This window comes from Dipodomys spectabilis, unplaced genomic scaffold (genome assembly GCF_019054845.1).
Source record: "Dipodomys spectabilis isolate Male_0828 unplaced genomic scaffold, ASM1905484v1 ptg000085l, whole genome shotgun sequence".
NCBI lineage: Eukaryota > Metazoa > Chordata > Mammalia > Rodentia > Heteromyidae > Dipodomys > Dipodomys spectabilis.
In genome coordinates, this window is record NW_024870762.1 from 8,914,824 (window position 1) to 9,059,002 (window position 144,179).

At 38.4% G+C, this 144,179-nt stretch overlaps 6 protein-coding genes, 1 long non-coding RNA gene and 1 pseudogene across 14 annotated transcripts in view; 3 read left to right on the forward strand and 5 right to left on the reverse strand.

Moving 5' to 3' along the window:
* Positions 1–12,991: 12,991 nt before the first annotated feature.
* On the reverse strand, positions 12,992–19,900 carry LOC122111362. Of its 2 annotated transcripts, XR_006148006.1 has the most exons (3): positions 19,523–19,900; positions 19,101–19,284; positions 12,992–15,899 (listed from the first exon to the last, which is right to left on the reverse strand). It is a non-coding gene; the product is annotated as an uncharacterized LOC122111362 (long non-coding RNA). The 2 variants fall into 2 exon arrangements; XR_006148005.1 differs by lacking the exon at positions 19,523–19,900 and having other exon boundaries at positions 19,101–19,353.
* A 4,884-nt stretch (positions 19,901–24,784) lies between these two features.
* On the forward strand, positions 24,785–48,528 carry LOC122111051 (sodium-dependent phosphate transport protein 1-like). Of its 2 annotated transcripts, none has more exons than XM_042683727.1 (12): positions 24,785–24,890; positions 26,548–26,622; positions 29,378–29,550; positions 31,231–31,464; positions 31,546–31,633; positions 31,986–32,072; positions 36,253–36,371; positions 36,474–36,635; positions 37,652–37,784; positions 37,877–38,024; positions 42,909–42,999; positions 45,393–45,529. In XM_042683727.1, the coding sequence occupies exons 2-12, from the start codon at positions 26,595–26,597 to the stop codon at positions 45,525–45,527; spliced, it is 1,398 nt and encodes a 465-aa protein (XP_042539661.1). In that variant the 5' UTR covers positions 24,785–24,890; positions 26,548–26,594; the 3' UTR covers positions 45,528–45,529. The 2 variants fall into 2 exon arrangements, with proteins under 2 accessions (XP_042539661.1, XP_042539660.1); XM_042683726.1 differs by lacking the exons at positions 24,785–24,890; positions 26,548–26,622 and adding exons at positions 27,954–28,065; positions 48,207–48,528 and having other exon boundaries at positions 45,393–45,527.
* On the reverse strand, positions 48,501–66,109 carry Slc17a4 (solute carrier family 17 member 4). 4 transcript variants are annotated; one of them, XM_042683722.1, is made up of 12 exons: positions 66,016–66,109; positions 64,602–64,729; positions 63,440–63,645; positions 62,646–62,879; positions 62,478–62,565; positions 61,928–62,014; positions 59,260–59,378; positions 58,977–59,138; positions 55,125–55,257; positions 54,895–55,042; positions 54,039–54,129; positions 48,501–51,412 (listed from the first exon to the last, which is right to left on the reverse strand). In XM_042683722.1, the coding sequence occupies exons 1-12, from the start codon at positions 66,042–66,044 to the stop codon at positions 51,278–51,280; spliced, it is 1,560 nt and encodes a 519-aa protein (XP_042539656.1). In that variant the 5' UTR covers positions 66,045–66,109; the 3' UTR covers positions 48,501–51,277. The 4 variants fall into 4 exon arrangements, with proteins under 4 accessions (XP_042539656.1, XP_042539657.1, XP_042539658.1 ...); XM_042683723.1 differs by having other exon boundaries at positions 64,602–64,708; positions 66,016–66,081; XM_042683724.1 differs by lacking the exon at positions 61,928–62,014.
* A 15,687-nt stretch (positions 66,110–81,796) lies between these two features.
* Positions 81,797–82,409, forward strand: LOC122111358 (annotated as a pseudogene).
* Positions 82,410–87,202: 4,793 nt separating this feature from the next.
* Positions 87,203–87,586, reverse strand: LOC122111350 (histone H2B type 1-A). Its single transcript, XM_042684139.1, has one exon. It carries the CDS (start codon positions 87,584–87,586, stop codon positions 87,203–87,205), a length of 384 nt encoding a protein of 127 aa, XP_042540073.1.
* A 304-nt stretch (positions 87,587–87,890) lies between these two features.
* On the forward strand, positions 87,891–88,277 carry LOC122111290 (histone H2A-beta, sperm). The gene has a single exon (XM_042684016.1). The coding sequence runs from the start codon at positions 87,891–87,893 to the stop codon at positions 88,275–88,277; it is 387 nt and encodes a 128-aa protein (XP_042539950.1).
* A 7,417-nt stretch (positions 88,278–95,694) lies between these two features.
* Positions 95,695–127,069, reverse strand: Scgn (secretagogin, EF-hand calcium binding protein). The gene is made up of 11 exons (XM_042683989.1): positions 126,988–127,069; positions 126,097–126,167; positions 119,382–119,474; positions 116,301–116,390; positions 114,872–114,928; positions 114,435–114,512; positions 105,867–105,922; positions 104,109–104,154; positions 103,810–103,869; positions 103,153–103,221; positions 95,695–96,029 (listed from the first exon to the last, which is right to left on the reverse strand). Exons 1-11 carry the CDS (start codon positions 127,067–127,069, stop codon positions 95,901–95,903), a joined length of 831 nt encoding a protein of 276 aa, XP_042539923.1. The 3' UTR covers positions 95,695–95,900.
* Positions 127,070–143,750: 16,681 nt separating this feature from the next.
* The window catches only part of Carmil1 (capping protein regulator and myosin 1 linker 1), a 286,802-nt gene continuing 286,373 nt past the window's right edge, over positions 143,751–144,179 (reverse strand). For all 3 annotated transcript variants that reach the window (XM_042683832.1, XM_042683831.1, XM_042683833.1), the window contains one exon: positions 143,751–144,179. This exon is cut by the window's right edge and continues 778 nt beyond it. The gene's annotated coding sequence lies outside the window, so the exon portion shown is untranslated.

The following is a 144,179-nucleotide window of genomic DNA, read 5'->3' on the forward strand; positions in this document are numbered from 1 at the left end:
GATCTCAGCTTCCCAAGTAGGCATGAGCCACTGGCACTTGGCCTTGTATTTTCTTTATTAAGAATCTCTCATCTCTTTATCTGTTTGGTGGAATCTTATTGTCCATTTTCCTTTTACTAATTTTCATCACCTTTCATTTTGCTTTTCTATGGATTTCTAAGTGGTGGAGACATAGAAACACTTTCTAAGATCTTCTTCAACTTCTATCAGTTTCAATTTATTTCCTAAAACTTCCAGTGAATGTACTATTCCCACAACATCCTTCTTGTCACTTTAAAATAGAAAGGTGCCAGGCTCCAGTGGCTCACATAGGTAAACTAGCTACTCAGGAGGCTGAGATCTGAGGATAGTGGTTCAAAGCTCATGTAGGAAAGGCTGTGAGACTCTTATCTCCAATTAGCCATCAAAAATACCAGAAGTGGAACTGTGTCTCAAGTGGTAGGGTGCTGGCCTTGAGCAAAAAAGCTTAGGAATAGTGCCCAGGCCCTTAGTTCAAGCCCTAGGACTCACACACACATACACACACACACACACACACACAAATCAACCATACCTTATTTTGGTGCAATGTCTGAGTATAAATATTTGCTCCTTGTCAACAAAGGAATAATTTCAAGTATTGACTTGAGGATAACCTGCTAATGATTAAAGCCTTCACCTTGGCACTCAGTTAACTAGCCTTTCCTTATCTGCTGTGTTATGTTTTTATTATAGAGAAAATTAAATAGAATCTAACTAATCTCAAAACCACTAAGATAGGACAGGTTAGGAACTGGTTTGTTCACATGAAGCAGCAATAATTTCCTAAAGCACCAAACGATAAATTTCTCAGAAAAAGTTACCTGATTACTTCTAGAATTTTATAGGAATTACATAACAAAGTGGTTAAAATTTTTTATTATCAAATTCAAATTATCTCATGAGTTATTCTAATTCTACTAATTTTTCAACTTTATCCTGGGAAATATTACTGGAAGTGTGGCTCTGTCTTGCAAATGTAAGACATTGAGTTCAAACCCCAGTACCACCAAAAAAAAGCCCTCAAAATATTAATATTTACTTTTATTTATAAAACTCATTTATATTTTAATGAAAAGTTTTAATTATCAAGTTCAAATGTTCAAGGGGGTACCTAAAGTTTTTAAACTTGTTTACATAACACACAATCAAAAGAGTTTGAAGACTATCCCCCGATATGTCATATTTATTTTTAAGCCATTGCCATTTTGACAGCTACCTTTCTTGACCTTTAAAATACTGTCATATTGTTATTCTTTTCAGGTTTTTTTTTATTTTATTGTGCCGTGTGGTTTGAAGTCAGGGTCTTGAGCTGTCTTGGCTTGTTGGTTTGGTATTCCACTGCTAACTTTTAGTGATTATTTTAGAGATGGAATCTCTCACAGACTTTTCTACCTGGGTTGTCTTCAAACTTCAATCCTCCATATCTCAGCCTCCTGAGTAACTAGAATTACAAGAGTGAGCTCACTAGAATCTGGCTTATCAAGTAAAATTTAAAAAAAAAATCAGTTCCCTTTTCCTTTATCATATTTTGATTTTCACAAGTTGTTTTATGAATCTTAGGAACTGCTTTGAGAAAAAAATCTCTTTTAAAGGAGGTGCCAATTATTTATAGCTGTGATATTGACTCCAATTTTAATAGTGAGAGTATTTTTTTAACTTTCTATCAGTGAGAATTTGTGTGTTGGGGCTGGGTTGGTTGAACAAGCCATTGCATAGATTTATTCAAAGAAATTGAAGTGGAAAGCTATTCAGGATCAAAGGGAAGACTGAAAGAACAGTTCTTAGGTGAAGCAGGAACGTCTTGCTTCATTGATGAAATAAGTATAGATTAGCCTGTAATCTCCATTCTTCTGTCCCTCTGTTCAGTATTGATGAAATTTAGGTAAAGTGCTCATTCCTTGGCTTAAACAGAGCTTAGAATGTTGTTGGACAGAGTACCGATGGATTCTTTGAAGGTCCACAAGGAAATGAGGACTCCATGATTGTTACACAAAATGGGCAAGGGGTCTTTTTCCAAAATAAAGTTGTAGCACTGGTAAGGAAGAGTGAGAAATGTTGGCAATAGGTTTATATAATTCTCTTTTATGATTGGAGAACAGACCTGTGCTACCTCAACCAGATGCTTGCATATTTTTAGCAAACTTTAAGTGAGGATGCTTTCTTTTATCATGCCTTTTCTTGCTCTGGGTACTTCTGCAGTTCTTAGAACCTTAACTCTATGCCAGGAGATGTTCATTTTTCAAGTAATCTAGTAACTCATTTAAATGAGTTGAGTGTACAGAGAGCAGAGTCTATGGGTATTTCAGCGGGAGAATGCAATGGCTCTTCTCAATCTACGTTTTTTTTGCAACCAGACCTGCCATGTTCTCCAAGTGTGCATGAGTGGTTATTGGAGACATAAGGGTGAACTCCCATTTGTCATGTTAATTACCCCTTTCCCTTTGCAAAAATCAGTGAGATGTCAGATGATCCATTTGTCAGGAGACCCAATGAAACACAGCAGTGGCATTTGGAGGGGATTGATCTCAATGGGCCATGCCTGATGACACTGAGACATGAACAAACTCTGTACCAGATTCTTCAAGCATTGTTTCTGGTTCCCCTGTGCTCCTGGTGCCTGAGACTCTGGCATCTCAGAAAAAATGGATTCAGCTAGCTTTTTAACTTCCTGGAGCTTGGCTTTTCTCCACCACCATCTGTTGTGTTTTCTGTTATGTGATTTGGCACTGCATCTGACAGTGTTGCTAACTCAGCGATTCGGGGGGCCATTGCCCTGTTGCCCCATGGAAGGGATGGTCTAGCCCCTCCCTCTTTTGTACTTTCACATCAGCATTTCCCATTTCCCTCTCAGACATTGTAGCATTCTCTCCTCCCCATATCTTTCTGGCATCTGGCTAACTTCTCCTTTCTGTAGCTATGTTTCTTCTTACCTGACTGTGACTGTGTGTGCAGGAACACCCATGAGTCTTAATTCTCTATAAGATATCAAACCCCAGGAGTCTTTCCTTTACTCATATTATATAATCCCTAATCCTAAACCAGCAGTCTTTGCTGAATCTTTCCCATTGTAAATGTTTTTCTCCTTGGATAATTCTTTTTTTATTTATTTTTATTTTTTATTGTGAAAATACCGTACGGAGGGGTTACAATTACATGGGCAAGGTAACGAGTACATTTCTTATCAAGCATTATTGCCTCCTCCTTTGTTTCCCCTTCCCATCCTTTCCCATACCCCCCCCCACCTGATCCTCCTGCCCCCCTCCTTCTTAAGAAAAACACTCACTTTTTTTTTAAGTCTTTAAAAATATTTTCAGGAGAATCAGTTACCTGTGAAAGTCCTGTCACAGCTCACGCGCTGTACTTTTATTTGTTCTGCCGGAATATGATTGTTTGGAGAGTAATAGGCATCTTTTGCTTTTAGTTTGATTCTTTAAAAAATGGCCTGACAAACAGTAGAGCAGTTGTGAACATCATGGAATCCTTGGAGGCACAGTGTGGGGGTCCATGGCTGCTGAAATGGCTGTTGGGCTACTTAGTGACCAAAGCTGCAGAAGTGCTGGGCAGAAAAGGGATGTGGACCACAGTGGCTCTTGTCATATGGCTCGTACAAAGAGTCACCAGCTTCTTTCTTATCCCTAGCCAGATAGCTAAGTGATGTCAATCCCTAGGTGATGTAGGTGCTGTTGAAACCAAGTTGATTCCTGTGGGCAGTGATAGAAAAGGTGAAAACGCTGATCAATCACCTTGCTCTCCTTTTCCTTGTGAGGAGCGATTCTAGGCTGAGGATATCTCTCTTCATGCTCATCTTTGTCATTCTGAAGAATGGGATTATGCAGAACTGGTCTTTCCCTCTCCACGTAATTGTTCCTTGAGGGGTTTTCTGTTTGTTTTGTATTTTGTTTTTTATTTGTTTTTGCTTCACCATATTGCTGTTGCTACAGCTTCTTAACTGGACTCCTGAGCTCTCTTAGAGTTACTTTTACTCATGGGTAACTGTTGAATTGGTTTTTTTTGTTGTTGTTGGGGAACAAAGACTGGGATTTTCAACTCTGCCATTTTACACATACTTCATCTGATTACCAGGTTCTCTACTCTGTCTTTTGAAGTCTTCAACATATTCTCATTCATATACATTTCCTATCTTATAATTCTAACATCTATATTATATAGAAATCTATTCTGAACATGTATCTCTTCAGACTATTTTTATGGCCTTCGGAATGCTTTAAATTTTTGTTTGTTGAAAGCCAAACACATTTTAGGAGACAGGAAATACTGAAATAAATTGACCTTTAGCAATGAGGATTTATGTTCTTCTGGCTATGTTTGAAGTTTGCTATAGTTATAAACACCAGATGCTTCAAATTTCTCCATTGACCTTGTTTTTGTTTCCTTATCTGGCTATATGCCATCCATTGTACTATTACCACTATTATCATCAGTGCTAAGTTAAAAGTGGTAGAGTATGGAGGAGAAAAGGAGAAATTAAGATTCAGAGTTTAGAGTGCACAGTAAGCCTCAGGGGATAGAGGTCCTCTCTCTCTCTTTCTCTCTTTTTCCTTTCGCTTTCTCTCCCTTTTTCGCTCTCCCCTCTCTCCTATCTCTCTCTCCTGCCCTCCCCCTCTTCCCTCCTCTCTCTGCAATTCTTTTTCTAGACTGCAGTATATCTGTGTTTTCCAGACTATGTCCTCCTCTCCATTGTATATCCCAGTGGATATAGTGAATCACAGATGTTTCTAGTCTACTTAGGAAATATTGACAATAAACAAGTTATTTTTAAAGGACAGTAAAGGGTTCTAACCTTTGTTACCTAAATCTATCAACATTCTGTTCAGCAATACACTGTCTTCAGTATGGCTATAGCTAGTGATAGATTGGCTGTGTTTCTAGCTTTACAGGGTAAATTGTGATTGGTCCCCACCAGTCATGTGCTCTCTCCCTCTCATAGCTGAATGGTTTAGGCAATACCTATGTTAAATTCTGGCAAATGAGACTGAAGGGAAGTGTTCTAGAAAGGGAGTCTGGCACTCAAAGTGAAAGACTGCTTCTTTCTACTTTTAATTTCTTGTGTCTACAGGAACACCTGAAACTGACAAGCATGAGGACAAAGCCAAGTAGGGAAGAGGGCCAGAGTCAATTAGATTTCAAGAAATGGAGCCAATGGAGCATTGGAATCTTTGTGCATCATATGTGTGTGTGTGTGTGTGTGTGTGTGTGTGTGTGTGTGTGTGTGTATGTTTAGAAATAGAGTTGTCCTTGTCAATAGCCCCAAACATCTTGAATGATTCAAAAAGTGGGCCAGAAATCATCATCATTATTATTATTATCAAATACATTTTTGTCCCAAATTTTCTTTTGGAAAGAAAATGCTTGGTATCAAGACAACTCTTAAACATAGATGGGCACTAGTAGCTCACACCTGTAATACTAGCTATCTAGGAGGCTGAGATCTGAGGATCATATTTCCAAGTCAGCCCAGGCAGGAAAGTTCATGAGACTTTTATCTCTAATTAACCACCAGAACGCTGGAAGTGGAACTGTGACTAACCTTGAGCAAAAAAGCTCTGGAACAGCACCCAGGCCCTACATTCAAGCCCCAGGACCAGTGCACACACATGCACACACACACAAGTAGACATGAAAATGAGACCGATTTTGAAGAAAATTTGATGTGACTTTATCTTGATGAGGAATTAAGCTATTCTTGCACATGATGTAGGAGAGCAGATGTTGGCTTCATGAGACCAGTTGGCTGACATTTATTGGGGCTGATCTTTTCATTATTCACAGAAGTATTGTACAATCTTATTCAAACTTTTAGCCGAGCACTTAATTAGTCAGCGTTTTCTAGATAGTTGCTATGCAGTCAGGCATGGTGGCATACACCTGTAATTCCAGCACTCATTCAAGAGGCTGACACAGGAGACTCATGAAGCCTGGGTTGCATAGGGAGACTCAGTTTCAATATATACATATATATCCATTATAAATAAATCTTTCTTCCCCTCGTCTCCTTCCTTTCTGAATGATTTGAGTTCCCAAATCCAGTAGGTTAGACCAAACAAGATAAATGTCTGTGTGAATAAAGTGAAAGGATGTCAATATGTAGTGTATAGAAAGTCAAGCAGAATGGAAGGAAAGTAGCCCTGGTGGCCCAGCAAGGGTATTGTAACAAAAACAGCTTGAAGAAAGGAAAACGTCTTAAAGGTGAACAGAAGGATGGTTGGAGCAAAGAATTACCCGTACTCTAAATATGGGAGAGCACATTTCTAATCCTAGCATTTGGAAGGCAGACTCGGGAGGATTATGAATTTAAGGCCAGCCTGAGTTATAAGACCCTATCTCAAAGAAAAAAATGAAAAGAAAAAAGAGAGGTATTTCTATAAAGGTCCATGTCATAGACATTGGAGCTGAGTAGGGTATGGAGAACATTGAACAGGACAATGGTCATGCTCTATTGGGACAAATCTGATGAGGATTCTTGGAGCTGTACAAAAATGTGGCTGAAAGACTGTAGTCATCAATGATTAAATAGCAAAAAAAAAATAAATCTAATGAATTTAACACTCTATATACCTTAAACCTGATCTCAGCTTCCCAGGATTAGTTTATTGTCTACTAAATCTATTGCTTGAGACTCCAGAATTGTGGAAGACTGGATTTGGTAGAACAACATGAGAAGTTCATTTCTCTTAGACTACAGATGACCTAGAGAAAGAGCAGAATTGATTTAATAATATCACTCTGGGTTTTCCTTAGGGTTTCAGTATAAATGCTAAGCCTGGCGCCTAAGGTCCTCTGAGATCTACTCCTGCTTGTACATCCTCATCTTCTTTAAAGAAAGAAACACCTGACCAACGGGGACATTTTCGTGATTAACAAAAATATAGGACAGTACTTAAAATTTGTCCAGTGCAATGTTTGGGAAATTTCAACTTCTCTGAGAGAGACTAATCTTTTGAACCTAAGCCCTTGAGGAATGATCTGGTCCAGTTTATGGCATATATCCTTCCACACGCAAGCAACTGTTTTTGCAACCCTTATGGAAGCAGACATTATTTGATAGGAGAAAAAATCCTTCTGGAAATTATAACCAATGGAAATTTGACTCAATTGGTAAACATGTATTAGATTAGTTGGGCTAGTATATTAAGGAAATAGATTAACAAAAATACCACAGGAGTTGAGTCAGACATGGTGGTTCACATTTATAATACCAGTTACTCAGGAGGTAGCTACTGGAAAGGTCATGGCTGACAGCCAGCCAGGCCAAATAACAACAAGCAGAAGCAACAACAAAACACCCCCCACACAACCCTGTCAGTCCTCCATTTCAATCAAGAAGTTAAATTGATTTCCTTCCTTCTTTCCTTCCTTCCTTCCTTCTCTTTCTCTCTCTCTTCCCCATTCTCTTTCCCTCCCTCCCTTTCACTCCCCCTCCCTCCCTCCTCCTCTCTCCTTCCCCTCCTCCCCTCTCTAAGTACTGGGGCTTGAACTCAGGGCCTGCGTGCTCTCCCTTAGCTTTTTCATTCAAACCAAATTGTCCTCACTGGAGCTTTACCAGTCAAGCTACACCTCCACTTCCAGCTTATGGTAGTTAATTGCAGATTAATATATTGTGGACTTTTCTGCCCAGGCTGGCTTTGAACCTTGATCCTCTCACCTATGGTAAAAGGCTTAGTCAGGAAGATCACAGTCTGAGGTCAATTGGCCAAATATTCAGGTCCTACCTGGACAATAAAACAAAAAAGGTTGGAAGTGTGGTTCAAGTGGTAGAGCTCCTGCTTAGCAAGCACAGTGCCCTCAGTTCAAACCCCAGTACAAAAAAAAGAGAATACTATGAAAATGGTTTTTAAACTCTAAGGAAAAGTTTCAAATATACCATGAAATGAAATTTAGAACCCTTAATGAAAATATGGAGACTTTATTACAATAAAGGACACACACACGGTACTATAAAATCTTGAGAAAGACTGTTTTACTTACAAGAAAACATAACAAGGAATGGTAACCCTTTTGTACAACTACTTAAAGATAATAAAAATATAATTAAAAACATGTTAAAGCTGAGAGAAAATTTAAAGCTTTTTTCCCTCTTCCATGTGTGTTAACTTACTAATTAATTGGGTGATTATTCCCATAAATTATTCCCATAATCAGTGATTATTACCAGCAGGACATATTAGCCAAACTTTAATTTTTAAAATGAACATGGCTCTAAAAGTGTCTTAAAGAGCCAGGAGTGGTAGATGGGGGGCAAGAAACATGGTAGTTGGAAGCTAGCCTGAGTTACACAGCAAGATTGTCTCATTAAAAAAGGGGGGGGGGGCCTGGGAAGGTGGCTCAGTGGTAGAGCGCTTGCCTTGCATGCCTGAAGACCCTGGGTTTGATTCCTCAGCACCACATAAGCAAAAAGAAAAAAGCCGGAAGTGGTGCTGTGGCTCAAGTGGTAGAGTGCTAGCCTTGAGCTGAAGAGCTGAGGGACAGTGCCCAGGCCCAGAGTTCAGGCCCCACGACCGGAACCCCTCCCCCCGCCCTCCACCCCCCACCCCCGAAAAAAATGTCTTTGGTGTCTGATGTTTTCAGTCCCAAGAAAGTCGTTGGCAGCTGGTGTATTTGGTAATAGCATAGATACCCAGAAAAGGGAGTCCTGTAGATACTTGTGTTCAAATGGATTCTTCTTAATTAGATGAACCAAAGCAGGGGAAAAAAATCACAGTGGGATGTGGCACATTCTAGAAGCCAGCCTATGAAGAAAATGAGTTGCAGAACTCCGCTTTAGCGTTAGAGGGCACTACGAGGCCAGGCTTACGCTCCAGGCTTGCACCTGCTCCACCTACTCTGAGCAAGCTTGTGCTGGCTCATGGGCAAACCTGGGAGTGTGCTGGTATATGGTGGTGGAGATCCTGGAGCCCGCAGGCCCATGGCTAAATGCTAATCATGCAGCTACGCCTGCAATTTAGTCACAGTGACCGGAACCCAACAATCTGTTGGGCTGCATGACTACTGGTCAGGAGATAGTAAAACCCAGTCCTGCTTCACTCCTCCCCTCCTTTTTGTTTTGTTTTGTTTTTAGGAAAACAGTGAAATCAAAGTTCTGTTATGCCTGCTACTATTTCAAAGAAAATGGTACACAGAAACTATGATATTGCACAATAGCATTTCAATAAAAATCCTTCCATTTCTTTCACTATTATCTTATAGTCTCTTTGTTTTGGTTTAGTAATATATATATCGGTGGTTTCCTAGATTTTTCCTGTAAGTTGCAATGTTTTATGCTACTTAGCTGTCTTCAAGAAACCACCCCAGGGTGGACAGCCAGGGTTATGAGAAAAAAGGTCAGGACAGAGAAGACTCCTACGAGCACCTGCCAGTCACAGGTTTGTGGAGCCAGAGTGCTTGGATTCCAGAGTGCTGGGCAAAATGTGTAACTAACATTTTGTTGTTGCCTTCTCCCCACCCCTCTGTCTCTAGGATGTAGTTACACCTGCTAGGAATGAATATTTGGTGTGATGTAATGGTGGAATGATTTTATAACTGTGTATGTGGTAGGGAAGATACTAGTCTCACATTTGATTTTATTCACTCTAGACAATCTTCAGCTTCTTTAGCAGCTATTATCGTCTAACAATAATAATCTTAGGTTGAATCCCAGACTAGACTGTGAAATACTCTGATTCAGAGTGAAGAGAGACAAGCACATACAAAACTGTTTACTTTGCAGTCCAAAGAAGAAATTGGATCTACCCCTTTAGCTAAAGTAAGTTTGAAGTGTTTTGGGAAAAGAGATTGAATTCTAGGCTTTGGGGACTCCAGGTTCATGCTTGTTCTTATTGCTTATGAAATGGAAGTTTTAGAACCCAGCTCCAAACTGTTGGGTTTCCACATGTCAAGTCTGCCCATTCACTCCTAGGAGAGATATGGTAAAGGTCAGAGAAAGGGGCTTTATTACGTGGCATGGGCAGGAAGAGTAAGACAATATGTAAGTTCATCTTTAGCCATCTTCAGGGTATAGACATGAGCTATAGATTCAAATAGACAAAGAACTGAAGGCAAGGGGAGAGGTCTAGGCATAGTTATTATACAGACCCGGACAAAGTGTGGCCTGGTTGATCATTTTAGTGCTTAGTTTTGGGAAGGATTCCAGAGAGTCTTGTTATTACTGCCCCAATGAGGCTCTATGTTTCCTTCCTTTGGGGAAAGTTTCCTCTAACCCTGTGGGCAAACACATTATCAATAAATCCTATTCTTCCTGAATTTCAAAGTGATTGCAAAGTAATTGCAGAGCAAAAGTCTTAGACAAAGGTGCAACACAGAAGCAAGGATGCCTGACTTTTTTCTTGTTTTGGGTTTGTGTGCTCAAGAAAGGAGTGGATGCTTTCCAGCAAAAGCAGTTTAAGTACATGCTATACTTCTGATCACCTGTGATCTTCCTCAATCTGTTTTTCTTTCTTTCTTTCTTTCTTTCTTTCTTTCTTTCTTTCTTTCTTTCTTTCTTTCTTTCTTTCTCTCTCTCTCTCTCTCTCTCTCTCCCTCCCTCCCTCCCTCCCTCCCTCCCTCCCTTCTTCCCTCCCTTCCTTCTTTCTTGTTCTTTTTCTTTCTTCCTTCCTTTCTTTCTTCCTTTCTTCCTTTCTTTTTCTCTTTCATAGACATCAGTTGGGCTAGCTAAGCACAGACCTGATAAATACCAGCCACTCATAATTGAACATAATTATAATTTAAATTTGCAATGTAATGACCAATAATTAGGTCTGACCCTTCATCCATCCTAATCTTCTTTTGTAACAATAACAGAGGTTAATGATCTGTGTTGTGTTATCCTGATTTAGTGCTAAAAGGCAAATGAGAATCCTCAGAGAGAAGGAAGCATCAAAGGAATTCAGCCCAGGCTTTAATAGATGTCTGACACCTGGGGTTTATGCCTATAAGGCAGAGATCTAAGGATTGTGGTTCAAAGCCAGCCAGGACAGGAAAGTCCATGAGACTCCAAGTAATTACCAAAAAGCTGGAAGGGGAACTGTGTCTCAAGTGGTAAAGAGCCAGCCTTGAGGAAAAAAAAGCTAAGGGACAGTGCCCAGGCCTAGAGCTCAAGCCCCAATGCCAACACACACACACACACACACACACACACACACACACACACACACACACACACACACACACAAAGGTACACACAGGAAGGGGGGAGAAAGTTTTAGTATAAATGTTGGAATTTGAAAATCTGAAAGATGCCATGTAAAGTGGGAGAAAACACCTCCTCTCCATAAAGGAAACAAAAGGAACAGAACAAAGAAAAAAAGATATCACTTTAAGGAAACTTCTTTTCCATTCATCTAGCTCTTGTTATAAGCATATCAATGAATTTTTTGGATGTGATTCATTTATTTAAGCATTTTTTTGGTGCTTTATAAGTTACCTTTTGAAGTTCTTTCAAGATTGAAGAGATTAGCCTGGTCAGTGGAGGATAATAAGCAAAATTATTTCAGATAAGAACTTGGAAGAATTTTTAACCTTCTTCCCCTTGGCAGGGAAGCTAACTAGGCCACAGTTTCCCTCTCTCTCTCATTAAACTTTTTGCTTTGACACTTAAAAAAGAAAATAAAAAGAACATAGAGCTCCCTCTTGCCCCCATCCAAAATGGCACCTTGCATACCTAGTTCAACAGCACAATCAACCTTGACTCTCCTCTCCCAAGATAAAACTTAGTAATCAGGAAGTTTATTAACTCACAGGCAAGTACTACTTCACATTTAAGTGATAGAGATATATGCTTCTATTTGGCAATTCAATACCATTAAAAATGTCAGTACGGAAATATAACCCAATAGCCTCAAAGATAAAGCACCAAAATTAACAGAAAAACTCCCAATATAAATGCTTAAATAAATGAATCACACATAATATGAGATTCTTATCTCCAACTTACTATCAAAAAGCTGGAAGTGGAGCTGTGGCTTAACTGGTATAGCATTAGCCTTGAGCAAAGAAACTCCAGGACAGTACCCAGGGCCTAAGTTTGAGTCCAGGCCAGCACCAAAAAAAGAAAGAAAGAAAGGAAGAAAAAAAGAAAGGAAGGAAGGAAGGAAGGAAGGAAGGAAGGAAGGAAGGAAGGAAAATATACCTTTACTACTTAAAAAAAGCCAGGAATAAATAAGAAGACAAGGAAAGAGAGGAAACAGGTACATCACCTATTTTTAAGAGATTAAAAGAAAATTGACAGTCATACCATTTCAGTCATAGCAAAATACAAGTAGAAGGAAATTGAAGGGAAGATTTATTGTAAATTAAAGTTGAAAATTGGTGTCAATGTTTGCTGAAGAGGGAATAGAAAAAGCAGCCAGATTTCCTGGGGTGGGGTGGGGGATGTTAAATTGCCAGCCCCGTATTTTACTATCAAATTCCTTAACCAGACTGTAAGTTGGACATAGTAACTTATCTCAGATGATTATTGTAAGGAGTAATAGTACTGTATGTAAGATGCTTCCATGAACGTTGTCCAGCATGTGTTTAGTGAGCCCCACTAAAAAGACTCCCTAGTCAGGTGCTAGTGGTTCACACCTGTCATTTTAGCTACTCAGGAGGCTGAAATCTGAGGATCTTGGTTTGAAGCCACCCTGGGCAGGAAAATCCCAGAGACTCTTATCTCCAATTAACTAGCTAAGAGCTAGAAGTGGAACTGTGTGGTTCAAGTGGTAGAGCACTAGCTTTAAACAGGAAAATCAAAGCAAAATTTTCAGGCCTTGACTTCAAGGCTCAGTAATGGCACAAATAAACCAGTGAAACAAACAAAAACAAAACAAGGAGTCCCTGCAAGAGAGCAGGGTGCAAAGTAGGAAAATAATTAGAAAGAAATAGAGTCTACCTCTAAAATTTTTGGCAGTCCACTTCAAAGAAAAAACATGTTCGAATGTTGGTTGGAATTTTGTTTGACCTATGAATTAGCGTAAGAAGACTTCAGAGTGCATTTTTGTATGTTTTTGTTCATAAAAATAATTTATTTAGTTCTGCACAATACCTTGCAATATAAAGTTTTATAATTTTCTACATAAAGTATTTTCCATATTTTCTCCATTTTTATGTGCTACTGTGAATTTTGTATCTTTTTGTGACATTTAATGTTTGAGGCTGATCATTTAAAAAGTGATTTAACCTGTTAAGCTTTCTTGATCTCTTATTATAATAATTTATTAGAATTTTTGATTTCCACATCATTTATTGATAGCTGTAGTTTTATTTCTTCTTTCTAATCATTTCACAACTGCTTCTTGTATGATTATTCTGGCTAGGCCTTCCAGTATAATGGTGAATATATATAGCAAGCACTTCTCTTACATATTTGATGCTAATAGGAAAGTTTCTTGAGTGGAATGTTTGTTCCAGGTTTTATAGATCATTTTTATTAAATGCATCTTTTTCCTACTCCCAGTTTTCAGGTTATACTCCTCTTTCCATTTTATTGAAATATATATAGTAGCTGGGCATGGTAGCACATGCCTGTAATCCTAGAGCTTGAGAGATAAAAACAGAAGGATCATAATTTCCAGGCCAACTTGGGCTACATAGTGAAATCTTGTCTTAAAAAACATAAAATAAGAAAGAAAAAAAGGGAAAAATTGTTATTTATTCTTCATATAGCCTTGAAAGAGTTGGCTGCCTCCAACTTTTTAATTTACCTGTATTTTACATTCTAATTTTAGTATCTTTATCTTTTGACAAGTCCCTACCATTTAATCAAGGGTCTTATGTCTCAAGATTTAGCATATTCAATGTGATTGCTTAACAGCTGCCCCAGAGTCACCTGATCTCTGCTGGACTTTGTGACGTTCACATGAGAGGTATATCCTCCTCCAGGGCCTGTCCTGGCCCTTTAGACTATGCAGAATAGGCTTCTTATGATCACAGTAGGATCCTGTACTAGAGTCTCCTGAAATGTTTTTTTTCCAAATCAGATTCAGTATCCCGCTGAGCTGTCAAGTGGCTTACTAGTAATGGCAACTATTCACAATTTGATGAAGACCATTGTTAGCATATCTGTTAAATCAAAAGTATAAGTGGGCATTCTATCCTCTCTGAAGACTCTCAAACTGAAGTAAAGCACGTAAAAGATCACTCTGATCCAAAAAGAAATCTAAGTCAAGGAAATAGTCAATATATACTCAGCATTTGGGAGACGAAGGCAGGAAGATTGCAAGTTTGAGGACTATCTGAGCTATAGGACAATTTCAGGCCAGCTTGGGTGAGACCCTGCACAAAAAAGCAAATTAAAAAAGACTCAAAGAAAAAAAAGGAAAGAAGCCTAATGGTTGAGATGAAAAAGAGCAGGATTATTTTTTTTCTACATGAATCTACGTTGGCTCTATTTCTCTACTGTGGCTCTATTTCTCTACATGTAGAATGTAGGCCCTAAATTCCTGAGCATTTAAAAATTACATTAAAAATTAAGTTTTAAAGCTATGTTATGTAATCTTACTTGGCTAAGTCAGAGCTCGAAATATCAAAATTCTAAAAAGTTATTGATTAATTAACCCAGGGTCCAGAGTCCTTAAAAATGACTTAGGGAAAAATTTACAAGAAAAGAAGATCTCCTCTGTAATGGACTTAGATTTTCCATACTTAAATTCCAAAAAGTGAGATAAAAGAGGTTTGATTTCTCTGTCTCTCTTTCTCTTTCTGTCTCTCTGTCTCTGTCTCTCTCGCCCCTCTCCCCCTTTCTTCCTCCCTCCTTCCTTTGTTGTGGTACAAGAGCTTCTACTTCATATAGATAGTATCATTTGGCTTTTTTACTCAAGGCTGGAGCTTTACTACTTGAGCCATATTCCTAATTCTGTTTTTTGTTTTGTTTTGTTTTGTTTGGCTAATTGGAGGTAAGAATCTCTTGAAGTTTTCTTTGACTGCCTGTTTTTGAATCACAGTCCTCAGATCTCAGCTTCCTGAGTAGTTAGGATTATAAGTATGAGCCACCAATGATTGCCTAGCACATTTTCTCTCTTATAGAAAAGGCAATAAAACTTAATTGAAAGAAGTATGTGGATGATATGTAATAAATGTCCCACCAAATTCAAATTCTTGGGACTCCTCTTTCTAAATCACTGATATATCAGTGACAAGCCCTATCAGGCTACCAGGCCTCAGCTAGCTGGGAGATGATTTATTCTCTCACCATACAATTTAAATAGCTATAGTCAAAGTCAGAATAGAAGGGAGATGTCAGGGCTATAAACTAAGAGAGGATTTAAAGGGCAACCATGAGTAGAAGCTATAAAATCACAAGAGCTCACAGAAATACTGAACCAGATTCAACTTTTCACAGCTAGAGACTGATCCCAATGCTCACATAGGGAAAGGAGTCTGGGTTACACACCAGCCCAGTGTATTCAGAGAGCTGGAAATCACCACCTACAAAAGTCAGAGACATTGCTTCACCTAGAGGTCAGGGAAAGCTCAGCTATATACAGTTTAGAAAACAGATGATGTTTTCAACTTCTAGGGTGTTTGTGATTCTTCTCCTTTTCAACCTTTTCAAAACAGACATTAGAGATGCCACAAAGCAAAGCAACCCAGCAACATGCAGATATCTGACCCAGGGGACATCTGTAGAGTTCACAGGAGGCACCCAAGAGAGAGTCTGAGAAGCTCTCTGCAGCAGAAAAAGCAGAAACTGCAGAAATAATAAGGATTTCTCCATCCAAAGGCAGCATTTGAATTTCCTCAAAGGTCACTTGGATAAAGCCCTTTTCTTTTAACCTGTACTTTGATACTTCTCATTAATGATGATCAGTTTAGCAGTCATGCATCCAAATTATAGTATCTTCTTCCAATCTCATTAACACTTCTTCTTCTTGGCCAAGAATTGACGATCCAGTCTTTCCAACATATAACTGAAAATAAAAACACAGAGGCTGATGTTCTGTGAAGAAATCATAATCCTGTCACTTTCCCAGGAATAATTTTGGAGTGGCTAGATGATAGAAAACTGACATTTAGAATGTTTTAGTCCAAGCAGAATGCTATAGAGATACTAAAGTCTCATAGCCAAACTTATACAGTAACATTGGAGAAAGACTAATTATTCCTTGAAGGAAGAGAAGTTCTTCATGTTCACTGGGACCAGGGTGCACAAGACAAATCAGGTTTGAACCACCTCTAGTTTGCAAATCTTTGGGTGAAATATTTCCTAGTCTTGGTAGAATCAGAACAATTTCACTAGAATCACAAGGCTTACCTTAAAAAATGATTTAGCCAGGCCATAGAATTAGCATGCTCAAGGTCAAGATTTAAAGAAATATTCTACTAAAAAAGATATATTGATAGTCCATGAAATGAAGTTCAACTTCATTAGAGCAGTGCAACTAAACCACAAGTAAGTAACCCTACCTGTTCCTTAGAATCTCCAAAACTTAAAAGGCTGACCAAACCAACGTAGTAAGTATGTAGAGGATCTAGAAGTGAAGTAAGGAGGTCAGGTCTGGCCAGCGCCAAATTGGCTAGATGGTGGATGGTAGCATCTGGCCTCTTGTCTTCATACTGGAGGAAGGAAAAGCCCCTGCCGCCCAGATGATGGGCATCCCAAAACCCTGGAAGCAGGGGTAGGCACTTGGCTGATAGGTTACTGAATTTGTCAGTTCAGTGCCTAGGACTGGGAATTTCCTGTGGATCTTCCCCCTGCTCCAACACTCTTTAGGCCCAGATTAGCACAGGTGCCATTATTGTTAGCTTCTCATAGCTTAGCACACTCCACTTCTTCCCCTTTCCACAGCTTAGCTCCCTTCCTAGGCAACACCAGGCCCATTTAGTAAAGGCGGTAAATAATCAGCCTCCAACCCCCCTTTGCCTCAGGATGGCACTTCTCTGGGGCAGGATGGCACTTCTCTGGGGCAGCTACCACTATATAAGGCAACAAGAGCCCCTCAGAGTGACCTTCAGGTCTGAGCAGTTGCCCCTTATCTACTATTTGGGCAGGAGCCATAAATCCTAGTCCGCCATGATGAAGCCCTTGGCCCTCACGTCCACTCCAGGGTCTCCACCTCCTAACCCCTTCTAGCCCCTCCTAGGCCTCCTAGGTTATATAGGTCACCTCCGACAATAGCCGGTGCTTCTTTTCACTTTTCCCTTGTGAGAAGGGGTCTTGCTGGTCCCTTTCCCAGCAATAAACCTTTCTTTGTTCTCTGTACCTAGATGTCTGCGTGGTTCTCTGGCAAAGTCTACTTTACCCTATCAATTATGCCTTGCTAGGTGTGTTTCCTTTTGATCTTGTCCTGTATCCTGTCTCCTGGCTCGTCTCTTGTCATCATGGCATCCCAATTCAGCTCTCCCTCAGAGCTGAATTGGTTTGTTGGTATTGTTTTTGTTCTTTCTTCCCTCTCTGGCCTGTTTCCTAGCTGTGTTATGTGTATTTGGGGGCTGCAGGTCTTTGTAACAATGGGTAGCCTACAGACTGCTAGTGTTGTAATAAAGACTTCAAAATTCCATCTTCGAAAATGTGGCTTCTGGGATAATTCACCTTACAAAAGAAGTCTTTTGCATTGCTGGTGAAAATGTACAATGATACAACTTCTTTGAAAATAGTTTGCCATTTTACTAAAAAGCTAAACATGTATTTATTATATGATCCATATATTCTACTCCTAAATATGTATCTATTAGAGCTAAAAACATATGTCTCTATAAAAATCTGTTCATAAGGACTTTACTTATGATGGCCCAAATCTGCAAACAATACAATTTTAATCAAAAGGAAAATGGATAAACAAGTTGTAATATAGCCATGCTGTAAAATGTGAAATCAGAAACAGAACAAAATGATTAATTATTAAAGATAGGGATTAAAGGGAAATTCCAGACCCGAAGAAGGAAACAATAAACAAGTTAAACATCAGGTGACTGGAATGTGGAAAAGCCTGGAAACCAGAAGGCGGTTTGGCCTTAGATTTAGTAAATAAGATATTTTGGGGGAGGTGTGAAAGGTGTCTTAGTAAATAGGATGCTTTTGGGGATGTGTGAAAGGTGTTTTGGTAAATACTTGCAGGGAATATATTTGTAGGAGCTGGGATTCTATAATGCACTAGCAATGAACTATTATTTTACTCATCAATAAAAAGAAATGAGTTGTTCACATATATAATGTGGGTTGAATATCAAAAAAGATTGTACTAGGTTAAATAAATTCCTGGAAGATACAAATTAATCTTCATCAGAGAAAGCAGATCACTGCTTCTCGGAGTGGAAGGGCAAGAATATGGGGAGATGCTGAGAGATACTTCAAGAAGACACTAAGAAAAACACTTATAGGGAGTAATATATTCATGAGTTAGTTTATTAGTGCCAGAGCTAATTACATATTTGCCCCATCTTTGTGAGATCCATACATTTAATTATTTGAGAACTCAACATAACCCATATCTTGTAGTTCTATGAACTACATAGCAATCTCCTTGGGGATTAAAACTCCTAGTATTATCCAGCAGTCATGCTTTTGTTAGTTCTCTTCTATGAGGAGAGGTGAAAATCTGTTAGTTACTTCTATAACTCTACAGACACATCATCTATGACAGAAGGAATCATTGCTTTACGCAAACCTAGATCCCCAGGAATCTGTTGCGCATGTGCGCACACATGTGAGTGACACTCATGGTGACCAGAGACTGAGGATTGCAGAGGAGCACAGTTCTGAGATGACTCACTTCTGTAGTAGCTCCAATAATGAAGACAGTAAACTGCCAGAAATTTAAATCTAGGTTCATGATTTACCTACTATGTCAAGTGTCACCAGCAGTAAACGTGTACTCTCAAAGGAAAGGTGTGATTGCAGGTAGATAAGAAAGACTCAAGAGTTAAGAAGGAAATCAGGATGCAGAAGTTGAAATGTATACTCAAAGGATCCTGGGTCTGGGATGGATTGGAAAACACGAGGTCCAGCATCAAAGAAGAACCTGATTTTTTTTTTAAAAAAAAAAACGATGCAAGAGCCTATTCCACATTATAGTCAAAGCAAAGGCAGAGAGATCAATAAGGGGGGTAGGGGGGGAAGTGCAGATGTGGTGGATTTGGTATTAAAAGTCACTGGTTTACAGCTTATTTACCTGTGCTCTGGAACCAGGTGGTCTCTTTCAAATGCTGCTTCCCCCTGTGGTTGTGAGGAGCTTTCTTCCCCAGGCCTCCCTTAGTCTTTCTGTTCTCTGGTAGGTACCACCTGCTTTATTTTCTGCTATGCCAGGAAGTGGCAACGAGAAAATCCTCAAGTAGCAAAAGCTAAAAAGATAGATTCTGTAAAGAGAAACAAAGATAATGCCAAGTGGCAGCCAGCGCCGCCGGAGCTCCAGCCGCCGGCCCTGGGATCCGCAACGGCCTCCGAGCCAGCCCGGCCGCCGCCCAACCGCCGGGGCAGGAAGGGAGCCGAGCCGCGGCTTGAGCGCGGCCCGCGAGGCCACCAGGCCACCGCCGCGGCCGCGGCCGCCGCCGCCGCCAGTCTCCCTCGGGCCTGGCCCCGACCGCCGCTCCGTACCCCGCGCCCCAGAGCCCGGCGGTCGGCGGCGCAGCCCCGGCCCTGGAGTCCGGGAACCTGGGCAGGGACGCCGCCCCCGCCGGCAGTGAAGACTCCCGAGAAAGTTCTCGCCACCAACGTCCTTGGCACTGTGAAGTGGTTCGATGTCAGAAATGGATATGGATTTATGAATCGGAATGGATGTATTTGTACATCAGACGGCCACCAGGAAGACAAATCCACGGAAATGCCTGCGCAGTGAAGGGGATGGCGAGACAGTCGAGTTTGCTGTGGTTGGAGGAGGAAAGGGTGCAGAAGCAGCCAACCGGGCTGGCCAGGATGGAGCTCCCGCGGAAGGGAGTCGCTGAGCTGCTGACCGGCACCCATAGGGTGACCTAAAGAATTAATGACCATTCAAAAATAAAGCACACCTACGACCTTACCACCACCAAAGAAACAGCTAACAGTAAAGTCGACGACTAACCAAGTGGACATTAGAATGATTTGCTATTATCCTTTGTGAAACTAACAACTACAAAAGGAAAATGCCAGCATTTTTTCCTGCAAGCTGCAATCCAGGAATGCCTGCACAGAATGCAAGACAGAACCCTCCCAGTTTCAACAATCACTAGGATATATATATATATATATATATATATATATATATATATATATATATATATGATGATACTATGAATTGAAAGAAGAAATATTAATACATATGGAGAGAACCCCTACCAAAGAAAATCTGAAATATATAGTAAAGGATCCCCCCCCCTACACCTTTTTTTGTTTATTCTGGATGCTGGTGCTAAAGTTCCAAGGGTCATAATTTAAAAAAGAAAATGTTATGCCCATGTTATTTATGTCTAGAATGAGGGGAGGATCTAGTTTTTGATTGCTTACATGACTCTCTTGGAAAATGTACAGTAAGAACTTCCTAAAAAATAAAATTGTTGCCCTTCAAAGGAAAAAAAAAGATAATGATAAGTAAAGCTTTTCTATCAGAAGTAATTGAAGCAAGAAGGCAATGGAACATCTTTAGTCAATATGTGGAGTTTGTTCAATATTAGCAATGCATACAGCTTAGGTTCAGTCTTAGGAAATCCTTACCTTAGACTTATCAATGCACAGGTGCAAAAATAAATCAATGTAGTGATCCTTCCCATCAGAGTAAGAAATATTCAATTGCATTTGGTAATCAGATTGCACATTCTGATACAACCATATCTCCCCAGTTCTTTACCATTCTGCTGCAAACCAACCTGGATGAATTTTCATTCCCAACACAATCCAGGGATATGAAACACTTGGTACAAAAGTCTGATATCTACAAACATTATTTCTATCCAAAAGAACTAGCACTTCTTTGTAAGTCCCAACTCTGTGAACAGAAAATAGATGAAGAAGCCGGGCACGGGTGGCTCACGCCTGTAATCCTAGCTACTCAGGAGGCTGAGATCTGAGGATCGCAGTTCAAAGCCAGCCTGGGCAGTAAAGTAAACCACCAGAAAACCGGAAGTGGCTCTGTGGCTCAAGTGGTAGAGTGCTAGCCTTGAGCTGAAGAGCTGAGAGGAACAGCGCTCAGGCCCAGAGTTCAAGCCCCACAATAGACCAAAAAAAAAAGAAAATAGATGAAGAGCCTGGAAATTTTTCTTGTGCTATGAAACAAAAAAGATATCCAAGAGTACAAGGTCATGGTATAATGACATTGAAATCAGCTTGAAGGGACAATTTGATGAGGCCAGATGTCAGTGGTTCGCAAGTATAATTCTAGCTACTCAGAAGGCTGAGATCTAAGAATCACAGTTCAAAGTCAGCCCTAGCAAGAAAGTTGAATTAAACACCAAAAAGCCAGAAGTAGCACTGTGGCTCAAGTGTTAGAGTGCTAGCCTTGAGCAAAAGGAGGTCAAGGATAGTGCCCAGGCCCAGAGTTCAAGCCCCAGACTGGCAAAAAAAAAGACTGAAGGAATCAGAAAAAAAAACCCAGCCTTTTACAAACTTATACAATAGATTTCAGCAATATTTACTTACAGCTGCTAAAAGACATAAGTGAAGGTTGCTAAGAATTTTACCAAGTCTCAATATATCTAGTAATTTACAAGATATAGCAAATAAAGAAATATATGTGACACTAAAAGGAAGTTGGCAATCAATTATGAGAGACACTCTGCAAATGACCTAATTTTGTTGTTTTTAAGTAACAGCAAATATAAATTTAGGGAGAGGATTGTTACAGAATATTATAGAATAAGAGCACAAGAATACTAACAGTTAAATGATGTATGAATCCTATTATGGCCTTTATTTAAATCAATCAAGTATAAAGAAGACCAGTTTGAAGGAATTGCGAAAATTAGGGATTCAATGACATTAGGAGATTTTGTTTATTTACTAGATGCATGATGACATATTAGTTAGGCTTTAAAAATTCCTAATGAATTTGATATCCATGCCAAACTTTTTATAGGATACATGATGTCCTATCTAAGATTTGCTTTAAACTATGACAGTAAACAATCATTGGATGCGCAAACTCCAATGGTCCAATATTGATCATTGTTGAAGCTGGTTAATAGCTATATGGTTATATTAGCCTATTATACCCTTTTGTATGTTAAAAATTTTTCATAGTAAATATTAAATTTATGAAGTAGATCAGATAGCCCAGATGAAGCAACTTCAGAGGCTCATAAAAGTTACCAAAAGTTTTGGAGCCCGGGAACAGAAGAATAGCTTTGTCTTTATGTAATCAGTACCCAGAACTTCGGACACTGACGCCAACTGGGAGTGTTTGTTCCAGATATGAACATTGAGCAACTACTGCTGACTTGGGGCTTTCAATCATTAAAAGGACCCCATTTCAGAATGTAAACTTGTTCAACCACTTTGGAAAGCAGTATGGAGGTTCCTCAAAAGACTTCACATAGAGCTCCCCTATGACCCAGCAATCCCACTTTTGGGCATTTACCCTAATGTTTACAAACAAGACCACACTAAAGCTACCAGCACAACTATGTTTATTGCAGCATTATTTACCATAGCTAAGATATGGAACCAACCCAGATGCCCCTCAGTAGATGAATGGATCAAGAAAATGTGGTATATATACACAATGGAATTCTATGCCTCCATCAGAAAGAATGACATTGCCCCATTTGTTAGGAAATGGAAAAACTTGGAAAAAATTATATTAAGTGAAGTAAGCCAGGCCCAAAGAAACGTAGGTCCCATGGTTTCCCTTATTTGTAATATCTAGTATATGTATGAGTCAAGCGGAAAAGGTCAGATAATGTGATGTCAGGAAAATGAACCCTTAGATGTGTATTTTAATGTTTTTTTCTTTCATGCATGTGTTTCTAACACATTGATAAGATTATCTCTTTGTTGCTTTGTATGTCCCTCCTCCACAGTATAACCCCTGCTTTCACTATATTTGATGTCAGTATAACTTGTGGAGGAGATGGGGAAAAACCAGTTGTTTAAGGATACAGGTGGACCTGTTGCAACAATGAGAAGTACAAGTTGTCATGTCCAAAACGAGCTTTACAACATTGTTGGGGGGGGGGGGGAGGAGAAGGATTGGGATTAGGGGGGGAGGGGGGAGGCTGGGAAGGGATGTGAAGGATAAACAAAGGAGGAGGCTGCAATGCTTGGTAAGAAATGTACGCATTATCCTGCCCATGTAACTGTAACTCCTCTGTACAGTATGTTCACAAATAAAATTAAATTAAATTTAAAAAAAAAAAAAAAAAAGGACCCCATTTCCAGAAAGTACCTGACATTGCTGGTTATGGTAGTAGGACAGGTAGTACAAACTTCCTGGAATTCACAAGGAAGAAACAACACAAATGTATGAATAATCAAAAAACTAACTGAATAACAAAACATAAATCTTGGGCAAAAAGGAAATATTTTTTTAACATTTCTTTAGAGAGAAAATTTTTTTTAAAAAAAATGGTTCAATTTATGGAGCATCTGCTCAATTCCAAACATCTAAGGATCATTTAAAAAGCAAAGTAAAAGCCTGGCCTTGGTGGTTACTGCTAAAATCCTGGCTACTCAGGAGATCTGAGAATCGTAGTTTGAAGCCAGTCTGGGAAGAAAAATCAGAGACTCATCTCTAACAACTAGAACTAGAAGTGGAGCTATGATGCAAGAGGTAGAGTGCTAGCCTTGAGCAAAAGAGCTCAGGGACAGCACCCAGGCCCTGTGTTCAAGCCCTAGGACCAGCACAGGAAAAACAAAACAAAAAATCGTAAGTAGAGCATATTGATGCATGTCTAGAGTCCCAGTGTTCAAGAGGATGAAGCAGGAAGTTCCGAGTTCAAGAACAGATTTGGTTTGTACAATTAATATACAACAAAAAAGTGGAGTATATCTTTCTGAGTAAGTACTTGTCTCTAAAAATAAAATGCATAATAAGATAAACAGTTAGGAATCTAATAACAAGACAATTTCTGACACAGGGCTTAGATGTTCCTGGATAATCAGTAGCTCATCTTCACAGTTTCAGGTTAATTTGACTGAAGTATATGCATGTATGGAAATACCATAATGCAAAACCTTTGAATAATTAATAAATACTGATACAATAAAGGAAACAGCGTACATCTTTCTGAGTATGTTGAATGTCAAATGGATATAAACTTTTAAGGGGTGGTAAAGGATGGGAGATGAGAGAAAGAAAAGAATGGAGATGGGAAAGAGAAAGGGAAAGAAATACAGAAGGAAGAAGGGAGGGGAAGAAGGAAGGAAGAAAGGAAGGAAAGAAGCTGTGAGGGAAGAAAGAAAGGGAGAAAGTAAAGGACATTTGCAGGGCATTTAGAAGGTCATGAAAGCTTTAGCATTGGATACTGGGACCATGAGACAAGGACAAGGGGGTTGGGAACCAGTGCAACAGTGATATAAAACAATATGTTGGAAATGATCTGTACAACTTGGGGGAGGGTCAAGGGGAGGAAAAGTGGGAGAAAAATGAGGGAGGGTATAACAAAAGAAATGTATTCACTACCTTATGTAACTGTAACCCTTATGAATATCACCTTGACAATATTTTAAAAAATCCTTTGGAAGGAAAATTCTACCTCCTGGATAAAGTTAGAGATTAAAGGTATCTGTTTAATAAACTATGAAATTGCTAACAAATTCCGAAGAAGCTTCTAGTTCCATGGATTTTTTTTGAAGACTCATATGTCTCCTCAGAAGACTCAAGACAAGGGTGAACATAAAGTTAAAAATTAAACTATTAGCTTTGGCATGATGAGGTCAAAGGACTTGGTATAGGATTTACAGGTGAAGCTAGCAATTCAGAATTCAGAATTCAGTTTTATGTTAAGCTGAGTGAAAAGTCAGGAGAAAGAGGAATAGCTGTTTCATTCTGAATCAGGTTAGTGGTACTCTTATGAAATGCTGAATGAAATTAACAATGAAATCTGAGGACTTGGGGGGGGGGTAGTCCTTTCCTGATCTTACTGAAGATATTTAATCGTATGGGGATAGTTTGGGGAAAAAAGATGTCTCTTTTCTGAGGCTTTGTATATGGTAAGAAAAACAACATTTTAGGAGTAAATAATTGTGCATAAGGACACAGAAAAACGTGTGGCTCTCGTGTTATGTATAAGTGGTGTGGTGTGTTAGTGGTCAAGTGTGGGAATAAGTGTGTCTTTCATGTATGTGGTAAGCTATGTGCATGGGATGTGAGGGTGTTGTGTATCTGGTCTGTAGTGTGCAATTTGTACATGCATACATAATATGTACGTCTTATTACATTTGTGTGTTTGGTGTGTGTGTGCGTGTGTGTGTCTGTTTGTGTGTGTGTGTGTGTGGTGTTTATTAAGTGGATATATGCCAAACAAGAGAGGGACCTAGACTGTTTATATAAGCTGTGTGTATGTGGGAGTTGTGTATTTATATATGGTTTATAAGTATCTCTGGATAGTATGAGTGGGGTACATTGGTGTGGTATGTGGAGGGGAGTGTTAGGATAAACAGCAGGTCCAAAGAGGTTCCAATGGAACAATGATGCTCATTCAAAAATATTTTGCAATCTAAGTCTTAGGATCTAGTGTCACAAAAACTAATACAGTCAAATCTCAAAGTCTAGATTGGCCAAATCCATGTTGCCATTGAATTCTAATGATAAGAGATTGCCTGATAGAAGGCTGCTTTCCTTCTAATTCAGCCTCATCACTGAGACTGGCAGGTACAGAGTTAGCTATAGAAGTTTCTTTATCCAGAGAAGCTGAAGCTATCCATAGGGCCACACAGGGATGTGCAGAATTATTTTCTCCCCTGCAAGAGAGCGATATGAAAAAGCAAATAGATGTATTAATATACAGAAGTCTTATTTCACATTTATTTGTTCTTCTCTTTGGTATGGTACAAGTTTTTAACCAATGGCAGTCTTCCTGCTTGAAGACTTCTTTAGTATTTCTTATTGGAAAGGTCTGCTTGGTAATGAGGTCCCTCAATTTCTGTTTAATAAAGTCTGTGTCTTTCCCTTCCCTTTTGAGCGATATCATCACTGTATATAATATTTTGGGCTAAGAGAGATGTTTCTTTTCTATGGTTTCCAGGTTTTCTATATTCTTTTTTTCCTTTTGCTGGTAGGGGGGCTTGAACTCAGAATCTGGGCACTGTCCTTTAACTTTTTTCATTCAAGGTGGGCACTCTACCATTCGAGCCACACCTCCGTTTCCACCTTAATGCTGATTTATAGGAGATAAAAATGTTATCAACTTTCTTTTTTCTCTCAAGCTGGCTTCAAACCAGGATAATCAGATATCCTCCTGAGTAGCTAGAATTGGAGACATGAGCCACTAGCACCCAGGCTAGTGTATATGCAGGCTTTCTGTATACTTTCTATAACCCAAAAACATCATACAAGTGAAATGTCAGAGGCAACACATAGTGGAGGTGAAAGGGCATTGGTATAATAGAGCAAACTGCCCTTTGATGCAGGTTTTACATCAGGGGAGTACTGGGTGGGATTTGGTGAGTTGCTACCCTACATTGCACTGATACCAGTGTCTTTGTACCCACAGTGGATGGGAACCAAATTCATCAACAAGAAGAGAAGCCACAGCAGCAAATGGATCACCAGCTCCGTCCCAAGAAAGGTAGCTCTCTACTCTTAGTCATACTGTAAAGTTCTTCTTCAATAAAATACCAATTATATAGCTTATATATGCCATGTGAAAGAATTTTTCTGTGGGGAAAAACATAAAAATTCTTAGAAATGTTCAAGAAAGGAGATTTAAAAAAAAAAATCAGAAAATCCCTAACTAAAAAGCTTCTGTATACTCTGGTTATTAACACTTTAAATGAGTTGCTATTTCCATTGTACATGTCTCAGTTTGCCATTTGGTGGAGAATACCAGGCTGCATCCTCAAGAAGGACCCAGATCTGTGGAAGGAAGAGAGGCAGCATGATACACTTGAGTCCCCGCATCTTTGGATAACAATTGGTTGAAAATTTACTAAGCTTTTTCTTTTTGTAGTATGTGCACATACTTCTGTATGGTTTGAGATTTTTTTTTCTTCAAAGGTCCTCAAGGCTGGATTTAGGTTCCACATTAAAGAAAGAGCTAGCTGATGATTAATTTCTCAGGGGCATTTTTCCTCCTTCTGCTCTGCTCCAGGGGTCACTTAAGCACAAATAGTTTTTGCAGCTCTCTGCTCAAAGTGGTTATCATTGACCCAGGAATTCTTTGGCATGTAATCATTCTGGAAGAGGCCCTCATATTGTACTTTCCCATTTTTAGGGTTCTAGTGTTTTGCTCCTTTTGTCCTCTTTCATAAGATCAAATATCTTCATAGCAAAATCTGTTTTCAGTGCTCATCTTGTGTTTTAAGGATCTTATGGTCACTATGGGCTTGTTCTAGTTTATCTTTCCTGACATATTACTCATACTTTAAATGAATTAATTAATAATTTAAATGACTTATTTTAACTTTATTTTAGCCAATACGCTTACTTGTTTGTAATAGATGTGTTGTTGAGAAAAACTAGCCAAACTAGTTTATGGACAACTAGAAGAGAAGGACTCTCCACACAAAGTAATCATAAAAAGATAAATTTGTGCCTGACCACAGCTGATCTTTCTCTTTTCTTTTTGGTTGTACCGGGGTTTGAACTCATGGCCTCACAATTGCTAGGAAGATACTCTACCACATGTACCATACTCCTAGGCCTTTATACTTTTATTTGAGAGAGGGTGTCCAGAATCTTGATCCTCCTATTTACACACTCTACATTTGTGTGATGACAAGCATCTAGGTTCTTATAGTTGAGAAGGGAATCTCACTTTCTAACCAAGCTAAGCTCAAACTATGCTTCTCCTGATCTCTACCTCCTGTGTATCTGGGATTATAGGCCTGCCTGTAGTAACCAGCCTCAGCTGATCTTAAATAGGGGGAAAGGTGAGACTGATTGAGTCACGTGGTTGTTTTAAGTGTGGGTCTAGAGGTCAGAGTGGAAGCAGTTAGAGGGATTCAACGTGTGACACGAATGGAACATCAGGGAGCTTCCCTCTGCTGGCTTTGGAGATGGTGGAGGCCAGGTAGATTCATTTTCTCTGTTTTTGAAGTTCATAAAAATAGATAGTTATAATATGCAGTCTCTGGAGTCTAGCGTGTTCAGCTGAGAATGTTTTTGTTGAGAATCATCCAGATTGTTGAGTGCAACAGTGGTTCCTTCCATTTTAATTCTGACAAATATGCCTTGTGTTACACCATATGTTTATTCTTTCAAAACATTCAGTAGTTTTGAATAAAGCAGCTATAAACTTTATGTGAAGGTCTTTTTCGTAAGCATACATTCATATTTGTCTTGAGAAAGTACTGTTCACTGAAACAGACTTTACTTTCCTCTGCTGAATTATATTTGCATATTTACTCAAAAACATTTAACCCTAAATATTTCTGACTCCCTACTTTCTTCCAATGGTGTATTTCCTTGGCATTACACTAACACTATTCATTACTCTAGCTTGATATCTATCTCAGGAAGGAATTATATTTTCTTAATGAACATTTCTTTCCATTGGGAAATGTTTCTCAACCGGAGTATTCTTATAAATTTGGAGAACAGAACAGGGATTTTGTTTGTTTTAAGAAAAGATATGTTTGTTGTTGTTAAAAAGAAGAGAAAGCCTAGGCTTTTGTTGAGGTATGTGTGTGTGTGTGTGTGTGTGTGTGTGTGTGCATGCATGTGCATGCATGTGCTCATATTGAGGCTTAAATTCAGAGCCCAGGCTCTTCCCTACTCTTTTCACTCAAGGTTAGTGCTCTACCCCTTGAGCCACAGCTTCACTTCTGGATTTTTGGTAGTTAATTTGTGTGTGTGTGTGTGTGTGTGTGTGTGTGTGTGTGTGTGTGTGTGTGTGCACACGTGCACATGTACAAGTGCCAGGCTTGGACTGATGGCCTGGGCTCTGTCCTTGAGCTTCTGTCCTCAAGGCTAGTAGTGCTCTACCACTTGAGGAACAGCTCCACTTACTGTTTTTTGTGGTTAATTGTAGAGAAGAACTTCACAGACTTTCCTGCCCAAGTTGACTTTAAACGATGATTCTCGGCTCTCAGCCTCTTAAGTAACTACAATTACAGGCATGAGTCACTGGTACCCAGCTCGAGTCTTTTTAAAATAAATATGAGATTAATTTCCTGAGACATTGTAATTGGACTTATAATTTACTGGGCTGTGAGATTTTTACACACCTTCCTATTATATTATAATTTCTCAAAAACCATTAGTATAATACAATTTTAATTCATTATTAAGGCCTCCAAATTTCTGGGTGGTCTTTCTTAAAGTTAAAGAGCATTTTCACCTCAACTGTCTTAATAAGTAAAGCTTTCTGTTTCTGTCTCAAGTTCCAGGGTTTTGTTCCATTCGCTATTGCCTGGCTGTCCTTCTGCATGCCTGCAACTTTGTAATAATGGCCCAGCGCATATGTCTGAGCCTTACAATGGTGGCTATGGTGAACATGACAGATCCTCAGGATTTGACGAACACATCTACAAAAACAGAGCTGGATTATGTAAAGGTATATCAAGGATACAACTTTAAGTCCTAAGTTTAAAATCCTGTCTGGTTAGCTAATTTGTGTAGAGAGTAAATGTTATTGATAATGCAATGGTAACTAGAAAAAGAAGCTCAAATCCAGGTCTTTCTTGCAAGTAATGACATAAATAAGCATGTGACATATCTTACGTATTGAGATAACTGTATATTTCCTATTAATTTATATATACCCATACAAATGTAGGTATGTGTATCCTTAAGGTTTCTATAGGGTAATTTATATATTTACATATGTAGTATATTGTTCAATGATAACTACTTGATGCATTGGATAGAGAAATACTCATTGAAGATTGTCCTTCTGATATGCATACATTTCAGTCTAAGCTTGGTGGTTTCAATCCATTAGGTGGGCTCTTTTTCCATGCTGTGCTGTGGAAAGTGATGCTACTCCATAAGATAAAGAGGTGTTGAGTGATCTGTTTATATACCCATGGGAAGTTGGGTAAATGATTTCTGGCACACTTGATGTAGAGAAGTGTATATAATAATTTCCCTAGTGCTCCCAGTGATTTAGAAAAACATGGCAGGACATTCTGCTTCATTCTCTGGGTACCCCCTCTTCCACAATTAAAAAATATCTGCAGCCTCCTTGATCCCCTAGCTACTATATGGACGCACCTTACCCATTATCATTCACTATCCCTCTACTGGCACTCCTACCAAATCTCCCCATGAAAGTCCATCTCCATTTAGCAGTGACATTGCCTTCAATAGAAAACAGCTATAATAAGATGATAGGGACTTGAGAAAGGAAGAAAAATAGATAAATACAAAGGACCAGGTAAGTGTAACAAAAGATCAAATAGACTGATTCCTATTTCCTTATTTACTATGAACCAAAATCACACTTACTCTTTAGTCAGAAAACTTTAATTTCTGATATGGTCTTCTTAATCATGCAATTAACAGAAAGTTTAGACACTTCCATAGAAACGTTGTCTTCTAGAACTGTATGTCTATAAATATATACAACCTATTTCTTAGTCCCAACACCAAGGTCATAATTTCTTTTATCAACTTGAAAAATGTAATGAAACTGTAGAGGCCTCCTAATTAGAAATTGACAAGGGAATCCACTTCTGGGAAAAATAAAGTACATGAGAGCCAAGCATACATATGAAGAGATGTGGTCTTTTTCTTTTATTGACCCATCCATACCTCAGACTGAAGACTCTTCATGCTTTGATCTTCTCTCTGCCATTTCCTCCCTGGGAACAGTGTATATTTGGGGAAAGATTATTTTGTAAATGAGCTCAAGTTAATGAAGGAAGTTAGAGGAAGCTAAAAGGCAAGAGGAAGTGATTGCAGAATGCATGGTGCTATGTAATGTTTATAATGTGTATGTGTGTATATGTATATAAGTATATATAGTGTATATATAGCTTTATTCTCTTATAGTATATACACATATAAACATATGTATATGTAAATATATACATATATCCCTCTAGCTCTATATCAACCATCTATATACATTATAAGAGAATGAAAGTGGTCCTGTGACAAAAAAATAAGTAGGGAGAAAGTAGTAACTTTACATGGGTTGATCAGAAAGACCATACTACTTGAATCCCTAAATATCACATAATATCACTCCCATATAACTTTATGGTTTGATATGTCTCCCATTCTCTTTCAGAATCCTGTATATAACTGGAGCCCTGATATCCAGGGCATCATCTTCAGTTCCATCTTCTATGGAGCAGTTGCAGTCCAACTTCCTGTTGGGTACTTATCTGGAATATACTCTATAAAGAAAATGGTTGGCTCTGCATTGTTCTTCAGCTCTGTGCTCTCCCTGTTCACTCCACCAGCAGCTCAAGTTGGCAAGACTTTGATTATTGTGTGTCGAGTAGCCCAGGGGATGGCTCAGGTATTAAGATAAGGTGCAACTAAAAAGATTTAGATTCACAGTAACCATCAGAAGTAAAATGTCCTCATTTTCCTCTTACAGGGGACAGTAACAGCAGCACAGCATGAAATGTGGATTAAGTGGGCTCCTCCCCTAGAACGAGGCCGACTTACCTCTATTTGTTTATCAGGTAAGGAGTTAAGGTCTAGAATAGTTGAAGTTCCATTTCATATCATGGTGCCATGTTCTTTTCACATGCCATGAGAAACGTATGTTTTGAACTATCAAGGACTTTGGAAACATCTATTCCTTATTCATCCTTTAAAGATAGGGAAATGGTTTAGAATGGAAAGAGGCATGCTTACATCAAGCATTACAGCAGAAGGGAGAAAAGTAAATATTTTATCCTTTCCTTTTGATAAATGTTAAGCTAACACGTTTATTTCATAGGAACTTGTTCCTTACTATAGCAAAGATACATTCCTTCCTTCAAATGCTTATATTAATTTAATGGGGCTTTGTTTTTGGTGCCTTTTGATTAGGGTTCCTGTTGGCACCATTCATTGTCATGCTTGTGTCTGGATTCATCTGTGATCTTCTGGGCTGGCCCATGGTCTTCTATATTTTTGGTGAGTCTCTTCTCATAATATTGGTCAGAATTTAAGAAGAAAAAATAAAACAAAAACACTTTATATATGAGTCAATATTAAAAGTGAAAAGCTTCACAATAGGAAAGAGTAAAAACATTCAAACACGGCACCAACATTCAAACAACTTTATTACAAACAAGGCATAATTAACTTCTCAGATTTCTGAAAGATTATGTACTAGTTATACTTAATACCCCAAGAATTATCTGCAGCACTTATTTTATAATCAAACCCATTAATTTCTTCAGTAAAAAATTAGCTACACAAATTGGAATACAACAAAAAAGTTAAGAATTGATGCTACCAAAATGAATTATAAAATTACTTTTTCTAATGTCATTCTCAAATTTGTGAAGGGAGAAGGAAAGTAGATGAGGGGAATACACAGAAAACTTCCAGTTCACATAGTGAGACATAATGTGAAAACACTCCACACTTCAAAATGCCATTTCTCTTAATATCCACATTGGTTATCAGTAGCAAGGAATAGACAGTGTAGAAATAGGACACAAACCCTGTATCATGAAATTGGTTGAACAGCTGAGACTGTCTTACCTAGAAGTCTTGTATTTTGAGAGAAATTCAGGCCTGATCTTCAGTTAAAAACTAAATAGAAGCCAGGCACAGTAACTCAAGTTTGTAATCCTAGCTAGTTGAGAGGTAGATATTGGAAGATTGTTGTTTAAAATCATTGTCAAAGGAAAAACTTTGTTAGACTCCATGTCAATGGCTGAATACTTGGCATGCACCTGCCATCCTGGCTACAGGGAAAACACAATGGCTGGGCACAGTGTATGAGCTTGTCTTCCTAGATACACAGGAAAGATCAAATTAGAGGGTGTGGTCTAGGCTGGTCCTGAGTGCAACGGAAGATCTTATCTCAAAAAGGGGTCTACAGCATGGGTCAAGTGGTAGAGTGCCTGCCTAGCAAGCACATAGTCTAAATTCAAATTCTAATGGTGCTAAAAAAATTAAATCAAAAGTGCAGAAATTACAGGGACATAAAGTTTCAGTCTCATGCCAGAAAAAGTTTTAATACCTCCCCAAAGATGCTGATCAAATGTTGCATGACCTTCGGTATTCATGTTGGATGACCTTCGGTATTCGTGTTGTATCGATATTCCAACATCATTTATACTAGAAAGTGAATTGCAGTTACCACAGGAGGGTCCAAGAAACTCAAAGGAAAGCAGTATATGTTATACTGTGACAACAGCTTTACAGTACAGTGTCTCATATGCCTTTTCCTTATTGCTGAGAAGAGAGAATAGGACTTAAGTGGCAGTGACTTATGGATCTGCAACATATTTTTTTTACTAGAGCATATGATGTCAAATGATCTGCCTGTCATTTTGGAGTAGGCAAAACTAAATCTAATATAGATTTTTAAATTATTTGTTCTTGCCAATAATGTTAAATAAATCTAAATTATTTGTCCTTGCCAATAATGTTAAATAAATCTAAGTAGATGGTGTTTTACATCTCAAGACAATGTCTTCCTTTAGGGAGATGATTATTGCTCAAGTTGAATATGATACATATTGGTGCAAAGTTTTGGGTATTTATCCTTCTTGGTGTTCTCTAAGCTTCCATTATGTATAGTTTACTGTTACTGCTTCAAATATTTACTTTGTTCTATTTTCTCTTCTACTTTTGATATTATCACTACATGTATGTTATTCTTGTAATTGCTCCATAGTTCTTGGATATTTTATTTTTTTCATGGTCCTTTATTTGTTTTTGTCAGATTCTTTGCAATTCACTTTTAGAAATATGCATTAGCATTTTTTCAAGCTCACTAATTCTTTGTTGGTCATATCAAAGACATACATTTGGGGGAGGCTGGTAATTTTTTTTAAAAATTATACTATATATACTTTTTGTGGGGTGATGGAGGAAGCAAAGACCCTATGCTTGGGACCCCTCCTCCTCCTTCTCTTGTCTTCCTCCGCCTCCTCCTGCTCCTCCTCCTCCTCCTTCTCCTCCTTCTCCTCTTACTCTTCTTCCTCCTCCTTCCTCTTGCAATAGGGCTATTTTCTATTATAGGTTAGTTTGATGGCCTTTATGACATTCTTGATGGTTCTGTATATTTAAAGATATGCTATTTTGTCTGTATCTGAATTCTTTTATCTAAGATCAGAAATTAATATCTTTCATTTATTCAATAAATGATATATAGGTAATATATTAAAATACATATTTCATAATTAGTAGAAGCATTAATCATTTAACAAATAACACAAAACAGAATTCAATCATTGGATGGATCTTGTTTTTTGATTAATCTGCTATTCTTTTTCTTTTGATTGGAGAATTGAGTCCATTAATATGTAGGGTTATTATAGAGAGATATGTCATATTTCCTGCCATTTTGTTGATTTCTTGTATTTTGCTTTTTCTCCCTGTGTTTACTAATTTGATCCTCTAGTAACTTTTGTCTGATGTGTTTCTTGATTGTTTTCTTCAGATTGTATTCCTTCCTTTAGAATTCATTGTAATGCTGGTTTAGTGATCATGAATTCCTCTCATTTTTGTTTGTCATGGAAGGTTTTGTAAATGTAAATGATAACTTCACTGAGTAGATCAGTTTGGGTTGGCAGTTGTTGATCTTCAGTGGTTGGATTATACCATTCCAGGTTTTCCTTGTATTGAGAATTTGTGTGGAGAGGTCTGCAGTGATTCTGATTTTCTTTCCATTATAATATAGCTCAGTTCCTTGTTACTCATACCTAATGTTTTTTACTATGATGTCTCTAGAAGTATTTCTTCTTGGATCCAGTGTACTGGATCTCTGCTTGTTTATATATTTGTTGTTGGTGGTGATCTTTTGGGGAGCAGTATGTATTAGGAACCCAAATGTCTATTTGGTTAGATAGAGCTAGAGCAATTCCTTATTGTTTGGCTGCCATCTTACTTCCTTTTAAGGACATTTTTTACTTACAGTACAATGTAGTACAATTTTTTTTTATGTTTAGCACTTTCTTCTGACTCTTGTTTCCAGGTTTGGTCATCAGTCTCATTAGACTCTGTCCTACATTCATTGAACTTTGTCTTTAAAACCATTCCTTCTGTTTTTTTTTTAATGATCTAACCTTTTTTCCTTGCCATATTAAGTATTGATTCACTTCACAGCTCAACCCCAGCCTCCTCCTCTAGCTCCTTAGAGAATATAATGCTTATGGCTCAATTAGCACACAATTACCATTTATTACCTCAAGTAGATAATATTTGTATCTCATTCTGAATAAGATATAATGACAATACCATATGAAATTTGAGGACTGTAAAAAAAATCATCTCTTTCTCATCATCTTGAAAAAGTCAGTTCCTCAGAACCAAAGATTTGGGTTAATTTATTCACTGCTGTTTGCTCAAGATCTAGAATAGTGATGTACATAATAAACATATTTGTAAAATAAATGAATGTATTTCTCCAAAACTAAGTACAAATACTACAAACTATTCTAAGATTCTCTATTATGAGATTGTTAATGTAAAATGTTAAAAAAAAAAAAAAACCAACAGGGCTGAGAAGGTAGCTCAGTGGTAGAGTGCTTGCTTTACATGCCCGAGGCCCTAGGTTCGATTCCTCAGCACCACATAAGCAAAAAGAAAAAAGCCGGAAGTGGCGCTGTGGCTCAAGTGGTAGAGCACTAACCTTGAGCTGAAAAGCTGAGGGACAGCGTCCAGTCCGAGTTCAGGCCCCACAACCAGACCCCCCCCCCCAAAAAAAAAAAAACCAACAGATGATCTGGTACATATTTATAGGATTTGAATAATCTCTGAAGCCTGGGTTATATCTCAGGAACTTGGTAAGGCTGAGCTCTCAAATCTGAATGATTATCAAGCCACAGCTGGCCCAGGTATTCCATTTTTCTTATCATGGAACCAATGCAGAATCTGAAAAGTTAAGGGCCCAAGAGAGGTCAAATAATTGGAGAAATGCAAAAGCTAGCAGTCAGTAAAGGCCAGGAGGTTGACTACCATTTCTATAAAGGTGAGGACTAACAGAGCAAGGAAAAATTTTGAGCCTTATTTGCAGTGAAAAGGACATCTAGGTTCTCAGATAGATGCACACACAAAATGCCCTTTTGAGAAAGAGAAACTCCATGGTGTTATAGAGAGAAATTTCCGATTATAACTTGTACCTCATTTATAGGTGCTTGTGGCTGTGTTCTATGTCTTATCTGGTTCGTTCTGGTTTATGATGACCCCAAGGATCACCCATGTATAAGCATCAGTGAAAAAGAATACATCATATCTTCTCTCGCCCAGCAGGTAGAACACAGTGCTCTGTTTTGACATCTCCTACGTCCCACTCCAAACAAAGCAAGTCCTATCTTATTATCTTTTGACAATGAGCAATTATTTGTTTTCCAGGCCAGCTCAAGTAGGCAATCTCTACCAATCAAGGCTATGCTTAAGTCTCTTCCACTCTGGGCCATATTCTTGAGTGGTTCAGCTTTTATATGGACAAATACCCTCTTGGTTACATATACGCCAACATTTATCAGCACCAAGCTTCATGTTGATATAAAAAAGGTAAGTATATCATTTGTCCTCATTTGCAACTTTGTGAAGAACTCTACTTCTTTCTATCTCTAATGACCAAAAGTCTGAGCTCCTTCCTGTTCCCTACATTGTTTATCTAGTGCTCTCTCCCTAGAGGCTCATGGTTTTGAGATTTTTGGAAACATTGTCTACAACAGAGGATGTTGTTATAAATATAATGTCTGGTACTCCACCAATAATACACATTCATGTTGGTTCTCATGTATCTCCTACCTCCTTTCAGTGTATGCTTGCCCTTATATGTTACTTAAGTCAACACCAACATTCCCTTCAGGCACTGGAGTCATTCTAAGAAAATCACTTGCCTAGGCCCTGCCACTATGGTCAGCTCTTACCGATGCTCTCTTCTTAGGTAATACACTGAACATTGGGTGATAAATCCATGACTGAGTCTCACTCTGAAAGGACTAATACTCTCACTGCTTTTCTGACATGGAGAGTCACTGATTCTTTAAACTTCCTGTTGTTTGATTCTAAAATAGCCAGGGAAAATTTTCCTTAGAAATGGAATCTGAGCTTGCCACTTTGACCCTCTGTGTAATGAACCAGTTCCACAGGCTAGGAACTAGTATAGCACTGAGGTCCTGTAAATTTTCACTGTCTCCATTTTATCTTCTGTGAAACCAAGTAGTTGTTGTAAGGATTTACAATGGCTGATTTAGAGCAAGAGACGGTCACCATTATTATCTGTGCAAATTTCCCCGGGGCTAGCACTTCTTGTTCCTAATATACTATTCCTGATTTCCCAAAGTTTTCAGGTCTCGTGAATGTAAAAGTAAAATATAGATAGATTGTGACAAATGTAACTGACCTCAAAACTATTTTTCTTTTTACATAGGGTCATGAGACCCCAGCAGGAAATCTGATGGTGTATGCCAATAATTTTAGAAAGTACACATTGTAGATACTGAACTTGGTGAAAAGATTATTGTGTGTGATACTGCTTTACCCATCACCCCATTTTCCAAATAACATTTCCTCTTCAGAATGGGCTGCTGTCTGGCCTCCCTTATTTGTTTGCCTGCATCTGTGGTCTCCTAGCAGGTCATATGTCAGACTACTTCCTATCCAGGAATATTTTCAACTTGCTTACCATCCGGAAACTCTTCACCATACTAGGTAAGGAACAGCTAGGATATTCAAATACTTAGAGGATACTTCATCCCCATATTTAGCATGAGCCTAATATTGTTGTCAAACTCATTTCCCAGGAATTCTTTCTCCTGTGATCTTCAGTATGTGCCTGCTTTACCTGAGTTTCAACTTTTATAGCACTATCATTTTCCTGACACTGGCTAATGCCACAACCAGCTTTTGCTTAGCTGGACCACTTATAAATGCTTTGGATATTGCTCCAAGGTAGGTTTCCCTGAAATTTATTTTTCATTACAAATAAATTGTGTGCATTTATTATGTATAGTATGGCTGCATTGTGGAATGATTAAATGAAGCTAATTAGCATATTCCTTCCTGCATATACTTACCATTTTTTTGGTGAGAGAAATCAAGATCTACCATATTGACAGTTTTTAAGAATACTATACCTTGCTATTAACCAGTGTTGTTCAATAGATTGCTTGAACCTACTCCTCCTATCTAACCTAAATTTCATGTCACTTAATGAACATCTCTCTAAACAACACCTCCCATCTATGCCTAGACTGTAGTAACCAGCATTCTACTCTCAGCTTTGGGGAGTTCAACTGTATGTGCGATTATGTGGAATTTTTCTGTGCCTGAATTATTTCATTTGAATAATGTCCTGCTCCAAATGACAGGATTTCTTTCCTTTTAAAGGTTGACTACTATGTCATTTTGTATATGCACCACATTTACTGTATCTATTTATCAATGATATTTGAAATGTTTTCTATCATGTCCATTTTGAATAATGCTGCAATGAACATGTAAGTGCAGATATCCCTCTGCCATACTGATTTCATTGCCTTTGAATGCATCTAAAAGTGAGAGTATGTGATCATATGATGGTTCCACTTGTAATTTTTGCCATCTCTTTGGGTAATATCAATAGTGGAATTAAACAATGGATTCTTAAGATGTTCTGTGATGGATCAAAAAGTCTGTCATTTTCTTGTTGGAGGAAGGCTGCTACAAATATTTTAATTAATTTTAGTTGTTTTTGACTGGTCAATGGATTACACATCCTTGAATTCCCCTATCCCTACCACATTTGACAGACCATAGCTCAGATAATTGAGTTTTTTCATATTTTATTCAATCATACCATACCTAAGTATAAAAATTAATAAAATTGTAACACCACTGCACGCTTACAAAATGCTTTTTATCATGAACTGCTGCAGCTAAAGATTAAGAGGATTATCCAGAAAACCGTCTTATGTTTTCCGTATCTAATAGCCACTTATTAGGGACATGAAAGGTGTTAGGTATAGGGCTTACAAAGCTCTCAATTTCTACTCTAATAATTGAACAAGTACTCTATCTTGTATATGTATAATGATTTTCAGAGGAGTTATAGCACTCAAAATTTTTGACACTGAGGATTGTTTATATCTTTGACCACAGAATGCAAATACTATTCATGGAAAAAGCAGTGAAATCTCTGTTCAGAGTGGCAGCACTCTGAATGTCTCTGAATCTGTGAAGGAAGCACAGCCACTAAAATATCATCAGCAATTTTAAGAATAGGAGAACTACAAAGAAAATAAGATCTTTATTCATCAGAATAAAATTACTAGAGACTGGTATGTGGAGAAAATAGAGATCTAAAATCACATGGACATAGAAAACATACACTTCTTCCAAACAAAAATGATAGGAATGACAGCTGCCTTCACAGCCGAACAATGAAAGCCAGAAACCATTCAACTGGCATTTCTAAAAGCAAAAGAAAATCCCTATTAGCTACAAGTCTAAATCCAGCAAAGAATTAATCCTTCAAGAATTATGATAAAACAAGAGAATTTAAAGTCAAACGAAGAGCTTTCATCTACAAACCTCCAACCAAAGAATTACGACATGGAAATTCTTTAGGCAGAAGTAAAGTGAAGCAAAGACACAAATGAAAAGAAATTGAGAAGAAAATACTAGGAAAAAACTAATAATTACTAAATGCACAAAACAAAATAGTGGTACTTACAAAGTATAAAGTACATATAATATACACTATAAATACAATAGTACAAACAAACAGTACAAAATAGTTGGTAGAGTATAAGTAATTTAAGTGAATACATGATATCGCACTAATGGCTATATGTCAAATTATTCATTTATATTAGGCATCAGTATGTATATGTGTGTGTGTGTGGGGGGGGGGGGGAGACAGAGAAAGAAAGAAAGAGAGAGAAGAAGAGAGAGAGAGGGAATCAATTGAAGGATAGTAACTGTGTAGAAGAGAAGCAATTAAAATAACAGCGAAATACCTGTAATCATAGCTAGTGAGGAGGCTAAGATCTGAGGATTGCAGTTCAAAGCCAACCCAGGAAGGAATGTCTATGAGACTCTTAACCACAAAAGGCCTGAAGTAGAGCTATGATTCAAGTGGTAGAGAGCAATTCTTGAGCAATAGCTCAGGGAGAATACCAGGCTCAGAGATGAAGCCCCAGGACCTGCAAAAAAAAGTAAATAGTTACATAGGAACAATAAAGATCATTTTAAGTCAAATATATCAGAAAAACGTGAAATATAAAAAGATTAAATGAGACTGGAATAAAAACAAATACATACAATAGAAAGATTATAAGAAAAAATATAGACTTTGTTTCAAGATACCATTCTAGAAACAAAGGGATATTGCACAATGATTTTAGTCTACTAGATGATATTCTAAGTTATAAATCTAACAGTGTCTTAACAACTGTAAAGTAAGTTGAAAACTTCAAATGGGATGGGGAAATTTTTGCCTAATTTCAGCTGGAAAACTGAAAAGTCTAGATAAAAAAGCAGAAAGCAGGCTGGAAAGATGGGAGAGTGCTTGCCTAGCATGCATGAAGCCCTGGGTTCAATTCCTCAGAACCACATACACAGAAAAAGCCAGAAGAGGTGCTATGGCTCAAGTGGTAAAGTGCTAGCTTTGAGCAAAAGAAGCTCAAGGACAGTGCCCAGGCCCTGAGTTCAAGGGTCAGAACTAGCCAAAAAAAAAAAAAGCAGAAAGCAGTCAAGGTCACTAAGACCCAAACCACTAATGGACACCACCTCTGAGAAAAGAGCTGCAAATTCTGCTATTTTTTTTTCCAATTCTGGGAATTTCATTTGTGATTTTTGTCTTTGCATCAAGTATTAACTGAAAACATGGGGGTCATTTATCTTTTGCCTTAAATGATAACTATATTATTACTGTATTGCCAGGCACTGATGGCTCATGCTAATAATCCTAGCTACTCAGGAAGTACTTGGCCTATCTTCCCGAATTATGGATAAAGAGACCACCAATTCATGGTAGTCAGCTAGCCCTTTGATAGCACAACTTTACAATGTTGTTACAAGAAAGGAAAATAACAAACTAAGCTCTTTCATATAAATTGATTTTTAAAGTACCAATGAAAATGTTAATGTTTAATCTGGTAATATATAAAAAGTTATACATGACATACCAGTAGCATCTATTATAGAAATGCAAAAACATTGTTTAACATTTGTAAATAAAGTAATGAATTCAGACATTATCAGGAAAAACCAAAAATGTGTAATAATTTTGATAGATACTAAATAACTTTAATGAAATGGTGGCCATTCAAATACTTGGTGCTGAGTCAGGAAACTATCAATAATGGAAAAACAAAAGAATCTTTATTCCTACTACATGTCAAAAAGAGAGAAACATTTTCAGTTAGATTGTTTATAAAATAAAAGTCTGAAAATAATGTAAGCATAAACCTGTTCTGTGACTTGAGGTAATCCATGATTTCTTCCTTTTATTTTTTAAGGTAATAGAGATTGAACACAGATTTGAACTGTTGGTAAACAAGAAATCTACCATTCAGATAACATCCTCTGTTTTTTCCTAAGTTAAAAAAATTTTTTCATTGGAGACAAAGTCTTTGTAGACCAGGGTGATCTTAAACTTACATCTCTCCTGTTTTAACATCCCAGATGCTGTCCCCAGAGGTTTATACAACTGTACTCAGTGCACTATTTCTAAACAGATACCTAGATATACATAAAATTAAATATAATATTATCTTGAATATATATTGTTATGTTTAATATATTGTATTATATTATATTTATATGGTTAAAATTGCCAACTATCTATTAAAATATTCCATTAAGAAAGTGAAAAGTCAAACCAGGCATGGTGGTACATAGAAAAACATATAAAAAGGAAGTTAAAAGTCACTGAGTAGCAATTGGTAATTTTTTTTAAAAACAGCATATAAAACATGGAGTTTCTTCTAAGCAATAGTCCAAATGAAGAATTTAGAAAACAAAACTTTCATAAATTCTTTATAAATATTTTAAGTTGTCTTTCACAAAAAGACCATATAAACATCAGTTCTAGAATTGGGTGCTCAGGTCATTTACTGTCACGTTTCTTAAATAATAATGCATTTTTTATCTCTATGCTTTTCCTTAAACAATTTGTCAATGCACTGTTTCATGAACAAAGCTTCAACAAAGTGACTTTAAAGTAAAACGATCAAATGAAATAGCTTATATACCCTTATCAAATAATCTAGAAATAAGTTGTCAAAGGCTCCGAGTGGGAAAAGTTTCACTATTCTCAGCATGTGGCCCTGGAAAGATGGAAGAAGTCTATAACAAGCAATAGCTTTAAGAAGGAGATGGAGAAAAACACATTATTTCTCCTCATATCCAAAAACAGCCTAAATTTAGTTCTGCAGCCACATTTAGTGACAAAAGATTCTGGAAATATAGGTCTAACTGGACAACTGTACTTATTGTACAAAACACACAATGCCTAGGACCCTGAATATTTTAGAGACTCTAAAGGTGTTTTAAGTTTTTAAAAATTGGATGAGGGCTGGGAAGGTGGCTCAGTGGTAGAGCGCTTGCCTTCCATGAATGAGGCCCTGGGTTCAATTCCTCAGCACCACATAAGCAAAAAGAAAAAAAGCCAGAAGTGATGCTGTGGCTCAAGTGGTAGAGCACTAGCCTTCAGCTGAAGAGCTGAGGGACAGCATGCAGGTCCAGAGTTCAGGCCCCATGACCAGACCCCCCCAAAAAAAATTGGATGGAAAAAATAAGGTAGAAGAAAAATAGCATAACAATGTTAATATATTCTTTGTTTTGGCCCAGATATTATGGATTTCTTAAAGCAGTTACAGCTGTAATTGGAATGATAGGTGCCCTCATTTCTTCTACTGTGACTGGATTGATCCTTAACCAGGTAAGGGGCATGCAAATATACATAGTTATTTTTCCAATTAATTGTACAGAGAAAGTTAAATGTGTGTGTGTGTGTGTTAAATTGCATAGGAGATGCTAGCAGTAGGTAAGTTATGAGTTTGGATCCTTTGAAAAGAAATTTTATCAAACTAGGCACTCTTTCAAATGTTTATATAATTTTTCTCATTATAAATCAATTGCTGATAATGCTTTAATCATTAGTCATTGGATAGAAACAACTGTTAATAAGGTATGGCAAGAAATCTAAGCCAGAACTTGAGGCCCTAAGTCAAAGCCCCAGTACTGGCACAAAAATTTCTTTTTAAAAAAGGTGAACATAAATACAAAAATAAACCAATATTTAATTGGTTTGCTTTGAGTCATTTAGGTGGACAGAAAATATCAAAACTTAACTTGAAGTGCTTCAAGTGTACTAATGACCACTTCCAAAGAGAAAGCCCCAATCTATGAGAATATGCTATCATATCACTCATATATTTCATATCACTCATCAAATTATACACTGAAAAAGAATTTTTATATACACTGTAAGAGTTCACCTATTGATACTGACAAAGAGTGGTGTGGCTCAATTTACCCACCCATGAAGAACAGACAGAAGTTTGGATTTATTACCTACATGCAAAAATGTTTTATATTTATAGGCAAGGTATCAGTGTAGGAAGATATAGCAAATGTAGCAAGAATTTTTTAGGCAACAGACTTAAATGAAAGAAGCTTTCAACATCACTGTGGCATGTGGGTAATTTCCCCTAACAAAATTCTCTTTCTGGAATAGGCAGCTGAGAAGAGAAGTCCCAAAGAGCTTTTCACAAACTCAGAGGGACAAGGGGCAAAAAGAGTTCAGAACCTAGATTAGGCAAGATGGAACCAGATCCAAAAAATGAGACTAAATTTGACACTATAAGTAGTTGTCCCTTGACAGTACATAAGAGTAGTTGTAAAATTCCTGCAGCAAATATTACACATCAGAGTAATATTTACATTCCTTTGCAAATGTAAATAAGAAAAAGATGCAGCTATTGATGTTCACATTAAACTCAGCTTCATATCCCATTGAATGAAATAAGATACAAATAACAAATACATGAAAACACAAATGGATAATGGAGAGACATATTTAGAATTTCGTCTCGCCATTTCTGTAATTTCCCTTCCCATCCCCAAATCAGATCAACTTATATACAGTACAAAGCATACTGTAGTAAAAAATAGTGACCACAGAGGATAAACCAAAGGGGGAGGAAAGAAAGAAAAAATAAATAACTGCATGCATTACACTAAGGGGAAAAAATCCTCTTGTTTCCATATCTTGTAGTCCCATTTCAATTAGCATCATTTCATAAGGTCATATGTACAGAGCTATTGAGTTATTGTTATCCTCTGCTAGAACTATCCTAGACTTATGCTAATTATTACAAACAAGGGAAACCAGGCAGCCTATGTTTCTTTGGGTCTGGCTTCACTTAATATGATCTTTTTCAAATTTTCCATTTCCTTACAAATAGGGAGATGTCATTCTTTCTGATAGAAGCATAGAAATACATTGTGTAACATACCACATTTTCTTAATCCATTCATCCACTGAGGGGCATCTGGGTTGAGTCAACATCTTTGTTATAGTAAATAATGCTGCAATGAACATAGTTGTGCTGGTAGCTTTAGTGTGGCCTTGTTTGTGGTCATTCAGGTAAATGCCCTGGAGTGAAATTACTGGGTCATAGAGGAGCTTCCTGTTTAGCTTTTTTTTCTTTTTTTGGTTGGTTGTGGGACTTGAACTCTGGGCTTGGGCGCTGTCCCTCAGCTCTTCAGCTCAAGGCGAGCGCTCTACCACTTGAGCTACAATGCCACTTCCGGTTTTCTGGTGGTTTATTGGAAATAAGAGTTTCACGGACTTTCCTGCACTGGCTGGCTTTGAACCATGATCCTCAGATCTCAGATCTCAGCCTCTTGAGTAGCTAGGATTACAGGCATGAGCCACCAGTGCCCAGCCTGTTTAGCCTTTTGAGGAACCTTCATACTGCTTTCCAGAGTGGTTGAACAAAACTTTGGCAAAGTAGCATGATATAAAATGAACCAACAAAAATCAATAGCTTCTGTATGCCAACAATGAGAAGTGTGATGCTGAAATCAGAAAGCAACTCCATTTGTAATAGCCTCAAAGAAAAAAAAACACCTAGGAATTCACTTAACCAAAGATGTGAAGGACCTCTATAATGAAAACTTTATTATATATATATGTGTGTGTGTGTGTATGTATGTTTTATATATATATATATATATATATATATATATAATACTATACTTTAAATGTTACAAAACACAAAAATAGAATCTGTAATTTATAATTACTTTGTATTTTCAATCCCTTAGGATCCAGAATTTTCTTGGCATAAAATCTTCTTCCTGATGGCAGGCATTAATATGACAAGCATAATTTTCTACCTTATATTTGCTAAAGCAGAAATTCAAGAGTGGGCTACAGAAAAGCAAAATACTAGACTCTAAAGGTGAGAAGGGCTCAGATTAAGGACAGTTTTTGAAACTGGAAATGCAGGAGAGATGGAACTTGAGAATGCAAATGCAGTCCTGAAATGGGGAACTATAAGGGGTGGGGATTTGGGGGAGAAGAGACTATGTTAAATCTGAAGCTACTAGGCATCTTTGTGGAAATGGCACCCCCTAGAGGATATAAGATTCTGGAATTCTGGGGAGACACAGGTTGGGAATGTAGATCTGGGAGTCTAGGTCTGTCCAACATTATTAACACATTAAAGAGAAATTTGTAAGGGAGACTAGAAAGGGCCTTAAAAATAAAGTAGAATAACAGTAAATATGATGTCTTGAGGAGAAGTAAAAAAATAGGGGTAAATACCTCTGCCAGATATTATCTAGAGGTTAAACAATATAAGAACTGAAAAATATGCTACTGAGTTAAGGTATGAGATACCATAAAAGTGACCCTAAAATGAATTGCAAATGAATGATGAAGACACGAGCCTGCTTACCTGTGCTCAAAGAGAATCTGATATTGTGCCTTTACAATTTGAATTTTATCAGTTATAAGAAATAATAAGAATGATGCGTATATTGATACTTTACATTTTATTTCTATTTTATTTCATCTAATATAAAAGTAAGAATGAATGGATGTGAAATAGCTCTATTTTGGAATCTTCACCAAATTAAGGAACCCTAGTGTTGGATATCAATGGTTTCTAATATCACAAAAGAGAGGCACAAAGATACTTCATACCTTCTGATGGAGGAATACATAATTATTAATGCCTTGACAGGAAAATCAAGCAGAATCTGATTGAACCTCTAGTCACAACTACTGCTTTTAAAGTGACTAAACTATAACCAACAGGTTTAAATATATAGACTCTTATCTGAATATTTTATCGCAAAAATTACTTAGATGAATGGTCATATAACAGCATTGGGAAATATGATGAATTCACAGCTGCTTACCAGATTTGTGAAGTTGATAAATTCCTTTGGAATGAAAATAGAAACAGGGCAACTCCAGAACCTTCCACCAGAGAGGAAGGCTTGAAGCAGGGCATCTAGGAACCTGAAGGTATAGAACTGGGCTCAGCTATGCAATACATATTCTATTCTTATTTTAATATACAGAATTTGACCTATTAAATATTGAAAGTTAATGCTAAATGTTTTTCATGATTGTTTCTATTCACTTCCTTTTTGTCTTCCTAAGCAATTATTTTTAATATCCTAATGTTACAATTTTAGAAAGGTTTTGAGGAAGTGGCGCTGTGGCTCAAGTGGTAGAACTCTTGCCTTGAGCTGAAGAGCTGAGGGACAGTGCCCAGGCCCAGAGTTCAAGCCCCATGACTGACAAAAAAAAAGAAAAGAAAGATTTTGACAAGTATAATATAATTGCAAACTTGTTTAGATGATGTAAACATATTGACTTTTCCCATTTTATGAATTTTTTATTTTTTGCTTCATTTTCTTATATTGATATGACAACCTGAAGTTGTATTGCACTAGCACATGTTTTTCTTCCTTCCTCCCTCTCTTCTTCCCTCCCTCCCTCCCTTCCTTCCTTTCTTCCTTCCTTCCTTCCTTCCTTCCTTCCTTCCTTCCTTCCTTCCTTCCTTCCTTCCTTCTTTCCTTCCTTCCTTTCCTTTCCTCCTTCTCTCCTCTTCTCTTCCTCCCTTACCTCTCTCACTTCCTCCTTTCTGTCAGTTACCAAGGCTTCCCTCTCACATGGGCTTTGCACTCACAGCTGGCACTCTACTATTTGAACCATACCTCTTTTTCTAGCTTTTCACTAGTTAAATAAAGAGTCTCTTGGGCTTTTCTGACAATTATAGCTTGGAACTGTAGCCCTCAGATCTCAGCCTTCTGAATAACGAGGATAACAATGTGAGCTACCAACCCCTGGATCCCTTACTCCTTATGGTTTTAATTACATAGTCTTCTATTTTACTCTTAATAAATTGCTAGTTTATCAGTCATCATGTTAATGAGTTGCCTGTAACTATTAAGTTTGAAAAAAAACTAAGCATGATAATTGAGTTTTGTCGAAGTATTTGTGGTGGTCCAGTGGAAAAACTCAGCTTTCATCTTATTATGGTCCTACAGTTGACTAACAGGAAAAAGAAATACAACATAACTTTTCAGTGGCATGAGATCCCTTATAAGTAAATGAAGGCTCCCTAGAGGCATTTAGAGTCAGTCACGTGTATTCTGAATGAACAGAATAATAAGCTGAAAATGTAACAAGACAAAGGGTAGCTAGGAAGATAGGAGCTCTTTTAACCAGGTTAGGCTAGACAGAACTCTTTTAGGCTTACTTTTCTCTTCTCTGGTGATAAAGGTTGAAGACCATTTTCACATTGGAATTTCATCTTCTGCTTTAAGAAACAGCAAGCTCAGAGTGATCTTTTTGCTCCTGTCACTTTTCAAGTGCTTTTAACTGAAATAGCCTATGTGCTAGAGTAGTAAATTTTTAACCCCTGTAGAGACTCTATTGAGATTGTATATTTTTCTTCTCTATGATTCATTAATATTTTATTTATAATGTTGAAAGCCAATTTACATTTCGGACATTAAACCCTTCAGAGCAAAGACAAAGTTAATGTTATAATAAAACAGGGATGAGATTGCTATGGCCACCAGAACATATTTACCTCTGACCTTTCTCTCCAAAATATAGGGTAAAGCTAAGCACATGATGAGCCTGAGACCAGCCTTCTTAGAGATTGAAAGAGTGAGTCCCATATGAGAATGAAGCTCCAGGAATGTCACCAGGTCTAGGAAGAAGCCTCCAGCCCACCCCTCTTCCCGCCAGGAGCCCAAAGGATCCAATCTCTTCTTCATACCCTATGTACTTTCCTTTGTTACAGGTATTGTTTGTAACAAGTTACGTGTCTGAAATTTTTAAGGAGTGTTTATTTATCTTTTTTCCTCTCTGTATTAGTGGTCTTTTAGATGATTGTTAAATGCCCCAATAAACACATGTGAAATTTTATAAAAACTTGTGAAAGGCCTTTGTTCTCAATTTTCAATTGTTACTCTTCCTCTCACCCCCGCCCATTGTAAAAGTATAAGCCAGTGGAAAATCTCAGATGGTTCCTATACTTTCACGGTTACTTATTTTTGGAGAAAAAGGTACAAAATTGGCTTCCTTTCTGGTGGCTACAGGAAGAAACCAGTTTGTTTTCAGAAGCGACTAAAGGTGACCCACTAGGAAAATATTAAAACGTTGAGGTAAGGAAAGTTGATGATTAAATGCAGATTTGGGTAGTTCAAAAAGAAGCAAGAAATGTTATACCCTAATGGGCAATGCCTTGTCAATGATAAGTCCTAGGTTTGGCTATAGAGCCAAACAGGAGAAATAAAATGGAACAAATCAGTTTCTTGGTATTTTAGTTTCAATTAAGCAGATGAATCCTCATTTCAGTTGATTCTGTCCTCAAAACAAAGTATATACTTTGTTTTTATATGCTTTGTCTTATATAATTTATATAAAGAAAATTTCAGGAGCAAAAAAGAAAATTTAGGTGAAAATATGGTATTCTTCTTCCCATTCATTTTTTCCTGATTCCAGAGCTTTTCCACTCATAGATTTACATATTGATTCAACAAACATTTATTGGCACTTACTATGAACCCAATATTATTCTTTTGTCTAAGATGTTGCCAAATGATGTATAAATGGCTCCTGATATCTGGAGGTCAAATTGCACATGTGCAATCCGATCTGGGTTCATTTTCCTTCTTATGAACTTTGGTGTGACTGCCATCTTTGTGAGTGGCATCCTTATCAATCAAGTGTCATACCAAAACTGCAGCCATTGCTCTGGACATCTTTCTCTCACGTAGTATGGAAGTCGTATCAGGCTTGTCTTTTGAAGCAAATAGTCTGTTTAGTTTGTTTTCCTCATGCCAGAAGCCATCACTGCACTACACTGGGAACTCTATTCAACATTCCCTCATGCAGCGTAGCCTTTGAAAAATACATCCCTGATTATATCCTTTCTCACCACAATACTTCTGAATTCCATAGAAAGATTATGCTAGGTCCACAGTGTTTCATGTGTTCTTGACCTCAATACGTCTACAGTCTGCTCACAACTTACTTTCTGGGCAGACTAATTACTCTCTATTGACATCAAGTCTTTGCTGTGGGCCTTCAGATCTTGGCTCAATTGAAACTTTGTAGGGCACTCTCCTTCACATTCAAATTAGTGGTTATGCACTTATCATTCACTGCTTTTGTTTTAGTGGTATCAGGGTTTGAACTCAAGGCCTCATGCTCAATCAGCTTGCTTGCTTAGCTGGTGTCTACCACTTGAGCCATGCCTTCAGTCCTGCTTTATATTTATTATTTTTGGAGATGGAATCTCTTGCTGACTTCAAATTATCAGCCACCAGATCTCAGACTCAAGTAGCTAGGATTACAAGAATAAGGTACTGGTGTCCAGGTATCATTCACTCTTCTTGTGTGATATACCCTTCATTTTTTCCTTTTCCATAACTGTCATTACATATTAATTTGTGTGATACTTTGATTGCAGTTATTGCCCTCCTGTGATAGTGAACTCCTTCAAGCTGTGTATGATTTTGATGTCTGCCATGCTTCCATAAACCTTAATGTGTTTATTAGTATTTATTTAGCGCTTGAATGATTTTGTTCTCTTTCATGATCTTTGTGCTGACCATATGAAGGCATCATGAAACCAAGATATACCATGTATATCTGCAGATATACAAGGGAGATTTGGAATGAGGTTGATCCAGTATGGATCTTACTGGCATTTTTGGATAATAAAGTGAACAATGAATGAGACCCACTAAATGGTTAGGGGCTTCCCAATAATCAGAGAATCAAAAGGCACTGGAGATAGGACTGACAACATGAATAAATGTCTTGAAAGGATAAAAAAGGCACAGGGCAATGTCCGCTCACTAAGAAATATAAGAGATCTTCATGGCTTCACAAACCAGATGTAGGGATGAGGTCAAGATGAAGGTAGTTGTGGAAGAGCTGACTCCAAAGAATGGCTGAGTGGTGCAGATGTTATAGACTCAAAGCCAGCATCCATTAAAAAAAAAAAACCTAGCAAGTTGTCTGTAATAGTTGAAGTCTACTCTCCACTTGCATTCTCTGGAGGAACTTTCATTCCTGTTGTGATGATGAGTTCGTTCTTTATTGTTTTTTCCTTCTTTTCATATTTTAAGTACACTGCCTACCCCAAACTTCAGAATAGCCCTTTAACGGTTCTCATTTGATGTAAGAACAATTTCACTTGCTCTGGCCTCTGGAACTTCAGACATAAATACTATGCTTTTCCATGGTTAGACTATTTCTTAATATACTAGCTCTCAGGCTTCATCTCCAGGTTGTTTGCAGAAGGATACTACTCTACTTGTGACTGTTGGCCCTCACTTTTTTGTTTCTAGTTTCCTCTTGCTTTGGTGAAAAATTGTTCCTTAGTCTTTGATGCTTTTACCAGGATAGCAGAGGGGAAAATGGAGATGAGAAGAAATTCCAATAAATGTGTAGTCAGGAGCACACTTAAACAACTAAGCTTCCTCATCCCCTGTGAAATCTCTAGGCATGGTAAAATCTACAATATTACATAACCAAGGTCTTTGAGAAGATACTTGAAACAAAGCCAATTTCAATTAAATGGCTAATCACTCAAACAGGTACACATGAGGAAAGTGTGTGAGGGAAAGCAATGAAATAAGCATCAGATTTCACATATCATTCTGTTTTCTCAGAAGTAGGTGCCTGTCTGCTCTTTAGCCCAATGTTGTACTTCTGCTTGGCCAAAGATGAGGTAGAAGATCAGGCCTGATATATTAACAGCAGTTGCAACTATGAAGACATTCCTCCAACCCCACTCTGAATCCTGGAGGAAGAAAACTACCATTAGTAGAAATACCCAGTCCTTTCCCCCCTGGCTTTGTATGATTCCATGTCCTGCTGTTCCTACCTCCAATTCAATCCTTTTCTAGAATAGGCAGATTCATTTCTATCATAAGGCCAGTGTACTGGCAGTTAGCTCTGCTGGATTCTCCTCACGTGGGGCACCATTTGCTCATTGGCTCACTTCCTTCCAGTCCTTGCTTAAATGTTACCTTTTCTGGGACTCCCTTGTGTCAACCTGATTAAATTAAAATTCTGTTCCCTTTAATGTGCCCTATTGACTTCAATATATCAATATATCATGAATTTTATGTTAGTTTTCTGCCAGTTTCTTTCCTATAATATTTCCTATAATATTACAAGGAAAGGAATTTTTGTTTATTTGCCAAAACAATGCATGACACTTGTTAATATTCAATACATATTGAATATGTATTGAATTCAGTAAGTATGAATTCAATACTTTTTGAATGAATGAGTTTATTAATTATGTGGCAGGAAAAACAAGGTTAGAGTATTTTCACTTTAAGTGGCTATTTTCTTACTGTGTTAGTCAGTGGCTAGAAGGGAATGGAAGCTTCAAAAACAAGAAGAGTGGCTAATACCTCTAATCCTAGATACTAAGGAGGCAGAAATCTGAGGATTGTGTTTCAAAGCCAGCCTTGGATGGAAAGTCTATGAGATCTTTATCGACAGTTTATCACCAAAATACCAGAAATGGAGCTGTGGTAGAGTGCCATCCTTGAGCAAAAAAAAGCTAAGGGAGAGTGCCCAGGGCCCTGAGTTCAAGCACACACATGTGTGCTGCACACACACACACACACACACACACACACACACACACACACAACTTGATTTTATTTTTAGAAAACACCCTTATTTTCTTATTCTCATTCATTTTCCTAATTTCTTGGTGGAAAACCACAGGAAAGTTAAAGAAGATATTAATATATGTCATCAGTGTTTTTCTTCATATAAAGTTTATATCAATAAAACTCTTAGGCAATCCTCAAGTTGTTAAGTAAGTTTATCTTTATTTGATGATTATGAATTAATTAACTTTTTTGGGTTTGTTTTTTTTTTTGGTCATTCCATGGCTTGAACTCTGGGCCTGGACACTGTCCCTGAGCTCTTCAGCTCAAGGCAAGCACTCTACCACTTAAGCCACAGCACCACTTCTGCTTTTCTGGTGGTTAAATAGAGATAAGAGTCTCACAGACATTCCTGTCCCAGCTGGCTTTGAACCACAATCCTCAGATCTCAGCCTCCTGAGTAGCTAGGATTACAGATGTGAGTCATCAGCGCCCAGCTATTTATTTTTGAGACAGGGTCTCAACACATAATCCAGACTAGCCACAATCTCAAATTTAAAATCCACCTTCCTTAGTTCGCTCAAGAATTGGGATAAAGGCCTACAGCATCACATTCAACTTATTTTGGCTATTTTATAGGCATCTTCCTGGATGGAAGGCTACACAGATATAAAACCACTATGCCAGCAACATTGGTCACATGAGTTTCTGTATGATGATTCAAGAAAAATCATATGAGGAACAGTTACTCCTTCACTCTGCTATTCACTCAGCATCTTGCTGGTTCATTCTGTAACTACTTGCTGGATTTCTATGTAGAGTGACTAACTCATCATGATTTCCCTGGCACTTTCAAGGTTTATGTTGTTTTGTTTTGCTTGGTATTAAACACAGAGCCTTGTACAGACAATTGCTCTTCTACAAAGCTACATTCCTAACCCTCAGGGTTTTAAAATTTTTAATTTTCTTTAAAATTGGCCTTACTATGAAGCTCAGGTGGCCTCAAACTTGTAATCCTCTTGTCTCTACTTCCTGAGTGCAGGGATGATAGGCATGTACCATCATACCTGATTTTTGACATTTCAACAATGAAAATCTTACATGTTGAAAAATCTCTGTCATGTGCAAGCCAAGATAGCAGGACACTCTATACTACAGAACAAATGTCATGAATATTACTAGGAAGTCTGTATGTTTTTTTTAATAACATAAATTCATATGAATTTTCTCCTTTACTCCTCACCGAGCATGTGGTAATTTGTCTGCATAAGCTGATCTTGAAATGAAGGAATGTTGAGAGTTCAAGACTCATGAGTTTTGAGAAAGGAACAAAAATACTCTTAGGCTGATATCTACTGCTACCCTGTATAGGGTTTAAAGGAAATTATCAGCCAACCAGTTAAGGCCAGCTCTCTCTCCTGCCAACTGATGGCTACGACCCTTGGGTCTTTCTATAACACAGGCCAGCCCTCTTACAACCCATCATCCTGTGGCTACTGCCTGGGGATGGTCTTGCCTGTTATAAACAAACCAATCACAATCTGACAAATTTCCTAAAGAAAGAAGGAAAGGTAGAAAAAGACAATACAAAATAGTCAGTCTCTGATCACATGGCAGACAACTGGTTTTTAGGCTCTCTGCTCACTCTTCTAACTTCTCTTTGTTAAATTCTTTGTTAACTTTATATAAGTGCACTTTCTGCGCCTGGTTTTATTTCTGTTCTGCCAGAGAACAAGAACCTATTACACTTATGCATTAACTTCTCTTGTAAATATTCATCAAAACATGTATCCTCACCTGACTAATGAAAAATCCAGTAGCAGTAGGAGAGATGGCTCCAGATATATAAGCAAAGGTTTGCATTAGTCCTCTGAGAAAGCCACCGTACCTGAGGAAGAAGCAGAGAGGAAATAGTCCCATGTAAACAAAGGGGTTGATCTGTTGGTTATAAATTTGTACTTATCTCTGGGGGTGCTTGGAATTGTGTTCACTCTTATTAAGCCTGAGTGAAGTGTACTACTGATTTGTATAATCCTGTGCTAGAGCTTGAGCCTTCCAAGGGGGTGGCCTGTACTAACTAGTCAACATGGTTTATACAAGTAAAGATGAGTGGTTTGCACTTCGTTTGTATGGTTTCTTTGTTCCTGATCATGACCTTGATCCTATAGCTCTGTTTAAAAGTCTTTTTTTTTCTATATAAAACACCCCTCATTGGATGAGATGGTGTCTCCCTAAAATCAAAGTATCTTCCTCATATCTTGATAGTTCATTGTCTGAAGATGAAGTATGTCCTGTGGGCTGTGACAAGATTTAGGAAGGTGTATGCGAAAGTCTCAATCATCTCTGCTATTAACCCATAGTAGAGATATGTCTTACACAGGCATAATCCACTTTGGGTAACTATTATATTTGTGAAAAGAGAGGGCTGTGTGTCTCCCTACTGAGCTGTCAGCATGGTGACAGGGTACTCTTGTTTGCATCTGGAGACAGGAAGTTCACAATGATTGACCAGCTCAGAGTAATTTCCAGGAATTATTTGGATGCAGGACTGATGTGACTTGTCGTACAAGCCACCTTTTGTTCTTGTAAATCAGTTTTAGGACCGCTGGACCTCAACTGAGCGAATATAAGGAAGAGATAAAAGGATCCCTACCGAGGAGCAATGTCCAGGAAGTTAACAAGGGCTCCTGAATCACAGAGGCTGCTGAAGGCAGAAGACAATACCAAGAGGACCACGGTGGCACTGAAGCTGGATTTGACCCAAGGCAGAATCAAGAGGACCACAGCAGAGGAAAGAACCCCTGGGGCAGAAGGACAAAAGCAGTAAGTAGGAGGCTCCTTGAGCTCCCCACACCCACCCTTGAATTCATCTTAAACATTTACCTATAGTAGTGAAGAGTTTCCTGACGGTGACAAGTCTGAGGAATTTTCTAGATGAAAGAAAATCTGCCAATAGACCTCCAAGGATAACGCAGACACAGCCAATAATAAATGGCAGAGCTGACAGGATCCCACTCTGAGAATTCGAGAAAAAGTGAATGTATGGAACCCTCTAGGACAGAGACTGATCCTTGGATAAAGTGCCCATATTTATGGGTTTTCTTTAGACATGACATGCATCACCTTTCATATAAATTCCATGTTACTAGAATGAATTGGGTAATTTTAGTGCCTGGTGGGAAATATGTATATAGCTCTTTAGTTGTTGCTACTTCTGGAAAATAATTTTTTAAAGCCTGGCATGTTTATACGGTATTTTTATACATACCCATAAACTGAGCTGTTCAGGAAATAGAAATCCCATATAAATCAATATGCTATGTGTGCTAGCCCTGATTTCTTATCCCGGCTTCATAGAAATGGAAGGCCATAAGTAGAAGGTACAGAGTCTGAGGCTAGCTGGGGCAAAAAACACAAGATCCTACTTGAAAAGTCACTAAAGAAAAACAACAAAATGAATACTCTTTTTCATATAGAAAGAGATATTAAAAGACCATAACCCAATAGAAAAATAAAGAATGTAAATGTAATTTATATACAATGTTAGTGGTCCCTGAATATGTTTAAAGTTACCCAACCCACCCATAATAAAACAAATAGTGACATAGTATTTTCATGGATCAAACTGGCACAACTCCCCTTTAGGGCAAATGGTACTCATAAATATTATCGGTTCCTTATGGAGAGCAATTTAACAATAAATATGAACATTTATGGGACATTTACCCATTGACTCAGCAATTTCATATGCAGCTATTTACTCCACAGAAGCTGATGTGAAAGCATATGACAAAGGAATGAAGTTTCTACTGCAGCTTTGCTCAAAGGTTAAAGAAGGAAACAAATACTGGCCTGGTGCTGGTAGTTCATACCTGTAATCCTAGCTGCTCAGGGAGCTGAGATCTGAGGTTCGTGTTCAAAGCCAGCATTGGCAGAAAATCCCCTGTGAGACTCTTCAATTAACCATTCAAAAACCAGAAGTGGTGCTATGGCTCAAGTAGTAGAGTGCTAACCATGAGCACAAAGAGACTCAAGGACAGCACCCAGGTCCTGAGTTCAAGCCCCACAATTGACAAAAAAACAAAAACAAAAAACAAAAAGAAAACAAATAGTGTCCCACAAGTTTTTCAAGTACTGACACAAACTGATTCTCAAGACTTAATAAGAGGTAAATAAATAAATAAACAAATAAATAATATAGCTGCATATACAGCCTATTATATTTTGTGCAAAAAAGTTGGTAAAATAAAAATATCATTAGAGTATGCTTGCATTCTCATTGAGAAACAATAAGAAAATGTATAAGAAATTTAAAAAGAACTTTTTTCCTGGCATTGGTGGCTCATGCCTGTAATTAATTCTACCTGTTCAGGAGGCTGAAATCTGAGGATCACTACTTGAAGCCAGCCAGGGCAGAAAAATCCATGACACTCTTATCTTCAGTAAGCCACCAAAAATCTGTAAGAAGAGCAGTGGCTCAAGTGGTAAAGTATCAGCTTGCAGCAGAAAATGCCAAAGGACAGTGTTCAGGCCCTGCATTTAAGCACCAGTACTGGCACACACAAAAACAAAAAACAAAACCAAAAGCATCCACAACAACAACAAAAAACACACAAGAAAACAGAGAATGGGGAATAAGAATTTTCCTTTATTTATTTTATTTTTATTTTTTTGTCAGTTGTGGGGCCTGAACTCTGGGTCTGGGCGCTGTCCCTCAGCTCTTCAGCTCAAGGCTAGTGCTCTACCACTTGAGCCACAGCACCACTTCTGGCTTTTTCTGTGTATGTGGTGCTGAGGAATTGTGAACCCAGGGCCTCATGTATGCAAAGCAAGCACTGTACCCTTGAGCCACCTTCCCAGCCCCAGAATTTTCCTTCTTTACATAGTTTATAAAGTCAAATTTTACATAGTTCCTTAAAAGTGCTTTGTAATTCTTATGATCATTCGACCTCTAAGTTAAAATTCTATTCAAGAAAATTCACAAGAGATCATCTTTTGTTGTAGATATCCTTCCTGGAATGAAAAGAAGTTAGCCCTTTCTGGTTCAAGTGGTTCCTTTTATGGATGAGTAAAACCAAGGCTATCAAGTTTTTAATGTGACTTAATGGAAAGAGTAGGAGTCTAGGTTTCCTAGCCTGTAAGTTCTGCTATCTGCTCATACGTGTCTTTCCGTTTATTATCCTCCACTCTCCTCTTCAGCTCTCATCTCCTTACCCAGCCTCATAGACAGACTTAGGGTGTCGATCACCCAGCAAAGGCATCCTTTGCCCAGCCTTTCTGTCCCTTGGTTCCCCTTTCTTTGCCTGCTTTCAAACCTCTCCTGTTCAAGAGAATTCGGAGCCAGTCCCTCTTTGGGCTTTCTGAGCTCCTTGCCTTCAGTCTGCTTGCACACCTATTCCCCACACTCTTACCACTGTGAAGAAAGTCAGCTCTCCATTGGTCATTTAGTACATTTTACTCAAAGTGCCCTCAGTATGAGATGACTGCTCTCTAAGTATTTAGGCTTAACTTATAATAGCAATGTAATGGCCTTTCACTAACAGGCATCTAACATAGTGCATCATTTTCTGTATGTTTGCTGGTCCTGGGGCTTGAACACAGGGCCTGGGCACTGTTTCTGGGCCTTTTTGCATAAAGCTAATGTTCTACCATTTGAGCTATAGCTGTTCTTCTGGCTCTTAGATGGTTAATTGGAGATAAGAGTCTTTCAGACTTTCCTGCCTGGGTTGGCTTTGAACTTTCATTCTCAGATCTCAGTCTTCCGAGTTAACTAGGATTACAAGCACGAGCCACTGGTGCCCAGCTGCTGCATGATTTTTTAAGATACCCATCTAACAGCCACTGAAGACTCCTGGCAGTCAATTAGTCATCTGACCATTTTGTAATAATCCAGACAGCTGTACACACAGGTCTACTTGAACAAGTATACTTGAACAAGTTTTTTTTTTAATCCATGGATTTTTGTATAATTTCTACTCAGAACTTCCTATCTTACTAATATCTTTCCAGCATATGTTGTTTATGCATCTCTATCACAGTTTTCTCCCAAGGCAGAACTTACTTTGTTAGTTCTTTGTTCTTTACATTGTCGGAGGAGTGTTGTTTGCAAATATTGATTGGCTTGAGTATTTTTTGCCATAAAATAGGACATTATGTGAATATCTAACCAAGAGCTATGCATCTTGGCTCCAATAAGCAGTTAACCACATTGAATCCAAGTTAATCAGCTGGTGCTTTCTTTCTTTCTTTCTCTTTCTTTTTCTTTCTTTCTTTCCTTCCTTCCTTCCTTCCTTCCTTCCTTCCTTCTTTCTTTCTTTTCCTTCCTTCCTTCCTTCCTCATTCCTTCCCTGCTTTCTCCTTCCTTCCTTCCTTTCTTTTTTTGTTTTTATGCCAGTACTGGGGCTTGAACTCAGGACCTGGGCATTATTCCTTAGTTTTTTTTTTTTCACTCAAACCTGGTGCTCTACTACTTGAGTCACAGCCCCACTTCTGAATTTTTGCTGGAGATAAGACTCTCATGGGCTTTCCTACCCAGGCTGGCCTCAAACCACTATCCTCAGATCTCAGCATCCCACATAGTTAGGACTACAAGCATGAGCCACCAGCACTCATCTCAGCTTGCATTTCTTATTTGAGTTCTGGGGACTAATTCCCTGATTTTATGACCATGGGAGAGACAGATTATATAATGAAGCATTTAAACAGAAAAGCAGAATAAGCTTTCTCTATACTTACATCTTTGACATTGGCTTGAAGTACAGAGCTGAAATATGTAGGTGTGTATGCCATCATAGTAGAAAACTGCCAATATTGACAGAAATAGGACACTACAATGGCCCATAGTGGTAGGGATTTGACCATAGCTTTAATGGGAAGAGACCAGTCTGGCAAGCAATCCTAGAAGAAAACACATGTTAATACCCCTCCAACAGAAAACATCATCTCGGCTCTACTATTCTTGTTACCTTGGAGATGCCTAGGCAGGCATGAGAAATGGTAAAGGAATTCCTCAATGTACCTGTTGGGCCAGTGAACTCAAGATGTAGCTCTTCTCACTAGGACGGATAAAGGGATGATTACTGGGCTCATTAGAAATGAGAGGAAACCACAGAAGGCAACAGGCACAGCCAATTCCACCTAGGAAAAGAAGATGTGGTTAGCAGTGGATTCCTATGGCTGACATACTCTGCTCCTGTCTGCATGCACACTGCATGCTATCCTAAGTGTATAGTTCCCCACCACTTGACTGTGGACTTGGCCATGTTAAGTGCTTTTGCCAATGGCCTGGGGGCAATTCCCTACCTAGCCATGAAGGACCACTGGCTTTTTTTCACGTCTTCTGGGAAGTCTTCATAGGAGGACTATGGTCCAGCTATTTCATTGTTCCAGGCAGATGAGAAACACAGAGAGCAGAGCCACCTGGCTGTCCCACACAACTGTGGAAATGATCATTGCTATTTGAAACCAGTGAGCTATGGTAGTCTCAAGTAATATCGTGTTGAAGCTACAGCACATTGTTACAGTTATTACTGAGGTTGCCTCTTGTATTTGAAAATACCCTCACTGTTGAAGTACAGATTGGAATTCCTCCTGCTAGCTATATGAAGTTCTTTTCTTGTTTAAACTCTTCCATGCCTTTCTCTTATCTTTTTTCAAAGCACTTCAGTTAATAGCAGTGAATTTATTTATTTATTTAGTTAGTTAGTTAGTTTTGAGGCAGGGTGTTGCTGTGTATTATACTTCCCCTTATTTGGGCCAGGACTAGGGCTTGAACTCAGGGCAGGCATCACACTCTCATTTGGCTTTTTCACTCAAGGCCAGTAAACCACCTGAAGCTATACCCTGAGTTCCTGATGTAGTAAATTTATAGGCAATGGATTACCCCAATACATTTTAGACAAAGAAATGTTAAAATTATTATATGGTTGGGGAACTCAACAGTATCGGTACTAAATGACAATGTGGCTCATCTTAAAACTTGTCATTTGGGAATCTTAAGAAAATCTTAAGAGTAGCCGGGTGCCTGTGGCTCACGCCTGTAATCCTAGCTACTCAGGGGGCTGAGATCTGAGGATCGTGGTTCAAAGCCAGCCCGGGCAGGAAAGTCCATGAGACTCTTATCTCCAATAAACCACTAGAAAACCGGAAGTGGTGCTGTGGCTCAAGCGGTAGAGCGCTCGCCTTGAGCTGAAGAGCGTATGGAGTTCAGGCCCATGACCGACCAAAACCAAAACAAAACAAGAAAATCTTAAGAGTTCTCTTTACTTGACTAGCTTGTCATTTACACATTTTTTTCACAAGCATCCCGCAGTAGATACCACACTTGATGAATTTTGAGACTACAAAATAAAAAATTACAATTTTGCTACCAAGGAATGGAATCAAATGGGGAGATAAAAGCCGGTGCTGGTGGCTCATGCCTGTCATCCTAGCTACTCAGAAGGCTGAGATCTGAGGATCACAGATTGAAGCTAGCCTGGGTAGGAAAGTTCTTAGCCTCTTATATCCAAAAATTTCCAAAAAGTAAGAAGTAAAGCTCAAGTGATAGGCACTAGCCTTGAGCAAAAAAGCTCAGGGACAACTCCTAGGCCCTGAATTTAAGTCTCAGGACTGGCACCAAAAACATAAAACAAAAAACAGAAATGTGAAAAGATAAATATAAAAAATAAAACACCTTTGTTGAACATTGGGATTGGAGGATGTTGACATTGATTAAACAAATAGTGAGATCTTATGCTGTATTTGCTACTTAATTTCTCAAAATGAAATGCATGAAATCGTGATTTCATGATTTGAATAACATGTTTTAGTAACCAATCCTCATATTTTTTTCCGGTGACTATATTGAGCTCTTATAGAAGCCCTTTATCTTAGAGGCCTATCCTCTAGTGCAAACACTTAAGGACTTAAGCTATTGGGTAATTGTCAGGTAAGACTACAGAGAATTTTTTAAATAAACAAATACAAAAGCAGCAGCTAGGCAGATTTTAACTAGAACTCAATGAGAGTAAAAATCATGAAGTAGTAAAATATTGCTTCTGGAACAGTCTAAAGTGTCTTTGGAAACTTTCCTTAGAATCTCTGTCTATTCTGTACTCTCCTAAGCCACTTTTATGATCTGCCACTTATGATCTGCTGCAGGAGCAACTAATTCTCCTGTCCAAACACACTGATATAATTTTTTGTTGTTGTTTTTTATAACAATAAGAGGCAATTTAAGAGCATTTTATTTTTATTTTAGCTTATTAAATAAATCTGACCAAAAATGATCTTTTCAGGATAATATTTTCAACATTTTATTTAAGATAGTGCCATGAAATCCTGTGGGGCTCTATCTAGAAGCCAGATAAAATGTTTTGAGGTCTTTAAAGTCAGATTATTATAGCTATATGCATGGCTACTAACACTTAAATGCTCTTTTGTAAGCCAGCATGATTCACAACATCTACATTTATTAGGATTTGCTTAACCATAGATAAGTTGCATCACAGAAATTATGCCTAGCATTCTTTATCATAAAAGCTATATGCATGGCTACTAACACTTAAATGCTCTTTTGTAAGCCAGCATGATTCACAACATCTACATTTATTAGGATTTGCTTAACCATAGATAAGTTGCATCACAGAAATTATGCCTAGCATTCTTTATCATAAAAGTCAAATTCTGAGATTTGAAAAGCTCACCAAAGATATAGAAGATATAAGGCCATCCTATGTCCTGGCAGATGAGACCACCAGCAAGGAGAACAATGAAGATTCCCAGCATTGACCCTGAACAAAAGATACAAAGATGTCCTGGGTGAGAGGGCCATGTTGGTATTCTGTTTGCCCTCTATAAGGTTGGGTTGCATGGTGACTGAAAGTATGAGCTTCTACTCAGACTACTCAGGTGCAAATTCTGCTCTTTTACTCGGTAGCTCTTTAATCTCAGACAATTATCAGTCTATTTATGCCTTGAATTCTTTCTGCTGTGTCTTCATTCTTTATTCAGATTCTGTGGGTCTAAAAATAAATGACTATGTGCAGAACACATATGTTTTTGGTGTATGTGTTGGTGAATGTTTGGTGTATGACCAACATTCATTTCTGATCTAGAAAGCTAGAATAGGGTAGTGCTTTGCAGCAAGGACTATGAAGACAGAGTAACTACAATATAAGATCTTAATTCTCTTGATAGGCCATTGGTGAGTACTTGTGGACAGTTCATGTAAGGTGAGATTAGGATATAAATTACCTGATCCAGCAATGGTGGTGAGTTGACTCCTTTCCATTGGTGGAGCCCATTTGACCCAAATCGAATACTGACCTGTTGATACCATAACCTGGGGGAAATTTTTCCATCTTAGATCCATGAGATCATTCTGGAACCTATATTCCATTTGTACTTGGAAAACGTTAGTACCTGGGCTATGCCTTGGATGACCCGAAGAACAATAAATGGAGCCACTCCAGCATCAGCTGCCAGTGGAAGAAAGAGAGTCAGGACTGAGGAAATTAACAAGCCAGCTCCAACAACATACTTGGCTCCAAATATTCCAGCCACATAGCCAGTAGGGATTGGAGCCAATAATGAGCCATAATTGTGAGAGCTCAGGATGATTCCCTGGATTTCTGGATTCCAGTCATATGTGGAAACCTAGATGACAAGGAGAACCTTACTGTCTTTGGTTAGAAAGTGGACTTCATTGTAAAGACTTGAAAAGAAAAACAATAATCAGCAGTTCTCTTTCTTTTAAACCATTCTCCAATTCCTCCAAGCTATCAATTTCATAAAAGAAAAAAGTTGACATCAGTATGTATCAGTATGTATCATTCCTGTCATCCTGACACAAATAATTAACCAATTAAAATATGAGAGCCTGTGGAGAAAAAAAGCTGATAAGGAAGGAAACATTATAAACAAGCTAATTAAACATACCTGGAAGGAGAGAGATAGATAAACTTGGTTGTTGTTTTTTGGCAATTCTCATCATTATAAAGGAAGAGTTTATTTCTACTAAATGGGAAATTATTTATTTATTTTATCTTAGTTTGTGATAAAACTCACAGACGCTAAGCAGAGATGAAATCTCCTTAGACACACTTGTGCAATAGTGTTTACTCAATAAACATTTTCCAGATAAGTGCATTGAATTTTTCATAAGATAATCCTTTAATCAAACCATATGAATCAGACACTAGTCTCACTCAACTTACCACTGCCTTAAATTCCTTTAGTGTTTCATTCCAGTAGTCCTGGGAGTCTATGGGGGGTCTTTCTGTGGAGGTATTGGGCTGAGTGCTTGTGGCTGTGTTGTTTACCATAGCTGTGATAGCAATGCTCAAGCTCATTTGTTGTGTAGAAATTGAAAAATTACAGAGCTGCAAGATGAAGGCCAGCCCATGTCGAAGTGAACAAAGGCCTAAGAGGAGAAAGATACATAAAGTTTTATAATCAAGAAGTTTTATTCCCAGCCCTCCTAAGTAGGAAGAGGGAGACAATTGATCTCTGTCCATGTTGCAGAAATACAGGGAGGGAAGGCGTTTTGTAGCTGGTCCTCTGGGCCTTTCAGAGTTAATGGAAGCATTGCTGAAGCAGGGATTTGAAAAATGTGTGTAGTTGGTGAATGTAAGGGTGAGAGTAGAAATGAAAAGATTCAAGAGAGAACTTAAATAGTGTAATGCCTTAGAAAGGCAAAATCAAAGTTCAGCAAAATAAAACATCAACAATAGAGCGCTATTACCATGGAAGGGGGCATTTCTTCACATTTCATATGGAGCTCCTAGAATGGTGTTATGAGAGTCTTGTCAGCCCAGTAATGGCCAACAAAGACATCATTAGAATTTGGGGACAATACAACCCTTGGAAGTCCCAGCAGGGTCTGATACAGAGGACCCAGACTTTCCCAGTAAGTATAGGCCACATAGCAACAGAAAAATGAGAGAAAAATTGAAGCTGGACACCAATTGATGAAGCAGTTAGCAAGGTTTAGTCCAAAGCACTAGTGAAAAGTACTTAGATACTTTCGTTATAATATCGATGAGAGGAATAAGGGAAGGCAATATAACATGGTGGGAAGAAAAGGCCTCTCCATGTGAATAAAAAGATTTAATGGGACAAACCCTGGTCTTAAAATCACACAAAACAAATTGGTTTTTATGTTTCCGATTAAAATTTGATAAGTTGTTATTTTAATATCCAAATATGCCTTTAAGATTTCTTATGATAACACATGATTAGAAGCAAGAATGTTTTGTAGCTATATGAAATTCTTGGCAATGACAGTAATAAGAAGAATGCTAAGTACCTACAAAAGAGACGTCAAGGTGATATAGAAGCCAGATGTGTCCACAGTCAGATTTCTAGACATGATTTTACCTTTCTTAGAGGGTTGCTCTTGACTCATGCTTAAGTTATCATCCACAGAAATGTTTGGCTCTGAATTCTTGACATCTGTTCCAGTAGACATTTTGGTTGTCTGTTCACAAGGGGCTGGCATTTGTTCACTTAAAATAGTGCAAAAACAAATATATATATATATATATATATATATATATATATATATATTTAGAGAGAGAGAGAGAAGCTTCTTATATTTTATATAACATGGCTCCTATTCTTGGATCTTTCAGTAAATAATTGCATGGCCTTAGAAAGTCAGTTAGGTTCAGTCTTGAGTGAAAAAGCCATACGAGAGTGCAAGGCCCTTAGTTCAGGCCCCAGTCATCACACACACACACACACACACACATACACACACACACACACACACACACACAGAGAGAGAAAGAGATAGAAAGAAACAAACAAAATTAAAAATTGAAACAAAAATTGAAGTCCAAAGCAGTATTCATTGGCAAAATAGAGGGGTTCAGGGATTGAATATACTACTGCTAAAAGTTAAAACTATATGCTTACTTACGTTCCTGTTCACACTTTAGGACAGTTAACTGAATAGTTAAGATTATATGAATCATGAGAGTTAAGACAAAGCTTTCAGGGTTTCGTTTCCTCTATAACTATAAAGATTCTTTTAGTTAACCTAAGCCTAAGAGTTCACTGACCCCTGGCTTATTCATCGATTCAGTAAACATTTGTCAAATAAGTGGCTGGAATGTTTTGCTTCTGGAATTCTTACTTCTGTGAGATGGAAGGACTTAGCTCTGACTGAATGTTCCCTCCTTATGCTTATTACAACAGAAGCCCTTACCAGCTTTTCTGGAAGCCAGCACTCACAGCTTTGCTATAGCTCATAAATGCAATGGAATTTGACAGTAGAATGTCAAGGTAAGGCAAAACTGGTGTCAGATGAGGGCCGAAGCTGCACACCACAGGCTGAGACGTGCAGGGCCTCCTGACAGTTACAGCTCAAGAGAGACATGGCATGAAGAGAAGTTAGAGCGGCATTTCTAATCTTCCCCTGTGAGAATTCAGCCTTGAAACTAACTGCATCACCAATGATCAGTGGTTTGTAAAATCTTATGTGTGCAATAGAAACAAGCTTAATAGATGAATCTTACACTGAATTGTCCAGTTCCAATAAACCCTTAAGTGTACAGTGGAAAATCAATGGTCACCTGTAATTGCTTGAGGAAATTCATTCTCCTTTTCTGTTTGTCTGTTTCCCTCCCTCCTTCCTTCCTTTTTCCCTTCCTCCCTCTCTCCCTCTCTCCCTTCCTCTCTCCGTCTTTCCTTCCTTCCTTCCTATTAATTTAGACTGTTCTCAAATGGATGAAGACCTATGCCCACCTCTCAAAAGCAGAATATCAAAAGCAAAAGTTTGAACGCTAACCTGAAGGAGGAAGAATGCAGAATCTTCATTCCTTTCACATAAATTTCTCTCAGTTTTTTGCAGCTTGTCCAAATCCCTTGGCTATAAATGATTACTCAAAACCTTTAGTCTTTATGTAAGGCAACCATGAGGATTTTATTGGCTCAATGGTTTAATTTTTAACTTTACTTTTATTGTTTAACTTATAAGCAGGTCAAGTTCATCAAATCTTTCTCATGCTTCCTGTTCAGCTGAGGTCATTTACGTTTTCCTGATCTTCCAATCACAATCAGTGCCCCTTATAATGATCTGAACACCCCATGTAAACAGTCAACTTCTGGGGTCTCCCAGAGTTATTTTTATTTCCATGAGGATGGAGTTCTATTTCTCCTTTTGTATGCCTTCTCACCGTACCTCTGTTTAATGCAAACAAGTTTTGTGATTTTGTCTGTTTGCTTTTACAAGTATCAGAGTGTTAACCTAGGGCTTAGCACTTGCTCAGTTTGCTTGTCTGGCTTGTATTCTACCACTTAAGCCACACCTCCAAATGTGTTTTTTGCTGGTTTTTTGGAGATAGAATCTCGTGGACTTTTCTTGTCAGATTGGCTTTAAACCCTGCCCTTGGGAATTTTATCTAGCCTTACATATGTGAGCCACTAGCGCCCAGCTGCTGAAGTGAGTTTTATACAGAAGCCAGACGTAATACAATTTGGTTGCCTTGAGTAATTTCTATGGTTTTTCTGGTTTAATATAATAATAATTTGCAAGTCATTGTGTTTTCTGTGAAAGTTTAACTCTATGATTCTGCTTCTTTCTATGCAAAAGGTCTCAGATGGCTCAGCTAGCCTCTATTCTATTTCCTCACCCCCCAATTTTCTTGTAAATCCACTCATGACAGAACATCCCCAGAGAAAGCATCTCTGCTGGCAGATACAGTGGCTACTTTCGTAGTCTTATTTGTGAATTTTAAGCCACTTTTTACCAATTTTCTCTCTTGAGGAGCAAACCCAGAAGCTTCCACGATGCTAGGTAGTTTTCTCTACCACTGTACTATATCCCCAGCCTTGTAGTTTTTTTTTGTTTTGTTTTGTTTTGTTTTTTGTCAGTCATGGGGCTTGAACTCTGGGCCTGGGCGCTGTCCCTCAGCTCAAGGCAAGTGCTCTACCACTTGAGCCACAGCGCCACTTCCGGTTTTCTGGTGGTTAATTGAGGATAAGAGTCTCACGGACTTCCTCCCCAGGCTGGCTTTGAACCACAATCCTCAGATCTCAGCATCCAGAGTAGCTAGGATTACACAGCCTTGTAGTTTTGAGACCAAACTGTATGTAGCCCAGGCTGGCCTCAGTCACCTCAATCTTCCTACTTCTGCCTCCCACCACATCCATTCACTCCCTTTTGATTTCTTGTCACACATATCACTCACCAGTCAGGCTTGATTTTTTTTATGCTTTTGTGTTTTTTTTTACATTTTTCTTATGCTTTGTGAGTTGTTCACTCTCAGTTCTTTTTTCTTAATCCTTTTCTCTGACTTCTCATGTTAGATCTCTGTCCTTGAACTTGTCGTTCAAACTCACCCCCAAGATGAACCAGCTGTCCTCATTTCTTGCATGTCTTCCTCTAACTTAGGTGGTTCCATTCCGACCTCTTATCCAAACAAGTGCCTTCTCTTCACCTGCATTCATCTCTCCTTGAGGACCAGTAGATATCCCAGTTTCATATGGCCACAAAAAGGAACTACCCTTCTGAGTATAGTACCCCATTTGGGCTAATAGCACCACTAACTCCCCAGTTGCTCTTTCCCCAAACAGTCTTAATTCCTTACTTTCTTTCACTACTCAACATTCATTTGACATAATATTCCTTCAGTTCCAACTGCAAGCCTTTCCCATGTACTACTGTTCTACATTTCCTCCATTCCTATCACAATCACATTGATCAGCAGGCTAAAAGTAATGGTTATTTTTTGGTCCCATTGTCTCTATTGTCTCTCTGTCATTTTATCTCCATATGCGAGCATAGTGTGTGAAATGTACAGATGACCAGCTTACTTACTAGTTTATATCTCCCAAAGACTTCCCAGTGAATCTAGGACAAAGTGAGCCAAATTTAGTTTCCTTAATGTGCTTAAGTCTGTATAACATTCACCATATTGACGTTACTGATCTCACCTACTGTCATTCTCTTTACTCACTAAATTCTAGCCACATTGAAGTTTTTGTAGCAATTCATTCATGCCTTGCAGCCTTTTCTTTTTTTGGGGGGGGGGGGGGTCCAGTCGTGGGGCCTGAACTCTGGGCCTGGGCGCTGTCCCTCAGCTCTTCAGCTCAAGGGTAGTGTTCTACCACTTAAGGCACAGCGCCACTTCCGGCTTTTTTCTTTTTGCTTATGTGGTGCTGAGGAATCGAACCCAGAGCCTCATGCATGCAAGGCAAGCGCTCTACCACTGAGCCAACTTCCCAGCCCCCTTGCAGCCTTTTCATATGCAGTTTCTCATCAGGATGCCCAGTACTCCAAGACAAGTGTTTTATTGAAGTTGTTAGAAAAATAAGCATTTAAACTTTCTCGGGAGCTTCAAATATGATAATTTTAGTAATCCAAAAGATTATTAAGAAAGAAAAAGTTGAGTGAAGTAACCCTAAACACAAATCTAATGAAGTAAGTACACAATGAATGTAGGCTGGAGGCCGGGCTCAGGTGACTGAGCACCTGTCTAGCAACAATGAGGCCGCGAGTTCAGTTTCTAGTACTGAAATGATGCCAAAGAAAAAGATGAAGAGGAGGAGGAGGAGGAGGAGGAATAGAAGAATATGTTACTGCTGCTACTTTGGCCTTTTCCTGGGTGTCAGTGGTTTGAACCGATGACCCTAGCTCTTCAGCTACTGAGACCTGGAAGATGGTGGTTTGGAAGCCAGCTCAGATGAAGAAGTCTGTGTGACTCGTCTCCAAAATAACCAGTAAAAAGTGGGGATGGAGATATGACTCAGGGGTTAAAGTTCTGAATTCAAGCCCTAGTATTTCCTCCTCTTCCTAACAAAAAGGGTTTATAGCCCAGACATATGGGTTACCTGAGAATTCTGAAAAGTAAATAGTAGTAATGGGACAGAGAATTATTAAAAATTATCTCCAACTTAATTAGCCTATTAAATGATAACTTATAGCTAGACTTTGGGGGTTGCTTTTAATGTAATTTTGAAAGATAGTCCAAGAAGGTATAAAATTTCAGGTAGAAGTTCTAGAAAGCCAATGTGCAGTATGGTGAGTCCACTTAATAACAATATATTTCATACATTGAAATTTGCTGAGAACAGCTCTGAAGTAATACACACACACACACACACACACACACACACACACACACACATACAGAGAGAGAGAGAGAGAGAGAGAGAGTAGCTGAGTGAGGTGATGGATAACATTAGCTTGATTGTAATGATTATTTCTATAATCCTTGTTACTCATGGGCAGAAATCAGAAGGATCAAAGTTCAGTTGCACCTGCTGATTGGTATCTGTAATCCAAACCCTGAAGGAGACAAAGCAAATGACAGTATCCAAAATATTTACCCAAAGCAAAAAGGGTTGGAAGTGTGACTCAAGTAATAAAGACTGTACTTAGCAAGTATGAGGTCCTGAGTAAATACATAAATAAATAAAAAAATGCTGTATAAGCCCATTTTCTGAATACTTGGGTTGGGTGAAACTCATCACCAGGATATTCTCTCTCTTTCTCTCTCTCTCTCTCTCTCTCTCTCTCTCTCTCTCTCTCTCTCTGAAAGAATACAGATATAGAGCCATAGAGCCTAGAAAGTTACATGCAAACTGTATTCAACCATTCTGAGAAGAGAATCATAGCAGGAGAACTGGGGGGAAAGACTGGAATTTAAGTTGTACTGCATTGAAGGCAAATACCTTATTTTGCTTTTTTTTTTAACCTTCTAGTTTTCCAGTTACTTGGCTTAGATGTAGGAGCAAGTATGGATAATGGAGAGAACAGAATCATTGAAGGTGAATTTCCAACTAGAGGACTAAAAGGAGAAGTCCCAGGAAAACCAAAATTGATAAGCATTGACTTATAAGAGTTTATGAAAAGTTGGTTAGGAACTCAACTTTTACCTATTGAGAAACAGAAATTAGTGGTATATTTATACAACGGAATTCTATGCCTCCATCAGAAAGAATGACATTGCCCCATTTGTTAGGAAATGAAAGACTTGGAAAAATCATATTAAGTAAAGTAAGCCAGGCTCAAAGAAACATAGGTCCCATGGTTTCCTTTATTTTCAATAACTAGTATAAGTCTAGGACAAGCAGAAAAGGTCAAAAGCTATGTACATATGACCATATAAGATGATGTTAAGTGAAATGAACCCCAACATAGGGACACAAGTAGTTTTTTCTTTCTTGCTATTATTTTTAACGTATTTAAAATGTACTATGTGATTTTTTTTTGTTTCTCTTGTATGTTCTTCCCCCATGGTACAACCCCCGTTTTCACTGCATTTGATGTTGTTGGCCTGCATCTTGTATGTACATTTTTCTAATTTGGGGAGGGGAAGGGAAATAACCAAATGCTGAAATGAGGATACAGGTTGAACCATTGTAACAATGAGATGTACAAGACACTATGTTGAAAACAAACTTTTCAACTTGCAGTGGGGAGAGGAAGAGTAGTTGGGGAGGTAGGAAGGGATGGGATGGTAGGGGAAAAACAAAGGAGGAGGTAACAATGCTCAATAAAAAATGTACTCATTACCTTACTCATGTAACTGTAACCCCTCTGTACACTATTTTTACAATTAAAAACATAAAAAAGAAACAGAAATTCTCAGCAAATAAATGAATGAATAAAAGGCTTAAGGAAAAATTTAAAACTAAAGGATATAATAACCAAAATAAGCTTGCTAAATGAGTATTAGAGGAGAAATGGAAGAGTCAGAGATCTGAAGGTAGATGAATAAGGGATGTTTGATGTGGATGGCAGAGAGACAAAATCAGGAAAGAAAGCAGTGAAAATAGGGATCTAGAGTAATAACTGAAGGTCAATTTTTGTCAACTGTTGGGTCTTCCTCGGACCCACGAAAGCCGGATGGGGTCTGAGGAAAGGTAAGTGCGGCGCTCGCCCGTTCCCCAGCCTCCCTCAGCCCAGGAGATAACCAGACGCAGCAGGGAGTCAACTCAAGCAGGAAAACTCGTTTATTAACACAGAGCAAGCAGTTTTTATAGCAAAAAAAGAGCCGGTGGCATGGGAGGGGAGGAAGAGGAACCAATCACTGTCAAGGTCACACCCTATCATGTACCTAAGCTTCCACGGACTGGTTATGCACTGAACATAGAGCCAATCAGGCTCTGCCCACTCAATTCCCTCTCAGTGCTATCTTTGCTGCCCATGTGCTCTACAGTCAATGAGTTCTAAAAACAGATGAGAAAAAGTATGATACTAGAGGAAAAACATGGCGTGAGAAAGAGAAAGGGGGAGTGGGAGGAGGGTGAAGCATGGAAGATGTGAGACCTGAACATTCAGATGGGATGATGTATGCCTATAATCTCAGCAAGCCAAGTTCCAGACCAACCTGAACTAACAGAAATGGGCTGTGTAAGACTTCCCTAGTGTGTACAAAACCCTGGGTTCAATCCAGAGAGAGAGAGTGAGAAAGGAGGTAAAAGAGGGTGTATCAATGAGAAAAGATAAATTTTGTAGAGTTACAAATGATTTCTACTTAACCTCCTTCAAAATCTCAGAATCTGTGTGGACAAAAAATTAAACCTTACCGAATGAAACTAAGAAGTACTATTCCATTTTTCAAAAAATTTAGAAGTGGGGGCTGGGAAGGTGGCTCAGTGGTAGAGCGCTTGCCTTGCATGCCTGAGGCCCTGGGTTCGATTCCTCAGCACCACATAAGCAAAAAGAAAAAAAAGCCGGAAGTGGCGCTGTGGCTCCAGTGGTAGAGCGCTAACCTTGAGCTGAAGAGCTGAGGGACAGCGCCCAGGCCCAGAGTTCAGGCCCCTCGACCGGACTCCCCCTCCCAAAAAAAAAAAAATTTAGAAGTGGTAAATTCTATAACACAGTTTATGGAACTAATATTTTTGAATTAAGAACATGGGAAGGGAGAAGAGGTGAAAATGTCTAATAACTCTGTAGATAATTGGGTAAAGAAAATAAATTTTTTAATTCAAATGGATTTTAAACACATAGTACGTTATTTTATAATGTAAGAGAAAGAGAAATTAAAATTAGATAATTTTTACCTCTGAGACTAGTGATCCAAAGTCTTGTAAAACACAGCTAGAAATTAGAAAAATATGTTCAAATACATTGTTGATGGAAGCTATGGCCTGAATGTGTCCCCCAAAAGTTCATTTTGAAGACCTAATCCACAATGGCACCATATTTAGAGCCAGGGCCTGTCAGATGTAATTAGGTTTAGATGAGGGCATGAGGCTGGGCTTCCAGAACAGGTCAGTGTCCTCAAAAGAAGATGAGAGGCTGGGCCAGAAGTGGTGCTTACACCTGTAATTATAGCGTCTCAGGAGGTGGAGACTGGGCTGGTTCAATCTGAGTAAAAAGTTAACACAACCTTCATCTCAACAAGCCAGGTATGATCCACACATCTGTAATTACTGTTCTGCTGGAGGCATAGGGAGGAGGAACTTGGTCAGTAACTAGTTTAGGCAAAAGGGGGAGGGGAGGGGACCCACAAGAGATATCAAGTAGTAATACAGCAAGTGTCTGCTAAGCTTCAAGGTCCTAAGTCACATTCCAGTACTTTCGGAGAAGAAGAAGAAGGAGGAGGGGGGGAGGGGGAGGGGAAGGGGGAGGGGGAGGAGGAGGAGGAGGGGGAGGAGGAGGAGGAGGAGGAGGAGGAGGAGGAGGAGGAGGAGGAGGAGGAGGAGGAGGAGGAGGAGGAGGAGGAAGAAGAAGAAGAAGAAGAAGAAGAAGAAGAAGAAGAAGAAGAAGAAGAAGAAGAAGAAGAAGAAGAAGAAGAAGAAGAAGAAGAAGAAGAAGAAGAAGAAGAAGAAGAAATCAGAGTTTTCATACCTATTTTCTCTTTCCTTCTTGTTTTCCCTCTCCATTGCTCTTCCTCCTTTCTTCCCTTATTCTCTGTTCCATGTGAGGATGGAACTAGAATAAGCCAGGAAAATAGCACTTATCAAAAACTGAATCCTTCAGATTTTGGCCTTGCAAGTTTCCAGCCTTCACATTAGCAAAATAAATAAATTTCTATTGTTTAAGCTATCAAGTCTGTGCTATTTTATTCTAACAGCCCAAGATGACTAATGCAATGAGCATGCAGATTACTGCAGTCTCTATAAAAAAGAACAATTTGGCAATATCTATTAATGGTTAAAACGCCAATGGACTTTAACCAGTAATTAATCATGCTAAGTTTTACCTGAACTATACTCATTTGCACACTTATGAGCTGAAGTATGTACAAGGACTGTCATTGTTTGCAAACAGAGTATAATAAGAGCACACAATTATATAACATTTAATATGTAGCAAGCTCTGTTGAAACTATTTTATATATGTTATTAACTCACTGAACCTTCCAACAAACATAGGAAAGTACCTTCTCCTTTAGGTATTTTTAAAAATTTGTTTAGTTGTTACTGTTGTTGTTGTGGATTTCCTGAGGTTCTTAAGTTTGTTAGACAGTACTGGGGCTTGAACTCAAGGCCTTATACTTGATAGGCAGGGGCTCTAACTACTTGAGCCATACTTGTAGCCCTCACAAGATCTGAGCATTGATTGGCTCCATCGTTTTAGAACGAGGTTACATCATTCGTTTCTAGTTCCTTGATTTCACATAAGTCACAGGTTGTAGATCAAAGTAAAACCCTCCAACTCAGGTTAATTTGTAATGGGAAGATTTACTTGTTTTTTTCCACAGAAAAGAATATGTTTGTTTTTTCATGTGATCTGTCCTTATTCTTCTCAGGAGAAATAAGGATTTGTGATCAAAATCAAGTAGATATAAAAGTATTCAGTCAGCTCTCATTCTCAAATGCATGTATTGAATTTTGAGACCTCTCTCAAATGTATGTTATTTTCAATAGTGTTGTGCTCATAAATGTTCAACAACTGACTCCAATAGGGAAGTGCACACCCACATACTCACACACACATATATATCCAACAAAACATAAATTTCTCATATATTTATTTATATATTTCATTTCCATTTTATCTGCATACATACATATAAACTTCATATGCCATTAAAATTAGTGTAAAATTTCATTAAATATTTCTCCATATAATTTTAGAGGTAGATATTTTGCTAAAATGCTTCTGTAATTTTCAATTTGGATCTAAAGCTTTAAAAGAATTAATGTTTCTCACAAAATCTAATAATTTAATTACTAGTAATAGTGTAATAAAATTGAACTGTAATAATTGCTTACTATTTGTTATAGTTTTAGTAGCATAGCTTATTTGTATAAAATGATTTAATTGTGTTATTTCTATACATGCATACAATATACCATGATAAAATTTACCCCCTTGACTTCTTCCTTCTTCTTCCCCCTTCTTAAAGCAACTTCAGGAATGGGAGTGTGACTCAGCACCTGTCTAGCAAACACTAAATTAAATCCCAGTTTTAAAAAATCAACAGGTGGGCTGGGAAGGTGGCTCAGTGGTAGAGCACTTGCCTTGCATGCATGACGCCCTGGGTTCAATTCCTCAGCACCACATAAGCAAAAAGAAAAAAGCTGGAAGTGGTGCTGTGGCTGAAGCGGTAGAGTGTTAACCTTGAGCTGAAGAGCTGAGGGACAGCGCCCAGGCCCAGAGTTCAGGCCCACGACCGGACCTCACCTCCCAAAAAATCAGCAGGTTTCATTGCTCTATTTTATGCATACATTTAAAGTTCTTCAACCATGTTCATGGTCAAAGAGCTAGTTTACTCTTTGTCTGAAAGGGAATGAATTGGCTGAATCAGATAATCATTTTTTAATACCATATCCTGGTATAAATGTAGGAGAACCAGGTTCAGTATCATATTGATTCTGTGGATGATTATGTGCAAGGATTGAAGGGCAGAATTCTATGCTTAAGGGAATAGCAAGTTTCTGGTACAAGCTAACTACATTGATAGATTTTCGCCTCCTTCACTGTCTCCACACTACAATCCTTCCACACTTATTCCACTGGTTTCTTCAATGCTCACATCAATTTTCCAGTGTAAAGAGTAGCATTCATCAGGTGCATGTGCTCAGTATGCTCAGTAATCCTTGTTTAATGAGAAAATGGGTGGTTTTTAAGAATTTAAGTATACTTGCATCCCAAGAATAAACTATGTGTTTTTACAATGTATTTGTCCTTAGTAAAATGCTTGATTTCTTGGGGTGCCTACAATTTTGTATACTCTGCATACATCAGTGTTAAAAAATGCTGATTTAATTTTATATTATTCTGTTTAGAATTTGTGTACCTACTTTAATTGAGATTAGTCTCAACTTATCCTGTGATAAGTTTATCTAGATTTGATTTCATAGTAATGGTAACTTATAGAATCCCAGAATAGTTCCATCTATTCCTCTCTCTACTGCCTCTCCAATATTCCAGAACATCTGGTATCCACTGGTCCTTTTACTGTTGACCTGTGGTTTTGACTTTTTCAGAACAAATCATAGAGTTAGCCAATATGCAATCTTTTCAGAGTGACTTATTTCACTCAACAATGTATATTCCAAACTCCTTTGTGCCTTTTCTATTTTTATGCCTACTTTTTTCAACTTTTTTATTTTGTTTTCAAGATAAGAGTCTCAGTAAGCAACCCCAGTGAGTTTTCTTACTGTCATTCTACTTGCCTCAGCCTCCTGATTGCTAGGATTATAGGCATGCAACACTATTCCTGGACTTTTATGGAACATCACTTCATAATACTCCATCTGTATGGATCTGATACAGTTTATTTCTTCATTCACCTATCTTGATTGCTTCCAAGTTTTAGAAATTATGAATAAACTTTCTGTAAATATTCATGTGCAGAGTTTTGTGCATAAATATATGTTCAAGGCACATAATTACTGAATCATTGTAAAAGTATTTTAGTTTTAGTAGAAAGTATCAGTATGATACTTTCAGTATGATGTTTCCCTGCAATGTATGAGTTCCTGTTCTCACAAACTCACCACAATTTGGCATTGTGTTTTGCATTAAGCCATTCAAATGTGGTATCTGAATGCACTTTTAAATTTTTGTACTGGTACTTAACTCTGGGCTTCATACTCTGGTTTGGACTTTTGTGCTTTTGCATTCCTTTCATTTGCTCAATACTGGTAGAGTACCAGTACTTTAGTCACTCCTCCAATCCAGGTTTTCTTCTGGTTAATTTGCAATAAGAATCTCACAGATCTTTCTGCCTTGGTTGACTTTGAACCATTATACTTAGATCTCAGCCTCCTAAGTAGCTAAGATTAAGTGTGAGACACCAGCTCCTGACTGTGTTCTATTTTTAATTTGCGATTCTATAATGACATATAATGTTGAGAACATTCATATAGATTTGTGTGCATATTCTTTCATGGGATTCTTTGCTCATATTTTTAATAGTAAAATACCCCTTCGTGGGTTTTGTCCACTTTCTAATTGATTTTTTAATGCTTCGTATAACATATATTTGTCTATTGTGTCACAACTTTCACATATTCAAATCAAGACTGGTATTTTCTAAATATTCTGAGGAAGAGTTTGCCCCATATACTTTGCCTCTACTGATGGCTGCCAGGAATACTTTGTCTTCCTTGCCTTGTAGCTGCTTCATTCCAATTTTTGCTTTTATCTTAGCATCGTCTTCTTTTGTGTTTTCTCTTCCATCTCATTTGCCATTAGCTTCAGGACCCCTTTGGCTTTTAAACTGAAATCCTGGATTACCCTAAAGAGATATGAACCAGAATCTAGGCAGGACATGAATGGCTAGAATCAAAAGAAACAGAAGGGAAGTATTAGGAATAAATTTGTTATATAATGTAGTATTTTCATTTTCTTGTGGTGGCAAGGGGAGAGGACATTCATATGGTAAATCCATATGTCTTTTTGAGGGAACAAATTGTCAGTGACCTAATAACATTGGTCAGAAATTTTAGCTTTTATTCCCTGTATCATGTTACTTGGATGTCATACAATGGTCACATATTACTAGTTAACACTGTCCAATTTAGTTGGACAATATAAGAAAGTACAATGCAAGGTACTCTGTAGTAAAACCTTAAAAACAAATTCAAATTTGGTCTAGTTTGAGAATTTTAGACTTTCCAAAGAATCAAGAAATGACAGAAGAAATATGAATTCTTAGCAAAGGGAGGGTTGAGCTTAAGTCATAGAAGGGAATCGGGATATTTTGTTGTTTCACAAATCTTACAGGCTCAATCATACCCTCTGGTTTGGTTTAAATGTCTTTTAATTACCTTATAATATTAGATGAGGAAAAGTTAGCTTAATTTTATGCTATTTTGTTACTTATCCTAATTGCACATCCTGATGAAAACTAAGGGAGACCAAATACACTTAATTGACCATAGTGCTAGGAGTGAGGTTTTCATTATGCCAAGAAAGTTGTCCCTTCAATTTTTCCTGAAGTTGCACTTACAAATAAAAATAGCAATTAAAATGGGGTAAAGGCAGAAAGTTATTGAAGTTACTTTTTCTTTGGGGTAACACTTAGAACAGAATGAAAAGTTACTAGGAACGAGTCTTCAGAGTAGGATCTGAGACACACAGACATCTCCTTGCCCCCAGCAATCACAGAAATTTTTTATTTCCAATGTTACTTTCATTTTACTCCAAGAGCAACAGATTCTGCCACTGGGAGTTGTATATTAATTTTCTAATGTTTTCAAGTTGCCTGGCTCCTCAGAATCATTCCCTTCAACCTCTAAGTCTGAAAATCTTCAGAAGTATTTACTCAGCTTGCATAGCTTTCTCGGCTTTGAACCAGTGTTTGTGAGAGCTGTCTCTTCTCTAAATAAAGCAACCTTATGCTGAGTGACTGCTCTGATTTATAATTCTCACCATTCCAAACAGCAAGTCACTATCTTTGAAATAGGACACACAGGGAAACAATAAAACACACTAGACAATTTAGAGTAATCTCTGAATCCTTCCATGATAGTAAATCATTTAAAAAAAAACTTTGCTTTAGGTATTATGTATATTATTGGTCATAAAATAAAATACATTTCTTAATTTGTGTTGTAATTTTAACAAACTTGGAAAGCCCTTTGCCTGCCGCACAGTTTATTTGTATTTGTATTTGGTGGGTTGCTACTGATACTTGCTATTGTTTTCAGCTGCTATTATTCATAACAGCAAAGTATTTCTCTTCTTTAGTCTTTTTGCGTAAGAGGCTACATTAAAGCAAGATTGCTCCCTTAATCTCTCTAGTCCCCATTCACCCACTTTAGAGAGTAATCAGATATAATTCTATCCTATTCTGAGCCTTAACATCATGCCTTCATTGTTGCCAATTTCATTTTACTTTAATCCCTCATTTTCCACAGCCTGATTACAGTGGGACACTGCATTTCTTTTAGTGTTTACTATGACTGGCTGGATTTATAGATGGAAAACCGGCAACATCCACAGAAAATCTTACTTTTTACTCACTAGCATGCCTTCTCATGCAGTAAAATATGTATGAACTGGAGACATCAGATAAATGCTAGTATTTTGATGTTGCTGTAGTTACTCATTAAATAAAAGTGACTTAGCAACATACCATGTTTCAAAACTTGACCATAACCCCTCTCTGAAAGTGTGGCTGTCTATAAAAAGAACTGTTGATTATTAACACAATAATTTCTTGGTTGGCTATGGGGCATTACCTGAATGAATTACTTAGACCTGGTTTTATTCTTCTTCTTTAGTACTAGAGAACATTAATGTTATTTTTAAAGATTTGCTAATATTCTACAAAATATTAAATAACAGGAAAAATTATCTAAACTACTAGTATTTTACCAAGAAACAAAATTATTCAACTCAACATATTAGTGAATGTCTTAAACACCTACTGTTTTTAGTATTTATTTTTCCTTTGACCTTATAAAGTAAATAAAGTTTGCATTTTATTCAAGCAGTCTTATATTCTTAGATGGATCCTTGCTTGATATTAACTGTCCAGTGAGCTGCCAAGGTCAGTTTTTTTGTGTGTGTCTGCCAGTTCTGGAGCTTGAACTCAGTGGCCTCAAGCTACATCTCCACTTCCAGCTTTTTTGGTACTTACCTGGAGATGAGGGAGGGGGTAACAAGTTTGACAAGAAATGTACTCACTACCTTCCTATGTAACGAGAACCCCTCTGTACATCACCTTGACAATTAAAAAAAAAATCTCACAGACTTTTCTGTCCAGGCTAGCTTTGAACAGTGATCTTAGCTCTCAGCATCCTGAGTAGCTAGGATTACAGATGTAAGCCCTTAGCACCTGGCTGGTTGTTCATTTTTAATGAAAGAACTGTGGAATGCTATGTTTGAGGGTTTAGCATTTAGTAGTAAACTTTTTCATTTGGTTTTGTCAAATTTCCAAAAATAAATATTTTTTATAGTCTAGACCACTTAATTTGCTGTGAATTTACGGTTTTCCTTTAATCTCTAAAGATTTAATGAAGCACTCTTTGGAAAGTTCGTATCTGTGGATGCTAGCTCACCGATAAACTCAAATTTGCCTCATTTCTCTTAGTTGTTACTACTTTCTAGGTTCAATATAAGCAATTTATATTTTTCCAGAAACTGTTACATTTCATCATTATTTGTGAAGATGTCAATATAGATTATAACTATGTTTTTTTTAATTTTAAAACAATCCTTATTTTCCATTTCTTCTAATATGAAGTTCTCAAGATGCTTATTAATTTTCAACAAACAATTCTCACATTTATTCAATTCTATAAGTTTAAGTTCAATTTTGTGGGTATGACAATTGCTAAGAAACTAATACTTTGCAAATTGTGAAAGAATTTTGTAGCTTGTTATGAATATGCAGATATTTGCTTTGGTTTGGAAATTTTGGGCACTTTCATTTTTATATAGTCATATTTGGCTGCTTTTTACTGTCTCTCAGTTGTTTCGGTAGTTGTTTAACTCACAGTGTTAAAGAAGTGGCAAAATATTTTGTCACATTTTCAGTATTGAAATAGTGTTAGACTTTGAGATATAAACTACAGAATAAACCCATTAGTCTGGGCATGGTGATGTCTCTAATCTCAGCACTTGGGAAGCAGATCATGAGGCAGGTCATCATGCCAGCCAGCCTGGGGGTCAAGGAAAAAACTCAACATATGATTTGTGGTTTCACATAAGGTATTAAAGGTATGTATGTGTGCTTATAGTGGTGGTATTTAGGTTTGGAATTGCAGGGACTTGCCTTGCTGAAAAGATTTCTACCACTTCAGTAACACTCCTCAGCCCTTTTTTTTCATTTTTATATATTTTTATTGTTTTTGTAAAGATGATGTACAGAGGGGTCCCAGTCATATAAGTCAGATGAGTACATTTCCTTTTGAACAGTGTCACCTCTTCCCTCATTTTCATTTGCTTCAGTTTTTAAGATAGGGATCTTTCTTTTTTTCTTTTTTGTCCAAGCCTACCTGTGACTAAGATCTTCCTTTGCTACGACTTTTTGTTTGTTTAATATGGCTGTGTTAAGATTTCAGGGTATGTAGTCATCCTAGAATTCTTTGGAAATCCTTGCTAGAAAATATTTGAGAAAACATACAGCTTGAGATTTACTTGTTACTTAATATCTTATAGGCATGTTCTCCAAAACTAAGAGTTTACAAAATTATTTTTGTTTCAATCTTATAATTCAGTGTAACTTTACCTTCCTTAAAATACCCAAAAGGTTCCCTAATAGGATTCCACATATTTCTTAAGGTCTCATTCTTTCTCTTAGGAAATGTGTGTGTGTGTGTGTGTGTGTGTGTGTATAATACAGTATAATACATATAAATATATTTACATGTGTTCTTAATTTTCATTCTCTTAGGAAATGTGTGTGTGTGTGTGTGTGTGTGTGTGTGTGTGTGTGTGTGTGTACATGCATGTTCTGTTCTCCATTTGCTCGTTTTCCCCAAGTGTGATGGCTTTTTCATTAACAGTAGCCTGCCAGGAAGACTACTCTACTTGAAGCAGCTGCCCAACAGTTGCGTCCAGGATCAGATTCAGCTGTCAATATTTGCAAGCACTAAAATGAACACATTTCATATGCCCAGCTATTGGAACAAAATTCTTCCCACAGTCCTCTTAATTTGAGGAAGTGGTGGCCAATTAAATTTACTGTCGATGAAACAGAAATCATTGTTTTCCATAACTCTTTTGTGAGCCACCTAAATTCTGAGACGAGCCTTTGGCATTCAGCTCTGGGTTTTGTTTTGTTTTTGCTCCCTAAGTTCAAGGCACTCACTGGGGTTTTTGCAAGGTATGAGGCGCTGTGAACTGAACTAGCAGATGCTGCCATTTGGGCAGCAGCACAGATCGGTTGTTGGACAAACTCCACCCTGAATGGTGGTCTCACTACTCAAAACCTTGAGTTCGTTTTGTACATGCGAATGACTTGAGCCTTCTTGTTATGGGCTGCGTTGTCACCAGCTCCTGAATCTTTATGGCCAGGTTAGTTACCATCAATTCTCTCCACGTACTGGTCCTTTCGAAATCCGCAGCCATGGAGGACTTCAGGCTCACTCGAATGAACTGGGCTTGAGTTTAGCGCGCCTTTCCATGCACAGCCGTCATTTTCCCAAGGGCAAATCCGTTATAACGGAAAAAACAAGTATCTGTTATGGCAGTTGTGGTTTAACTGATTACTGCCAAGCCATCTATCCAATCAGAGGACGTCATCCGTATCACCTCATTTGCATACTTCCCATTGTCCAGTCACAAGTTAGACGCAAAAGACGTCATTTGAGTCCCACGCCTATAAATAGAGCACTTTACGCCTGTTGGACAGCAGTTTGTTACCTTTAACCTTTAACCTTGGAGCCTTAGCTGTGAAAATGCCGGGCCTCATGGCCAAGAATGTTTCTATAAAGGGCTTCAAGAAAGGAGTCAAAATTGAAAAGGAGCCCGAAGAAAGTGCAAGAGATGCTGCTGAGACATCTGTTTCCATCTACAAGTTCCTGAAACAAATACATCTGGATGCTGCTATCTCTTCAGAGGCCATGAACTTCATGAATGCTTTCGTGAATGACACTTTTGATCGCATCGCGACCGAGGCCTCTCGCCTGGTGCACTACAACAAGCGTGCCATCCCCTCTAAGGAGATCCAGATGGTCGCGGGAGGAACTAGCCGAGGAGGCTGCTTCTGAATGCAAGAGGGCCGTGACCAAATACAAGCGCTCTAAGTAAGACTGTCCAGCCACTAGACGAAGTTACAACCCAATGGCTCTTCTAAGAGCCACCCACACTTCTTTAAAAGGGCTGTAAGCTGTTTACCTAGGTGGTTGCTTTTGTAACGGGATGTCATTTCTTGAAGTAATAAACTGATTAACTTGTTTTATTCGACAACCTCATTTTACTATCTATGACTAAAACTATCATTGATTCTAAGCTTTGATGTATTTGTGTTGTATTTTCTGTGAAAATTCACATCAAGTGAATTCACAAGAATCACAGCTTAATAAGGAGATTTCTGCGAGAACGTGGCTTGCCTTTAGGTTTTGATTATGCAAATCCTATTTCAGATAAGCCAAAAAAAAAAAAAAAGCCTATAGCTATAGACCTACAGAGGACTTTAGGGAAATCTGACAGGACCATCAAGGCTGTTTTTTTTGTGTTTTTTTTTTTTTTTTCACTGGCTGTGGTGTATAAAAGAAACCAAGTTTTCTATGACTCAAACTTGCTAACCCAGAGCTGCCCAAGTCCAGGGTTTCTGATGATGCCCTATGTACATTTTACTGAGGTCTTTATATCACTATGTGGAGGACAGATTGACATTGGAACATGATCTTGTTATTTCAGATAATTTGTATTGGAATCCAGCAATTTGACTAACAAACTTTTAATATATTTTTAAATTTTATTTCAATCTATTTTCAGTTATCACTTTTATGATAGGATTATTTTAGATGGTGTACATTATCTTCTTTTTATTTGCATTTCTATAATGACAAATAAGTAAATTTACATTGTATATATGCTTGGCACTTTTTAAAATAATGGTATATTGGAAGCCTTTTACTAGATAGGTTCTCTCTTACTGAGCCATGCCTTCTAGCCTTCTTGACACTTCTTGTTAAGGTATCTGTCTGGATAGCAGAAATATATTCTTTCATCATCATCAAAACCAAAGTGTCAGGAGGAATCACACTTTCCTGACTTTTGATGGTAATTTAAATCTTGGCATTCTTTGACTTGCCACTGCATTCAATTTTCTTTTGCCACCTCATGTGATTTCTTCTCTACGTCTCTGTGTCTGGTGTTCTTTCTCTTATGAGGAGAGTCATCACTGGATTTAAGACCCACCCCCAAAATCCAAGGTGATCGTATTTAATTGTTCTTAAATACATCCACAAACACCTTTGCTTTCAAGCAAGGACATATTCACAGGGCCTTGGGTACAGACTTGGACAGGGCTGTTGGATACAGAAGATCTTAGGAAACACTACAGCCACATATTAATAAAGTACCCAAAGGTACCCAAAGCTTTATCTTGGTCTTTAGTCAGGAAAAAAATATAGATCGTATTATCTAATACTTTAGAAATCTTTAAAGAAAATTACAGACAGTACATACCTTCCTTGGGTACCTAGTAGAAAGCAACCAGCCACAAGTTTACCTTGCTTTGCTTTGTCTTATCTTATGGCCCTAAAATTTTCCTTTTAAGGGCTGCTTGCTTTCTTCTCCAGAAAAACCTGTGTGTGTGTGTGTGTGTGTGTGTGTGTGTGTGTGTGTGTGTGTGTGTGTGTGTGTGTGTGTGTGTAGGTGTTGAGAGGAATTATGGTGAAGGTAATTTTATTTGAAGGTAATTTTAGCATACAGGTTTCTAAACAGGCTTATGTTCTCTGTTCAGTGATAATGCAAAATCACAGTCTGGAAGTAGGACAAGTATTATTGTTCCTGCTTCTAAGGTAATCTCCAAAACAGCACACTTTTATTTTCACATAAACAAAGCAACAAATACCACTCACAAACTTCAAGAGAAGTAATGTGATTGTCACTAGTCATCTTTTACAGTCATTATTTGTATAGTAACTTACAAATTAAAGAGACAGCAGTAACGCTTCCAATTTATTCAATTATTAATATTCCACGGTAATTAAAATTCCAGTTGTTGTTGAGTGTATTTAGTGAACTAAACTTCAGTGACTAAAATTCATGTATACCAAAACCATGAAGCTTAAGGGCAGCTTTTGTAAAGAAAGCATCCATTCAAGAAGCTAGAAACTTTTTTTTAATGAACCAAAAGACAGAAAAAATAAGTTATGAAGGAGAAAAAGACTAAAAAATAATTATGAAAAAAAGTAAAAAAGTACAAAAGTATAAAAATACATTTTGAAAGAGCATTAACCAATAATGCATTTTGTAAACTATAAGAATGTACATAGCAAATAAAGGATTTTAAAGATACAGTTGCAGAAAGTACAATGGTGACAACAGTACCAATAGAGATGAGTTTGCTAATCTCTAAAGGACATTCCATTAATAATTTCCTTGAAAAATATAATTTTAAAGTTTTCCAAATTAGTGAGTCAATAATTTTATAAAAGAAAAATAGAGAAAATTAAAGAACTATCCTTAAATGATGGCATGAAATTCAAAATGAATTTTAGTGAAGAATAAAGATTAAAGAATACTAATGCTGTTTAAACAATTTTAGATTATAAATAACCTCACATTCTGTATTATCTTTGTAAGTTCAATAAAAAAAATTGATTTAAAAATCCAGACATTACATTCAAAAAAGGAAAAAATAGATTGCCTTAGTTTATAACATTGAATTGCAAATTGTTAATAAAACATTGGCAAGTAGAATGTAGCAAAATGTTAAATTATGGTTAAAATTAAAATATATAGTGCCCAAGCAAGGGTTTATAAAAATAATACAAGGTCCACTCTATTAGAAAACCTATTAAAATAACTCATCACAATATAATGAGCAAAGATGCTAAAAAGATATTTGACAAAACTCAACAAATTCTTGATTTAAAACTATTAATAAGCAGTATAATTCTTCCCTATAACATACAATTAATCACTACTAATGCAGAACAATCTTCAACATAATTAGGGACAGTGATGTGTATTTTTTTTTGGGGTCTGGTCATGGGGCCTGAACTCTGGGCCTGAGCGCTGTCCCTCAGCTCTTCAGCTCAAGGTTAGCGTTCTACCACTTGAGCCACAGCACCACTTCCAGCTTTTTTCTTTTTGCTTATGTGGTGCTGAGGAATCGAACCCAGGGCCTCTGGCATGCAAGGCAAGCGCTCTACCACTGAGCCACCTTCCCAGCACCAGTGATGTGTATTTTTATCCCTATTTCTTATAGTAAAGGTGTAGGCTACTGAACTCAGGAAAAATAAACTAGAAGTGAACTATCTAAAAGGAAACAATAAAAGTTTACTCTCTTCAAATAACATTGTTAACATGTAAAACCTAACAAAATCTATCAGAGAACTAAAATGAAAATAAATCAATACAGTGAGACCATAGAATATTAAAATAAAGCACAGAATTTTATATTTCATATAAAGCAAAATATTAGCAGATATTAGAGAAATTCCATATGCACAATAGCACATAAGCAAAATATTTAGAACTTTTGTAATGCAAAGTTTATATGATGGCTGTCAAAATATATCTGATGTAAAAGCTACATCAGCTTTGGTGTAAGTTACTTTTTGCCCAAGTAATCTAACTAGTTCTTAGACAATTGGGGTATTTGTTGAGAGTGGTCAGAGAGCTGTGTGGTACCAGCTTCTCAAGGTCTCTACAGGGCAGCTGGCACTCCTAATTAGAGCTAATGCTTCTTGCAATACAATATGGACACATATGTCTTGTCTGTCACCTCTTTGAAGGAGCTGTAGCCAAAACATGAAATGCTGTCTCACTTTGCACAGAAGTTTAGGACATTTTAATGTGATGGATTTTTTTCCTGCACATTAAGAAATTGCACCAAATGGCACTTTAAATGTAGAGAAAGTCTTAAAAGTATATATGCACCTTCTAAGTCTTTTTATAAAATAATTTTAAAAAATATTATCAAATCAAAATTTTCAGCTAACACGTTTTCTTTTTAAGGCTGTTAAATTCAGTGTCTATACTGTTTTACATGCTTATTTACCCTGGGAGAATAACGTAAGTGATCCTGTAATAGAGGACATAAACACCAATTTTAGTGATTTCATCATAAAACATTTTAGGTGGAATATTAGTTGTCAAGAGGAGATTCAGTGAAGTTAAGTTTGCCAGTTGTGCTCAGCCATGTTATTTGAAGTACTTTTAGACTCTCCCCGTTTCCACTCTCACCATACTCTCAGCAAAACTAATATAGGGTGTCCTCTCAAAGAATATGAAAGATACTGGCCTAGAAACCTCAATTTTGAACTTTTTGGGGGGGTCATGGGTCTTGAACTCTGGACCTAGGCACTGTCCCTCAACTCTTCAGCTCACTTCTTACCACTTAAGCCACAGCGCCATTTCCTAGAAACCTCAATTTTAAGGGTTAATTCTCACTTTCACTGTACTTGGAAAAGTGTAATCGGAAAACAGCCTTGTTTCCTTTTAAAAAACAGTAACAAAAAAACTCATAAAACAAAAAGACTTCAGGCCACAAAGCTCAAGATCTGTTTTTTGATAGGCTTGGAAAAAGTTCTAGTGAAGGGCCACTTGCGTCCTTGTAGCAGTTATCCCAACATCGTATTCATCAGCTACAAAACGTCAGCTCCTTTTGAAAAATCATCGAAGACCCTCTGGACTGGCCTCATGATTAGTCTACAAGTACGTACTTAGGCCTGCGTCCAATCACATTGACCTTAGGACTAAAGGATGACTTAACGGAGTTGGAAGTGTGGCCTCAAGACCTAGAACACCAGACGGGGGGAGAGAAGGGAGCTGAAAGAATGAAGCCTGGAGTACAGGCTCCAGTACCTGCACACATAGAAAAAACCAAAACCAAAATCCACACTCATCAAGTAAGCACACGGCTCTTTTATCAGAAAGCGTAGGTGGCTCTTAAAAGAGCCTTTGGGTTAGAAACGAACTTGGGTTGCCAAATTTACTTGGAGCTGGTGTACTTGGTGACCGCCTTGGTGCCCTCGGACACGGCGTGCTTGGCCAGCTCCCCGGGCAGCAGCAGGCGCACGGCCGTCTGGATCTCCCGAGACGTGATGGTCGAGCGCTTGTTGTAGTGCGCCAGGCGCGACGCCTCGCCCGCGATGCGCTCAAAGATGTCGGTGACGAAAGAGTTCATGATGCTCATGGCCTTGGAGGAGATGCCAGTATCAGGATGAACCTGTTTCAGCACCTTATAGATGTAAATGGAGTAGCTTTCTTTTCGGGTTCTCTTGCGCTTCTTCCCCTCCTTCTTCTGAGTCTTAGTGACAGCCTTCTTGAAGCCCTTCTTAGAGATGGTGGCGCCCTTCGAAGATACCTCAGGCATAGTTGGTACACAGCCGTAAAACGCCTACCCGTCCCGAAACCGCCAAGCAAACGGAGATCCAAAGGCCCGAAAGACTGGTATTTATAGGCTTGGTATTCAAATGACGTATGGTATCCACTATCTGATTGGATAATGGTCTTTGCGTGTATGTAAATCAGGTTATTCGATCAAACCTTTCTGATTGGCCACAGAATCATCAGCCAATCAAGTGTCCATTTGCGACCTGCTGTCAGAGTATAAATAGACCCATAGCAGTCAATAGATTACCCATATAACTTGCTCTATAAGGGTATCTTTTGGAACTATGTGTGTGAGGAGCAGGCAGACCGGCAAATCCCGCGCTAAGGCCCTGTCCCGCTCTGTTAGAGCGGGCTTGCAGTTTCCTGTGGGCCGCCTCTACCGGCTGCTCCGCCAAGGCAACTATGTCAACCGCATAGGAGCCGGAGCCCCAGTGTATCTGGCTGCGGTACTGGAGTATCTGACAGCTGAGATTTTGGAGCTGGCTGGCAATGCAGCCCGGGACAACAAGAAGACGCGCATTACTCCACGTCATTTGCTATTGGCTATCCGTAATGATGAAGAGCTCAACAAGCTATTGCGTGGTGTGACAATCCCACAGGGTGGCGTCCTGCCTCACATCCATGCTGTGCTGTTGCCTAAGACCAGTGGTCATAAGATTCAGAGCAAATAACTTCAAGAAGCAAGTTTCATATGACCTACCTGGTGTAAACGGCACAAACGGCTCTTTTCAGAGCCACCTACAGATTCAGACAAAGCTAGCTGTGCACGATCTACTCGAGTGATCCTCGTGGACTAGGCCATCAAGACCATCATTTTAACTTTATTGTGGTGCTCTTGATTTTTGGTTTCTCATGGATTATTGAACCCTAAATCAACGAGTAGAAAAAAATTGGAGACAGTAATGCACAAACCTAGCCCCCTGCCAACTGCGGGCTGTGGAAACTGGTACGTAGTAAACTGGTGGTAGCAACTCTTAACACACTTTGGAGTACTCCAGAGAAAAGAGCTAGTTGCGGATATTCTAGCATTGAAACAGATCATTTCTGAGGTAGTGTGAAGATAATACTGTTTGATTCTCAATAGATTAACGGGCATATATGGATTAAATCACAAATAGACTGATTTTGCTACTCTTGCTTTAACTCAGTCTTACAGGTTCTGTGATTTCTCCGAACTGTCTCTACAAAAGAATTTCCTTCCCAATGTAGTAATGTCCGTATGGTTAGGTTTCACATGTACTTGAGTAAGCCAAAAGTGAGGAAGTAAGCTAAAATGTAGGAGATGTGTAAAGGAGTATTTCTGAATAGTTGATGCTCAAAGTAATAATAGGATTGTTTCTTAAGAATAACATATAATCCTAGCAGGAGGCTGAGGTCGAGGATCGAGATTTAATTAGAAGCCAGCTAGGGCAGATAAATCCCAGAGACTTAGCTCAAATTAACAAAAAGCCAGAAAGTGAAAGTATAACTCGAGTGGTAGAGTACCAGCCTTGAGTGAAAAAGCCATGCAAGAGCCTTGTGTTAAAGCCCTAGTACTCGCACCAAATGTGTGTGTGTGTGTGTGTGTGTGTGTGTGTGTGAAAATGAATAATGTGAAAAAAAAAACATCATTTTTTGAAATTTAGAAATTAGGGACAATATTTCCAAAGTTTTAGCTACTAAAAGATAGCAATGTGAGCTGTAAAAACTGTAAAATCGAAAATTGTTATTCCAGAAGCATACGTCAAAATAAATCTCTTTATAGTGCATAGACTTGAGCATTTCATTATAGTAACAAAATGGAATGACTGAGTCAGAGTATGCAAGAATTTGTAGGGTTTTAAAAATATATATATCATGAAGTTACTTTTCCAGATGATTATACACAAAACAAAACATGAGTATATTGTTTCATTTTGCCTTCATGGAAATTAGCCCTTTAACAATAAAGATCATAGTGAACAAAGAGTTCATTTGTATTTCTTTTCATCAGAATGAGGCTAGTGTGTGTGTGTGTCTATGTGTCTGTGTGTCTGTCTGCCTGTCTGTCTGTGTGATATTTTTTACCAGTTCTACCTTGCAAAATGCCATGGTGGGTTTATTAAAAATGAACTTAAACAATGAATTCACACACATGTTTTTTATTGTTGTTTTGTTTTTTTGTTTGTTTTTTTGTTTTTGGTCATGGAGATTGAACTCTGGGCGAGGGTGCTGTCCCTCAGTTCTTCAGCTCAAGGCTAGCACTCTACCACTTGAGCAACAGCACCACTTCTGGTTTTCTGAGCGGTCTATTGGAGATGAGTCTCATAGACTTTCCTGCCCAGACTAACTTTGAATTGTGATCCTCAGATCTCAGCCTCCTGAGTAGCTAGGACTACTGATGTGAGCCACAGACACCCAGCTACATTAATTGTTTTTTAACATTATAAAATAACATAAAATTAGGCCCTTAATAGAATATTTTTAGTCTGAAAATAATTTTACAGTGCAGTTGAATCTTTTAAACTATTTCTTGATGAAGAACAAAATTCTTTACTAATTTGAAATATGGTTACACAAGAGCTCCTTTAATGTAAAAAACAATCATTATTAACACCAAAGGCAGCCTAGTAGGAATTTCATGTAAAAATATATCCAATTTTTAATACATTTCAGAAATTACACTGGGAAAAATTTACAGTTATTAATATATTATTTAATAAGTCTAGGGAGAAAAGTAGAAACCATTGCTTAAAATATATATTCAGACTTCAACTTTTTGTGTACTGGTAAAAATATAAAATCAGAAAGTAATTAAATTAACAGTAATTATAGAACACCCACAGGGACTTGGTAATATTTTGTGTCAATTGTTATTTCTGCCTCTTGTAAACACAGAAATTGGACAGTCCTGTTTTAATGCTCATCTTTCCTACTTTTGAACTAAATGGTTTTGAACAAGCTAATTAATATCTATGGGCCTGATGGTAATACTTATCTAAGAGGGTTATCGTGATGATCAAACTGACATAATGCATAGAAAGCTTCTAGCACACATTCAGGTAGTATTTTTCTCCATCTAACTCAATGGTCCTCCAGAGATGATCTCCATCTAAATCAGTGGTCCTCCTCCACCGTAATTTTGCCTCCCAATATACATTTTACATGTCTAGAGACATTTTTGGTTACTAAAATCAGGTTATATGTTTCACAGTTAGCCAAGTTATGAAATCAGCCTAGGTACCCATCAACAAATGAATGGATAAAGAATATTGGGCACATGTACCATGGAATGTTTTTCAGCCAATAAAAAAAGAAAGAAATCATGTCATTTGCAGAAAAATGGATGAAAACTGGAGATTATCATGATAAGTAAAATAAGCCAGACCCAGAAAGACAAGATAAGGAATGCCTGAGATTGCCAGCAAGCCACCAGAAATGAGGCAAGAGGCCTGTAAGTGATTCCCCTCACAGCTCTCAGGGAAATCAGCCCTGCGGATGCTAGTTGTTAGATTCCCAGTCCTTCCAAGTCCCCAGTACTGTAAAACAACACATTTCTGTCATTTCAGCCACCAAATTTCTGGCTCTTAGCAAATCTGGGTTTGGGGTTCAGCCCTTCTAACCTTGTAACTCTCTATGTAATCTTCCTTTCCTTCTTTTTCTTTTTTGTTCCCTCCTTCCCTCCCTCCCTCCCTCCCTCCCTCCCTCCATCCCCCCTTCCTTCCTTCCTTCCTTCCTTCTTTTACTGGTGTTGATAGCCCTACCCTTGCATTTTCAATGCAAGTGCTCTACCACTTGAGCCTTTTTGCTTTTAGTTTATTTTATAGGGAAAGTCTCATGCTTTTTGCCTAGGACCAATCTTAGACAGTGATAATCCTTTACTTCTCATGGTGCTGGGATTACAGGCATGAACCACCAGCAGTGAATGTTCTTTTCTTGATAGACCAACTGTCTTACTTGCTGAGGGGAAATCTTTGATAGGGATAAAGGATGGCCTCCTGAGATATGTGGGCTCTGAACTTTCTTGAAGATAATATTTGATATGTGGGGAGTGAGGTTTGCACAAATGAGGGCAAGAAAACTCCCAGACCAGTTTGACTGGAACAGAGGACACATATAAGTAAGCACATGCTTAAATTTTTTTGCATTCCAGGAGTGCTACCAATATGGTTTTGTACTGGGTTGTAAATCTGCCAGAGATAAAATTTGTAGCCAATAAGGAGCTGTTTAAGATTTCAGTGAAGCTGGGCGCCTGTGGCTCACGCCTGTAAACCTAGCCTGTAATCGGGAGGCTGAGATCTGAGGATCACGGTTCAAAGCTAGCCTGGGCAGGAAACTCCATGACACTCTTATCTCCAATAACCACTAGAAAACCAGAAGTGGTGCTGTGGCTCAAGTGGTAGACCACTTGCCTTGAGCTAAAGAGCTGAGGGACATTGCCCAGACCACCACCACCAACAGCAACAACAAAAAGGTTTCAGTGAACTTGAGTATGCCTATTATGAAAGATTAGGCTTTCATAAAATCAAGTTTATTATTTGGCTTGTTGGCAGGCCCAGAATAGGGGTGGGAGAGAAGAGACAGAGGTTCACTGACATACTTCTAATATCCAGACCTGCAGATGAGTGCCCAGCTCCTCAGCCTTTCCACTCCTTATGCTATCTGGATCTCAGTACAAGGAGGAACCTGGCTTCTGCTCTGCATACCTGTTGAGGTCAAAATAGCAGGCAAAAAACATTTGGAGATAGAGTTTTCTTGTCCAAGAGAGCAAAAAGAGCAACTAGAAAATGTCCAAGGGCCTACTACCAGTGTATGACTTGGGCTAAAGTGACCCCTGGGGTTACCAAGTATAAAATAACAGATGGGACTGGGTTTTTTGGTTCTTTAAGAGAGCTCACTAATGACCTTTGGCGGCCCCAAACGTGCTTATTAGAGCAAAGATGGAAAGATGAAGCTGACAGCTACTAGGTTTCCTTCATTTATGTGTTTTAAACTCAAGAATTTTATGTTGAGTAGCTACATCTGTTAAAGGTCATCCTCAACCCTGAAGCATGTGAACTAGGGCTTCCAGCCCCCTGGTGACAGCAAGCTTGATCTAATTGCAGGCTGCCCTCTTCAACAGTTCTTTTTGACTGAACAAATGCTGCCTTTCTGCCTCTGGCTTAATTTGGAGTTACACGAACGCTATAATCCATGTGTAACAGCTGAGAATGGCTCTTAGATAATCACTCTGCAAAGCAATATCATTAGCAATATTAATACTTGCCTGTAGATTACTATAATTACACATGTAGTAAGCAATGCTGACTCAGAATGACACAGATTTATTTAAAAAAAAAAAAAAGACTATGTACTAAGCAAGGGTTTCCAAACAAACAATTCTTCCCTCCCCCTCTTTCCACCATGCATACAACATTTTCTCACACTCAGTTCTCCTACTATCTGTACTAAAAAATTTAGGGGAGAAAAATGTTGCTTCGATGTCTATGCCCTCAATTTCTAAGCATTATATTTTGATAGATGAAGAAAATTAAGACATAAAATGGAGCTTAACTCATGACTCCTTTAAAAAATCACTATTAATGTTGGCTGCACATGTGAGTAAGTTGGGGTATTTTTACCAAAAGAATAGTGTTGTGGTGGTGGTGGTGGTGATGATGATGATGATGAATGATGATGATGATGATGATGATGATGATGATGGTGGTGGTGGTGGTGGTGGTGGTGGTGGTGATACAGCTTGAGTCTGCTTATTTTCCACTTCATTGCTAAGCTTGGGACAAAAGTAACCAAATTGACCATAGCACATGGAATTCTTTCAAAGATTATGCTATTTTCCTGCCATGAAGCTAGGTCTAATTTCAGTGTTCTGAGATCCAAAGAACTTTATTAGTTACTCCAGACCTCCAGACAAGGTAAGACTTTTTTTTCCTATTTGGAAGTGGGAACCAGTTTGCCTTCCTGTTTCTCCAGGATCTTCTACTCTCCCAACCCCAAATACTCATACATTAAATTTTCATGCTTCTAAGAGAAAGAAACCTAGGGGAATTATAGATCAGGGCCATTTACCTTTCCCAGAGTCTTTGTCATATAAATCGGTCATTTGTTTAACAAGAAAGGAATTGACACAAAGTTGTCTCACAAATTACAATTTCAAACTAGGCAGTGAACCCCAAAGGCAAGCCCATTGGAGGTAAAGCAGAAGCTAGTAATACTGATCCTGGCTTTGTTTATCATGCTGGTATTTTACATCAAGGGTTTTTATACTTTGTGGTTTAGGACTGAATTAAATGAGTGGTTTTCTTTATTACTGAATTTCCTTTAAATGACCCCTTAGATTTTGCTCCAGGGGTACATACCTCTACCCTAGTTATCCCTGGTAGGGAGTTACTCAGGGCACAACAATCACCACAGAAATCACCTATATGAATGGAAAGAAAGATCAAGATTTGTGTCAAAGTTCATCTGAGAGCCAGGGCACTAGTGGCTCATGCCTATAATTCTAACTACTCAGGAGGCTGAGATCTAAGGATCTTGGTTCAAAGCCAAGATCACAGAAAAGCTGGATATGGCTCAAGTGGTAGAGTACTAGTTTTTGAGCAGAAAAACAAAAGTTCAGAGATAACAAGTAGGCCCTGAGTTCAAGTCCCTGGGATGAGTACAAAAAGAAAAATTTCACTGGAGGCCTTAGTCAAGACAGAAAGGTAGGATATTGCATGTATATTTAAATCTAAAGAATTCAAACACACACTCTAAGAAGTAAACTTTAAAAAAAAAACAGATTTGTGTCTTTCTCTGTCATCTCTATCACTTACTGGCTACAAGACCTAGGACTACTTAATTACTCTTCTAAACCCCAATTTTTTCATAATGACACTTTTATCAAAGCCCTCTCCTCAACTTGTACTTCAGCAAGATGGGAAGTTCTTTTCTGCTACTGCAGGCCAAGGTTAAAGCCTAGAATCTCTGTTACTTGGATTACCAGCCTTAGTGGGAAAGCTGGAAGATGCACTACTCATTCAAATTTTGGGATAGGGAGTAGGCTTAAAGAGAGAAGACTTAAATGTGAGCAGAACAAATCCTGAGATGATTACAAGGGTGGGAGGTTAGGACTTTAGAGTTCCATGAGGAACTATTGGACAACTTCCAGGGAACATACCATGAACCAAAGGAATTAAGACAGATGACTGGGATTCACTTTTGGGGCATTAGGACAGGAGTTAGTATTGTTAGAACCTTCAAATACTATAAAAACATTGTTACTCTTTTGAAAGTTTCCTATTCTTTTAAATGAGCTGAGATACTGGTAGCTAGGGAGATTTAATTCCCTAATCCATAGTTGATAGACCTGTTCCCAGTACCCTAGTAACCTTAAGCAGCCTTGCTCAAAGCAGGCTGCTCTAGGTCAGCACCAACTGCTTTGAACTCTGACACACTCTGGCTAAGGATGACACTTCTTAAAACGTAGCTTGGACCAGGTGCCTTTTGCTACAACAGCAGCTACTTCTATCCAGGCTATAAGTAGAGGAGAGCACTTTTCCTTCCTATTCCTCCCCACCCCCCCAACAGTGACTCAGCGACCTGTGATTGGTGCATGCACAATCCTTCATTAGCATAAGGGACCACCTTAACTGGTAACAAGGAAAGGGCCCAATTGGTGTAAACACAATCCTTCATTTGCATAATGAACTTCCTGATTCATACAGGTATTTTACCACAACCTCTTTCTCCATATATAAGCAGGCTATGCAGGTTGCTTTATGAGCAGCCAGGAGACATCCTCCTGTGCCTATGCCCCTAGTCCTTTTGCTTGAACTTGGCATCAGTAGTTGCTACTTTGACCATCTGGGAGGTCCCTCCCTCTCCCTCCCAACTTGCCCCACCCTGCAGATAGATAAGTGTTTTCATCTGTTACCACCAGGACAAACTTTTCAAAGGTTATAACACAAAAGAAATTACCAGTACACCTTTATTCTCAATTGCATATTTATTTCCACATGAAAACCTGTTGGTAGAAATGACACAACTATGCCACATGTCACTCCGACTCAGCAGGAAGTCCACAAGAAGAGTACAAGATGATAAAGATCTAACAGGTGAGCTGAACTTTGGTTTGGAGAGAGGAGCAAGGAAGCTCAGGGTCAAGGGGAAACAACACAATCTTTCTGGGGTTGGGAGCTAGCAGAGAAGCAGGATTGCCTGGCCACCGGAAGAAGTGCCTCAGAAGCCCTCCCATTGATTCAGAATAACCACCGAGTCCCCAGTAGCAAAGCACAGATAAGATTCTCACAGCACTCAGAAACACAATCAGAGGACAGGGCAAAGCTGCAAGACAATCAGGGGTTGAGTTTCAGCCCAAGACACAAAGCCAGCTCGGACTTCTGAATTTTTCCATCCTTGTTCACATCGCAGTGGCGCAGGAGAATCTCCCGGAACTTATCAAGGTCCACACCGCTGATGCTGGGCTGAGGACAGAGGATAAAAAAGGAATGTGTCAATACACAAGCCAGGAGATGTGCCACCCTCTAGCACCCAGTCTGATCCTGAGCTTTCCTGCCTTCCAAAGAAACCTTTAAACAATCTTCAATGAAGGAACAAAACTTTCCTTTCTGTAATTGGAGAACCACATTCAAACACATTGATTTACACTTTCCAACTGATTCAAATCTGACACTGATAGAAGGCTTTGAAGAGGAAGGAAAAAAGAGAGCAATAGTAATGGAGCCAGACAGTGGAACAGGAAGAATAAACAACAGAGCAGTCAAAGTTGGATTTGGAAGACATCAGATCAATTTGGTCAACTTTATCCCCCTATGAAGGTATGCTGAATAATTATGCTGCCTCTCCTCTGTCACTGAAGACCTTTGTAACCTGGGTATCAAGCAGGTCTAAGTGTGGTCCAAGGAAATGTGGCTTGGAAGATCTGAAAACAGCCAGTCTCACGCTGAGGCCTCATTTTAGAAGGGGCTTCATTTGCTTATTGTACAATTGCAAAGTAGGGTTTTTTGTTTTCTGCATCAGAGGAAGGGAGTATGATACTGGGAATTGAACCCAAGGTTCCTGCATGCTAGGCAAGCAATCTACTAGTTAAGCCATTCCCTCGTTGTATTTCTGTTGCTGGGCTTGGCCTAGGAAACAATGAGACCTACATTCAGGGCCAGTCTTATCCTGCCAACGCTGTATCAGACTAAATAGGGATTCTTTTTCTAATTTATTCAGAATCTTTTTACTATGGAGGTAGAGCAGCCTGCTGAGAAAACTGGGAAGTGCTGAGAAAAACTGGGAAGTCTGCTGAGACTTCTGCCTTCCAACTGTCTTCCCCCAAACAATTCCCACAGTTTCCACAGTACCCAGTATTTTTTCATTAGATTTTTCACACAAGGATTACATGCCTTCTTCAATCTCTCTTTTAAAATTTGTGTATCAGATAGGCACTGGGTGGCTCATGCCTGTAATTCTAGCTACTCAGGAGGCTGAGATATGAGGATTCAGGTACAGACCCAGCACTAGCAGAAAAGTGCATGACATTTTTATCTCCAGTTACCAGCAAATAGCCAGAGTGGAGATGTGACTGAGGTAGTAGAGTACCAGCTTTGAGGGAAAATGCCAAGTGGGAGCATATGGCCCTGGGTCCCAGTACTGGACGAAAAAAAAAGCTAAACTGGAGGTACATGCTTATAATCATAGCATTTAAGAAGTTGAGACAAGAGGATCGTGAATTTGAGCTCAGTTCGGGCCAAATAGTAAGACGTTGTCTCAGAACAACAGCAACAATTACAGTGAGAATATTTTATATATGTATGTGTACACACACACACACACATTATACACACACACACACACACACACACACACACACACACACACACACACATATATGCAGGCAATTCTCTTCTGTGACAGACAAATAATCTGGCCTACAATGAGTCATCACTAGCTTCCTGGGTAGAAGGGAGGAAAAACAGAGCTGGATGAAGGGCCATAAGAGAGGGAAATAGAGAACATATTCTGCTAAACCTTGGGTGCTAGGAATTTTAAAGGGTGCAAAACCCTTGCCTTAGTCATTCTATTCTTAGCACAAGGACAAATAGACTTAAAGACAGGGATGTCCATCACAGCAGTAATTTGAATCACACACATAAGAAACCATCTATAGGATTAGTGATAGGGAAAGTGCTTAGAGAACTTACGATGTAAGTTCAGGTGAAATACTATACTCACTGAATGGTTATAACTAAGTAATGCTATTTGGTATAATCTCGATGCTTATTTTGGTTATAATCTCAAGAACATCGAGGAGATACATCAGTTCATAGTACAATAGAGTGTAGAGACTCTTCTATTTTTTTCATGTCTGTGATATATGATAATTTTTACAATTTAAAAATGAGAAGAAACATGTGTGTTAAGGGCAGACTCTTTGGAGGGACATATGTTAAATTCAATCCTATAGGTTTGGTACTGTCTCCTCTTGCCAGGCATCTTTCTGGCATAGCAGAGAAAAGCAGATGTTGCCTATCTAGGAATAGAAAGACTTTGAGGAGGCCTGGAAGTGGAACTCTCATTACCTCTACTCAGATATCTGAATCATCTTGTTTGCTCAAGGATAATGCTCTACCACTTTGAGCCAAAACACCACTTCCAGTTTTTTGGGTGGTTAATTGGAGATGAGTCTTTTGGGGACTTTTCTGCCAGGGCTATCCTCCAATCTCAGCCTCCTGAGTAGCAAGGATTATAGGCATGAGCTACTGCCACCTATGGCTTTTTAAAAATAAAATTAAAAAATGTCACAGGAGATAATGTTTATAAAGCCAAAAATATTAGATTCAGTTAGTGGCTATCCTTTGATTACATCCATAACATTATATAATAAATTCTCCCCCATGCCACTGGGGTTTAAAATTAGGGCCTCACACTTGCTAGGCAATGGCTGTACCTCTTGAGCCACACCTCTGGCCATTTTTCTAATTCTTAGATGGAGTCTGTCTCTTTTATTTTTTTTTTTTTTTGTCGGTTGTGGGGCTTGAACTCTGGGCCTGGGCCCTGTCCCTCAGCTCTTCAGCTCAAGGCAAGCACTAGACCACTAGAGCTACGGTGCCACTTCCAGTTTTCTAGTGGTTTATTGGAGATAAGAGTCTCGTGATCTTTCCAGGCTGGATTTAAACCACGATCCTCAGATCTCAGCATCTTGAGTAGCTAGGATTACAGGCATGAGCCACCAGTGCACTGCTAGGGGTCTGTCACTTTTGCCCAGGCTAATCCTGTATTACTATCTTGCCTCCTAGCTGGGACCATTTGCATGTACACCCTTGCTAGGCTGGTTTTTGAGCAAGAGATCTCACTAATGTTCTTGCCCAGGATGATCTCAAACTATAATCTTCCCATCTCCATCTCCATCTCCCTAGTTGCTGGAATTATGCAGTGAATATATTTTTAAAACTTTGAAAAGTAAGAAAAGATTCAATAAAAACTAGGAAGGATACAAGAAAGGTTTGTATCCTCTGTTGTCTGTCTTAAGAGAATAACAACAATCAATAACCAATTAATATGCATATCTTTTTTCTTTTTCTTTTTCTTTTTTTTTTTTTTTTTTTTTTTGGTGCCAGCACTGGAGTTTGAACTCAGGCATTAGGTGCTGTTCCTGAGCTTCTTTTATTCAAGGGTTTCGGGGGGCATTTTTTGGGTAGTTTAATGGAAATAAGAGTCTCATGGATTTTCTTGCCTGGACTGGCTTTGAACTGCAATTCTCAGATCTCAGCCTCCTGAGTAACTAGGATTACAGGTGTGAGCTACTATGCACATAATTTTAAGTTTAACCAATCATCTGGGATCCTCCATAGCCTGCTTTGTGTCACTGATTACAGTCTAGTTCAGTCTTTGGCTAGTGCTAACAGGAAGAAGTGTTTCTTTGCCTCCTTGGCAGCCCCAAAGAAAATGAGGCAGGGGCAGAGGTGGTGTGGACTTCTGACTTCCCGTGAAAGTGATGTGAACCCATCAAAGGGCGTGACTGATGCCTGCCTCCAACTAATCTTTAGGGGTGATCTAGAAGTTTGCCTTTCTCTTTAATTTTTTTCTCTGAAAAAAATGTCTATCTACTGTGCTGCTGGTTTTCTTTTTTATTTCTCTTGACAACTATTACCAAACAGAGAAAACTGAAAGGCAGAATCGTTGAAAACTTTAGATTATTATCCAGAGTCAAAAAAATGGCTTTTTGTTATTATTTTTATATTATTTGTTTTATTTTCATTCTTGAGGCAAAGTTTCACTGGCCTCAAACTCTTGATGCTCCTGTCTCAGCCTCCTGAGCTCTGGAAATATAGCTATGAGCTACGATGCCTGACAACAATTGATGACTTTAAATGGTGAATCTGCCCCCCAAAATATGCTGTATATAAATATCTAGGGTATCTTTAAAAAATCACATGGATAGAGTGAAAAATGTATAGTAAGTAGAGTTATAAAAGCTCTATTTGCTTTCAGATCAATTCATTATATAATATATAACAGCTAAGATTTATTGAATTATCAATGATAGCTTTTTTTTTTTTTTTTTTGGTCAGTCGTGGGGTGTGAACTTTGGGCTTGGGCACTGTCCCTGCACTCTTCAGCTCAAGGCAAGTGCTCTACCACTTAAGCCATAGCACCACTTCTGGTTTTCAAGTGGTTTATTGGAGATAAGAGTCTCACAGCCTTCCCTGCCCGGGCTGGCTTTGAACTGTGATCCTCAGATCTCAGCCTCCTGAGTACCTAGGATTACAGGCGTGAGCCACCAGCACAATGATAGATTTTTATTATGGCTAATTAATACAGTAGCACAATATTGTATTATGCAAATTTTCTCCTGTAATCTTACTGACAACTTAATGGAGGTAGAACCTATGACATTCCTCATTTTTTAGATGAGGAAACTGAGGTTTAGAGATGCTAAACAACTTACCCAAGATCACACTATCAGTTAGTATCACCTGGAATTCAGGGTGATCAGCTTGGAATCTGAATTTCTTGGTCTGAATTCGTTAGCATCTTAACTTTTACTTTCTTTGCTTTTCAATATTTTTCAACAATATACCAAAATCATAAAAGAAAACACTATGGTAAAAGAAAATACTATGGTAAGTTCGTTGCCATAGAGCACAGCCAAACCTATCTTTTAGAATCTCTTTGGCAAGTCTTCTTTGATATTACTATTATAAGCATGATTATCCACTTGTATGGTATGCTCACACACCAACTACTTGAGAAGTGGAGATAGGAAGATCATGGTCTGAAGCAGCTTAGACAAAAAGCCTATACTCTGAAAAATGACTAAAAGCATAGTTAATTCCTTTTGTGAAATTCCCATGCAAATGTTAACTATTCTCAAGCTTGGACATGTGCTCTAAATCATATAGGTTCTTTAAGCAAATATTATAATAAACACTACTATATTCAGAAATGACACTGTGACAGCTATCTATGCTATTGTTAGTAATCACACAACCTGGGGAATCAAATATTATTATGTGCACTTGATGGATAAGAAATTAGGTATCAGGAAATAGCGCTGTGGCTCAAATGGTAGAGCGCTCGCCTTGAGCTGAAGAGCACAGGTTCAGCGCCCAAGCCCAGAGTTCAAGCCCCACAACTGAAAAAAAAAAGGAAGAAATTAGGTATCAGAAGGTGAGTAACTTGTCCACAAAATGCAGTTAATTAAAAAAAAATGGCTGAGCCAGAATTAGAGCTTGGATCTGTCAGGCTCAGATCTGTCAGACTCCAAAGTACTGTCATGCTGTCTCCTCTGCAAACACACACACACACACACACACACACACACACACACACACACACACACACACACACACACACAAGCTTCCAATCCATTGTTTTCATAGAAAAGAGAAGAACAAAAAAGGAGGATCTGACATTGCCACTATGACAGTCCCTCTGAAAAATGCTATCCCAATTTGAATGCATCTAAGAAACAAGAAAAAGGATAGCAAAGATGGAAGCTATATGGGGTTAATGACAAATTCCTCACTCTGGCTGGGTGGCCACACTTGCTACTTAGCTATGTATCTAGATCACAGGGAAGGGGGAGTAGGAGGCCAAGCTCACTGCCTAGGGTCTGTAAAAACTTAAAGTACTCAGGTCTTCAACTGAAACAATCACCAGCCTCAGCTCTTCTGTATATAGGAGACTAGAAAGCTCCCTCCAACAGGCTCACCTTCCAATTCACTCCATGAGAGCAAATGAAAACTCCATTTTGGCAAGTCTTTCATGCAACACTAATGTCCCAGAGATAATTGCCAGCTTTTCATTACAGAAATCATTCTGCATTAAATAGATAGTGAACAATTTTTCCTTGGCAATCAATGCAAAGGGAAACACTATGCAAATATATATCAATAATTATTCTATGTGAATGCCTGCTATATATACAACTGGGGCAATAGGCTAAAGGAGAAAAAGAGAGTCAAGGGACCAGTTAGGATGGGAATAACAAATTAGGAGTTATAGATATATCAGTCATCCTGATTGGACACCAGAAAGAATTTTTGTGCCTGCTCAATAATAAAATATGAATTTCTTGAAGATTTGTTCAAAATTGATAAATTGATATATGGACATTTTTCTACTGCAATGATCCATAGCTTTAATCAGATTTACAAGGAATTTAGAGATTCTAGAAACAGTTATTGATTGCTATTCTGATTGTTACTGTCTATGCCATTTAGGACAGAATCATTGAATCCCACAGAAAAGGAAGACTTTGAAATTATCTGCTTAATCAGATTATGCAACAGGACCTCAAAGGAGATTGTCTTTTAAAATATATTGTCAAGCCTATATAAAATTTATAGCTTACATTTATACCATGTAAATATAACCTCAAGTACATCAGTCTGAGCCACATCATTTTCTTAATACATATACCCTTTCTTAGTCTGGATGTTAGAGAAACCCATTGGTGAGAATTCTAGAATTCTAAATAGGAGAACTATTATATGAAATTAAATTTAAAATTTTAGTTATTTTTCTAATCAAATCCAGAGAGTTAGAAAGTATTTTCTGCAACAAGAAGGCAAAAAAATAAACTTGTCACAGTAGCTCATGCCTGTAATTCCAACTACTTGGGAAGTGAAGCTAGGAAGATCATAGTCTGAGGCAGCCTAGGCAAGAAGCATAGATGCTGAAAAATAGCTAAAAGCATAGAAAAGGAATCTTGACACATGGCTCCAGTGATAGAGCACTTATGTTGTAGGCATAGGCCCTAAGTTCAAATCCTAGTAGCATAAGAAAATGAATAAGAAAGAAAAATTAATATATACAATAGTAATACACTATTTTGTGAAGTAATATATAATGAAATAATATATGATGCCAAAAGATGCTTCAACAATGAATGCATGTAATTTAGACTAAGACAATCTTAAGGAAATGAGAGAGAGATGTTGGGTTTCACAGAATCTCAAACACTATTAAACCGATCACATCTCTTGATATTTCCTGCTGGCATTAAACTTCAACTTAATTCCCATAGAATAAGCAATGGCATCAAAGTAGCAATCTCAGTCCATGATATGAATAATCTTAGCTTCATAAAATCACCTGAACAAGCTCCATCATGTCTTTGACAAATCCATCCACTTCTGGACCTTCCAGGGCTCCAGTTTTACTCTAAAAGGTTAAAAAGAGAAAGAAAGAAAGTCCAGTCACTCAAGTATCACTTTCTTAAATCAAGAAGCTAAATAATAAATTAGCTAAGTAGACCAGTAAATGAACTTTTGTAACAGCCAGCCAATTTAGAAATGGCATATCCTAATTCAACTTTCTTATGAAGGACATGAATGTCCTATATGAATGAAAAGAATTCCTTTTTTTTAAAAATATAATTGCTCCTCCAAGTGAAATTATTTTTGTAGTGTGCACTCAGGACATCACTTCTATTTCTTTGGGTCAGATGTGGGGTATTTTTGTTTAGTTTTGTTTTGGAGCAAACTATCATAAATTGGCTTTTAGTCCTACGGGGAGAAACTTTTTCTTAGTCTGGATATAAGAAGAAAAGAATATATTGTGATTTTATTCCTGTTTCAATTGTAATTACTCCTTTGCTCAGTTTTACTTCTTAGAAAACAGTTTTAAAAAGATAAAAGTACAGAAAAGTTGAGGGAATGCTAACTAAACAACACATGTAGTATCCATCACGTAAGTTGAGAGCCTAAGGAAGTTTCCCATCTAAAAACATCCATCAAGAGGCACACTTACAACATCATAGTGGGCAAAGATTTTTTCAAAATCCCTCTTCCTTTCTTCAGTAGAACAAGCCTATGTAAGCAGAAAATATTATGTCAGTCCAGCAATACAGAAATTGTAGTTGTACAATCTTTCCAATGTTTGAAACATTGAGTTAGTAATCACTAAGATCCTTTGATTCCACTCTGAGCCTTTCTAGTCCCTAAATAAGTTAAAAGAAAGACAAACGAATGCCTTCCTTGCTCCTCTCCTCTCCTTCTTAAATCCATAAACAATGTCATAGACCCATCTATAGAAACGTTGCTACTTACATCCATTTTAAATTGGAGAAGGAAGTTTTCCTGAAGGGCCAGAATTCTAAGTGGGGAAATGAAATAAAAACAAAATCCACATGATAATCTATTATATCCATCCAAAACTTGTGTAGATATATTCATAGTAGTAGTATTCAATATACCCAAACATATATCAGCTGATGAATAGATAAAAATAGATGCAATGGAATATTATTCAGCAGTAAACAGAAATAAAATATAGATTAAAAATAAAATATAGATTAACATTATGCCAAGTGAAATGGCTAGACACAAAGACACCTATTGTATGGTTATATTTATATGAAAGGTCCAGAACGGGCAGAAGATTGGTAAAGTGAGAAATGAGATTTAAAGCTCTTATTTTCACCCAGATTGCCTTATTTTCAATGCATCTTTCTTCCTAAGAATGACTCTTCCACAGCTCTCTGACCTCTACATAAGAGGAACTCTGCTTCAATTGTTCCAGAGAACCTAGTGAACTAAGGCAAGATGATGAGATTGAGATTCCTTCTGCCCTAGGCTTGGAGGCAGGAACACTGTGCCCCTCTTGGCTTGTCTGACAGTGACCCTATATCATCAAAGTAGCCAAAATCAGAATGAAGGTCCTGGAGCAAGTAGCTAATGATGAAACACCAGCAGCTTCATGGCTCCTATGAGACATGTTAACAACATGTTCGTCAATGCCACAGTCATTACAGTGGAGAAATTCTTCCTGGTGTGTCCTCCTTCACAGATAGCTTTCAAAACCTGGTATAAATAACTATCAATAAAAGATATCTTGTAAAGAAGGTAAGATATGCTTAGCCACAAAGCTGCTATCTACTTGTGACCTAGTCATATTAACCCCTTGTCATTGTACTTATCTCAGTCCCTGGAATTCTTCTTGCCCAGCTGCTGACCTACAGCCTGTCACTATTATACTCTTATCATTGCCCAGCCTGATCCCAAGGTATCAACAATTACAACTGCTTCCCCGAAAGGGGTAAGGTTTGGGGCTGGGAAGGTGGCTCAGTGATAGAGTGCTTGCCTTGCATGCATGAGGCCCTGGGTTCAATTCCTCAGCACATAAGCAGAAAAAGCCGAAGTGGTGGTGTGGCTCAAGTGGTAGAGCACTAGCCTTGAGCTGAAGAGCTGAGGGACAGTGCCCAGGCCCAGAGTTCAGGTCCCATGACCAATCAAAAAATAAATAGAATAAAAATAAAATTTTAAAAAGGGGTAAGGTTTTATCCATATGGTTTAGATCCAGCAATTTCTACTCCATATCTGCTCAACAATTGCATGCTGTTTGGGGTAGTTAAACCTTGACAAGAAATGCCTCTAGGGTTTAAACCTGCTTTGTTTTCCACCCCTTCCCCCACTCCAAAGTCATGCTGGAGAGTTTAATCTCCAAAATTGATGTCAATGGTATTAACAATATGGAAAGTTAATCCCGCCATAGTTATAGCTGGCTTTTCAGGTCATGGAAATTTTGTCTCTTGTGCATTTTAGGAGGGAAAGAGTTCCAGTATCTTTACAAAGGAAACTGTTACCTACTAAAGATTCAACACCACTGCAGTTTATTTGTTAAGACACACCTAGTCTTTTGGACTCTACATAAGACTCCAAAAGGGATACATACATACATACACACATATATATATATAAAGATATAAATACATATATGTTATCATATATATATATATATATATATATAAAATATGTTGTCATCAAACCCTTTTTCTGAATCCATGGTATCATTTCCATGCTACTCACCTGGCCAAGTCATTCAGATCCAATCGACCATCTTTATTTTTGTCAAAAATCTTCATCTGAAATGCAGAAAGGAAAAATTGTTGCAGGAAATACGTGTGAATGCCAGCCACTGGTGGCTAATGCTTGTAACTCTAGCTACTCAGGCTGAGCACTAAGAATTACAGTTAGAAGCTAGCCCACGCTGGAAAGTCTGTGAGACTCTTATTTCCAATTAACACAAGAAAGCAGAAGAGCTATGGTTCCAATAGCAGGATACCAGCATTGAATAAAAAAGCTCAAGGGTAGCATCTGGGCCCTGAGCTCAAGTCCCAGTATTCACACACATGCACACACACACACACACACACACACACACACACACACACACACACACACACACAACTTATAACAGGAATTCTTTTTGAAAGTTATTAAAGCACTTTTTATTTTACTCTTCCAGCTGAGAAACCAATATGCCTGGGGTAAAATTAGTGTTTGTTATAGAATTATATCTCTACTTCTGTGTTAGGATGGGTCATAGTAATGAGTGCTCCTAAATTTCAGTGCTTTAACACACAGTTTATTTCTTGTTTCTATTACGGGATAATCAAGGATTCACCAGAGCTCTATTGTGTGTTAAGGGATTCAAAGTGGCAAAGTAGCTGCTTTCTGGCAATATTCCTTGTTTCCATGGCAGGAAAGGAAAGAAAAACTGTTACTGATTAAAATTTTATAATCCCAAAGCAAGTCCCTGGCCACACCTAACTTCAAAGGGGAAGAGCACTGCAGTCCTACAATTTGCTTGGAAAGAAAGCTGTAAATTTTTGGTGGATGGCTGTAATAACTGTCACACTTTCTGACAGGCAAAAGAGGATTTTATAAGCTTGAAATCTAAAGTTCTGCTTTAAGTAAAGATTTTCTAAAATTATTTTATGCCCATACAGCATATTAACAACCAAGTCAAGGGGGTTCATAGGATGTATAGTACTCTTTGTAGAGAAGAAATTTCTTATTTCCATAAAGGCTAAACAGTGAGACTGAATTTTCCTTTCATAGAGAGAGTCTGCATTGTACAAAGAGCCCACTTGCATTATTAGATCAAGCGAAGCTTTAGACAAGATAACATTAAAAGTTAAAATTTTCTGTGAATTTACAAAATTTCTACTGAAATATTGAAACTCTTGGCACAACTACTTAAAGATAGTGTAAATTTTTAAAGTCTGCACTATGGCATAACTTTCTGATACATTATGCATATACGGACATATCAAAATGAAAACCCTTTGTACAAATAATTGATGCTAATAAAAATGTAGGAAACAATTTTCCAGACAAGTCACAAATGATGAACATCGGATTGAGTTTATGCAAGACAGAATAAATACATTTATTTCCATATCTTAGTTGGACTGTAAATGAACTTGTATGCTGCAGAATATCTCTGAACGGATCTACATGAAGAAGGAAGAGGAAATGATCTAAAAGTACGTGTAACAAACTTTAGCGTCAAAAATGCTCAACTCTCCTTCCTTGTTCTCTAAAATCAGCTGAGTTTTAATATTCAAAGCGAATTAGAAAGCCCATTTGTCATAAACTTTGTAACCAAAAATATATTGTACAAAATCTATTAAAACATGGGTAAGCTGGGCACTGATGGCACATGCCTGTAATCCTAGCTGCTCAGGAGGCTGAGATCTGAGGATTGCGGTTCAAAGCCAGCCAAGGCAGGAACATCCATGAGACTCTTATCTCCAATTAACCACCAGAAAACCAGAAGTGGTGCTGTGGCTCAAGTGGTAGAATGCTAGCCTTGAGCTGAAGAGCTCAGGGACAGCGCCCCGCCTGAGTTCAAGCTCTATGACTCACAAAAAAAAGGTAATATTTTTATACATTTGAATGTATTATACATCCAGTAATGTCCCCTATATGTTCAACCATGTCCCTTGCACCTAAACATCATGTCAAACACATATTTGATAACATTTTGCTACAGGATGAGCAATAAGGTAATTTCTGTAATACCATCATTATAAGATGTCTTAACAAAATCTAGATTATCTTGAACTTGAAGCAAGTAGTAACTCATTTTGAAAGTCCAACTTCATTCATTGCTATGTAAACTTACTCAAAGGAAAAATCATCTTTTTTTTTTTTTTTTGATGTTGTGAGGCTTGAGCTCTGGGCCTGAGCACTGTCTCTGAGCTCTTCAGCTCAAGGCTAATGCTCTACCACTGGAGCTACAGAGCCACTTCTAGTTTTCTGGTGGTTTATTGAAGATAAGAGTCTCACAAACTTTCCTGCTTGGGCTGTTTTGAACCATGATCCTCAGATCTCGTCCTCTTTAATAGCTAGGATTACAGGCATGAGCCACCAGCACCCGGCAGCTAGGGTAGCAATTTTACATAAGGTGCTATAAGGGCTCTAGAAATAGAGTCTCATGTCTTAATAACTCTGTAAAATTCTGGGTGTATTGGGGAATGAAAGCTCTTCCTTCTCAGGCAAGAGACATCTTGGGGAAGGAGAATTGTGCAGCATTCTCTTTAGAATGAAAAATATATTTCCTTGTATTTTTTAATATCTTTATGGACTCAATAATGATTGTGAAATGCAAATTTATGTTAAGTCATTACTAGGTTGATAGTGACTTCTCTTCAGTTTGGCAATTCCTCTAACTATACACCCAAATTATAACTATTGTCTTGTGGTAGAACAGGCAACAACTGATAACTGATCATTTGAGTGGAATGGATGACCAATGTGAAAAATACATAAATATTGATCACAAAAAGTGAAACTTACAGGTCTCTACCTTGTCTAGTCTCTCTATAAGTTAGCAGCTTACTTTTTTCACCTAACAATATATGAACAATATGAACCATGAATCTTAAATTTTTGATCTCTAAAACTGTGAAGTAAATAAATCTCTTTTCTTTATATTATCCAGCCTTGAGTATTTGTTAACAACAAAGTAATACAGTAGCCAATAAGATTTCCTAACTAGATTTGGAGTGATAAGAGAAAGCATGAGAAAGAAAAAGAGAAAGAGTATGATTTCAAAAGTTTTGCCTTGAATAACTTGAAAACATCAAGTTCACATTAACTGAAAAAAGATCACTAGTGGAACAGGTTTGTGAGGGAAGGTCAGCATTTCAAGTTTGGCATTCTAAGCTGGAGAGAGCTATTAGATGTCAAAGTGGAGAGTCATACCCAAGGATAGCCAAGACAATCAGAGGAATAGTTTGAAGCAGAGATATAAATTAGAGGCCATCAGTCTTGAGCTATTGTGATGGAGACACAGAAAGATACCTTTATCTTGAGACTGAGCCCAGACATGCCTCAGACTTGCCTGGATCAGTGAAATGACTGCCTAGAACCAGGAAAAGAAGCAAACTGCAAGTCAGCTTTTTGAGTCCAGAGATGAAGAAGGAGGGTCAAGACCATGCAGAGAACAGAAGTCGGCCTAACTTCATACAATTCTCTTTTCCTGTCAAGGTAGAAGATTTTGTTATTTTGCAAGTTAGAATATGGAACTCAAACTATTGGTGATCTTCACTCATCTCCCAGGAACATTAGGTTACATTGTACCAAGCCAAATATTGTCTAGTAATATGTCCTCTATGCAGACAGCAGATCATTCCCCCTGCCTACTGTGACTATACCTCTACAACACAAGAGGATTTCATAATAGGCTACTTCCTTTTCTAAAGCATCAGTTAGGAATCTGGAGAAGACGAGATGTGCAGGCCTTAGCTCCAGCTCACTTAGTCATGCTTTGAACTCTATTCAAATGTACCAGTCCTTATTCGGTTCGATTTGAATTTGTGTAGCAGGTTACATCACTTAAGCATAGCATTTGATGTTGAACCTCAGAACTGAACCTTTAATATAGTATTGCCATGACTGGTTCATTTCTCAATGAAAATCTATTAAAGCAGCAATAATGTGATTTCACTTTTGGTGAGTTACTTAGAACTTAGGATGTGATGTACAAGACACTATGTTGAAAAGGAACTTTACAACGTGGGGGCAGGAGGGAGGAGTTGGGGAGGTGGGGAAGGAAGGGATGGTAGGAGGAAAACAAAGGAGGAGGTGACAATGCTCAATAGGAAATATACTCAATACCTTACTCATGTAACTCCTCTGTACAGTATTTCTACAATTTAAAAAACATACAAAAGAAAGAAAAGAAAAAAAGGAACAGGATGTGGAAGTCATTTTTTGTAAAGGTTAGGTTTCTAAAATTAATACCTTTATAACTCAAGAACTGAGTCTATTTAAAAATATAAGAATTCCTAAAAAAGATCAATATTCCAGGTCCAAAATCTGTTTATTTACAAAATATAGTCATCGCTGTTAAACTAGGAGAAAAAAAATGAAAATGTGTGACCAAAAAGCTCATTAGACTTGGTTCATCTTCTGCTCACACTCAGTTCTTTGTCTGAAAACCCACCAAATTATCCCACTCTTAGCTAACAGCTCAAAATGTCAAGAGCTAATAATGGAGCTTGATCAAGCACCAGCCCATCTGCATAGGACAAGTTAGAAAAAAAAGTGTGCTTAACTTTTAGCACACACACATAGAAGAGCTCCAAGGACTTAGTAAGGTGACATAGAGAATAACAGGACTTTTATGGCCAATGGCCAATTCTCAGTATCTCCAAGTTGAATCATACCACTTGGGATCTTTCTGCTGAGCCTTTCTCTGTGGTGAAGTGAGAGCTTCACCCTAGTCACAGCTGTAAAGCATAGAGCTCAGCACCACCAAGATAATCTGCTTTAAGTCCTTCTTGTCCTTCTTGAGAAAGTTCATCTATATAATGTCATGAAATGATATCAAACTGACAAACACTCCAGGAGGGAGCAGAAGCCACAAAGAAGTACAAGGTTACAAGGAATACAGATAGGTAATCCCAAAAAGAAATATTTATTTTGGCATGGCTTAAACATAGCTGGCTCTTAAGTAACAACTGGACATTGAGTTAATTTGCATTAAGTAGCTTACTGTGTATATCAGGTTTCGTGTGAGTGCTTGGGACATAAAGATGCCATCTTGCTGGGCACCAGTGGCTCACACCTATAATCCTAGCTACTTAGGAGGCTGAGATCTGAGAATCGCCATTTAAAGCAAGCCTGGGCAAGAAAATCTGTGAGACACTTATATCCAATTAACTATCAAAAAAAAAAAAAAAAAAGCCAGAAGTGAAGCTGTGGCTCACACTTAAGTATGCTAACCTTGAACAACAACAACATAACAAAAACAAAACTCATGGACAGCGTCCAGGCCCTAAGTTCAAGCCCCAGGACTGGCAAAATGCCATTTTATCCTTGAGGAGTGTGTAACTAATTGGGGGGGGGGTAATAGTACCCACAAACACACCTGTTCCATATTTAAAATATTCCATATTTAAAATATATTTGGCTCTCACCCAATCTAATAGTCTGATCTGTCACCCTCTATCACCCGGAGGGCATCAATGGCCTCGTATGAATCTTCTTAATACCATCTTGTCCAACTCAAGCTCTTTTCAACACAGTAGCCTTTGCTTCAAACCCTCTAGTAGCCTTCCATCCAACTCAGAATAAAGCTAAGTCCTTACAGTGGCTAAAAATCCCATCATGCTCTTGTTGCAATTTAGTCACCTTTTCACTTAGTATGCTCAACTACACTGGTTCTCCTTGTTTAAAAAAAAATCCCAGGCATGGTCTTCCCTGAGGGCCTGTGCCTGCTATACCTCAGTCCTTTACATCCCACCTTCCCAAGAGGCTATCCTGATGCGCCCTCCAGTCCCCCACTATAGCTGACCTGCTGGCATATTCATCCCCTGCCTGTCCCTACTTTTCTACTTCACTCATTACTCTCTGTCATGCAACCCAATTTATTATTCATGTTGTTCATTGTCGGTCTCTCTTTTGCACATTTTGTCTCACTATTGAATCCTTAGTGACTGGAATAGTGCCTGGGGTATAATAAGTATCTGAGGAGTTTTTGTGCAGTGACTGAAATGATGAGTGACTATGATGTTAACATGGTACCATGCAAAGTACACAGAGCAGGGATTCACTTGTAGAAGGCCATGGAGTTTTTTTAAAGAAAGATAATACCTAAGTGAATCTCCAAGAATGAGCCTGACCAATGAGCAAGAAGAGATATAGAAACAAAAATGGCTAAGCTGTATCAAGAAGTCAGAAAGCAGTGATTTCAAATTGTGAGCTCAAAGTGAGGAAGAATCCTTCAGAGTCAAAATGTTGTATGCAATGAGCAAGAAGAGATATAGAAACAAAAATGGCTAAGCTGTATCAAGAAGTCAGAAAGCAGTGATTTCAAATTGTGAGCTCAAAGTGAGGAAGAATCCTTCAGAGTCAAAATGTTGTATGTTCAAGAAATACTAGGGCTGGGAAGGTGGCTCAGTGGTAGAGTGCTTGCCTTGCGTGCCTGAGGCCCTGAGTTCGATTCCTCAGCACCACATAAGCAAAAAGAAAAAAGCTGAAAGTGGCACTGTGGCTCAAGTGGTAGAGTGCTAGCCTTGAGCTGAAGAGCTGAGGGACAGCGCCCATGCCCAGAGTTCAGGCCCCACAACCGGACCCCCCCCAAAAAAAAAGAAAGAAAGAAAAAAAAGAAATACTGGAAACATTCTGGAGATCCAAAATGCAGATATATTCATTGTGCATGTTTTATAAATTAATAAAACTCAGGTAATAATTTTCAGTACAAACATTTGATTAAATTGATGTTTAAAAACATGCTCCAATAGAAAAGAAATCTCCTTATTTGTCTGGCCTCCTAGTAGTTTAGTGTCAAATTTCTTTTTGATATCATTTCTTCGGTGACAGGGTTCCATTGGAGTTAGAACAAAGGGAACCTAGACACTGAGCTGAGAAAGTGCTTCTTGTTTCAGGGGGATTTTCCACCTCACATTGAATTGCTGAGTACATGTTTACTCTGAATTCTGAACATGATTTTCCATTCTAATAAAACAAATCATCATAGTAAGAAGCCAAGCTCCTTCCCTAATTGAGATCCTATCTTGGGACTTGTTTCTCTCCCTGTCCAAGCCATTAACAAGACATCATGGTAAGAGCACTTTTTTTTTTTCTCAAAGCTGACACAAAGTATGTCTCACTCAAGGCAGCATTCTGGCAGGTCAGAGTCCAAGTAAACCAAGAGGACTTATCTTCTAGTCTAACAAGTGCCTTTGGTTGAGTAACAGTTATTATCAGGTATGCAGTCTCCAAAACTTTCAGTATCTGGAAACCTAATTAAAGGCCTGTTCATCATCCAGAGGCCCATATTTTAAAAGAGATCCACACACTCTTCTAAGTACTATTTGTCCTTATCTATAAGCCATAAGGCTCAGTAAGGGCTGTCTGTTCAAAAAAAAATATTGGTGGCCAGGCACTAGTGGTTCAGGCATATGATCCTAGCTTCTCAGGACACTAAGATCTAAGGATCAAGATCCAAAGCTAGTCTGGGCAGACAAGTCTGAGAGACTTACTTCCAATTAACCATCAAATAGCCAGAAGTGAAGATGTGGCTCAAGTGGTAGGATATCAGCCTTGGTGGAAAAATTCAAATAAGAACATGAAGACTTAAGTTGAAATCCTAGAACCCATCCCCACCAAAGACACACACACACACACACACACACACACACACACACACACACACACACACACACACCTCTTTATATAATAAATATGACAATGCTATGAGCCTTCTTAGCAAACAACTTCCTCACTAGTTTGGAAATCTGAAGATATGGTGAAAATGGAGATAGGAAGGAGATAGAAGAGAGCAGGAGGGGATCCAAAAGCAATTAAGTGTGAACTGTAGACTAGAACTGGGAGAGATGCATCAAATCCAGAATGAGGATAAGTTCATCAAAGGCAAATTCTTCTTTACCATTTTCTAAGGAGCTTGACATTGAAGTAGTGTTTCACTCAGGAAAAGGCTAAGTCCTAAGAGGGTATGATATAAGGACAACAAGGACCACAATCACTACCAGAAGAGTTAAGGAGTACTGAGTAGTCATAGTCTACACAGAATGCACAGTGGCTCATAAACATCAACTCATTTCGCCCTCCTAGTATTTAACCATGATTAACCCCCACTTTACAGAAGAAATAAGCAATGTTGAGACTTAATACTCATCCTAAGTTATAGCTACTAAGTGGCAGAAGAAAGACATACATCCTCTTCCCTCTCCCTTCTTTCTCTGTCCTCCCACTGTTCCAAATCAACACACTGAGTGAGTGCAATAATCTATTCTGGTGAGAGGCAGCTGTTTGATTCTGATGGCTGAGGCCATGTTTACTTGTTTCAATATTGACTTTAACACTGAGTTCATTGGTCTGGTGCAACACTGAGTTTATTGGTGTGGTGCTTAGAAACCAAAGGTTAAATGATCTTTCCTGGCTCCCTTAAGACAGGTGATCAGCCTCCTCCCTTAAACACCTGCAATTTATTGGTGAGAGAGGTTAAAACAGTTCAATTTTAGGCCATGTTCTCCAGAGTTGAGATGTTCTTTAAGCATCTGTCACCTGCACAGCGGCAGGAAAGCTGCCCTGCTGAAACAAGACTCCATTACCCACCATGGTGCCCGTGTATTCTTCCAGTTTAGCTTCAGAAACAGCCTTGCTGTGATGGAGGAAGAGGTCTCGGAGGAAGTTCTGTAACACCAAGGCATTTTATGTAGTAAACAAATAAGTTAGAAAGGGGTCCAGAGGCCTTTGTCCTGGGGAATATAGTTTCAACAAGCAAGACATAAAAACTATTTACAGGATGCCTTTGCAATCCAGAGAATAGTTCTATACATGAAAAACAATCACAAATGCTCAGTTTTACCTCTTTCCCAAAGACAGACACATGACTTGCACTTTCTAAATCTTCTAAACATAAATACATTTTTTTCTATTAAAAAAAGATTTATAGATTCAAATCTATGTTTCTTGGATCCACAGAAACCAAATTCATCGTGCACATCAATCCACCCACCCTTCACCCAGTGGCAGTGCCCAGGAACACTTACACGCAACTCCACAGCTGATATGAAGCCACTGCTGTCCGCATCATACTTGCGCCAAATCTGAAATACACAAGTCACCAATGCAATTGTCCTCAGAGACTCTGGGATTGACTACGGTGTTTTTGTTTTTGTTTTTAATGATTCTCCACCTGAAAATAAGTACTTGGCTAGATGCAAATTGACTTGTAATGAGGAGCTACAGTCTTATTTTGGTGACAGCAGATTTGGACAGAATTCATCAGAAATGTACTGCAGTGTATACTCAGAGCCATGAAAGAATTCATTTATGTTATTTTCTATTTATGTTATTTTCTACTTCAGCTATAATACTGCAATGTTTAATGAAAATTATTCAAAAGAAACTTTTGTCCACATAAAATAGATGTTGTGGAAGTGGAATTTATTACCTTGAAAGATAAAGACTTAACAAAAACTAACTCTGAATAATGAATTTTAGAGGCTTCTGGTTGAGTTTTTACAAAATTAATTTCCTATACAATTATTTCACAGTACACATACCTTCTGACAGAGTATTGATAACCATTTCAGGGCTTGTTTACTTGCACTGTGTATATTTGTACATGCTCTTGAAATTATCACTCAATTATAAAAAAATACTTGTTCTATTTTGCATTTCTTGGGTTACTTGAAAATATTATGGCCCATTCAAATCTCACCTGTGCTTGCTTGATTGTACCAGAAGGTAAACATAATAGTACAAAAGGATGCTAAGCTACATGTCCTAAGTGGGGATGTGGAGATTGCTTCAGGAATGGGGCCCTGGACATAGTGGCTGTCTTGAGTCTCTTGCTGCGGCCTTGGACAAACTCAGAACTTCCTTTCCTGGTATTTCCTACAGAGCAATCACATTTAGAAGCTGAGAGGGATTTACTGAAACAAAGAGGCCAGAGGAGTCATCAATACTGCCTTTAGCTTTCACTCAAGTCAGAATGTCCACTGACTAGACCAGCACTCTAACAAATTATGGCTTGACTGGACTTGCATTCAAAATTAGAGTGAACTGATAACATTTGATGAAAAGCAGTGTCACATAGAGTCTGGATTTTTAGACAGCACTCTCAAAAGACAACAGTTCACTGAGGCTCCACAGGATCACTGACTTTAGGTAGTATGCATGCTCCCCAGGCTGCACAGCCCCCTCACAACACCCTTTCTATCCTCCCATTACATTCTTCAGCCCACCTTCCTGGCCCTTATCTAAGCCTTCCATTAGCCTAGATTAAAGGAGCCCATCAGTTCAGGAGCATCTCAGGCCAGGAATGAGAGAACACACTGGAGATGGGCACCAAAGGCCTGGCAGACTAAGGGCTTGGTCCTATCCTCTCTGCATGTCTTCTATATAGGAACTGTGCAGGGAATAGGAGGGAGCCACAACCCTCTTTCTCAAAGGAAGTTATAAGCAAACACTCACCTGCATGAACTCGACACTGCTGTCCAAGGGGGTTTCCAGGCGAAAGAGCAGTAGAAAGTTTTCATCCTCAGATAAAAACATACTAGAAAGCTAAAGGAACAAAATAACAGTCATGGATACGGGTCAGTGTTCATTTAAGGAGTGCTCCCTGGAAAAAATGCATGATAGTACATATTGTAAAACAAGCTTATCTCAAGATTGAAAACTCAGCTTGCAGTTCTGTACCCTTGATCCTCATTCATTGATTTATTAGCTCTTTCAAAAAGTATCATACTCCTGTTAGATACAAAATACTGTGAATAGCTGCCTTCCATGAGTTTGCAATACACAATAATAATAATATCTTATATATTATTATGTGTAATTATATATTGTAATTATATGTTTATATTATATTCATATAATTACATAATCATGCATATGTACTTTATAATTAAATTGTATAATATAATTATATAATGTCATATACAATGTTTAATATATAATATAGAGTTAATATATAATATATATTATACATATAATATATAGTACATATACTAAATATAATATACTATACATAGTATATATTAGCATATTATATATAATATATATTACATATTATATGTAATTACTAGTATATTCAGCACTTAATATGTTCAGGTACTATTCTAAGAACTTCTAGTATTGAATTAACTTTATAATAATCAAAAACAAAAATGTCAAACAATGATCATATGGGCCAGGCATTGCTGTAAGATTCATTGATAAACACTAACTCATTTAACCCTAATGACCAACTGCAAGTTACACACATGCCATATAGGTATTTTCAGATTCTGGGCTACACAAAGTCAAAGGATGTATCAAAGTTATATTGGTCAAAAATGGTAGAATGCAAGCACACTTTTTCTGACTAGACTTTGCTGGTGAGATGTCATATATATATATATATATATATATATATATATATATATATACACACACATATATATGTATATATATATATATATATTATATATATAAAATACTTCAGTGTCCTATGTAAAAGCAGCAGTGATTGTGGCCTGTGTGGATTCTTGAGTGTTGGCTGTGACTTAATACTCCTCCATTGTTGGTGTCTATTGGATACTACAACATTCAAGCATGGTAAGTTCACCCAGTCAGCATGACTGATTTCCTTCTCTCACTCCCATGACATAGCAGTATCTTCTTCCCCTAATGATTATAACATGTTGCAGCACACTGACCAGTTTTGTCAGTTCTTTAAGTGTGCATTGTCTCCTTGGTTGTCCCTGTAAGCAGTCATTGTAGTGCAAGCCCAGGGAAGGTGCCCTTGTGGGGTTTTAGTGTGCTTACTCACACTCTCACTCACATCCCCTAGTTCGATGCACATCAGCTCAATGAATTCCACTCCTGTGTAACATAAGCCAATAGACGAGACGACACATTCTGCTAGCCCTCTACTAGATGCCTACCACGTGGCAGCCATCACCATGGTGATTATCGTTTATCATCTTATTACATTCCCAACACAAGTTCTCTGGGATTGATAGCTATCAGTGTTCCCCTTTTCCTTGAGTTAGGCTTTAGAGTAGAATTAAATTCCTTCTTTATTACTCACCAATTATTTAATCTTGGGCAATTTGACATTTCATGCTTTTGTTCTTCATTTGTAAACTAGTAAAATAGACAGCTAATACTTATATAAAGACTAAAAGGAGAATGAGTCAATAGTAACAGACTGTTTAGCAGAATAGCTGCTGTGCATGACAGTGTTACACATTCTTTACTGCTGCGCTGGGGAAACTGAAGCTCAGAGGACTTTTCCTGGGGTCTTACATTCCACTATATTGACTTTGTGTTTTTCCCATCAACCCATACATGGTCACCTCTCTTCAGGGTTAAATGCTGTTTTTCACATAAGGATGGTATAGACTCTATTTACCCTCCCTTGTCAAAGAATTGCCTAACAACGCACTTCTCAGTATGTGTGCTGTTGTTAACCAGTATGTAACTGTAGGTAGAAAATATTCCACTGTAGTAACCTGTTTTGTAATTAAAGGAGACATATTCAGATAAGAAGTAGATTGTCATGTAGGGACAAAAGGTGAACAAATGCAGCAATGGTACTTGCTGGACACTACGTTGGGGAAATAAAAATGAAGTAGATTGTTGGGGCTGACTGAGTATAGTGACACAGGCCTGTAATCCCAGCTACTCAGGAAGCAGAGATAGAGAGGATCATGATTTAAAGGCAACATATGCAAAAAATTAATGAGATCCCATCTCAACAAACAAGCCAGGCACAGTGGTCCATGCCTATAATCCTAGCTATGTGGAAGACATAGGTAGAACGATTGTGGTCTGAGGTCAGCCCAGGCAGAAAGCAGGAAACCTAAAACAGTAACTAAAGCAAAAAGTGCTGGAGGGATGGTTCAAGTGATGCTGTGTTTTTCTAGTAAGTGAAAGGCCCTGAGTCAAACCCTATTACTGCCACATACACAAATAATAGAATATCCAAGGTACTGCATGATTAAGGCAGTTACTTGATTTGGTAGGCAGTCAATGAAAGTGACTTCAAAGGAAGCAAATAAAATACTTTCTGGTAGGAGGATTTTTTTCTTAGTTAGAGTGCTGGAGATTGAACCCAGGTCCTCATACATGCTAAACAAATCCTCTACCACGTAAGCTATATAACCCATTATTTTAGGGTAATTTTTCCAATTTCTACCGAGAGCTAGTACTGAAGTATAAATTTTTTAAATCAGTATGTTTTTCTTATCCCAAGGATAATTTTTATAAGACACTGTGCCAAGAGACAATGTTAGATCAGATAACTGAAAGGCCTTTGCCATCTCAATTCCCCATTGACCTAAATAAAAATCAGGAAAGAATTGCATACTCTTTGTTACTAAGCAGGTGAAAAGAAGCTAGATAATTATTTTTAAAAATTATGCCAACTGCATTGCAGGAAGTTCGTCTTTCCCAGTTGAATGCAGATTCATTCATTCTTTTAGTGGAAATCACAGTCCAAAAAGATAATATCCAAGAAGAAGCAGTCAAGAAAGCTATTGCCGAGAAAAATACAACCATGAGCAGTACCTGCTTCATCTGTACGCGGCCATCTTTAGAGATATTATGGGCTGTCGTAAGTTGCTGTTTCACTTTGTGCATATTTTCTTCCATGAGTGCATCCTGCAATAGGCCACAAATCACCACATTTAGCCAATGAAATCCCCAAAACATAGTTAGGATAATAAGTATTCACCTGGCTTACTCATTACATTATTCTAACCAGGAAAATTGAGTGATCCTACTATTTTGTAGGAGAGAGCAAGGGATTGATATTTCTTGAACAACCAACCATCAAAATCTTGACTATGTGAAATGCGTAAAATTACTGAGATAGGTATAGAAAGAAGCTGAGAACCTGGAGCGCTAGATTAATTTGAATATAGTTGTGTGTTTGGTTTCTAGAAAGGACTGAGTTGTCAGTAATATATAGATGCTCTTCCTAAGGACTTAAAGGGTTTAAATCCTTAACTGAAAATTCTCTGCCTTTTTGCAGGAAATGGGGTAGAAGGTTCTGGGGCTTGAACTCAGGGCCTGGGTTCTCACTTGAAGGGGTTTTTATCCTCAAGGCTAGTGCTCTACCATTTGAGCCACACACCCGCTTCTGGCTTTTTTGATGTTTAATTGGAGATAAAAGTCTCATGGGCTTTCCTGCCATGGTTGGCTTTGAACTCAATCCTCAGGTCTCAGCCTCCTAAGTAGCTAGGAAACTAGGCATGAGGCACTGGTACCTGAGTCTCTTTGAATATTTTTTATATTTGAGCTACATACATTCAAATTCTCTATTACTGGCTAAAAAAATTTTCAGGTTTTATTGTTCTTATTTTTCTCTTTAGTCCTGATTGAATGGCCTGTCAGTTATACTTGTTTGTCCTTAAGCAGTTAGCTCTTCATTTGATCTTTTTCATATATGTTTTCCATGGGTTAGAAGATCTAGTAGAAGAGCAAGGCAAACTCTCTGCCTTCTAGATCTTCAGGTATGAGGAATACTCTGATTCATGATATCTACTACTACACTCTGAATCAAACTATACACTTCTTTCAGAACAGTCTTGGTAAATTGAAGGAAAAGAGTGAAGGAAAAAAGAATCAGGGAATATTAGACACCTTCTTCTTTTTTTGCCAATCCTGGGGCTTGAACTCAGAGCCTGGACTCTGTCCCTGAGCCTCTCTGTGCTCTACCACTTGGGCCACAACAACACTTCTAGATTTTTCTGTTTATATCGTACTGAAGAATCAAACCCAGGGCTTCATGATGCTAGGCAAGCACTCTACCACTAAGCCACATTCCCGGCCCATAGATACTCTTCTCTAAGACTGATGGGAAAATAGGTCAAAGGAGTGACTTAACATGCAGCTGGATATTGGCAGAACATGACAGAAACCAGAACTTTGGAAAGTACAGTGTATACTTATCACCCCACCTTGCTGTTACCTTATGGGACAGCACCTAGCAGAGGAAATGAAAAATGGTTCAAAACAGATCCAATGAGAACTTGGTGATTTGCTTTGGTATATTTTTTTCAAGATAGATTTTGGCAGTTAGTTAAATAATAGGACTGTCTAAATATCATGTAGACTCACAAATTTGAAATCCTCTTGGAAATGCAAAGAGCACTATTGGCCAGTGGAACAACTTTATGCTAAGGGAGATCCAGAGCATTATTATAACATCGTTATAAGATATTGGCCCTTGACATTGGAATCCTAAATCACTAGTGGCAGTAGATGAATAGACAGCCAATATTTGATGGTGGGTTTCATCAGTGAATAGAAAAGATACTCTGAGCTGAGATAATTGAAGAAATTGGATCCCTTATTATCATCTTAATTTTCTAGATTTCCAAAGACTGATGTGAATGCCACAAGAATGGGAAGCCACCAACTTTCATGTCAACCAAATAGCTAATCATATGCATTTGTGGGGGGGGGGGTATGGTTGTGGAGCTTGAAGTCTGGATCTGGGCGCTGTCCCTCAGCTCTTCAGCTCAAGGCTAGCACTCTACCACTTGAGCCACAGCACCACTTCTGGCTTTTTTTTTTCTGCTTATGTGGTGCTGAGGAATCAAACCCAGGGTCTCATGCATTCAAGGCAAGCGTTCTACCACTGAGCCACCTTCCCAGCCCTCATATACATATTTTTGTCATCAAATACAAAAATGAAATTGTGTTTCCTTTTGTCTTGTTGTTTTTGCAGGACAAGATAAAAACATGTTTTTGTTGTTTTTTTTCAGAAATGGATAAAGTGCAGAGAGATGAATAAATGAATGTCTCACATATCCCAAACTGAATACTAGACAGTGAGAGCTACTTTCATTTATTATAAATGAATAATAAACAGCTAAAAAGTTTGTTTATTATTCATTTATTATCAATATAAATTGCAGAGAAGGGTAAGATTGTAAAACAGTTTAAAGTTTTGTTAATAAGAACTAATGATAAAATGGTTGGTTCTTTAGATAGCAATTTTAAATTCTATTAAACATGCTAGCCCAAACCACTAGCATTTGTGACTGAGACAATGTATTAATCAAATGGATTTGGGTATCCTATCTGTACCAAGACCATCTGCTAGACTGTTGGCTTTGGTTTCGTATTTAGAATGATTAAAATAAGTGATTAAAATAAGAGGACTTGGACAGATTGACTCTGTAAATACACCACACAAATGTATTCATTTAATAATCATAAACAGAATAATCAAAGGGCTAGTTAAGAAAATTAATATCGGAAGTGGTGCTGTAGCTCAAGTGATAGAGAGCTCACCTTGACCTGAAGAACGCAGGGACAGAGCCCAAGCTCTCCTGAGGAAATGGGTGGCCCAAAACATGATTGTTCCCATTTTATGGTCATAAAAACTGAGACTTAGGGAATTTAAGTAGCTTGTTGGTATCATTTAGCTATAAGATCAGAGCTGGTACAGCCAAAGCGGATTTCTATCTCCACTCACTGTGAGGCCTTTCTGAAGTGGGTGCAAAAAGTTACATTTTTTAATCTTTATAGAAGAAAAAAGAATTTTGAGATCCCAAGATATCCTCCAACCAGATTCCCTCATACCTATCTAGTCTCCTAACCACAGATTGTGTGTGTGTGTGTGTGTGTGTGTGTGTGTGTGTGTGTGTGTGTGTGTATGTGTTTGGTAGTGTAAAGGATATTTTTAGGAGTCAGCTGGATCCAGCGCTATCTAGAAACCTGGAAGGCAATTTTGTGGGTGAGTGTGTCTGTGAAGGGGTCTTCAATGGAGCAATCAGCCCTGTGTGAATGGGCATTATCTGAATGGCTGGGGAAGGCAAATCAGTCTCCCCTCTTACTCCCTGAAAGCTAGGACATGTTCACCTCCTGTCTTGACCTCAGATGTCCAGGCTATTCTAGTACTGAGATTTCAGGTCTAACAACAGCCACCCCCTCCCTAGGTTCTCAGGCTTTGCCCTTAAACAGAGAACTACGCCTTCACCTTCCCTGATTCTGAGGCCTTCAGACTTGGACTGCACCATACTCTTAGAAATCCCAAGATCTCCAGTCTGCAGACAACCTATAATAGGACTTCTTAGTCATCATAATAGCGTGAGGCATTTTTCTTATTAGAAAACAATATATAATATACCATTATAGAATATATAATGTTGCTTCTGTCTTTCTTCCAAAGAAAGTTCATTAACATAGGCTATGTTGGTTGAAAATTCATTTTTATAACAAACAGAGATGGAGCCACAGTCACAGAAACAGATTCTATATGCCACCTTTAATTTGAGGGCATAGAGCCTTACATTTTGACCTTTTAGACCTCTAACTCTAGAGCCCAAGGATCCCTTGTCCCTAATGGAAAAAAGTCAGAGTTCTTTTGGTTGTTATTCCCCATCAATCCTTATTGAGATTTCAGGCCCCAGCAGGATACTTATGAGCCCCAAAGCAATGAAAGGGGCCGAAGGATGTGATATAACCTGCACCTGAGAGAGATAGTCACATAGAAACTGATGCTCTGGAATGGACTGGCTTTTTAAAAGAACAGCAGGAAGAGTCACATATAGCAGCAATAGTAGCAGTTGATTGTCTCATTAAGCCAATCCCTTCAGAAGCTGTGAGGAGTGGGTAATTACATGTAGCCTGGTTGCTCTCTGAGATTGACAAGCAGGCAGCTTGCTGTTAGAAAACTCAGAATCTTTCTGAGGTCTCTGTGACCCACTAATCAACAGAACAAATCAGGGCTATTCAGGTCTCTTGAAGTACCACTTGACAGAGCAAAAAGCTACAATCTCTACTGAACTTGATTAGGGCCTACTTGTTGTTCATCAAAGAAGAGCCCAGAATTAGACTATTTGTCCAGGAAGTATTGAGTGACCAGCTAAGGTCCTTATTGCCCTATTCCCACTGTATGGTCTCAGCGTTATGAAAGAAAATCAATGGTAAATTATTCCATTACTGGTTAACAATTTAAGCAACTTGTCAGAACTTTCTCCCTAGCCAAGTGCTAAGGAGAAAGGTACCTAGGGTAACTGCCATGCCTCAGTGGGACTCATTTGATTATATTAGAAACCCTTGCCCAAGGCAGTCACCGTTCCTCTGGGGATAGGAGATGAAATCTGACTTAGGGTGTTTGTAAAATAAAAATACATTGAAATCCTAGGGGCTGCATTTTAACAAATATTGATAATTTTGGCATATATTAATTGTTCAAAAAAAGAGGTTGCACTTACAAAGTTTGATTTGGTCTGGGCACTGGCGGCACATGCCTTAATCCTAGCTACTCAGGAGTTTGAGATTTGATGATCATGGTTCAAAGCCAGTTAATTCTCCAATGAACCACCAAAAAAGCCATAAGTGGAGCTGTGGCTCAAATGGTAGCATACAAGCCTTGAGCATAAAAGCTCAGGGATAGTGCACAGGCCCTGAGTTCAAGCTGCACCAAAAATGTATGTTTAAAAAAATTTTCCCTGGTCTGAAAGAGGCAAGAATACATAGGGGAAATATGCATGGGAAAGAGAAGCCAGAAATTTAGAGACAAGGATGGTATGATGGATAGCTTGATTAAAGGGACATAGGCACTATTTTTCTTTGCTTTAAGACTCATACTTCAATAAGCTGCAAACATTAGCTTAAGGTGAATGTATGGGGGGGGGCAACAATTCTCTCCCTCTGACATTTGCCCATTTGCCCAAATAGTTAAAGAACTTTGGGCACTGAGCATATCATCCTGGTGAAGGGGGAGGGGAAAACATTTGTGAAATGACTTCTCTTGCAACAAAAAAAAAATGCTTGCAAAGGAAAATACTTATCTCAAGGATGTACATGTGTTTTGAAGGGAGCACTTGTCAAAACCCATCAATTGTTCTAAAGGATGCTCAAGCAACTTTATTGTAATGACCTACATGTAATCAGCAGACCAACCTTGAAACTTCTGGACCCAATTGACAAAAGAGTGGACTAGCAAGAATGACTAAATATACCAGGTAACAGAATAAAGAGAAGCACTTATCCCAAGTTGAGTTTTGGCCAAACTCTTAATCTACTTTTTTTTAAACAATAAATACCCCTGAGCTTAGCACTTATTGCACCTGTTTTCCAATGTGCCAAAGGCGTGTCTGGATTATATATTGTCTGTCTACTTTTCCTTGGCTTTCATTCCTACTTTATTGTCTCTACCTTAATGTGTCCTTCAATTATATCTGTAACAGCATCATGAAATGTAATACTCGAGAGCCAGAGGGAGGCCACCACCATCAGGACATCACACAAAATCAGAGACACATACACAAAACGGAGGCAGAACAAGAGAGGCAGAAACATATAGAAAGAGTCAATAGGCCTGTGTGCCTGGTGAAGACAGATGGCAGCCTCTTGTTTTCTGAGCTGGCCTCTCTCAGCCCCAAACCCCCTCCCCAAGCAGTGTCCATGATGGAGACCTTCCTAGCCCTCTCACTGGCTTTTGATATGAGAATGTGATGCACTCCAAAATATCCTTCCAGGCAAATGATTGAAAGTCTGAGGATAAACCATTACAATTCACTTCAAAACAACTGCCCAGATTATGCATGACTGAATGAAGTTGGTTTTTTTCCCATACCAAGGCTGAATGCCTGAATGCCTCTATGAGTTTTTCCTCTTCTTTGCTACAGGAATCTTCAAGAATTAATCCATATCTCTCAAGGCTAGATTAGCCATCTGGGAGATCAACACTGAACATATGAATTGGTTTACATGTATATCTGAGCCATAAATATATTGGTTTCTTTCTAGTTTTTCATTCCCTGAGAAATCTACTATCTGTTCTAATAAAACATGTAATAGAAAAAAATAGATCTTCAATGGTTTACCACTTGCCATCAAAGGAATATAACATGTACTAAACACCTGCAACCCAAAAGCTCTTAGCATCTTTATTGATCCTACATCTATATTGGTCTTTTCTATCTTTTGATGTTTTGATCAAAGTGGGATACCCCATCTCCTGGTTTTGATCCATTAGCAGAGATGTAACCAAGGGAACATTTAAATCACAGTTGGTTGAGTCCACAGTCAGTATCTCTGAGTGGATGACAGATGTTACAATGAAAGTCAGTGACCAGCATGTCTAATGTTACCTTTGTATCTCTCATAAAACCTATCCAAATTGCTTCCTGTGAAATTACATGCATTCAGGAAGAAAAGAGGTCAGATGGGATTAATAGGTACAAATCAACAAAACACTTGTATGCTTATATTTCACTATGAGACGCATAAATCAATGCTTAGTGCTATAAGTACTTACATCAGTGCCCAGTTTTGTCAACATATGGTGAAAGAAATCATCAAGCTCCTTTTCTTCTATGTAACCTTTTTCTAAATTCAAGGAGATATGCATAATTATTAGCCACTTATCTAAAATAGCATGTGACTTAGAATTTATCTAAATTTGTTCTTAATTTACCAGTTTACAAGATCCCCACAGACACTGCTTTTTGTTGTTCTATTCTTTTTATTGTTCAGTATTCCTCTTTAGAATTTAGACAGTGAATACATGTTCCAGGGTAAATGATTTTTGCTGGGGTTTATACTGACATTTGGAGATTAAAAATATGCTACCAAACACTTGAATTTTAATTAATGAATGAGCTTTAGAATAAAGTTCAATGCAAAGATTTTGGAAATACTTCACAAGGGTAAATATTGAATTTAGTTGTGAGTGTTTTCACACAATATAGATATTTTCTGTTTCTTTATTAACAAAAACAAAGAAAAATAGTAAGTAGTTACATTTTGTTTTTATGGAAACTTTTTTGTGGAGAGATAGTAAATTTGAAAGTTGATAAAACTTACCCAACTTTTGAGAAAGTGGGAAGAGGGAAAGAACAGTAAATCTGACATCACGTACTTGAATCTCATGCCTTGAATACATACAAAATACTCTTTGACATCATACATATCTATATTTATGTATATCAATGCATAATATATACTGACATATATTATATGCACACACCCTGAATTTTCACCAAGGTTTCTAGATGTGCAAGAGCAATATACCAGTCGTATGTGAAATATACCGCACTAGTTATGCTGTTTTAATAACGCAGGCAGACTGCTTTACTTCAGAAAAAGACTGCAGAGAAGGAGACAATCCAGATGCTTCACCTGTGTGCAAACAGCTGGTCCTACTCACCATCAGCATCAAAGCGCTGCCAGACTTTCCAGAAGCCAGCGGCATCCAAAGGCCTGGATGTGGGTTTGAGAGCGCTGTCCATGGTGCTGACCGCCTGCCACTAGAGCGCTAGGATCCACGCAACTTAGGGAAGAACTCCCTTCAACTGCTGCCGGGCTCCTCTGTCTGCTTCTTTTTTTCTCTGCTTATCAGCTAGTGGTCGGTGGCGCTGGCTCGAGGCCAGTTGGAGTGGGGACTGGTGGCAAGGGGGCGTCGCTGAGCCGCGAACTCTCAGGGAGATCCGCTGCTGGCAGGTCGTCCTTGCCCCGCCCTGTGTGCTGCCCTGGTAGATCTGCAGGGTAGCTAGCGCCTGCCTGTCTCAGCAAGCGCTGTGTGGGATTCGGGAAGAATCTGTTTCCAGGCGTCCACGTCTCACTGCTCTTGCATTTTGACTTGTTTCTCAAACTCAAAGGAAACATCCCCCGCACATATGACTCACCTTTCAAACTAGTGTCTCAAGCAGTTTTCTACATGAGGCCAGTGGAAGATGTGTTAGTGCTGGGCCCCTTAGGGCCTGATGAGTTAGACATGGAGTGTAGGGGGAGGGAAAGTGAATAGGGGCAAAGTTGGGGCAGTCAGAGAGACATAGCTGCATGGTTTCCCTCATTTGTGGTAACTAGAATATGCCTTTAAATCTACAAGTAAACACCCTGAATAACTAAAATAAGTAAACGAATATATATAATATTATATATATATATATATATATATATGCACGCACACTGGGACATGATAAATTATGTAGGACTCTAGTCATTAACATTCAGAGGCCAAAGGAGGATATGCATAGGAGTGGTGGACAAAGGCTCAATAGCTATGTACAGATGATCACATAAAATAACATCCTATGAAAATGAACTCCAAGAAAAGGAAACGAGATTTTTTTTTAGTTGTCATTGTTGCTGTTTTTGTTTTCTTACCCTTTGGTCTTGTTTGTTTGTTTGTATTTGGAGGGTAAAGGAGGGCACATAAAAAGTGGAACAAGGTTGAACAAATACAACAGTGATACTCACTGTTGTACTCACTATGTGGAAAATGAACTGGATATCTTATGGGTAGGGATGGAAGGGAAAGACAGGGAGAGAGCAACCTGAGGGGAGGTATGGTTCAAAAAGAATTGTCCTTATTACTCATTACCTCATTCATGTAACTGTAACCTCTGTGTATATCACCTCTATAATAACAATAAAACTAAAATCCAGAGCCAAAAAAGTAGGGGCAATAGGCAAAGAGCCAATCACAGCAATTATTACGCTCTGATTGTATAGGACATGCACTCTGCTATGCTATTCTGTACCATAAGGACTTGAAAGTACAGAGACATGCTGCCAGCTCCTGTGTGTGTAGAGTGGCATCATTAAGACGGCCGAAAAAAGACATAATACTCATAAGCCGTGTTCTGCCTGGGAAAGAGTCTATAAGGAGACAGCTTGGCCCACTGCAAAGTTCTCAGATAGAGTTTTAGATTAGATTAGATGGTCATGTTTAACTCCAAAGAGCCACAGGAAGACCAAAAGCCAAAATCATTTGGAGGAACAAAAATCTTTCTAATGATGCAAAGTGTTCAACTCTGATTAAACGATTTCTGAAAAACAAGATCAGCACAAGTGAAGCAAGTTCTGGACACAAAATAATTAGAGAAGAACATAACTGGAGGGGAGGAAAAGAGCTCAGCATCCATGGATTTCTTATGTGGTACAGGGAAATTATTAGATACACAATCATCAGCCAGGAATGGTAATATGTGTGAACTCATAAGGTTTATAACTTGATGTTGTTTTCTAATAAATAAGAGAAAAAGGCAAATGTCAAAATTAATGTTCAAGTTCTAAGGTAGGGGGATGGTTAAATAAATGATGCATCTATATGGTGTGATTTGTTGAATATTAATGACGCAGAAGACTAACCAAAAAATATTAAAAAGCAAATTATAAAAGCATACATGTAGTAGGCCATAATTCTCTAACACCATGCTTTTCTACACATAGAACAAATCAGAAGGCAAATATTAATAGAAGTACAAATATTAGTAGTATTACTGATGCTTATCTCTGAAAGGGAAAGCTCATAACTGATTTTAAATTTGAAATTTATCAATCTTCTATTTGAAAACCTTCTACTGTTTGCATATACTGGTAACTATTTGATGGGTTTTTTTATTTTAAAAAGTGAAATCCAGGGAAAGAAAAAGAGAAGCATGGCTACTAGAAGTGCTATGTTCCTCAGGTTTGGAGAAAAATTGGAATTTGGAACACCAGGAGCCGGGCATCTGTTCACTGCAATATTTTTGTGTGTGCTTGTGTGTGTATGTGTATGTGCACGCAGGTGCACACACATGCACATGCATGCACTAGAGCCAGCACTGGAGCTTGAATTTAACCTCAGGCACTGCCCCTTAGATTTTTTTGCTCAACGCTCAACACTAACACCCTGTCATTTGAGCCACATTTCCACTACTGGGGAGTCTTACAGATTTTTCTACCCATGACTGGCTTCAAACAGCAATCCACAGATCTCAGCCTCCTGAGTAACTAGAATTACAGACTTAAATCACTGGATACCCAACAGTTACCTTTTTTTAAAAAATAAAAATACCTGCAATGACAATAGATATATGCTGTTTGCATACCTTACTGCATTTCTCAAGAAAATTATCTGAAACTTTGATAGAAAAGAAAGCCATTAGGAAAGTGTTTAAGGTACTAGGTTAGAGAGAGATACACTTTGTCTCACTGGAAAGGTTCTCTTACCTCAGGGCGAGTGTGAGGTGGGGATAGAGGAATAAGACACAATGAACACAGAATAAAGCAAAAAAATCAAAAAACAATCAACTAGGACACATTGTGCAGCATAGTGATTACTTTAACTCCTTTTACAGAGATCTTTAATGCTTTGGAGTAAGCCTCTATATTATTTTCTTTAAAGCTCCTCTAGGGATTATGTTGAAAGCACTTATCAGTCTTTTGTCTCTAGTTTCTTGCTGCTTAAATTGTGTTCATTTTATTATTTTGGCAAATTTGACTACTCTATAGGACAATCTGAAAAATAGAGTCAGTATTGTTTGTTATTAATTAATATTCCAGCATTTGAAAGAGATTCAAATTTATATAAAGCCATTCAGTGTAGTTTTGACAAGTGATGGGACCAAAATGAGATGTTTTTTCTTTTATTCCCTACTGATGTCGCTTTCTCCTGCAATCGTTTCCTGTTTTTCTCATTAGCATTGCTAATTGATGGTTAGTTGTACACGAAACAGCAATGATCTATAATTTGAAGCAAGGTTAATTGTTAATTAACCTTGACTCATGCATTCAATTCTAACTAAAACCCAGGATATTTCCAACTGGAACCATAAAGAATGGCTTATTTGATACCATTTTTCAATAGTTATTGAACATTCAAACATGATTGGCACCTCACAAACTATATAAACCAACTTAGAATTCAGAGACAAACTTAATTCAGTGCCATACCAACTTCAAAGGACAAAAGAAATAGTCTAAAATAAACTGGATAATGTTTATCAGGAGAAAAATAACTTAGAACAATGGAAATAGCACTAATGCTTTTGTAAAAATCTCTCTCTCTATGATTCCTTAACAATTATTCTAAAGAGTATGTAATTTAAATAGCATAGACCAGAAACTTTATAGGGAGTAAATAATCTTCTGTCTTTCAATATACAACCAACAATAATAATACGTAAGCCTATATCTTCCCAATCATTTAATTTGCACAAAAATTAAATTATACTGTTTAGTAAATTGTCTGTTTCAGTTAACATTATAGACCATGTCATTAAAAAAAATATTCTCCTATGATGTCATGTAACAGTGATATTATTATATAAAATTTTCTTTTTGGACTCTTAAAAACCTTAGCCTTTTTGTAGCAAAGTAATTAAGTGCTGGCCTAGGTGTTATTTCTCAAGGCTAAAGCTCTTCCACTTGAACCACAGCTCACTTCTAGCTCTTTCTGGTGCTTCATTGGAGATGAGTCTCACAGACTTTTCTGCCCCAGGTGGCTTTGAACCACAATCTTCAGATCTCAGCTTCTTAACTTTCTAGGAATTCAGGTGTGAGTCACTGGTGCCTGGCTCAATATTTTAAAGCATCTAAAATCTTAACTGAAAGTAAATTAAGTGTGTATGTGGTACAGAGCCCAAGAAAAAAGAAAATGCTTTTAAAAGCATCTATCTTTTAATTCACTTTCAGTTTAGCTTTACTAATCAATTGTTTGTAATTATTTATCATTTTAACATCACTTGCTTTTTAAAAAAATATTTGTGATTTTGTCTCAATGGTCTCTGCTTTTCTTATATTTTCCTTCTTTAAACATGCATTACAATTAATAATGTAATATTCTGATTCTATATACCTCTACTTGGAAATCTGATTCTACTGTGTCATTTTCTGCTAGATCTCACTAATGATACCTATTTCTTTTGTGCATACAAATACTTTAAACAATGAGCTTAGAGTAAATTTTTTAAAAGAATTATATTTGCTTACACTAGTTGCCTGGGTATCCTTTTCACAAGGCAACTTTAAATTCACAGATTGAAGGGGTTTTTAATTAATTTTGTTTTCAGTTGGTCATGGGTCTTGAACTCTGAGCCTGGGTGCTGTCCCTGAGCTCTTCAGCTCAAGCCGAGCATTCTATTTAAGCCACAGTACCACTTTCAGTTTTCTGGTGGTTAATTGGAGATAAGAGTCTCACAGACATCCCTACCCAGGCTGGCTTTGAACCACGACCCTCAGATCTCAGCCTTCTGTGTAGCTAAGATTATAGGTGTGAGCTGGGGCCCGACTAAATTTTTTACCGAGGTGGAATGAATTCATTCAAGCAGCAAACATATAATGAGGGCCAGTCTGTAATTAGATATTCTAAGTAAACATAGATAATGTTCTATTCTGGCTGGCCTACAGTTGGAATAAGCAAGGGTTTTGTTTTTTTTTTATTGTCCTGGGATTTTGAACTCAGAACTTCACACATGCTAAGCATACTTAAGCCATGATCCTAGCCCTCTTTTTACTTAAATTATTTTTTGGATTGAGTTTGTCCCAGCCTTAAACTCTAATCCTCCTATCTGTTATTACAGCCATGCACCTCTATGACCATATTGTTTATTGGGATGAACTCTTGCTAACTTTTGCCAAGACAAAAGTTGCCCTGTACAATGATCCCTTTGTCTTCCCACTCTAGTAACTGGAATTATAGGCATGAGTTGATGGTTTCTTTCTAAGTCAGCTTACATTGAGATATAACTCTTTAGGGTCACAATTTTACAGTGAGTTTCTTTAATGGCTCTTGAGATTTTATTAATGTTATAGAATTTGAAGAACAAGTTTACTTGATATGGAAAATATCTTCACACTATGACTTTGGTCTTGCTGCAATCCAATTTTCACTTAGCTACTGACCCCTTAGACTCTTCCACCAAATTGTCACTTCATCAATACACTGTAATGGTTTTGTAAATGGTTTATATAGCATTTCTCAGTTACTTTTCATAGTATAGGTCAATAGCACAGCTAATCTACTACACTGTTAGAAATACAAGTCCCTAAGTTTTTAATACCACTTTGCTTTGTAAAAATTTCCAATTTTCTCTGTGTAGAAGCTAAATTGAAATCTTTTTTTTTGGGGGGGGGGGTCCAGTCATGGAGCCTGAACTCTGGGCCTGGGTGCTGTCCCTCAGCTCTTCAGCTCAAGGCTAGCGCACTACCACTTGAGTCACAGTGCCACTTCCGGCTTTTTTCTTTTTTGCTTATGTGGTGCTAAGGAATTGAACCCAGGGCCTCTGCATGCAGGGCAAGCGCTCTACCACTGAGCGACCTTCCCAGCCCCTAAATTGAAATCTTGATTTAAAAAATATCTCAGATTCTCAGTGTTTATAGTGATGAAAAGATTTGGTATTCTCTTTCTTTTCACTCTCTCTCCCTCTCTATCTCTTCCTCTTTTTCACTCTCACCCCCTCCTTCATTCCTTTATATTTTCAGCTCTAGAAGTTCTTCCCCTACTGAGTCACACGTGTGTGCATGTGCTCACTTGTACACCAATCCTAGGGCTTGAAATAAGGGCCTGGACATTGTCCCTGAGCTTTATTGGTCAAGGCTAGTATTCTACCACTTGATATATTTCTGGATTTTTGGTGGTTAATTGGAGTTAAGTCTCATGGACTTTCTTGCCCAGGCTGGCTTTGAATCATGATCCTCAGATCTCAGCCTCCTGAGTAGCTAGGATTACAGGTGTGAACCACTGGTGCCCAGTTTGAAAAATAGAAAGTAGGAGACTAAGGTTCAACACAAGATAAAGAGAATGATTTATAAAATATTTTTGTTAACATACTTATGAAAATACATACAATTATGCATTCATGTTACTATCTCATCTTTGTCAGTTCTTGAATTTTAGAAACATTATTTGGAAGATTTGAATAAAAGCAGCAGGTGGGAAAACTAGCTGCAGTTAGCAGGTAATTTGGACGTTTAATAACTGCTTCACTGCTGCTAATTGCAAATTCCCTGCTAAGAAAGAGCTGCTGTCAATGCTTCATATAGTTAAACTCTCAGAACCAGTAAGGATGGAAGAGTATCAGAGGGACTCAACTCCTTAGCTGAATTCAAATGATCTACCTAAGACTTCCTTTGCCAGATTTGGACAGTGCTACTTAGGATCTAATTTGAATTGAGACTGTTCATTATATAGCAAGATTATTGATTCTTGACCAAGATCTGCTGAATTAAAAACCTTAACAGCAGGGGTCTGGAACCAGTATTTTTACAAAGCTACCTAGAAGATTCTAATTATCTCTAAACTTTGGAACACACTAGAAGTGTTGAGGAAAATGAGGCTGAGAGAGATGGATGCCTAAGGTCATACTTGCTGACTTGTGCCCTTTCCATTCTATTTATGGAAGGTTAGGGAAAAGCAAACTGATCACCGTCTTCCTCTCATTGCTCAATAATGGCAATGGACATATGTGAGCAACTGAGCAAGTCAGGAGAGCAACAAAGAGTATGCATCAGGGAATGTACCTTCAGAAGAATCTTTTAAATAATTTAATTGAAAAAGCGATTCCATTTTCAAGTCCTGAACACTAGAAATGGGAAAACCATTAGAGTCTCATTGGACTGCTGGATTTCTTCAAGTTCCTACCTTACCCAAACTGGGGACTTATTGGGCACAAAGTCCTGTGTAGCCTGTGATGCCTGCTGATGCTCATTAAAATGACAGCCAGGGCTTGTGCTAGGGCAATGGGACTTCTCCATTAAGAGAAAGCTAACTGGCTTGAGACATAAGATTGGGTGCATATCTGTGAATGTCAGGAACCAGTGCTATGTGCATAATAGAGTCTCCTGCTTGGGACTGAAGGAGCACTTTTGAAAAAGAGGAAGACGTGTTTTTCTGAGAATAAGTGCACTTAGGTGAAGCATGTCAAGAGACATGCTTCTTTTCAGAGAAAGGTCAGTATTTTTCTAGGAGCTTCCTTCACATTTCCATTAGAGTCAGGATTGGGAAATCCCACACACAAACAGAGAAAACAAGAATTCATTTGCTTCCTGGGAGCATCTGCTTCTAAGCTGAACAGAATGCATTTCATGGAGTTAAACACAACTCGCCTTTCAGGAAGCTCAAAGATATGTCAATATTTACCTGGAGAGATTTCACGTTATTTTTCTGGCATCATCTAGGCTGATATTTCCTTGACAAAATATTGACAAATCTGGATATGAAATACTTTGCTGCTAGCTCTAAATAGAACAGCAGTGACCCATGGGTAACAACTCCATCCGAGCATAAATTTATTTTATGTCTGAATTTTAGCCTAATGACTTGGGGTTCAGTAAAGGGAACATAAGTAGAAAAAAAAAGAAATAAAACACAAGACTGAAGCAGGATGTAGTCTTGGGAGATTGTCTTTCCAGTTTCCTGATCTGTACATTTTAGGAATTCATTAAATAATAGTGCTTCCCTTCCTTGAGAAACAAGACCCATTCACATGAAGATCAAAATATTAGCCTGATTACTGATAAAAGGTAGAAAATAAAATGTGGCTACGATAAGTTTCTGGACATTTTCTGATTTCCAAATGGAATGTGTTTGCCCAACCCTGGAAGACCTGGGTACACACAGGTTCCACACAGCAGGCAAGACCTTGTCCTTAACCTTATCATGCAGTGAGGAGATAAAGTAGTCCTCTCTATGGAGAGGCGAATCTACAAATAACATACATAGCCTGTTAAGTACTGAATTAGATCCCCTCAAAATTCTTGTGTAGGCCATAACCTCAATGTGTTTCTACTTGGAGATAAAGGACTTTAGAGAGGATATTAAGGTTAAACATGGCCTTAGAAGTGGGAACTTTAATATTTAAAGGAGATTCTAGATCACACTCTCTCCCTACATTCATAGAAGAAAGGATATATAAGGACAGAGTAAGAAGGTTCCTATCCACAAATCAAGAAGAAATTCTACAATGAAGAAGTAAACCATGATGTTACCAGATAGCAATCGTGGGAAAGCAAGTTCTTCTAGTGATATCAGGCCCTTGAGTGCCTAAGGCCTAGAAACTAGACTGGCAGACCTAGAGACATACAGCTTCAAACACTGAGAGGTGGGGTCTACTGCTCTGGACTTTAAAAGCCAGAGACTCTGGTTCCAGGGACTTAGAATGAAGGCTTATTATTCACCAGTACATTTTAGCAATTAACACCTATTCTGTTTTATTCTTTTATTTCATTTTTGGCAGTTTGGAAGACTGAACTTAGGACCTAATGATTCCTACATAGGCACTTTACCACTTGAGCTACTTCCTTGGCCTTTGGCGGCTTTTTCAAACCTTATTCCAACAGCAGTGAATAGCAACAGCAACCAGCAGAACAAGCAACAACCAGCAGCAGGCAATATTATCTGTTATTAAAGTTCTTAACCAGACCACAGGTGGTGGACTCTCATTTCTACAGCAATAGGTATTAGAGATCGCTCTCTGGTTTCATGAGAACCTTACCACAAAGTTTGGTTAACGCTATGAAACTCTTCCTGCAGCCAGGGCCTTCAAGCTCTTACTGCTTTTATTGCCCTCATTGTCTCTGTTCCTTGTCTTTTCTGCCCCAGCTGCTCACTGGAACTCTTCAGCTGTCCTGTCATTACTATTGCTACTGTCACTACTGCTACCACTTTAGGCAAATCCTCTGGCTTCTTCTCTAATTTTACCAGCTCAGCCCATTCTAGGAATACTGGTGATTACAAGTAGGCAAGAAGCCATCTTAGAAGAAGTGTGTCTCCCAGAAGACTCAAAAAGTCAAATAACCTACTTGTATAGCTAGTAAAGGAGTCCTGCAAAGCTGTTCACACTAATCATAGAGGTTCATGTAAATCAACAGCTGTGTCTGCACCAATCATAGCACAACGCTTCATGCAAATAAAGGTCTATGTTTGCACCAATCACAGGCTTTCTTTTAGGTTCACAGGGGAAGTGCTTCCCCTCTGGTCTAAGTGACAAAAACTGCAGGGTACACAGGGTTATCTAGAGCTCACCTAGGCTTATGATAGCAAAAAGGGTTGGTGAAATCTGTTTGAAATGGTAATGGCTGAGATGGTGTTTTCTGAAGCCAGAATTGTGTTTTACCCACAAGCTGCACTGGTTGTTATGGCTGAGGAGTGTTCAAAGAAGCCAGACTAGTGTGAAGGCAGTTCAGTTGGCTGCTTGGCTGATAGTCTTGTGTTCAAGGGAGCAGAGAATTGTCTAACAGCTATCAAGGAATTGAATATCTCTGTCCCTGGTCATCTGGGGATATTAAAGAAAAAAATAAACATTAGAAGGTGTGCTTTCAATAAAAGTCTAGCATTAATATTAACAATGATTTAACAGTATCCAACCATGTTGCTTCAAGTGAAAACCCTTCCAGTTATGGAGCAATAACACCTAAACCTTTTTATTTTTTCCATCCTTAAAGGATAATTTAGAACTCATGTTCAGCTCTGGCTTCTTTTTTTTTTTTTTAATTGTCACTATATGGGTGATGCACAGAGGAGTTACAGTTACATAAGTCAGGTAGCCTACATTCCTTTTAGGACAATGTCACCTCTTCCCTCTATCTCTCCCAGTTAGCTCTGGCTTCTTATTTCCAGATATGTTCCCTGTTCTGTTGAAAGCTCCATTCCAAAGTAACTTTCTTTTTTTAAATTTGGTCATGGGGCTTGAACTCAGGTCCTGGGCACTATCCCTGAGCTTTTTCACTCAAGGCTAGCGCTCTACCACTTTAACTTACAGTGCTACTTCTGGTTTTTGAGTGGCTAATTGGAGATAAGAGTTTCACAAACTTTCCTGCGCAGGCACGATCCTCAAACCACAATCCTCAGATCTCAGCCTCCTGTGTAGCTAGGATTATAGGCTTAGACCACTGGTGCTAGGTGGTAACATTTATTTTCCCTCTTCCAAAAAAGGTCTGCCTCATATCTGCCTTAGAGCTTACCCAAAAGAAAATTGACAATGGTATGACTCATATTTTATTCGAATAGTGGCTTCTGTAATAAAGATTTTTTTCTAATCCTGCAATTTGGACTGGGTTTAGTTTATCGCTACTCCTTGTGGGATTACCTTGATTGGGCCTGTAGAACCAAGTCACATGGTTGATGTGACAGATCAGAAAAAGAATGGTCTAGGAAGTTTAGACTGGGAAGGAAGGCTTTCTGCTTTCCTTTCTTGGATTTTTAGCTAACCACATATTGTTATTTACTGGGCAGACAGAGACAGATGGACATCACAGGGAAGGAAACAGGAACAGTGATGCTATCCCTAAATCCAAATACCAAGGGAGAACTTTGAAAGACATTTCTGGAAACTAAAAGGTTGTAGATGAATTATTTTGTGCCAGTCCTGGGGCTTTGACTTTGGGCCTGGGCACTGTCCCTGAGCTTCTTTTGCTCAAGGCTAGCACTCTACCACTTGAGTCACAATGTCACTTCTGACTTTTTGTGTTTAGATGGTACTGAGGAATCTAACCCAAGGCTTCATGCATGCAAGGCAAGCACTCTACCACTAAGCCACATTCCCAGCCTGATTGGAGATGAATTTTAAGGAAGATTCAAAGTTCCTTTCTCCATCATGGGAGATAATTAGTGGGGCTCTTGAAATTTTGACTAGTCAGAATTTGTGTGATTGTGTTGTTTTCAACTCGAGCGCAGTAGTTTTTTGATTCTTAGGTTGCCAAAGCAATATAAATCATAACATGTAACCACATGCATAACCACACATTAAACAGATTAGTCACAGGCTTCCACATACACAGATCCTTATGAGTGTGAGTTACAAAATATAAACTAGACCAATGTACTATGTCAGTGACTCAAATACCATGAACAACACTGCTATTGGTGACATGATTTTCCCAAATGTTGAACTATTAGGCATGAAGCTCTTTCTGCCTCTTTTCCTCTTCCCATTCTGGAATGTTCATCTGTCTCGTTAGGTGAGCTAGACTCCAGAACCACTTTTTTTCTGGGGAACTTGTGGATTAGAGGGAACTTTGGCCTAGCTGAGACCTGCTGGGGCTAGTCCATTCAAATAGTTGTCACAAAGTTATTGTGTTTTTCTTTAAACACTCACTATGCGACAGGCATATTCAATTTTTACATAAGAGCCATTACTTCTAGCTTCTAAATGAAGAAACAGGTGTATCAGTCCATTTTCTTTACTGCAACAAAATCCCTGAAGCAGGCTACTGTAAAAATAGATGTCTGTTTACCCATTAGTTTTGGGAGCTGAGACTGCAAACAATATGGCAGATACTTCTAAGAATTCCATTGGCTACCTCACTTCACAGCAGGAGTTCCTGTATCTTTGCCTGTGTGGGCTATCTCTCGCTTCTTATAAAACTACCAGAACTAATAATGGGACCCATTCTAGTAACCTCTTCTAATTTAATCATGTTCCAATGGGCCTAATTTGAAGTACTATAGTCAGATTTAAGATTCTGCTCTCTTAATGTCATTAGGACAGTGAGGATTAAACTCCAGTCTGAATTATGTAGGGCAACTTTATCATCTGGACAGTTAAATAACTTGAAAAGGTTCCCACATCCATTCCTAGTTCATGACTTACCTCTTATTCATCTTTCCTTCACACTTGTAGGTCAGGGGCAGTCTATGATCTCTGTTCAGAGCTTTATGAATGTCCTTGTTCCCAATTGGCCCTTTCACATTCCTCCCTACATCCCATCCCATGACAGCTGCCCCAACAGCCAACCGAGTGGTTGTACCAGTCAAGGACCAGCTTCCAGAGCCTGGGAACACAGACCATGCTGAGGGCAGGTGGTAGAGCCACTGGACACGCAGAGATATCTTCAGGCCCAGCTTTGCTCTGGACACCTTCACATTGTGGATGAAAAGCCAAATCACTTCTTTGAGACATCACAAACCAGCTGGCAGAGTCCCTGTGCCAACAAAGAGGCACGTGCCATGGTGCCCACAGGGCTTTTCAGGCATGGCACTTCCTTCCCACCTGCATCTGCAAAGTCAGGAAGAACTTCCTGCCTTGAGCTCTCTCTGTCTGTCTCCATATATATATTTGCCATATATCTATATCTATATGTATATATATACATATATGTATGTATGTATACATATATATGTATGTATATATATACATATATATATATATATATATATATATATGGCAAATAGACATTTGGAACATTTTTAGATCTCCAAAAAACACTGTAATAATCTAAGCTTAGCAGCATTGGCATGCTCCAGTGCTCCAGGCTTGACCACAAAGGAGATTATGCCAGCCTTGGGTGTCTGGCTAGGAGAAAGCAGAGGATCCTTTGATTGCTACCTGCTTGCATTAAATGGACCAGCCACTTCCCTAACTTTGCCCAGGGAGGTTGTTGTGAGCTAATCAAGACTGCTTCTGTTCTTGTGGCTGATAATAAAGCTACAATCAGTGCATTATTAACCAGCACTGGGACCCTGGGGGTTCTAATCTTAAGGAAATAACCCCTCTTCTGGGTGGGACCTTGTTTCCACCTCTCCCCAGTATCAGCTTGTTGCAAAGGCAAAGCTGGAGGAGCCTCAGTTCTACTCATTTAAGTAGTACTTAGTGCCAGGACTTTTCTACAGACAGGAGACTGGTTGTGCTTTATGCAGTAGTGTTAGTGGGAACTTTGGGATTTACTTGTCCATGCTCTTCTCTGTCACTCCCACCTGTTTCCAAGAGTTTTGAATGGGGAATCAGGAAATAGGCTGGTGTTCTGTGATGCTTGCAGGTCAATGTCTTGATAATTGACTGCCTGGGTCATAAGCTGTGTAACCCTGGGTAAGTTATTCCATTTCTCTGAGTCCTAAATTCTTTATTTTTAAATGGGGATGAGAATACTACCCTTTGCACAGGGTTGTTCTAGGGATTTAAATAGGCAAAATGGCTTGTACAGTGCCTGGTACAGACCAAAGCTCAGGTATTTCCTACTCTTCTTGTCATCTTTTCCATCTTTCTAGAGGATTTCTGGAGGGCCCCAACCACTCTATTACTCAGTTTCTTTGTATGAGAACTGTGGATAATAGAGCTTTTGGAAACACTTCACAAATACCAGAAAGCATTAAGCACTAAGCTCACCATATTGGCATATACCATGGAGAATCTTCAGTTCAGCAAAACTTAAGGATGGGGGAACAGTGGAGGCGTCTACTGGGAATTGGAAGCTACTCTGGTCAAGAAAGAGATTAAAAATAATGGAAAGAAACAAAATGTGGAACTCAGGTTAAAGAGTGAATTAACTCTAGCACTAGGAAAGCTACTAAGAAGTTTAAGCTCTCAGGAATGGCTCTCAGGTTGGGGAAGTTTCTGGTAATGCTGGGCCAGATGTAGTCTCCAGGGAGAGGAAAACACTATGCTGGTGTTTGGCATGTAATAGTCACTCCAAATATTTGTGAATGTTTAATGAAGAGATCAGAGTTCAGCCCTTGTGGTGTGACAAAGATGGCTATAGTGCTGGAGAGAAGCCAGAAAGGAACTCGCAAATGTTTCCAGAGCCTAATTGTGCAGCCTCTGCTAGTGGAAGACCAGTTTTGCTCTCATAGGAAGCTGCAGGGCAGCATTTCTCCCCCAAGATGCACCCTCTCTCTGGCAAGGAAATGCCAGGAGGCTACATGAGAAGGAGTTGCCCAATACTGTCCTGGGGAAAGAAACAGTGACAGTATTTGTATGAAAGGAAAACCTGGTGTATAATCCCTGAAGTGTTCAGAGTCTCAATGATGCTTATGATGCTGGTTATGAATTAGAAATATTCCGTCACATGCATTCAATGTAGATATGGGCCTCTTTAAATACACTCTCATCACAGGCTGGATTCTTAGGAAGCTAACTCTGACATGGAGTCTCAGTTATTGGGGTTTCCTTTAGAACACATGTGCAGAATGAAATGAGTGGGCAGAGAGGGCAAAGGTGAGTAGAGGAACCCTGAACTGTGTCTTTATCTCAATGGAGGCCTCAGCCTACCCTGAGGAGTTGTTGGGTGACCTTTCACAGTAAGGAATGGACTTTCATCTTCATTCTCTGATCAGCCAGGAAGGAGACTGGATGTTAAATGATGCAGATCACTGATCAGTTTGCCCTGTCCTGGGCTGAACCATCAGAGGCAAGGAGCAGACTACCTCAAACAGCTTTTGATTGCAGTTCTGCTTCATTCAGTCCAAACTCAGTGCAAAGGAAAAATAAAAAGGCACAGGCAACAAAAGAACACACTGTTCTTCCTTCGTCCTTTGTCTTCCTCGACTTTCTTGGCTTTAGTAGTTTGGCTAAGAGGTTAGGTTTTGGGTTCAGAAACTGAGGAAGGTAAATTCCTATTTGGGCAACAGGTAGATGGCAATGATAAGAGTGAGGGGCTGAGAGTGGAAATGAGGGTCAGCATTGCAATGGATAGCCTTCTGCTGAGGACACCCCCCTGGGGCTGAGGGAAACAGCAAAGAGACTCCATGAAAGTGCCAACATCATTATAATCCAGGATTGCCTTTCATAGTGCTAGCAGGTGAAAGTGCTGAGCAAAAATCCTTCCAAGGCTTTCTCAATTTAAGAGTTTCACATCTGAGATTGAGGGCAGATACACCTTTTCTATTGAAATATCAAAGCCATCCTAATGACTGGGCTTTGCTCTTATAATTCCCTTCTTCTTAGCAAAAGGAGGCCTATTGTTGTTTGCCTTTCAGTTCCTGAACTATTTTCTCTGGAAACATAGCTGTTTTGCAAATGAAGCATTAAATGAACAGTCAACTAGAAGAACTGAATGGTCTGGGAAAAATGAGCCAACACAGGGCAGGGGCAATAATGAAAATGCTTTATTTTCCCTTCCCAGTGAAGCAGGTGTCCAGTGCCCTCTTCCCGCCTTTTCAGTGACCAGGTTTTGATTGTAATTTGATTTTTCTCCAACACTTGACATATGCCTGACCAATGGCCCGTGCTATATAGACCCAAACTAACCCATGTTAAACAAGGAGAAAAAAATTAGAAGAAGAATCTGCTCATTAAAGTCACACAAGGGAGTCACCTCCCAAAGAACTAGGAGTGCAATGTGAATTCCTTATCCTACTCCTAGCTTAGGTTCTGCATATGTAAAACAAGGTGGGGAGGGAGGGAAAATAAGGGGGGTGGCAGCAATTCACTATCAGTGGCTTAGGTTACATCAAATTCTGTTAAAAGGTAATCACAAGTGGACACATCCTGATCACCATGAGAGGGAAAATGCAGCATTCTTGTTCATTCACTTCTCTAGGTATCTACCTTCAGTTCCTAGTATTGTAAAATCCATTTCTGATTACATTATTGGTTAAAATATTCCATCGTTCCCACTGCATGACAAGCTGTGTAGGAAACCAATGAGGTTATTCACTGACCTTTTCCTGCTTTTAAGAACAGCTTCTATATAAAAGTAGCACCTATATAATAACAGTAAAAAATAAAAAAGGACAGAACACATGCTGAAACTCAAAAAGAAGAGGGTAGAATTGAAAGCAAGTGGGCTTTTTAAACCATGCAGAATTCTAAGTAAACATGGGCTTGATTGCTCTGCATCTCCCTCTGGCTAACAGAGGGAGAATAAGAATAAGACAGGGCCACTGTATTTCTGATGGCATTACTTCAAGGCTTTGCATAAATGTCACTTCCTCTGAGGTGTCTTGAGTCACAATGCTAACTAATGTCCTTCATGGAGCACAACTGACATGAGTCTGATCACCACACTTAGTTGAGGCATGAGTCTGCCTCTCACATTTTCTTAGCTCTTTAGGGCACCACACCCATCCCTGCCTTACGTGTATCCCACTTTGACAATCTTTAGAGGTGTCTAAGCCTACCAGTGTTTAACCACAGCAGAGCCACAGTTGGAGGAAATGATTTTGTCTCTGTCTGCCATCATAAAATCATGTGGCGACAGCATGTCGCTGTCCAGTGTTCCATTTACTGGCACTTATGAACATGCCAGACACCAGAAGATGGTGGGGGGAGGATGGTAAGGGACAGTGTCAGGTCCCATAAGCTCCCTCTTCTGTGATTCTCCTTTGCAACACAGGACCATAGGGCTTGCAACTCTTCTAATCAGCTTCTTTACTCTGCCTGCATCTTTTCTTTGTTCTTAATTTGTGCAGTGGGATTTAGATCACGGTCAGAATTTTATGCTCATGTAGTAAATTTTATCATTTTTCCCTTGAGAATTAAGAGCATGCATAAGAATTAGCAAATTATATGTATTTTGCAGATGTTTCCCAGGTCTAAGAATGGTAATTATTTTAGATCTTAGAAACAAATTTCAAGTCACCAACATAAGCCAATCCTAACTTTAAAAAAACCAGAGAAGGTAAAAAAATTCCACTTGTAAAATCATTTTATTGGTATAAATATAATACATATGAATAAAATACCTTCAGCCTGTAATGTAAGTGAATATTTGTGAAATGTCTTATAAAGAACTGTATTTTAATATTTTACAGGTGTCAAAGTATTTCTCTCTTAAAATCACACATTAAAAGCTATTATGCAGACAGACATTAAAGGCCTTCAAAAACATGGATATTCATAAAACCTCATTTCAATCGGGTATATACACTAATCTGGGCACATGGTAAAATAAGCCATTGGCCTATCTCACTCTGTTCTT

Bases quoted from the DNA above. Each gene is read 5' to 3' on its own strand.
- LOC122111350 (XM_042684139.1), bottom strand. From the start codon at position 87,586: ATGCCTGAGGTATCTTCGAAGGGCGCCACCATCTCTAAGAAGGGCTTC.
- LOC122111290 (XM_042684016.1), top strand. From the start codon at position 87,891: ATGTGTGTGAGGAGCAGGCAGACCGGCAAATCCCGCGCTAAGGCCCTG.
- Scgn (XM_042683989.1), bottom strand. From the start codon at position 127,069: ATGGACAGCGCTCTCAAACCCACATCCAGGCCTTTGGATGCCGCTGGC. The intron at 126,168-126,987 runs GTGAGTAGGACC...CCTTGAATTTAG, and splicing joins GCAGCGCTTTGATGCTGATG to AAAAAGGTTACATAGAAGAA. The intron at 114,929-116,300 runs GTGAGTGTTTGC...TGTGTATTTCAG, and splicing joins GCAGTGTCGAGTTCATGCAG to ATTTGGCGCAAGTATGATGC.
- LOC122111051 (XM_042683726.1), top strand. From the start codon at position 28,014: ATGGAACATCAGGGAGCTTCCCTCTGCTGGCTTTGGAGATGGTGGAGG. The intron at 28,066-29,377 runs GTAGATTCATTT...TTCTGTCTCAAG, and splicing joins TTGGAGATGGTGGAGGCCAG to TTCCAGGGTTTTGTTCCATT. The intron at 32,073-36,252 runs GTGAGTCTCTTC...CCTCATTTATAG, and splicing joins CATGGTCTTCTATATTTTTG to GTGCTTGTGGCTGTGTTCTA.
- Slc17a4 (XM_042683722.1), bottom strand. From the start codon at position 66,044: ATGAAGATTCTGCATTCTTCCTCCTTCAG. The intron at 62,880-63,439 runs GTAAGTTGAGTG...CTTGTCATCTAG, and splicing joins TAAAGGAATTTAAGGCAGTG to GTTTCCACATATGACTGGAA. The intron at 62,566-62,645 runs GTACTAACGTTT...AATTTCCCCCAG, and splicing joins TCATCCAAGGCATAGCCCAG to GTTATGGTATCAACAGGTCA.